This window comes from Hyalella azteca, unplaced genomic scaffold (assembly GCF_000764305.2).
Source record: "Hyalella azteca isolate HAZT.00-mixed unplaced genomic scaffold, Hazt_2.0.2 contig4402, whole genome shotgun sequence".
Classification (NCBI taxonomy): Eukaryota; Metazoa; Arthropoda; class Malacostraca; order Amphipoda; family Hyalellidae; genus Hyalella; species Hyalella azteca.
In genome coordinates, this window is record NW_025934619.1 from 1 (window position 1) to 111174 (window position 111174).

The following is a 111174-nucleotide window of genomic DNA, read 5'->3' on the forward strand; positions in this document are numbered from 1 at the left end:
ATCATTACAAACAAAGGGGCATGGAAAATTTTCAAAAATTCCATTAAATAAAATAAAAATATCTATCAAACTTGAGACATCCAAATAATTCTATAACAAACCTAATGTACTATACAATTGAAACAGTTTGTCCACTTTTGATCCACCTTTTCATTTATAGTCAGTCACCTGGCACAGCACTGTATCAAAGGAAAGCTTTTCACCTTGGGTGGAAAGCTTTTTTATAAGTGAACTTCCATTCTTACAATTCCAGCCTGCTGTTCTAAAACTATTGTATAATGGTACTTGACTTGACTCGTCTCAAGTCACTTCACTCACTTGAGACATCAGAAACACTCAATGCATCAATTGATCTAACATTAATGATCGTGAAAACGTCAAGAGTGAATGACGCATGAAGCCATCATGCCATGAACAGTCACTTGAGAGTCAAGACTGTCAGTCTGTCACTGCGACTGCAGACTTGTTCATTCGTGGTTTTTTAAACTTACCCTGAGCCTGAAGTTTATTTTTGAGTCCTATATCTAAAAAGAAGACCAGTCAAGCTATTATGGATAGTTGGACAACAGCCTTATCAATATAATAGCTTATCATAGCTACATAAGAAATTGGTGATTTATTGGAGTAGATATGAGGAAATAAAAATGAACTGATTCTGAAAAATCTCGGCAGGTACTCAACCGAGACCCAAGTTAACTGAAGTAATCAACATAGTGGAATTCTATGAGGAGAGGTACTTATGGTGGTCCACCGCCATGAGGCGGTCTTAACCCTCTTGCAAGTTGCAATGGTCTAAACTCAACAGTTCATCACAACTTCCTTTAAAAATATGTGGAGTTTCAAAATTGATATAAATAAATCAATAAATATTTGAACTGGGAAATTCCTTAGTTACTTACGTTGGTTCCAGAATGATATCAATGATGTAAAAAATGACAATGACAGTGGTTTAAGCCTCAGCCATGATTCTAGCTCTGCTCAGTCCTTACACTTTTACCTCATAATTCATGATGTTAGAACTTTGATGTTCAAATGTTGACACTACTGTCAAGTGTCAATATCACAATTGAAAATATTATTCACAAATAACCATAGATTCCAATGCAAAACTGTTCCCATCTTCACTGCAGTGTCGTGCTGTGGCTTTGTTTACATATGGCTAGCGGGGCGGGCTCGCCAGGCCTGCGATGACGTCAGTCACGTCACACACAAGGACACATGGTACCTCGACTGTGACATAAAAAAAATGCAATATTTTGCTGCACCACAAACAAATAAATGTAAATAATTAGTAATGGAAAATGTGTTGCTGCAACATTTTAAGAGACTGTGCCTAAGCAGAATAATATATTGTTATTATAGTAAATATACTAAAGAATAAAATAGTTCCTTTGATTGCCACTGCTGGCGCTAGCATCTGTATGTGAACCTTCTATGGGTAATTTTAATTCAACATGGAATTATGGAGACACAACTTCTATAATTAATTTGAATCTACCTAATGCAAGAAATTAACAATCAATAATTCAACGTTATTTTGTAAATTTTGTACCAACAGAACTACGGAAGACAACATTAAATACGTATTGGCAACTTAAGGGGAGCGTCTACCCTAAAATTGAAAATTTTCACTTTTTTGGTTTTCATACTAATTTTAAAGCTGACATTCTGCCCTATCCAACGGTACCACTGCCATCTCTCTATGTTGATTTATGATTTCACGACATTTCATGAAAGGGGGGCGGGTGGGGGAGTTCTTTAAGTAATTAGATAGGAACTAATTAGCTGCTGAGCTCTTTAAATATAGTGTCTACTTGAGTTGTGCTGCAGTTACGTGTTTAGTCTCATCTTAAAGCTGACATTCTGGCCTATGCCTGTCTCTTATACACATCTAGATGTGTATAAGAGACAGCTCGTATACTATGCGTATAGGATTTCAAATCGATGCATGCGTTCAAATTCAAATAAGGCCCGCCCACGGCCAGTGTAGCTGTCAGTTCACCTTTCTTCAGAAGTATCAGACTATCAGCTATCAGAAGTATGAAAGCTTTTGCCGGTGAAGGTGTGTTACCGCGGTGCGGTAATCAGTCTGTAAAGAAGCGTTTGGTTCAAAATGACATAAGACCAGGTTCTTTTGAATAACCTATAGAATTGCACCATGGCCACTAACCAAACTCCTTAAAATAGGATTCTCAATTCTGTAGAATTAGGTGGCTGAGGCTCCCAAACCCAAAGTCAAAGGTGCTACAGTGCTACAAGTTTGCTCACTTTGCTGTTGGCAACATGAAATCATGAATACATGATAAGTTGAACTTTGAAATGTGCCTACCACTTGAACTTTGGAAAATTGAAGTGTACCACTTGAAGTTGAACCAAAGTCTGACTGTCTGAGTCTGAGCAATGATGGCTTAAACTTTAAATTAACATTCTTCTTATTCTCGAAGTCAGAGACTCTGCAGACGTGAGTCGGTTTAGTCGGAGTCTGACTACAGAATTCTGTCTTCTGTTCTGTGTAAGGCAGGCAGTAACTGAGAGTCTGACCTCTGAGTAAGAGTTCCATTCCTCCCAAAGATCACTAATTTAATTAGATCACGAATGAGATGCTTGCGTACCAAGTTATTAACAAGCTATTCTTATGTGAGCTGTAGTAACTAGTAAGAAACATTAGCCTTACGCAGACCCATTTAAGGAAACGAAATTGTACCTAAACTTAATTGCACTGAAGACACCAGTAACTGCACGGCACGACGAACACGGATCCCGACACTGAATGCCAGATTTTCAGAAATTCAGATTCAGTATAAATGCCGCACAGTAAACGTGGCCAGGACAGTGGTTTCTAAGAGGGGTACGTAGCCAGTATTAACAGGTGTTGTAAAAGAATGGGTGTGATGATGAATTATCGTACATTAAATTCCGAACTGCCCCATCATTCACTTGTAACAAAATTTATACTGCAGAGATGAATGAAATTCGATCAACCCAACACCGCTCTGTCCAGACATGATAATGAACAATTTGGGTTCTGGTGGTTTATGGTTATACAATTACATATGCAATTACGTGATTTTTTATGGATAATAATTTTAGTCTATATATTGCGTAGGCCAACAACAACAACATCATAGGCTAAGGCGCTAGGCTTCAATAAGCACGGTTACTTTGTGCTACCAGTAACCCCAAGTTTGGAAGCGTTGCAATTTAGTATTAATTTTTTAATACTATTAAGTAAAATCTAAGGCTTTATCTATAAATGTAGCGGTAGCGCTGTAGCTGCAAAACCTCATATCGCTACTTAAATATTTAGCGGGCGCTACCGCTACCGCTACAATTGCGTAGCGCCGCTACCGCTACTGAAAATGTGGCGGCCGCTACATGTAGCGCGCTACTGCCCACCTCTGGGTACACGGTTGTTCCTTGAGCAGCCGTTCATGTTGACCGAACATGCGCTCAGAAAATAGATGTGTCAATATATTGTCCAAATAGGGACACATTTTCCGCCAGCATCAGTGAAACTCCTTTTTGCTGAGCCGACCATAGTCTGGGTGGCACATACAAGGAAGGTAAGTTCATCGCTAATTGGATAAGTTATTCACGAGTAAAAATTACTCGGAGACCTTATTTCTGACGCTAATTGTGTTTGATGAGTAAAACATCATCCGTCATTAAAACGCTTTTACGTGAACATTTTACGAACGGTACATCGAATGCTGCGCGAAATTCAGAGTATAATTGAAACTTTTCCGAATGTCTACAATAAACATGAAACTATATTACATATTCTAAATCTATGCAGCGCAATTTTGAGCTCTTTGACAAACATTGGCATGAGTTATCCAATTTGAAATTAAAGTCAGACGGGGGACGCATGCCGAAGGCAAGCTTCGCCCAACTTCACACTTCAATCATATTCCTTTCGTGGATGAGAACGCTATAGGAAATAGTAGCCTATGAAGTCTAGTTTTAAAGCCATAACGTCGTGTGCTCATTGCCACAGCGTAAGCATGCCCAAGTTAAGCGTGGTCATGCTGCATCTGGCCAAGCCTATTGCCGCCCAACCTCTTCTGGCCTAAAATAAACACGTTGCAACATTTCTCCACGCAAAACCAATCTGAGCTGACCTAACCTAACCTCATTGGCTACTGGACGTTGAGAGTAAAGATGTTAGGCCACAGTAGGTGAGGCCGGATGCAGAACTGCCTGCCTATGAGCGAACATGCTGAAGTTTTGGCTGAAGACCTACGGCACTATTATCTTCAAGCAGTGTCTCACTGGTGCGGGTACGGTGTTCCAGCGTAGACTGCATGCGGCTTTTATCTCTGAGGCTGAATAAAGTTATTGCATGCTGAGGCTGACTGTTGGCTCCGTGGCTTATTTAGGAGTAAAATTTGTGGATCACGGCTGCGGCAATATTACAAATCTACCTTTAAATATTGAAGCTGGGTTTGACCTTTTGGCTTGTGGATTTAACTGTTTTCTCTTTTCAACAAATGGCAAGCCTCATTATCAGAGTCTGAACACATCAAGCATTGATCAAACAGTAAATATTCATCAAAATATCAAACGTCTCTCTCCCACCATGGAAGATTACTATTCAATCAATAAGCGAAGCAAAAGTTTTTAACGTATTTTTATGTCCCTACTGTATGTGCAACTAAGCTGTACATGATACGTTATAAGTGAATACAAATTTAGTCCTGAAGTTTACAAAATAATTATTATTTGCACAAAGTGATCAGAAATGGAGAGTCTCCTTCAATTATGTTATTTCAAAAATAAACTCGAACTCATTGTTGAAACAAACACAATTATGCCCATTCATGAGTTTGGCAAGAAAAATAAATTATTTGATATTCTATTATTGATTTATAAAGCACTATAGGGAGTGAATCTATTAGCGACTGCTACTATATTCTAAATATAAAAGTTATAAGATATTCTCCATGTTTGGAAAGGTATAAAAATGAACTCATATATAGCATATGAATTTGTGCCAATTGACGGCGAATCTTTCACATCGTTAACAATGCGTTTACATCCTACGTACCTATCGTGCTGTGGAAATACGTTTTTCAATGGATCGTATATTGATGGCCGGTAAAACCTAGAAATTGCAGATATTCTCAACTCTACACCTAGCAAAGGTTGTAATGAATACAGATTTTTTATATGCAACTATAGTTGAAAAAAATTAAGACGCAGCATAGAACTATATTATGCAAAATATGTATAGTCATACTGTCATACAAGTATTACCTCCGTTTTTTTTGTGGTTGCACCATGCAAAACGTGTGAAGAAATTCATGACCCAACAAAGGATAGGTAAGGAATGGCAAATGACCTTATGCAGTCGTGTTTATTCCTGTCGTATCCCCAAGTACCGTAAATATTTCCAGAAAAATCCGATTGGGTGGATTACAACCTGCACGACACACTATAGCATAAACGGGTCGATCGGTTGACTCGGCATGGCGGGAGTGTGGTGTGATAGTCTGATACTCGACGCCGACGGTAAGTCGGTAACTGTCAGTCTGTCAGTCAGTGCAGCGTGAGCCGTGTTGTTGGTCGGTAGTCGAATCACGACCTCCCTTGTGCCGGGCACAGGAAGTTACTTAATTGCACAAAGCTGGTGGTCACCTCACGCCTTGTGCACACGTTGATTTCTGGACATCCAGTCTATTATTGCGAGGCTCAGAACGGAAGCTCATCTACATTACATGTCTAAAGATTGTTCTGCGACAGAATTACCACTAAGTCATGTTGCAGGTGCATGTATCCATTTGAATTAGCCTATGAGAACTGTGATTGTCTTACATGTGATGGATGCTGATCAATCAGGAGCGCTAGTGAGTGAAGATATATGGGATTTGTAACAAATGACAGAATCAGTGTGCAAAAAGTGTCTATTTAAAAATTGTGATAGTTATTATATTTTTCTTGTGCAGAATGATCACTTTCAGATCGGTTTGTGAAGAGACATTTACCAAAATAGAAAAAAAAACATCTATTTATGATGAACTGTTCCCGCAAAGAATGAAATGCACATCACCTCTTAAACTGCTATTCGAATTGAACATAAAATGAAATTTAATTGACAAGCATTGTTCCCCTTTACTAGTAAGGATTTTTGTAATTGCATCTTTAGTAATTTTCACGCAAGCGTAAGGTCATAAGATGTGGCTCATTAGTTTTCTTCAAGATGTGAACTCTTCATCCTGCGATTCGTTGAATCGAGGGCCTCCACCTGAAATTACTGCTAACAAATGTCAATCGATAGCAAATCCATGACTTAAACAACATGGTCCACGGAAACAAGTCTCGATAATGGTCTAACTTGCTTCGCTGTCAATATTATTCGGTTACACTGTCCGTGAATTATGTAGACTTAGCAGAACGGTGATTTTAGGAGAACATGGACTCTAGCAGTTCAATTTCGAGATCATTAAAACGATGAAGCTCATGCATAAGAAAGGCCCTACACAAGGGGCAAGAAATTTGTTTTCGTCAGCTCGATGGATTCTTGTTGTCTTGTTCCTGTCAACCTCGCAGCTGGTGAGAGGAGCTTCAGAAAATTCACATCCAATACGTAAGTTTGATTCTAAGTTTCCATAATAACCTTATCTCTCACATTGCTCTGTAATTTCAGCAAACAAACCGTGGCAACTTATTAAACGCAGGCCTAGAAATACGAAATTTATGTACCTTATTTAATAACATAGTTTCTTTTACAACAATTTTACGATTCCTGAATAGGCCTAATACTAATAAATATTAAAAAATTCTCTCATCTACAGTGGGGGGAAATAAATATTCGTACACTTGAAAAATCGTATTTTAATGTATGTAAGTACACAAACTTAACAGGAAAAGTGATTTAAATTATGTATAGAGACGCATAGTATTCAAAAATACTATCAAAAGAAATTAAATCTCAATGCAACAAAAAACATCTTTAATTACTGACTTGCAGCTGTCTATTTTATTCACCAAGGATCGATGGTAGATTTGAAATTAGAGACATTAACAGTTTTTTTCACACAAATTTATTAGTTATTGTCGACTCATGATTGATTGAATTAAAAAAAATGATCGGTTTTTAAATTCGCGCTCTGAATCTCTTTATTCCACTTTGATTTAATGATTAATAGCCTTAATTGTATTGATATGAAGGAGATTCAGTTCGAGGAAGAATGAATGAATATTTCGAATTCGCCATCAATAATTAGACACTGAATATTTTACATTTCTTCGACACTTGACGTCAACTTTATTAAATATTCTTTCACGGTATCGCTAACAGCACATCATAATCATATAATTGGATCAGCGCTAGCGCTGTTTGAATGCGAGCAAGAACCGTCCTGTGATAGTCACCAACCGCCGCAGCACATCTGCTGGCCCACGCCCCTAACACAAGGCCGCTCGCCGCCCTCTCTGCTCCACTGACCGTGTCACGCAAATTTTCGATGTTTGAATTCGCAAAAACCGTCCCATTTTCGCTGGGGCACCTTCAGAAACTTGTTCTCAACCAATATCTATGGATACATTAGCCCCTTTGCACTGTAATTATAATATAAATGCCTTGCAACTACAATAATTAACGTCAGTGGGGGAAAGGTGATGTTAATCACAACTTTCGCATTCTCATTTTTGGGTAAAGAAAGAACATTAAATACCCATAAATGAATTGTTTTCTCTACCGAACTTGTATACTATATTACTCGAGGCTTCGATTGAGGTTTAAGTTTTAGAACGAAAAAGAGTGATTAATCGGTGATGGTTTGCATTTCATTATTGAAAGTAAGTAAAAGCGAAAAGCTATGTAACCAACAAATAACCATCTGTAAGCAACTGGGTGTTTGCATGTCCACGTTGCTGTACTTTTTTAAGTAATTTAGTACTTCAGTTTGCTTTAACATTTTGACTTCAATGGATAATTAATTTGGACATTCAGATAATACCTTCAACTAAGACAATGGGAAGTGAAGAACATGAATCCGCCGTGCGCTCATGGCATGCTCATGCAAAACGGAACCGGATGTGATGCGCCGCTACGGATTCTGCTTCCGGGATCTTATAACGCTGACTCACTGGAACTATTTCCTGATTTTTTTAATTCCGTTATTATGACAAGTATTATCAGAATTAAGCATGCCCAACCCTCAACGATATCACAAGTAGATGCACTTTAGTTAGACAGTATAGTTTAAATCATTATAGACTAAGCCTTCCTCCTTTAACCAAAATTATCCGAAATTATCCGTTGTCAGATGCGCGAGGGGATGACAATAACATTATAATATTTTTATTTAGTTCCGAGTATTCTCAGCTATAGCTGAACGAATGCCTTTAAAAGCGAAATTGGGAATGATGAAAATGATTTATGCCTGGGTTCATATTAGGTCGAATTAAAGATGTGTTAACAGCCTTTTCGGTCGATGGTTAAAGTGGCAGATAAAAATTAGGAAGGTCCAGGTTCGTGCATACCATAAAATAAATGTTTACATCTATTCTTAAACTATAAAAAAATCGGACCATCTCTGGCTATGTGGCAAATTCGACACACCTGCAACAAACCGTCCGAGACGTCAAATGAAATGGCTACGCAGCGCAGTTTCTTCAGATCGATGCCCGCACTAACTGCCCTGAGTATCCAGTGGTAACGGCCTGACAAGAGCCCTCGTCAGCTTTGCACCACCAGCAGGTCGCACGTCATTATGACGTCTGACAACGACACCTGCTTCAGTGTAACGGCCTGACAAGAGCCCTCATTCACTGTAACGGCCTGACAAGAGCCCTCGTCAGCTCTGCACCACCAGCAGGTCGCACGTCATTATGACGTCTGATAGCGACACCTGCTTCACTGGGCGATCGTCATCAAAACACATTAACTGCTATTTAGTTGTAGCTGCGTGTAATCCTGAAATCAAAGTTAGTCAGGAAATAAAAGAGTATTCTTTTAAGAGTCTTAATTCATGTTTATCCTTATCCGTTGAACACGGGATATTTTTCTTCATACTGATTGCATCGCACAATCAATTTGCGGGACGGCCCGGATAAATTTCTTTGCGTTCGTTTGTGTTATGCGAACAAAGTTGAATGTAACTCTAATCTTGTCGAATAAATGCATTTGCATGAGGGGCTAACTGAACAATGATTCCTCGAGGCTTCATATCATGGAAAACACTATTATTGAGCCAATTGCTATTGACTTTGATAGAAAAGCATGGCTTGTACGGTTGATAACACAATGTAATTTCATGGCTAGTACGAAAGTTTCGGTAGTAACATCAGAGAAAAAGACTACCGTTATTTTGTACAGGATCAATGACGATTGTTTGCATGTTATGTGAAGTTTTCGCGTTTTAATTGTCGTCTAGCATGCAAGGTTGACGTTATCGTGGCTTTGTATTCATACAGCGGCTGCACTTGAACATGATCGATTGTAATCGATGGTGAGCGTTCAAAATACATAGCGAGGTTTGAACTTTTTCCGAATCAACGCATTGTTTCAGACTTCGACCTCGATGTTTAATGATGGGCATTCTCAATCAGCTTACAGTTGAAGCAACCAATTCATGTTAGATTTGTATAATTAAATAGTTAGCGTGCTATGAATGTTTGTAAATTGTCAGGCTGAGGTTCACTATCTGCTATATTATCGGCGATCAACGTACTCACCGATATGTTTGATATTTATGGATTTCAAATGTTTACATGAATTTTTATATAAATTTCATATGCATCATTAAAATTTAATTTGAAATATTCTATAATAAGATTAGAATTGAGAACACAAAGATAGATATGCTGCATCTAGTCCAGCTTAATTTCATCGACCGCTGCAGAAAGCATACGGAACAACTTTAGATGCGCCGTTAAAAACCCCAACAATATGGAGCGTGAGAGTTCACAAGGAATGTGTACAAAAATGCTGGATTCGGATGCGATTCAAGTTTTGACACTAGCCAACTTACACACGCACAAACGCCATTTATTTTGAAATGAAACGATTTTTCGTTCATCTTACGCTTTCAGACGGTTTTAAAATGTTTGATTTTATTGTTTAATTATATTCACACTAGGAATTGAATTTATTCACGACACAATATCTTTTAACGTGTAATAATGATGCTACATGGGTCAGTTTTACATAATCGTCATTTATGTTGGTATCTGGAAGAGGTTTCGAACTGTAGGACATGAAAGCACACTTTATAAGAGATTTTTTTTTCAAAAAGAACATCTAACCAGAGGCAAAAGAAAGCGCTTCACAAACAATTGTTTTATAGAGAAGGCTATTGAGTAAAGTACAAAAACTCACAAAGGAAAATTTTAGAAAATGTTGCTATACCGATTAAACGCAAACAATTCTCAGAAGGATTGTTTTCGCAGGTGCTCTTCTAATCAAAGTACATGAAACAAATTTTCTAAGAATATGTTCTTGGCAGCAGGTTCATACCAGAAGATATGAAAACAACCGGTGCAAGTGACTGTATGTGGCAGCCGTGCTAGACTAGTCTTGCACTACCACGTAACCTAGCATTCCTGCTGATCAATACAGAGACTTAGGTCGTCTAGCTCTCGTGTGAGCTGCTCATCTCTAGGGGATGCTTCTCAGTGACACAACAGACGTCTAAACTATTATCATTGAGACTGTCGTTAACTCATGAACATAAATGTCCAGTGGAAAATAATTAGAATTTTAAACTAAACAAACCAAAAGGATCTACCTATATCTCTCTTCGAGTGAAATTTTTGACATGGATTGTTAGTTCGTCACTCACTAAATTATAGTGATAGTAATTATTTGTTTGATAAGAACTAATCAGTTCTCATGCGGGATTTTAAATCTTAAAATTATTAAGATGGTATTTATTATGATTATTTTTTGCCGATTTTCCCGATGAAGCATAACGCTGAGCATGAATGCACCTGGTGCATAAACGAAAGCAGAAAAAATGGCAACCGACAGGGAGAAGAAACCGAATAACGCATACACGTAAAGCAGCGTATAGTCGAGCTGTGGTCGGTCGTCATGGCGACGCGCGAGGCAGCGCCCAATGTTGATACGGGCTACCACTGGAGACGACCTCTGAAATTACGTCTGCCGGCTTGAAATTACGTCTATGAATAGGCTTGAGCTTCACAACCTTTTGCTGATGCTTAAATAATGAAACAAATTTCAGTAAAAAATGTTGCGTTAAACGTGTTCTTTCTTGTAAAATACCGTACGCAATGATACTTCTAATTTTCTTCTTGATTTACAATAACATATTATTTTCTAGAGGTAAATGTAGAAGACGCATGAAAATTATTGAAAATGATGGAACCTACACATCAATACGAAGGTAATACACCGACGCGCGTGCAGCTATAACCTACACATCAATGCGAAGGTAATACGCAGGTCTTGTAGCGCAGGCTACAGGGCATGCTTGCACTGAGGCCATAAGCCAACTTTACGCCCATATTTCGGCTGCTAAGCAACGATAGCAGCGCGCTATGCAGCACCCGCGGTGCCACTGGATACCACAACATCGTGATATAAAAATAAATAGCTGGAAATCATATTAAAAAAGTTAAACTCCTATCTTATTTAAAAGTGAAGGTAGGGCTAGAAAACTTACGGCTAGAGTGAAAAAAAAATACATCGGATGTACGCTATTTAAGGAGACTTCAAATAATCAGTATTGAGGTCATTGCTCTTATGAAGTCTTACGGCTGGGTCTATTCTCTACTAAACGGCTATACTTTTTGAACCACTATATATCACTTTTTTGCATAGCTACTTACTAATAAGAGTAGCGACTTGAAAAAAATTATTATTGTATATATATATATATATATAGGTGCATGTCAGTTCATTGCTTCAGGATATACTTAATCCTTTCAGTGATTTTTTTTGAGACAGCCCAGTTTCGACCTAACTTAGTTTCTGCACTTATTTTACATTGTATTTCAATAGAACGCTTGTTGCATCAAAGATGGCTTCCACAACGAATAATTTCACAAAGAATCGACTGAATAATCCACAAAACACCAACTCAACTGCATATAAAATTTGAATAAGTAAACTAATAACGCATGATGAATCCTGCTCTGAGTGACAGATTGGTCATGAGCCTAATCTTCTGTTGATTTGTAGCATATTTTTATCGTACGCTAAGAAAGAAGACAAGGCAATTCACCATTTAAGTTTCTCTATTTCTATGTATAATGTTTCACACCGCATGAAGTTTGACGAAACATTGACAATAATTTATGAAAGAATTTCCGAGATCGATATTTTCGACAGCTTTTGTGAAAATGTGAGGGCCTTCTTTCTTTATTCATTAAATCGTTTTCAGCTCCGTTTTCTGGGATTTTGAAGCTCATTTATCAATCAATGGGAATAAGGATTCGTTACGTTGCCACAATAGTAACTATTCAGTACCCACTGCAATCTGCCATGGAAGAATTTCCCCAATTTTTTGTATAGAGCTGACGTATCAAGTCGTCGCAGGCTCACTTCCAATTTTAATACAGTTTTTCAGTAACTCTAGTCAGCATCTTAATAAATTTTTATTTAATCTTTTGCTTGTCTTTATTTTTACAACAATTTTTTGCGCTGCTAAATTATTTTGTCATCTCAATTTTGTTTTTAAGATGCATCGCAATTCTCTGCCTAAATTAAGTAATGTTTACCAACTACATTTCTGAACTTAGTCTTTTTATAACATCAAAATTTCGTTTTAAAGTTACATGAAACTGTTCCACAACTGAATTGAAGGTGTTCTTTGCTGGCGCGAAATATTATATCAAATCCTCTTTTTTTCATTCGATGAAATAGTCGAAATTTTTGTTCTTTCAAGACGTTGGAAGGCTAGAAACCTTCCTTGCACGTTCGCAGTTATTTAGTTAATCATAGATATTCATGTAATAACTGTCCTTGCGGCCATAAACCTTGCAGAATTTTTTATACACAGATTACGATCTACAGTCAGTCTACGTCATTGTTGGTAAATGACAATTAACAATTTTGATGACGAAATTTCGGAAAAAATACTCTTAATTAAGCAAATTTGATACACAGTTATTAGCAAGTTGATATATGTTTGATCATAAATGGGTCAACTTCATAAAATGCAATGATCCAATGATCTTGAATTAACCGCAATCTCTAATGAACTTCAACCTTTAACGAACTACAAGCTCCTATGAAATAAATTATATAATTAAATGAAATCTCTTGTGAACAACAATCTCTCATGAAATACCATTCTAATGAACTGAAATATATGAAAAACTAAAATCAGTAATGAAATACAATTTTTAATAAAATATTATCTGCAATGAACTGTGATCTCAAAAACTTAATCTCTCATGAACTACAATCTCCCACTAGAACAATAATCTTTCACAAAATACCACTAAAATCCTTTGTGAACAATAATTTTATGAATAATAAACATTAACTAACTATAATCATTAATTAACTGTAATAATTAACTAACTATAATATTTAATTAACTGTAATATCTAATTAACTATAATAATTAACGAACTACTGTATAACCAATAATTAACTCTAATCATAATTTAACTATAACTTCTCATAAATTACAATCTTTCATGAACAATAATCTCTAATCGACTTCAGTCTCTAATGAAAAAATCTCCGATGAACTACTTCCGTGATACGATGTCCAGATATAATGGAATGATTCGTAGGTTTTTCGGGAGAACTATTTTCTATTTCCTCAAGGTTTTGATGATTAAAGAATTATCTTGATTGAACTATTTGAACATTCCCTATTGATGTATAAAAGTACTAGTAATCTATTCAGTTTTCGCTATTATTGTATTGCTATAAATTCTCCAGCCAGAATTAGCAAAAATTGGAATCATTCACTGTGTAGTTTCCACCAAGCTTTTTAATTGCTTCTTCATATTCCTTACTGCATGTAAGTGGAAATGTTCGTGAATTTAGAGTACGTACGGTCTACATAAACTATTCAGTAACGTGTAAGAGGTTGTAGCAACTGAGTGCTGCTAATTCTTGTGCTTAGAACCTCTAAGTAGCAGCGCAATCATGAGCTCCATTACTGAATAATACATGTAGCGTCGAAGGCATATGGTTCAGATCGATGTTAATTCGATACAACGATGAATCGCTTCCACATGAATCTGGAACGCTTGTAAACATGCTTTGTAATTTTATTTGAGCAAAACCATGTTTTTTATGTTTTTTATTGGAATCTATGCTTTTTATTGAACATCACAATTGTCATTGTATATGTCTAGAAATAAAACGTTACGATCAATTTATGACGGGATTAATTATTAATGTACGAGATTGAGGTATATCAGCATGTGCTGGCCAGAATTTCAGAAGCCATAGCTTAATCGTAGCCACAGGCAGGAATATTGGGAAAATTAATAGCTTCGGATCATTTTTCCTTTCTTCTTTGTTAACTGCGGGATCAGAAATACCGTACCTAAATACAAATAAACGGGAAAATCATGTGCGAATAATTAGCAGAAATATTGGGTTTTGATTAACATAAATATTCAAAATGTAGCTACCAATTTCAAGGTACAAATTTATTCAAAGCATTACTGAGACACTTCAACTTACGCGAATCGGGGAGGGAGTATCCTAGTCTTCATAGTGGTAATAGCGGTTCCAGCGTTTAGTAGGCCGTAGGCCTGTCGCCGATTATTAACAGTGCAGAACATTCACAGCATTTTGCGGTCTCGAACTCGCAACTCACTGCTTGTGCGCAATTCGCAGCAAAGCTGAGTTATCAATGATAGAGCTGTCATCGCTACTCCTAAATACGGTACCGGCCAAAATTAAATGGATCGTACGAAAACTTCGTCGTTTTCTCACTTAATGTGACACAGCATTATTCCAAAACTATGTTTATTTTTCTCAAGATTGATCAATATTAATAAAGATATCTTGTGTTACTGAACAAATTTTTTGACCTTCTGACTATGGCCTTTGACTATCTTGGTACTCTGAACTGTAACCACTGGGCCACCCTGCCCATGAACTTATCAGTTGTGAATATAGCACTGATCGACTTTACTCTAAGGAAAGGTAATGGAAATTTATTAGTACCTACGGTGAAACTGTAAGCAACTACGACAATAACTACAAACGTAAACGAATACAAATCACTATTGGCCACGAACTAAGTAGGTTTTAAGAGTAGAGCAGTTGGTGTGCAATACGCAGCAAAGCTGAGTTATCAATGGTAGAGCTGACATCGCTACTCCTAAATACGGTACCGGCCAAAACTAAAGGGATCGTACGAAAACTTTGTCGTTTTCTCACTAAATGTGACACAGCATTATTCCAGAACTATGTTTATTTTTCTCAAGATTGTTCAATATTAATAGAGATATCTTGTGTTACTGAACAAATTTTTTGACCTTCTGACTATGGCCTTTGACTAACTCTTGACTATGAACTTCTAAATCAGAGTTAGTTCCTCAAAAAGCTTTACTCAGAGTTAGTTACTTACGGCACATTTTCATGCGTATTACCAATTACAGGAGACTCGATGCTCTCACTGCAGTCCAGTCAGACGGACTCCGGGTCCTCGGTCCGCCTAGTCTCACCAACCCCCGTCTCCCCAGCAGCGCTGCGCAGTCATGTCGTCACCGCCCCCCGAACACCACGACCAAGTTCATCACCAACATCCCCCTCTACCAGTCCGCATTCATTCCATCGATATAATTCATCCTACAGCTCATCTATGAGATCACTTTATAAAGCAAATAATGGCTCAATAAATGTTAACCAATCGGTATCTTTTAATAATTTCAGCAATTATGCATTGACACATAATGCACCATCAAGTAATTCTTCGTCATCCCCCGTCCCGAGATACCGACGACACACATCAGAGCCTAACAGAGCGATGAGAAATTACGTTCTGGAGGACTTCTTGCAGTACATTGGTTCAGGTAATGAAAGTAATTAAGCTCCTCTTGCACATGGATNCTGGAGGACTTCTTGCAGTACATTGGTTCTGGTAATGAAAGTAATTAAGCTCCTCATGGTCATGGATATAATTTTTATCATTGTTTAATGCAGGTTTCATTGAAGACCAGTGAGTATTTCTTATTGAAAATTTTCTTATTGTTTTTCTCTATTCGACGAATTAGTCTTGATAGATCTTATAAATTCAAATATAAGGTTTCTACGGACATTTCATTATAATTTACGACGTTTTGCGTGCAACTATATTCATTATCAAGCAGGGGAAGAGTTTTGCAACACTTGAATTTGAAATTTTAAAATGACGTTAATAATAATGACGTAAAACATAGGGTATTATGATACAGATTGAAAATCAAAGCTTGAATTACAAGAACAGTTTCAACGTACTTACAAATCCGGCAGTTTGAAAATTAATCGCTGGAGACTCCTGCTTAATTGGTGATGAGAGCCTCAGCTATCGCCAGTCTTGTGGCTTCTGGGCATCTCATGACGATTCTGGTGTGGGTCTCCAACGTCGCGCGAGTGAGTGTCTCATTATGAGCCTCTCTCATGTGGTTCTTCGGTCCTCCGGTCTGAAGGTGGCATGTTAGGCTGCGACTCAAAGTCGTGCTGGTCAATCCAATGAAATTTACATTGAGGAGAAGTCTAAAACCTTCTTTGTGGCATGAATATTTGTATACGAGTATAACATTGGTATATAACATTCTTGTATTGGTCCTGACTTTTTGCATGGATTGTTTTTCATTATTAAATTCTTGAGTTCACGTTTTTATAGTAAATCAGGAGTTTGATTCAGTTGGCTGCGGTTGTGCTTCTGATGTTAATCAGCGCAATTGATTTGAAGACTATATCGTTTGTCTTATAGCCCCCAGTCATTTGGTTTTGATAAAAAATTGTCGTAATATATCCTTTGAATGTTGGTTCATTGTCCGTTTGTTTTTGACGTACACGATTGTTTGAAATTTCAGTGCCGATAGTTTTATTCACATAACCGTTGTTTTAGGGAATTTGTTTGCAGATCTGGAATTCAGTTCTTAAGTCAATAGCGGATGTACTTTTAAATGCTCTGTGTATTAGGGCGCGTAAAGTGCTGGTTTTGTATCGCTGTGGACATTCGCTTACTTCGTTCAGTACAATAAACTCCTGATTTACAGTACTATATGTAAATCAAACTCCTGATTTACTATAAAAAAAGAAACTCAGGAATTTATTAATGAAAAATAATCCAAGCAAAAAGTCGGGATCATTACAAGAAACTAATGTTATTTACAAATATTCCTGCCACAAAGAAGGTGGTAGACTTCTCCAGAACGTAAATTACATTGGTTTGACCAGCACGACCTAACATGCCACCTCCAGACCGGAGAACCGAAGAACCACATGAGAGAGGCTCATAATGAGACACTCACTCGCGCGATGTTGGAGACCCACACCAGAATCATCATGAGATGCCCAGAAGCCACAAGACTGGCGATAGCTGAGGCTCTCATCATCAAGCATGAGTCTCCAGCTATTAATTTTCAAACTACTGGATTTGTATGGACGTTGAAACTGTTCTAGTAACTTAAGTTTTGATTTTAAATCTGTAGCCATGATACTCTATGTCTGTACTAACGTTTCAAAAATTTCAAATTCAAGTGCTGCAAAATTGTTGCCCCTTCTTGATAATGAATGTAGTTGCATTCAAAACGTCTTAAATTATAATAAAATATCACTTAGAAACCTTGGATTTGAATTTTAAAGTCCGATCAAAAGCCCAAATTTGTCGAAAAGAGGAAACAAATAAGAAAATTGTTTGTAAGAAAAACTCGCTGGTCTTCAATGAAACCTGCATTATAGAATAACTTCTGCCGAACTACACCAATGTTTTAATAATGTATAGATTTTTTATAAGACATGCAAATAACTTTTTGTAATATAAATAGCCTACTGAATCGGATGCATAGACACACTCAAACAATAAAAATATAACTCAGTACTCACTGCAGTGAGTGACAGAGAGCGCATTTTCTCGTCGATGAAAACTTGGTCACGGAAGGACGGACAAACAGACGGACCGACGGACGGACATGACGAGCATAATAGCGCATTTTCTCCATAAATGAGAAAATGCGCTAAAAATCTGCTCATTATTCATTTTTATAAAAAAATCTGGCATAATTCAGTTTCAATGACCAGCTTCATACTCATTTTCTTCACAGGAGACGGATCAAAAGAAGAATGGCAGCACCATAGCCGAGACACAGCTTGGTTGGAACTGCAATCAGCTTCCAACAACGTTTTTTCCTCACCAACGTATGCGTATCTTCAATCCCCATACGTAACTTTTCCGAGTGCAACATATGTGCGCACCACAATTGTTTCTACAGTGTATAAAACATCAACAGTTTACGCTACAACGATGTACGCTGAGAAGACGCCACTCACAATTTCAACTACTGCTATTGAAAGCGCGCCAACAAATACTTGGCAAGAATTGTATAGAAATTGCACTGAACAAGTGGCTGCTCTGGAGTCAGGCAATAAAAAACACTCGAATATTCTGAGTTCAATAATGCATACAGCATCATTTCTTCAACAAACAACTGTCACATCAGCGATTGGAGAGAGTACGGTTGCTTTTTCGATGGATTCATCCTCATCCATATCAGATATCAATGTTGAACCGACCGCACCAATTTTTATAGCACCATCTCCTACGATGACTATCAGACAACCAGGATCTACAAGTGTGGTGTCCCTGGACGGTTCAACTGAAGATACTCAAGTGACTCAGTCGCTGCCACCTCTACAGTCCTCAACGTTTGGGGTTCACCTTACTGAGTCTCCAGAACTCACTCATACGCCAAGCCTTCCTCCTATTCAAACCATCACTTCCTTGATATTTACCACACCATCCTCAAATTCGGTGACTATTGATGGGCTGAACAATGAAAGCACACCTCAACTATCTTCGTCCTTTATGCCAGAAAATGTTTCCTTTGATGTTGACTTATCTACGGAAGAGAACTTATTCACATCTGGAAGAACTCAAAGCGATAGATTTTCTATGGGTAATGAACTACCAACAACGGCAACAGTGTTCAATTTCACTGAAGTCGAAAACTCAGTATGGCTCATAGATAATAGTAACAATACTAACAAAGAACTAAATGCAACAAGCTTCTTTCCAAATGCTTCTTCTGTAACTCCTTACGTTCAAAATGCTTCTGTCCTCACTGAGTACACTACGCCAGACGATGCAATATTTTATACGGAGAATGTCTCAGAATCGTTCAACTTTTCCGAATTTGCTACCGAATATTTATATGATCGAACAGAGGTTCCACACAGCACTGCCAGTTATATTATGCCTTCCTCCACATTTTCGTCTCCATCAACTGAGATAGTTTCGAACACTGAAATGAATGCATCATTTGCTACTGATATGACAGTTGGGGATTTCATCAACAAAACATCTTTATTTGGGCCTACTGAAACTAGTACACCGCACCTATTTCCAACTTTGATGACAAATGATCATAATCTCACTAGTTTGCACTCGGTTGACAACGTGTTCCAAGGTTCAGGTTATGGAGAGTATGCAACCACATCTCCCTACAGCGTTTCACCCACCATATATTCAACTATTCCATCTCAAATAAATCAATCATATTCTAATTCAAGTCATTCTGCTGAAACATTTCTCAATACAACTCCTCTGTTCACTACAGCAAATGCCACTACGTCGACGAGCACCGAATCTTTCCCTTCCGAAATAACATCGATAAATACATCATTATCTGATCACATTAAAACAATTACGCCGTTGATTTCTTCGTCTGAAGAAACTTCAGTAACTCCGACACCCAAGATTAATATATCCGAAGGAACTACGACAATTCATGAACAATCGACCAAATTATCAACTGCGGAAATATCAGATGAAACGTCCACGACAGAATCCATACACTCAGACTCTACGAGGCCTTCAACTACTCCACCAACCACGGAGTACTCGTCCACCTATTCGACTAAAACCGGGATGACCACTATTCAAGAAGTGACTGAACAAACGAATGCAATACAAACTAATCCAATGACTGCCACCTCTTCGATTACAACTGCAACGACTATTACTCATGAAGAGACTGAGCAAACGGACCCAATAACTACTATATCTTCGACTTCAATTGCAACGACTACTTCTAATAAACTGACTGAGAGAACGGATCCAATAACTATCACATCGGTCATAAGTACTGAAACAATGCTATCACCAACGTCTGCAGGAATCACCACAGAAACCTCAGATCACACTACAACTGGTGACTTCTCTGAGCAATATTACAATACTCAGCTGTCAGAAACGACTTCTGCACAAACCGAGCAGGTAAAGACAACTGCATCGTCAGTCGTAGGCATTAAATCAACACCATCGATGGTCGATGAAAATTTAACTCCAGATCCTGAATATTGGGTTCGGACTGTGATAGAAGGGAAGTTAGATGATTTTGATTTGAACAAAAATACGATCGAAACTGGTCTATCCGAAGTATTTCGCTCTGCATTTGGGGACGGAAAGAATGAGGATTCTGAATTGTTGAAAACTCTTGGTGAACCAGTTACGTTTAACATTCCCAGAAGTGACGATAAGATATTGACAAACAACGTCGACAATGATGCCGAGTCACTTGACAAGTTGACACATTCGTCTGACAGTATTTCAGTGCGGCAAAGAAAGAGGCGAAGTTATTCAAATAAAATGCTGCTTGCAAGCTCAAAGTGGAAGAATTCTATCTTTATGTGGGCTCACCAACCTAAGGATACGCATATTTTGTCGAGGCCCAAACGACAGTCGAGGATGAGCCCCCTTGAGCCTGACGAACTGTCTCCAGTTCCATCTGAAGATTATGACAAAAATATCATTAAGCAGACCGGCCCAATGTATGCCACTGCGTCCCTCGCACGTAATCTAAAAGAGATAAATGCAAAGATTCACAACACCAGCTATGATGAGCGAGCAAATGCTACCGAGATTCTGTACGTGGTTTATGATGGATCAACTCCAATCCCAGCAGCAGAGGCTGTGGGCACGCTCAAGAATATAATCAATGCGAAAATATCTAATGCCATTGGATACAAAGTTCAGCTTACAGAAGGTATGATTAGATTCTGATTACAAAACATGAATTAATTGAATTGAATATACTGCACGATTATTGTTTACCGAATCGCTTTATAATAATATTGCTAATTTAAGCATCGCATATCTAAATATATTTGAAAAATCGTTTCAAGAAAACCGATTATTATAAATGAATTGCTTACAGTTTATTTTTATTGATGTTAACATCTTATTCCAGAGTATTTACGGCACAAGAATGGGGCAAGTCGCCTAACGTGGTTCGAATCGAATATTTGGTTCTGGTACGTAATCAGCATCGCGATTTGTCTGCTTCTGATCATCATTATTCTTATCGGCTTGTACTGTCTCTACTGGAAAAAAACTTCTGGCAAATCGGTGAGTTTTTTTTATAATCACATTTTTTTCTATGAAAATAAATTGAGTAGAATGCTTCATGAGCCACAAATGGGTGCATTTCCACTAGTTTTTTTATATTTGTGATATGATGAGTAATTTTTTTTGTAGTTTTTTGTGGTTTACGTAAAAATGAGTGGCTATTGTTTTTGACCGGTGCTGAATTTTTCAAAAACTGAAAAGTGGACAAGTAACTGCCCACAAAATCCGTCTTCTTGACTTTGATTATTGGTATGACATTTGTTGATCTTGGTTGGTTGTTTTAAAATAACAGATTTTTTGCCCATGTGTACAACATGAAAATAATGGAAAATGCACTGAAATTGATACTTGCATTATTACATGATTGCGTAAAATTCTGAGTAAATAAGAACGTGATCATAAGATTTCTCACAAAAACTTTGTTGGGAAATATTTCTAGCGTTTTTCCAGACCATTAACTTAATCTTAGTCCAGACCCCGTAGTAGAAAAATCGAAATCCTTCTTTCAATACAAACGAATCAAAGAAGTATTTAAATTTTTTCATCGCAGGGTGATTCGCCGGAAGCAGTAACTCGGCGCACTGCAAGAATTTTCGGAGTGTCGGACCCAAAATCTGACGTTGAGGAAGGAACGCTGTCCCGGCCTGGCCTTCAATCAATGGAAGCAGGGGTGAATAAAGATTAGATCGAGCTCAGTAATTTTAATGGGCTTCTTGTCAATGCTGAAAATTACTTGGTATATTACGAATAGAATAAATATAAATAGTGTGAGTTTTACTTCTGATATTTTCTGTTATTATTTCCATGCAAAGAGATTATTGTGGCTTCTGGTTCAACCAAAGAGTATATTATCTTCAATACTGTATGGTTTAGCATTGAATATAAACAAGAACACGGTTTTTGAATGGAGCAATGACATCAACCACTAGAGCTAATTATTAATTACTAATTAGTAATTACTAATTTAATTATGACTTGTATACACAGGAAGTAAGTAGCAGCAGCAGTAGTGAAGGAATAGCAAACCAAGACACCGACGACAGTGCCTTGAGGCCTCAGACAAGAGGATCTCGGCGACGGAGGGACCAGAGTGAGGTGTCCCAGTGGCAACAAGCTGCTAATCCACAGTATGGGGATCCGCCTCACCGCCACCTGCCTCCACCCCGACTGCCACGACTGGCAGCGCCCCTACACACGCTGCCATACGCAGACCTGCCCCCCAGCATATTGAGCCAGACACGTTCTCGGAACAAGAGGGATACTTCTAGCGAGGAGCATACCTCGGTCAGCATGCTGGTCTCTATGAGTTGAATATAATGCCTTATGACTATAATGGGAGAGTGGGTACCATCGCAGTAAGAAGTTTTTGTGATTAGATTGAGACCACCAAGTTCCACTACGATACAAGTAGTAGAACTTGGTGGTAAAAGTTACTCGTTTTTTTTATACTCGTAGAATACTTGGAGTGCACTGAAGACATTTGAAACAACGATAAATAATGTGTATCCTACATAGGATAACTTTTTTGAGATGGGTGTTTACCTAGCGATAAATAATATCCAGAAGTTAATGCTCTACTAGAATTAAATTCACGTTAATTACACTTTAAGCGTTAGTGACGCCTTACTACCATCTGGATTTCTTCAGAGCAGTGAGGTGGTGTGACACTAAAAATAATGTTACAAACGTTTCTCAGGTACCCGAAACAGACACCGACGAGAGCTCGTTCATCGGTCGTCCCGGAAGTTACAGGAGGATCCGCAAGCGTTTCCACGACCTCCTTGCGGATGCCTTCAACATCTTAGACGGCGGGCACCGGGCAGACCGCGTCAACACTCTGGCGGGGTACGACAACACCGCCGCTGCCGATGATGACCTCGCGCGTCCAGTGCCTTCTACGTCTGGCAGGTGAGCACTTCTGCATCTTTTTTATCAAGAAAGTGTCTGGTATTCTAGCCGAACGTTTATGATGATTCAAACAGGGAAAATATCAACAGGAAGAAGAGCAAATGTAATTTCATTTTTAATTTTTCAGCTCTGAAGTCATGAATTTTAAGTAATTGTATTATAGTAGGCAATGGTAAGAATATTTAATATACATAACTTTATTTCATTTTCTTATGCATGAGAACATGTTTCCTTATGTCGACCAATTTCGTGAATTAATTAATGGTAATGATTGATTTTCATGTTTTCACGTAGTGTTGAAAGTTTGGAATGCATTGCGGATGACACTCTTCTTGGATGCAGTGAATCATTTTGTTAATGAAAATTCAATTTTCCGGATATGCTTTCATGTTCTATGAATATTTTTTCTGGATATATCGAAAAAAATAAACGAAGCAAAAGTGAACGATTAGAAACTTGTAAATCAGACGCCATAAATTTTTAGAATGGACTTGACAGTTGATTTTTCGGTCTTAAAAGCAATGACGGGTGATCAAAAACGGTTTTAGGATCTTTGTAAAGACAATGGAGATTTTGCGAGTACGATTTACCGTGCATGGAAAAATGAATGATAATGAATATAAGTTCAAATTGCGTTATTACTGATCTGGGGCCGATTGCTTTGTTATTTTTGTAATAATGTCACAGTTTGGTTTTGCAATTTCGCACCGTATGCAAGACAGATAATGACAGTTTGCAATCAAGCAACATATTTTAGGGTTTATATAGATACATCGGCTAGTAAATCAGATGATTTTTTCGTGAATAAATCATCCCATTTCAACATTTCACTCATTATTAACATTTAATCTGAGAAAAATTTCTAAGCATCCCACACGTCTTCGAAACGATCATCGAAAACTCATTTTTCAGTTCACCCAATTCAGCGCTCGATTTATGTTCCCTGCTCGCAGGTCGCTATTCTCTGCAAAACTCGCCAAAATGCGCAACTTTAACCTTAACAACAACAACAACAACGAAGACAAAGCCGGAAAAAACTTCGTCGGTCCCACTGGCCTTGCCCTGCCTAGTATGTGCAGTTTATTTGCCGTGTGAACACTAATCATTTTCAATTAATTACACTTGCTTATATCATCGAAGCCTTAGGCGCCTCAATTTTCGGTCATTTGAAGAAAGCGACTAAATTTATGTTTGTTTTCGTGCATGTGAAGCTGAAATCAATTCACAATTTAATTTATACGTGCGCGATGAGTTCATATTTTTTGTTAGTAAGAGTAAAAAGTGGCGCAAAATTTCATATCCTCTGCGGTAATGGGATAAGTCAGAAACATCAAATTAAACTGAATTTAATATAATGTTCTAAAACGATGCACGAACCTTAAACTCCTATATGCCCTAAAGGGACAATATAGGAATTTGAAGTTAATCTCAACTCAATTCAAGTCACGAAGGATGCGCGAAAAATGATGTAAACTAAAATTTTATTTTCTTCGCACTTGAGATAACGTCCTGAGATAACGTGAGCGTTCCTCATCTAATGAAAGAGGCGGCAATATCGTATTTAAAAAATGTCAGCAGGCATACTTACTCCCATAATTATTGTTATTACATTATTATTTAATACTATAAACTTTTCATAAACACGTAAAATAATGTTTTTTTCTTGGAACTGGAACGTTTTTATGCTGATGTAACTATTGATTGTATTTTTAAAGTCATTTACCGTCGAATGTACTCAGCTGATGCTTTAATTTTTTGGCTTCAAATAAAGATTCGAATAACGGACTAGAATTTTTACGCGTGCAACGTTAGCACTGCATGGTTTTTTTGTGTCAACACACCTGGAGCAAAAGCGGCATGTGTTTGCTGGAATTTTGATCCCAATTTTTTTTCAGTTGGTGTATTGGATGAAAAAGTTTTCCTACATTTTCATTTCATATTTTAGATTTACAACTTCGCACCGCGAATTTACAAAAAATTCGTAAGTACTTTCTTATAGATCGGTATTTTTTCCGGAAAGCGAATATTGTTGAGTAATGAGAATGGGACTCTGGCTGCGAGGTCAGTTTTTTATATTCCAGACGGTGAATTTCTGCGGAATGAAACATATCCATCATTTACATCACATAGACACATACCTATACATACCACATACATTTTTCCACTTTTCCCACGAATTCTTTAATAAATATCAAATACGGTTCAACGCAAATCATTTCAACGAAAAATTCCAACTAGTAACTTGTAATTTGCTCCTCGCAACCAACAACGGAACCAACGACAAGGATTACAAGGATACTTCATGTTGATCAGAATTAATAAGAAGTAATAATGAAGTATTGGTTCTAACGTGTCTCACCGATATTTTGCTGGTATCTTAAAAGATTTACGAAGCAGCGAAAGATCGAGACGACACTTTCGTGTCCACGTGGGATTAGTAAGGAAGAGTCTAACTGGTAAATTTTGAATCTTTACGGAGGTATGAAAACAACATGCGAAATTATTTCATCACTTCTGCAATTTCAGATGTGATCTCTTGCACGGTGTGATGCACGGGCGTGTTTTATGACTACGAAAATTATGCTTTGTCGGGCAATGTAGTTTTTTTGTTATTTATTAAATGTGAGTTCTGCTGTAAATAAGATAATTTAGTAAAGTTGTATGATATTCATGACTATTCATATGATCTATGATACTAGAGATTTATCGAATGCATCTGTTAGCTTAGTCCTAAACGCCGAATTTTCAAGATTTTGCTGGAATTGTTTGGAATCATTAGTTTTCTGAATTAACATATATACTGCTGGTTTCTAATATATACCGCGGGGCGGCATTTCTAATTCTGAATAAATTTTAATGGATCTCATATCGAACTGGTCCTGTATTCTCCCAGTTGCGCTTTGCGCAATTCTTAAAAATTTGGTTCGAAGTAGTTTGATTTGGGTCCAAAAAATTAGGTTCGAAGACGTTGATGAGGAACTTTGCAGTGGCAGTCGCTGAACTCAACTCAAGTCAAAGTCTTATCCCTCGAACTGGAAATTATAATCAATTAATCTTCTTGTGATGTGCCAAATAATCCTGCAATTATACTTGATCTCGGGAGGTTTCACTTTGGGTTCGATTTTGCAGGAGATTTATGTTGTCGGAAAGGCTCACTCGGCATTCGATTTTGCTGGAGATTTGTGATCCGGGAGATTTGACTTGGCTTTTGATTTTACAGGAGCTCAGCGCCCCCTTCTGCGCCGCCAGAGTTGGGTCGCCCCCCAGCGGACGTTGCCGGTTGGGCGGGTGGAGACCCACAGCATGTCGTCAGACCCCGGTCCGCAGCAGACTTCCTTCAACAGACCCGTGTACAGCCCATAGACGAGTCCTCATACTGCACCACCTCGGGTGGGTCCAAATTTTGGAGTGATTAAATGCAATATTTTAGGATTCATTTTCAGGACAGCCTGTTTTGTGGCCCTAGTATGTATGATTTGAGAAACACGTATTAATAAAAAATATTTGAAGTGCCCGCGGGTTGAAATTTCTTAAAAATGAAAATGTGCAAGTTCAAATTTTATTAAAGTCTCGCATATCTCGATATATTGTCCGCTACATTTATTTAATTTGTTCTTTTAAAAAATCTTTCTGAAAACTTTTGTTATGTTCATGGTAGCAGTAAATATTTTTTTCAATGTTAACTGCTTAGCCAAAGAAATAACAGTGATACCAGGTTCATTGAAAAGCAAGTAAACAGCTTAGGTGGAAGNAATAAACAGCTTACGATGAAGCAGTGCAGAAGACCATCTTTACTGCCTACAGGTAGTGCGGAATTTACTTCATAGCAATAATATAAAATGCTGGACATATTCTCTCACCGAGTTCTCGGCTAGAGCATGAAGACGAAATTGTATTCAGCGCCTCGAACATTTTTATTTCGAACAATCGGTTTGGATACTAAATATGTACTCAGTAAAAGTGGAGGTTTCCGTTACGAATTGAAATCTTTGTCTCTTTAATGTTTCTTACGGAAACCATTAAACTATTTGAATGGAATAGACTGGAGGAAGGATTGAAAGAAGAATTATTGGAATTCAATAAATTGATGGAAGCCAAGCACGGTTTTCTAAAGACTAAATGTGGGTTCCCACGTTAGTTAGACATGGTTAAATGTTTTGTAGTTAGGTTTTGTTTTGTAGTTATGTTTTGTTTTGTAGTTAAATTTTGTTTTGTAGTTATGTTTTGTTTTGTAGTTAGATTTTGTTTTGTAGTTATGTTTTGTTTTGTAGTTAAATTTTGTTTTGTAGTTATGTTTTGTTTTGTAGTTATGATTTGTTCTGTAGTTATGTTTTGTTTTGTAGTTATGTTTTGTTATGTACTTATGTTTTGTTTTGTAGTTATGGGTTGCTGATTTAGGATATGCCCCCTTTAGGAAGTCATTGATTAGTAAATTTCTTGATTAATGATGTATTATTGATAAATTAATTATTTACCACATTAGCCGTGGAAAAATTTTAATTATGAATTAGCTACAGAATTTTGTTGTGTTATTAGTAAATGATGTTTATCACTCATAGATTTTTCATTAATGGTTAGATCGAGTCTTCCCTTCAAACCCATCGCAAGATAACAAATTCGACGTTAAGTTGCCTTGGTGTTTCAGGCGAACCTTTTCCCTGCCCACGAAACTTCGTATGGCATTGCAAAATATTCATACATTCCTCCCCTCCCAGGGGCGCCGCTCCCTGCGTGGGGGGAGGCCGGGGTGACCAGCAGCCGCCCCTCCAGCGCCCGCTGCATCACCCCCGTCGGCGTCCCCGCCCGCAGCTCCCCGCCCTCCCGTGGTCCCGCATCTCCTCCCCACATCACCTCCCGTAATTTACAATTTATTTATAATCTATAGATAATTTATTTGTAATTTATAAGTATTTATAATTTATTCGTATTAATAATTTATTCGTATTTATAATTCATTCGTATTTATAATGTATTCTTATTTATAATGTATATGTATTTATAATTCAACGATTGTAATAAGTCAACTCCGTGTAGATTTTGTAGTTTAAATTATTTTGATCTGAATCTATTATTTAGTTCTTAAAGCAGATTAATATTGATATTCATTATGTACCTTGACGGAAATAATTCTAATAAAAATGGTTTTCGATTATTCATTTGATGTTCGTTTTAGTTTCGAGTTTAGATATTCATGTTATATAAGGAAGACAATCAATTACTGTACTATAATATTTGCAGCAGATATTAGAGTAATGAATGATTTATATAAAATGATACTCCTAATGATTCATATACGAAAGTCCCCCAGTGTTTTTTTTATATACGTTTTTGTACACCAGTATCTTCATTTAATCATTTCCAGCTGCAGAAGCTGCGCTTGCAGAGTCCCTGGGTCTGAGGGTCGGGGACCCCGCCGTCCCCCTCATCCGGGACATCAAGGAGACCCTGAACACCTTCCGAGCCCGCGGTCTCCCCGGGCCCAGACATCAGCGCTACCACGAAGCGTTGGCCCACGAACCTCAAAATTAATGGAGATTTGCAAAATTTTTATTAAAAATATATATTACGAGTGTGTAGACCGCTATAATTTAAGGCTTAGTTAAAAAGATACTAATTAAAATATTAAAGAATTACCTGAAAAATATCTGGATGTCGGACTATATAAATCCATGGTATAAAAAATGCTCAAAAAAGAGCGACGATCAAAATTATTTCAATTCTTTTACTATTGTCTTAGTACAAAGAATATTTTCGTAATCATTTTTTTAAATTAACTAAAAATTCTAAATCTAATCATTAATGTAGACAACATTTTTCGATTTGGGAACATTTTCGAAAAAATGCGAAATAATCCGGAGTCTTTAGCAACACTCAGTGAAAACAACAGCTATCGTGTTGGGAACTTCACATAACCCAAAGTTTGTCCAAATGCCGATCATGAATAGAAGCATTCATACAGCGACCCCGGTAGTAATATTTATTGGATCAAAATGGGTAAAATTGGAGACTCAACTCCGGGTGTGAAAATTTTTTGTTTGCATTTTTACCGGAAATTTTTTTTTTTCATTTTTACCAATGTGAATATTTGTCGACGTGCATACTTGTCGTTTGTTGTGTATATGTATATATTGTAAATACGAACTGCTATAAATTAAAATGTTTTTCTAACCTAGAATTTTATGATGACAAAAGAGTGGTTTAAAAAAGAAAATGGGATGAACTGTGTATGTAATAAGTTTGAAATCTACTTTGAAAAATATGTATATACTTTGACTGCTTTGTTATACACCTATAAATTAAACTATTTCAACGTTTGTAATAAAATCTGATCTTGGCTTGTAAATTTGAAAATATTGCAACATTGTTGTTTCAAGATTTACGCTTATTGTCTTTTAAGGTTTACTGATTTAATTTGACGTTTATGAAAAAAATAATACGTAATTGCCGGATTTTTTTAAAGAATTTTGTTATAGCTAATCGCGACTGCAGATCCTTGTAATATTTCAGACCAATTTATTATAGTAATTGTTTGTACGCCGTTGTGATGAAGATGGTCCGCATAACTTTAAACCGCTTACAGACATTTCATATTTTCGTATTGATTCAATGTTATTGGCTCTTTTGTTTATGCATGACAATTTCTGTGATGCATAACGTATAATATAACATTTTATTCGTATGTTGAAATTTCAAATCCAATGTTTCCAAGTATGACAAACGAAGCCTGATAGAAAACGTAATTGACGACAATTTAAATACACATGAATATTCGTACCCTACACTTTTTGTTGCTCTGTGAGGGATTAGCAATAAGAGTTCCATCTGTGTGCAAAATTTCAGTGTAAAAAGTAAAAATTAATGACTTCCTGTGTGTTGTGGAGGAAACCAAACATCAAAACGTGAGTACAAATCCGTTTCAAACCCGCAATTTTGTACCTATACCCTCGAGTGTTAAACATCAAAACGAGTCGGAAAGATTTTTTTATCCTCACTTGTCTTTAGTGAAATCAAATTAATACCCAACGTGTGCCTGAATCCCGAGATTAAAATAGGATTAATAGCAAGGTGAGATAAGAAATGAAATTTGATTAATTTCTTTTATAAATTGAAAACTTATTCTGCAATTCAATTACAATTTATTCTCAATAACGTCCATTTTCCTACGCAGTTGAATGAATTTGAGGATCGCTCGAAGTTCAAACTCCTGTACATTTGAGTATCACTCGTCTTGTACAAAGATTTCTTTCATGAAAATGATCCCTGACGAAATTCTTCCTAATTGAACATATTTCAATCCGGATGTTGTAATAAATCAATTTTGTACATAGTCAATCTTTAATCTGTGTTATGACCTTTTTCTGAATTACCTCTATGTTTGAGTGCTCCCACAAACGACTATAATGATTTAGTTCACAAATTATTGTACAGGATAATAAAACTAACTTATAACTGAGGTTGTTGAAGTAAAATGTATTTATTTGTTGTTAGTTTCACGGCGGGGCCGCTAAAAATTTTGTCGCAAACTGAGTCTGGAAACGAAATCAAGTTTAACATGCATAATGTTGCTTCCACTCATATCGCATGATTGGTTAAAACATTACAAATGGTACATTGTGAGGAAGAGTTGAAGTACTGAAAATTTGCGATTTCATATCATGAAATAAAATTACCTCATATATGTAACATCGACAAGTAACGTTGAGGAAAATGAAATGGTTGTGAAGGAATGGGCTAGGTCGAGCTTGTATATGTCAGGCGTGTTAAAGTACAATCAAGATTCACGGAACCTTAGCCTAAATCGCTTCATATCAATGCATATGAGATGACAGAAACAAACTACTTTGTTTTCATGACAATAACTTCATCAAGTGGACTCCTGAGCTTGTCATTTCGTTGGGTAATATAGACTTTCACTTCTTATTTTTCATCATATTTCACTTCAAAGACTTTCACTTCTTAGTTTTCCTAATATTTTAGCTCATTAATTAGCCTGAACTGTTGTTATAAATAAACCGAACGCAATATTTTATCCATGGTTAAACTACAACAATTTCCTTATCAACAAATGTTCAATTATGTAAGACAGCTCCCGAGTGAACTTGGCGATGTTAATGTCTTGAAAATTCTACAGATGAGACGTGACGTCTGAGACCCTGAAGAAAGTTACTGGATGACTCGCCTCAGCTGCTTCGGGTCCACGTAAGGCTCGGGAATGACTACGTCGATTCCTGAAGGCTCTTTTGAGACCGTGGCCTGTAGGGTACATACGAAATTAAGGTGGATCCTATCAATACTGAAATATTTATTACTCAAAACTTTTAGGTTATCAAGTTTCGAACTCTAATTTTTTTGTAAAAAATAAAATCATAGTGTGTGATTGTGATGCCGGGTCGCCAGAGCTGATAAATTATTTTGAACTCTAATTTTTGTAAAAAAAATAAAAATCATATTGTGTGATTGTGGTGTCGTGCAGCAGGAGCTGATACTACATTTGTAAATCATTTCTTGGCCGAGGTTTGAGCTTCAAGAATGGGCAAAAAGTTGGAGTATTTACTGCATACGCGTTAATAATCTGATTACTCGACGCAGTGCAGTAGGATTCCTTACGTAGATGGACATAGAAATTTACTCGAACTTTCTTCTATGAGTTCTATCTGATGCAATTTATAATTGACAGATTTTTAAATTCATTACTGCATCAGGGAAAGTAGATACAAAAGTCTTGAATGCACTAAATCATGGCTTTATTCTAATATAATTTCTTGCTTTTCGTTGCTTTTCGAAAAGAAATCTTCCGTTTCCCATTCCGAAATCTTCTGTTTTCAGAACGGTACCTAATAAATTACCCTAGTCCTGTGTGAACAAATGTCATGATTAAACTAATTCTTCCTAAAAACAAATGCGATGATTAAACTAATTCTTCCTAAAAACAAATGCGATGATTAAACTAATTCTTCCTGAATACAAATGCGATNTGAGTTTGAGGCATGCATTAACGTGAGTTTGAGGCATGCATTAACGTGAGTTTGAGGCATGCATTAACGTGAGTTTGAGGCATGCATTAACGTGAGTTTGAGGCATGCATTAATGTGAGTTTGAAGCATGCAGTGACGTGAATTTGAGGCATGCATTAACGTGAGTTTGAGCCATGCATTAAAGTTTGAGACATGCAGTAACGTGATTTTGAGGCATATATTAACGTGAGTGTAAGGCATTCATCAATCAGTGACACAGAAGCCACTTACCTCAGTTATTTCTTCTTCTTCGAGCGGTGGCAGCTTGGCAGCTACGGCGACACCGACCAGCACGGCAAGGAACACGGTCACCTGATGATAGCATATCATTGCGTTAATGGCGAAGCAGTGATATAAAGACTTAGAAAAACGCTCATCAAATTGAGGAATAATTATACCTTTGGTCATTGAGTCGATGCTATGAAAATAAAGACGTACAATAATATGGATAAGTTTAGTTAAACGCGGCTGGTAATGAGGAGAGCGGACTTATAAAAAGTCACTTATTAATTTGTGCAGTTGAGTAATTTTACCTTTCTGCAGGTCCAGGCTAAATGGCCAGACAAAGTGATACATATTCCGCACAGTAAGGCATATCATTATAGGAAGATTGTTTGTCACAATTTAACTGTAATTTTTGCACGGTTTTTTTAAATGTGATGTCTTCAGCGATGTACATGAACAAACGACGCTCGAACAAACGTCAGTAAACGTGATATTAGCGGTTTGTTTTTTCCAAATATTGCCATAACTGCAATTAATTTAATTGCAACACTAAACTGTCGCGTGCGCTCTAAGCGTAACACTTTACTGTCAGCGTCATAAAATGAGCATTTTTCATTTAGATGCGTGTTAAGCCCAATATTTGTCAATTGGGTGCGTATTAACTCCCACTAATAGATTGTGTGATTTATAAATTCCGTATTTGTTAGTTGGGTGTGCCTGAAAGGGGGTCACCAAAATAGCGTATCGAGATCAGCCCAAGGGCCTAGTAGTCCTCCTAGACCGCAATAAACAAAGTTCGGCATTACATCATGCGCGGCAGCCGTACTTAGGCAGGCATCGTGCTCACTCAAACGTGCTGTGCCAACCGCCCGCCAGTGAAAGTGAAGTGAAGTGAAGTCCTCGGTCGTTGGGCGGCGCTGCGGCGGCATGGAGGTTGACCCTCAAAACTGCATGGTGCAACATTCCCTTCAGTATACTATAGGCAAATATTGAGCCCTGCGTCGACGCTACGTTGGTAGGAATTTCAAAGAAAAAATTTTAATGTGATCAACTCCGCTGTGCTGTCAAATGTTCACGATTCTGGTCTGGATAGCAAAACTGGGGCGAATTCATTGGTGGTTCCACCATTTAATTGATATCATCGGAGTTTCCGTCGATATCAGTTAAATTGATTGTAATACAAATAGTTTCTATAAATGGATGGCGCAGTGTATGGTGAGGCCATAATGCAAACGCAGCTATTTTCTCCCGTATGGACTTGAGGACTCACGAATAAATATTTGTTGATAAGGTTTTAATTTGGTCGTGTTTTGTGAGCTATACATAAACGGGAAATTGCAATTGCATTCGTGATCAGTTTAAGGAAAAAGAATGTATGCTGCCAATAGTCACGATATTTGAATCGTGTTAAGCATGCGAGAATGAATAAATGCGAGTTATTTCGATTAATAGCTTTAAGTTAGCTAGTTTGATATTTGTTTCTGACTTGGTTCATTCGTTCGTCTTCGGATAACACCTTCAGAACAATCCAAGCCTTCAAAAAATTAACGAATACGATAAAAACAAGCTCGTCGAAACGCTTTTTGAACATTCATAATTAGTTAGTTTTGGGCCCTCATTTTTCAAACAAAAAAGTTTGCGCCAATTTGAATGATAGATTACGACATTTATGCTAACCTCTTAGCGATGCAATCAACTCGTTACGCTAAATTATGCAGAAATTGTTCTTCAATAAATATTATATCGACAAAATTTCAAGGCTACAAGGGGTTTAGTGGCCGATGAATTATGTCTAAGAGCAATGAAGAACAAAGAAAAATAAACAATAAATTTAAAAATGAATAAAAAATCTCAGTTCGACGCGTACCCCCGGACAAAATCTTGAGACGAGCCTCGCTTTATGCACGAGTTTCCGCAGAAGTGGCCAGACTTTCACAGCAGGGATTCGTCGATAGTAGCGACACAGACGAGATAAATGAGCAAATTTGCCTTAAAGAACTTTTTAAAGAAAGTTGCGATGCATATGTGAAAGTTATGTTGGAGAATTGCGTGATATGTTCAAAGAATTTTGAAGCTTTCAATCGGATTTCCACCATCTATTTTTTCATGCTCCTTTTAGTAATTTATTATAAACATTATATTATTATTATAAATGTGCGTTGCGTTTTAACGGTTGGACCGAGGTAGAAATTTGAACTAAAAAAACAATGGTACACTGACCACCTCAGCTGGCATGTAATAATTCTTACAAGTTTCAAATAGAAGCTGCATTGATGTTATAAAGGGCGTCCTACAACAATGTCTTTTTTACGGAGAAATATACTGTTCAATTTCCTCTTGACGGCAACTTCAGTTATAAGCATGAAGCTATGAATATCATTGACGACGGTTAATGCATCCGAAATTTGCGTGCCAATCAAGTTTATTTATGCATAGACAAATAACGGTTACGTTCAGTTGATTTTGCATGACACTATATTTCTTTTATGATCTTTTATAAAGGTGGACACTAAAGGAGGAGTGACGTTCGAAGCAAATACATTTCTGTAAGAAAATTTTCAGATTCGCATTCCATGACAATTGGTAAATTATCTTTGATAAATTTCCAGGCCTCGTTAGTTGAACAGAATAGACTAAATTATCTAACATATCTCTTCAGTAAGCAAAATATCGCTGCGAGTTACACTATTGATACTAATGCAAAATTGCACACACTTGGAGCCGCAATATCTTACATTGATACATTCTCCCGAAGCTTCAGTCTCTCTTGAGGTCATCTCTTTTAAGCGCCTGGGAACTACGCAATCTTTTCCTTGCATGGCTCTAGTGGTGGAAATGCTGCACGGTTGGCTGCCCCATTTAAGGAAGAGATATCAGCTTTGCTGAGTATTTAGACTCGTAATTCATTTCTAGTTCTTCACGTGAGCGAAGTTTATGTGAATATGAGAGTGTTCGAATGAGAAATACATTCAAAATACGCATCTTTCATCAATTCAAACATTTTACACCTTTCAATTCGTAGAATAATTGAACAAAATGTCGTTTATCTCCAGCATGTATCATTAATGATATAAATGAAGCAACATCAGGTATAATAATTTTGATATTTTTTAAAGGGCAGTACATTCATTTAGTTCTATACGAGAATATTTTCCGCCTATTCCTATCGTATATTATTGAATTTTGCTTAAATGATTTGTGCCTTATTTCCTAGACCGCATGAGCATGAACTGCTGCATTCGTTGCGCTGAGTCGTGCATCGCTCGATGAAAGTTAGCATTGTTTAACCAAACCTAACTAATCAAGGCAACCTAATCTGCATAAAAAGGCCACACAAAAACCTCCTTGAAGCCTTCTGATATCAATGGTGAGCGTTCACAATTGAGGCGCTGACATTTAACACTCAGGATAAAATCAAATGCCAAAGGCCCCGATCGTCAAGTGTGTCAATTGATTGGGAAGTTCAAAGGTGGTGAGGCAGAGCAGTAATTTCGTCATCGTAAATCAACAGGTCAATAGCTATTAATAGAAAAAATCGATTACATGCGACGAAATTTAAGACATTTAGAGCTTCTTAGAAATTAAACGCGGCTCAAATTCGTAATAGAAAAATCAATTTCGTGAACATGTTGATGGATATGAGATAATGGCTATCTTGATCGTAAACCCTATTATGATCTTTAGTTCGGAGTTTTTTATTGACCAAATTTTTAAGACAGAAACAAAAGATTGAAGGCGGTGGCCGATCATTTGGCGTTATCGCAATTATTTTGGATGAATCTTGCTGAGGTAAGCTCCTAACCTTCATATTTAATTCAGGTGATTATAATCGATGATTGGAAAGTGGTGACAGCTGAACACAGCTCGTGCCCTTTGCCTTGCAGGACCTTTTAGTACGATTTAATGAAGCTTAGCTCTTCTTCGGTCGACAATGCCAGTTTTTTTCTTCTAATAATCTATGGTGAAAGAAGTTGAGATGTTGGTGAAATGGTGACATGAGCGCTAGGCTTGGGCAATTTTTTTCAAGTAACAAGCTTTTCATTGTAATTTTTCCTCAGATAATATTGTCTAAAATTATTCCAAATAATACAGTGGACATATCACTTCCCATAGTAATGTTTGAGGAGAACGGGAATCTTCTCATAAATAAATGAAAAAAAAAACAGAAGTAGTAAACTAAAGCTTGCAGTTGTTCAGGAATGAACTATCGGGTTCACCGATACCGAAATTCGGGTTTCGCACTCACCCTATGGCACTAACTAACTAGACCGTAGCTCGACCTTCACTTGTTCGCGCGTCAACCCGCATGAAAGTGAACGTAGTCTCCAGGCAACCACAAACGGCACAATTGCTCTCTTGTCATGAAGACCAACGTAATCGCAGTCGTCATGCCTTCGCAGCCCACTTTCATAACCCAGTTCACAATTGTAGGCTTTTCGTGGCCAATAAATTGTGTCATTCTCAGCGTTATATAGGCGTGCGTCTGTGAAATGTGAAGATGGCGTCGACTTTCAGCACACATCGACGCATAATACTATATAAATTGCAGAAGCCCTGTGGATGAAGCTAATGTAAACAGGCAATTCAAAATTAATCTAGAAAACGCAACTTATTTCGTATTGGACATTCATTTATTTAATGGTTCATTCTCAAAATCGCAATTTTCTTGCCTGTTTCTATTTGAAGGGTCATTATTTTTAACGTCGACGATCAACTAGTTATCACCTGAGTCAGTAGATAACTAGTTTAATCAGAGATAGTTTAATACTCATTTGATGATAAATAATAATGATGGCTCGTTAAAAAGTGGAATTTTTATGTTGAGTTATTTACTAACAACAAATTTACAAAATAATCATTAATAATAAGTTAGACATAAGTTGTAAGAAATAATAAGCATTGTTAGTAAAACAATTCTATTTTAAGAATGAATTGGGATGTCAGGAGTTGAAACAGACCAACCTCGAACCTTGTAACAAACGCGTTTCTTTCCTTCCTAAACTTTAGACTTCCCACGAATGAAGCAGCAAGATTACTTATCGCTAATATAAAACGTATTTCTCTGGGTAGTGGGTAAGCTTTAGTTACATCATTTTACATGCATATCTCATCATCAAAACAGGACAACAGATTATTCAGTTCACAGAAGGCTCAAGATAGCCGGGAAATAACAGGTGTTGCAATAAGTAACATGACGAACATCGCGTTACATATATTCGTCTGAGACAATTACCATAACGAAATACATCGATGATCAAAGGGAGCCGTAGCGCTGCTGGGCCATGGTTCACGTGTTTTTCACTTCCCGTGTTACCATTCTATTATCTTGTCCTTCAAGTGGCCTTATAAAACCAATATTTGGTTGCTATTGTTCTTAACATTAATATTTCTAAATTTTCCCACGGATTCATTTACTGTACTCTGCATTCCGGGGTCCACATTACAATATAATAAGATGGCCTGTGTTACGAGGAAGTAGATTATATTACATTTATTTAAGATTGAGGATTGTTTGAGTTATGTTAACTAAACCACTCATACTCGTAATTTGATTACGGTTTTTTATTTGATTAAATAAGCGATGCATAAGAGATATGTCATACCTTAAAAAATCTAACGGACATGTTATCAAAATGCTACAGGATTTCTAAGAACAAATCATCAAAATTGACAGAGAGCTATATTGCCTGGTTGTTATGAACTCCTGCTCTTCTTCACAAAGCGCACGCTCATCTATCTCAACATCAGAAATAGAAACATACGTGACGTCACGCTCGGAAAATGAACTCACCTTCATGTTAGCAAATTAGGACGTCAAGAGATCGCTTCACAAGAAAATATATCGTATCGTATGCACTAGCGTAGCGGAAGTTCGACAGAGAATGACGCAAGAGAGAGCGGAACATTCTTCTTATACCCCGAGCTAGCAGGCCCGACCGAGCCTACCTTACTACGGGTTGGCGGTCTTCGCTCTTTGCACCGTCTGGTTGTAGCTGGCAGGTTTCAAAACGATGCTTACTTTTCGGTATCCATGATACATTTTCACGATTTGCGTTCAGTCCAACCATGGATTAGTTGTCTCAGTATTCCAAGTACAGTATACGTTTTTTGATAATTATAAAAATTTATTAAGAGGATTTGAGTTTTGGCATCTGAGTGCTAGTTATACGAATAAGTTTCCTTACCAGTCACGCGAATGCTCCCAATTAGCAGGATTAAAACTAAGTTCATGTTATATACGAGTTTTGATGAAATACCGGTTGTTATCCAATGTCTCGAGGACGTAATGACCAATCGAGCGAGAATTATTATAATTAATTTGAACGAATATCTCCGGCGGGAAAATGAATTTAAAAATTTCATAGAGCAAGAAGTTCAAGGGGGAAAATCAGATCCTAGTCTATGGTGCCAGCGGGAGTGATGGCCAACTCGTAACTTGGGTTCCATGGCTGAACGGATTGACCTTTTCCCTTAGATTTAACCTCGCACGCGGCTAAAGTATAGGTCAATGTGCGGTATTTATATCTCATTTGATTAGAACACGCCATATATTAGAGTTGTGTCGAGCCTTGAGCTGATGACCTTATGGTTCCACAACCATCATTAACGTGTAACCTGGTAGCAGGCAGAGACAAAAACGTCAAAGCTAGTAGAAAAAGGCAATAAACAAATAAAATTGTTTTCTTAGCTGTGTCAATTCTTACTATAAGGCCTCAATCAATCACGTTTTTATGTGATGTGGTGGTGATTGGCGACACGAATTGGTAGGATTCTTCGAAAGAAAGCCTTATCCGTGTCACACGAATGTCTGATGAGTGCAATTTAGACAAGGATTAAACGCTAGATTGTGTTCGCTGTCGACGATAATAGAAGTTAGTAGTAACTGTCCTTTATGGAATAGAATAGAAATGTCGGCACTGAAGAAATAGGCCCATTGCCTGTTATGTATTTGTCAAAGTTGGTTTGGACAATTTTTAGTATGTTTGAAGCCTGTTGTCGTAAATATCTAGGGGATAATCACGATACTTAGCTTTAAGGATAATACCTAGGCCAGAAAATTTATAATTAATGGGAAAATAGTGAGGCATTGCGAAACTGGGGGGAAGGTACTGGCACAAAAATTAAAATTTGATTAATTATTAATAAATGGAGGGATTATCAATCAGCAAGCATTTCATTTGATAAATTCGTACAAGGATTTTTCAATAGAGAATGTATTTTTAGCGCATTTTCTCATTTATGGAAAAAATGCACTATTGTGCTCGCCATGTCCGTCCGTCCGTCTGTCTGTCTGTCTGTCTGTCCGTCTGTCCGTGACCTCAAGTTTTCGTCGACGAAAAAATGCGCTCTCTGTCACTCACTGCAGTGAGTACTGAGTTATATTTTTTAGCTTTGTGGGGAGTGCATGATATGACCAGCTCTTTGTGCAGAGTTGGACTAATTAATTTGCTCCGCTCTATGTGTAGAGTTGGACTGATTCACATGCCAATTTTCTTAGCGGTGCCAATTAGGCCAACTCTTTGTGCAAAGTTGGCCTAATTCATCTGCTCCGCTCTTTACGTGGAGTCAGACTAATTCGCCTGGTCAGCGTTTGTGCAGAATTGGACCAATTTACCTTCTCAGTGTTTGTGCAGAGTTGGCCTAATTCGCCTGCTCAGCACTTTGTGCAGAGTTGGACTATTTCATCTGCTCAGCTTTTTGTGCAGAGTTGGACTAATTCATCTGCTCAGCTTTTCGTATTAAGAAGAACTAATTCATAACCTATAGGTTGAAATCACGTTGCAAAGGTTAAGGAAAACTTCAGTTCAAATGATAATGTGTTTTTCAGTTATTCGCGCTGTGCATTGCACAGATGGTACGGTGGGCAGTCTGCGTACATTTCTGGCTTTAGATCAACGAAAAGCGTGACGCCGTCCAAACAGGTCGTCGTGGGCGCTAGTTTAGCGACATATTCTGCATCTCTGACAATCCAGGCTACTTCGCAGCCACACAGCAGCGGGTTATCTGGCACAAAATAATGGTTTCAAAGAATTATTTATTAAAATTTGAAATATGCAATATGTTCATTTTGAGATCTTTTTATTTTCCCGGTATTCGTTCAATCTGCATGTTAATGGGATATTTCACTAATTAGTGTAGGTGAAGAGTGATTAATGATTGAGCTGAACTATTCAATTCGTAAAAACTTAATTTAAATTACAAGTCAGGTCGATGGATCCGTCTCCAAGTGCCGAGAAAGTGGGCTTCCAGACGTCTTCTTCAAGACAGTCGAGTAGATTGTGTCGCAGATCCAGTTTACCATTCGCAACAACCTCTGCGGTATAGAAACATTATGAATATAATCATGCAGTTCATTTCTCAAGGTTGGTGTTGCTAATTTATAATTCCAAAAATTTGCCGCTATTTTAATTGCAAATGATGAGTTAGACAAAAATGTTTTAAATGAACTCTGTTTTCATTTTTCCCTCAAGTAACTTTGATGGAAATTTAACAGCCACTGAAGAAATTCAGTAGGCTAGCGATTTCTTTGAGCACCAATAAGACAAGCACCAATATAAGCAATGCGCGTTGCGGTTTGAACGAAAGATTAAACTTGGTTGCATTTTAAATAAACGTCGGCTTGGCGACTTTCATAATCTCTGCAACACAAATTCTATATCCGTAACACAAATTCCATATCAATCGAAAAAGAATGTTAGCTACAATAAGAGAAGGTCCGTATGTTATTTGACCAAAAATATTTCAAGTTTTCATTATGTGCCATTTTTCCGCAATCGTGGGGATGTTGAATATAAATACTTACGGTTGATGAAGAGCCTATGTACTGTAGTTATTTGGTTGTTTGAAAAATCCACAGTTTCCAAAACTGACATAGTGCCGGTGTCGATCACTTCACTTTGTAGTTCCGTTAAACTATTAGAAGAAAAGTCCAAAGATTTCAATTGCGAGAGACCGTCGAACATGCTGACGCTATCTTCGGTGATCAGAGGGATATCGATGAGACTTACGTTGCTCATATGCAGGGAAACTAGAGTAGGAATTTGGCTAACCATTAGTTTGTCGAAAAGAATCTTGGGATTGTTGGACAAATAGAAGTGCTTCAAAGATGCCGAGGTGAGCTGTGGAATCTCTGTTGATTCGTCAAGATCAAGTGCATTAGATTGCAAATTCAGTGTTTCAAGAACCTTGAAAGAAGCAAGCACTTCAAATCCAAATGAATTGATTTTGTTTGAACTTAGATCCAAACTTATCAAGGTTTCTTCGGACTTAGTGAATGCATCGTCTTCGACAGTAGTTATTTTAGTGCCATGTATCTCCACGTCCACAAAACTGATTGGACTGAAAATTTCTGGGGTTAAAGTTTGTAAGGAGCAACTAGAGCATCCACTGTGATCAATAGTTAGTTTGTTGAATTTATAAAAGGGAAATTGAGCCCTCTTAAAAGCCAGTGCCAGTTCATCATGGTTTTTGACAGCGGAACAGTCAGCATTGAGAAGCATATCAGTGGTTTCTGTGCACACGCATGGCAAGAATTCTGTATCTAGCGGGCAAGGATAATTCTTGGTCTCTGTGTTGCCATTAGCGTTTCTGAAGACTGAGACACAGTGAAGAAAAAGCAACAAAAATTTCCATTTACTGCTATCCATCTTGACGATGCTGAGTTGTTCCCACAGCGACGATGGGTGCAATGAAGCGCTCTCTCCCTGATTGTTTGTTTAACCTCTTTGCTTGGAGCACAAGGTGGTTTCTCACGAGCTCTCATGCTGGCCGATAGTAACGGGGCTGTTCACCAGCCACGCGATCTCACAGCCACACAGGATTGGATTAACTGTAATGGAGTTGGTTATAACTCCAGTAAATATATTGAAACTAATGCACTTTATATAAAGAAGACATGGGTATGAATCCTGCTCTCTTCAGGTTCAAGTGGCGCACTCAACTTGGTTACTTTATTTTCGGAATTTTTTGGACTGTGACCGCCGTGAGGCGGGGCTGTTGACCAGCCACGCAATCTCACAGCCACACAGGATTGGATTAACTGTAATGAGGTTGGTTATAACGCCGGTAAATATCTTGAAACTAATGCACTTTATATAAAGAAGAAATAGATAACTTTAACTGAATAGATGGGGCTAAATGGTGGGGCATAGAACAAACCTTTCAGCTTAATAGCGATCGGGGGTTATGATTAATCGAATAAGGTTACCATAACAATATGCAGTGAACGGCGCCAGACAGTCAATAAAAATGTCGCCATTACTCATCTATTTAATGAAAATGATGTTGTAATGTAATGTATTACATCATTATATAATACAAATGCGAGAAATACAAGAAAATACAGAGGAATGCGCTTACGTGATCTACATTCTAGAGGTAAAATTTTTTATCTCTCGATCGTACGTGTTGTGATTTTAAAATAATGTAATCTTAACTAAATCAATCTGTTCACAATAAAATTAAATTACATCACTACAGAGCAGAAATTTTTATAAACGGAATATTGTAAAATTACGTGAAATTTATTATCATTCATTGTTTCATACGTGCACTTCTTTCTTACCTATATGTATGCGATGGTAGTAATTGTGTGTTAAACTTACCGGATAAATCGATGGAGTTCTCTTGAGGAAGTTCAGCGAAAACGTTCTCCCAGATTTCTTGATCCATGCGAGCAATTGAGTTGTGTGACATGTTCAAGGTTGAGGTGACATCACTAGAGAAGCCTGTTAGGGTAAATTGTTCATAAGTAAATTTTCTCTAGAAATAGGCCCAGAAAACGTTCTAGCTTGCAAGTTTCTCTTGAAAAAACACAGCTGAACAGAATCAATTTTAAGCGCATAATGGCTATTTTTCTCAAACTTTTAATTTAAGAACATCCAGTATATATCCGCCCATTATAGCCTTAATTCAATTGGTAGATTTGAGTCGAGTCGGCATTGTGAGATTAAAAGTAAATGCAAAATAAGAAACTATCGTACCTCTGAAGACTTTTTTAATTCTAATACGAACCTGTAATGAAGTAAGGGTGCAGAATACTGATGTCGTTGTGAGATAAATCTACATTGATGAAAGTCTTCGCGTCAGACACGATGGAAAAAGACTCAATCTCGGTAATGGCGTTGACTCCGAAGTCCAAGACTGCAATGTCTTGCAGTCCTGAAAACATGCTTATGGGAAACAAATCAAAAAGAGGAACTTCAGGGATCTTGCTATTCCTCAAGTACAATTTTTGAATAAGAGGGCAGTTTGTGACAAGTCCAGGAGAAATATCAAGCTTGTCCTGAGATGACAATCGTAAGGTACTCAACGTCGGAGAGATGATTTCAGGAATTGGATGGTCTGCATTGAAGTGATTGTTCGCGAGATTGAGAGATGTAAGGGCTGTAAAATCTCCCAAAGACTCAAATGGGAAGGAGTAAATTTGGTTGGCATGAAAGTCCAAAACTCTCAACAAGTCATGTGAAGCACTTAATGCATTTTCTTCAACAACCTCTATTTTAGTTCCTGTAATTGTTACATGTTCAAAGCTCACACTCCCGAATGTATCGGCAAGCAAGGTTGTCAGGGAACAAGATTCACATGAAGTATGATCGATCGTCAACGATTTAAATTCGAGGAAAGGAAAATCTGCCGTGAAAGCTTTATTCAACTCCTGAATATTCGTGGCATCAGAACAGTCCATGAAGAGGTTGAAATCTTGATCGAAGGTGCAGACGCAAGGCATGATGTCTGCATCAACGGGGCACGGCCATTCTTTAGTTTGAGCTCCATCGCTTGTAACCAATAATTGTCGACCAAACACAAAGTGAATTGAGATGCAAACAACACTCAGGCGCCACACCACTGATGCCCTCATCATGGCAAATGCTCCACACAAGAAAGAGGCTTTTATAAAAATGTTTCCTTACTTTGAGAACATTATTGCCGGTTCTTAGTTGGCCTTGGAGGGCAGCAGATGCTGGTTTCCCTGGGCAACGCATCAAACAAGTCAGCGACGATTGTTGTAGATAATGTTTTACAGAAACAACCTCACATGGTTCTTGAGAGATAACACTTGTTCTGTCTGAATGCGTCTACTTGAACAAGATGGAAGGGAATAATTTTTTCTGATGGTTAATTTCTCTGTGATATTTTATTGTTGCCACTCTGATTTTTCAACGTAGAAGCTGTGTTGAACTGAGCTTGCTCAAATAAATTAATTTTCTATCACAATTGGGAAATTGGACACTGAATAACAACTTTGATCTTCCTTATTGAATTCGTCATAGGCGTGAAGGCCGTCTAGCTAAATAGCTTACTCATAGTCATTAAATATTTTATGATTGCTTGACTCATTTATCTTGTTTCAACTGCCATTGTTGCAATAAAACACAATTTTTTTTTCTCCTCATATAAAGCGCGAATGATGAATGCATCGAAAGAACGAATTTATATTTTTTACTACCGTAATCAAAAGTAAAATATCCTTAGCATGAGCACTTCAAACGGTATCAACTTTTACGTTTTCAAGTATTCTATTGCGGTAGTCGTTTCGTCTAAAAAATATGAAATGAACGAAATAAAATATGAGAAGCAGAAGAAAGTCAATAAAAACAAAAACGATTTATTCATGCATTTATTTATTTTGCGACATTTCAATAGTAGGTATCGTAAAATTTTTTTCACGAGTATAACGGTTCTATGACCGACGCATCTTAATAGCTCTCATTTCGTAGTCATTCGACAGTAAACACTGTGTGTGTGATGTGTACGTATATTAATGACACTATTGAACCTTTGATAAATACTACTCTAGAGTATTGATTACTCACTTCTCGGTTATTGCGTAAGTTGGAAATCCATTCAAATTTTATACAAACATTCAATTCCATATTTGGTATATTTTTCCATATTTAAACCGTGGGGAACAATAAAACAAAATTTCAATCCTGCTTTGAAGCAAGGTATGTATTGAAAGACAACCTCATTTCTTACAAAGCTATTGAGTTGGACCGATATAAAATTTCGCATGTAATTAACAATGAATATTATTCCAGCAATACATCAAAACATTGTGAATTCATTAGCAGTCGACAAAAGCGGCCGGTGGAAGGTTTTTGACGACCTGGACGCCGTCTTCACACAGCGTCGTTTCCGTGAGGGACTTTTTCGAGGAGCTGTTCACCAGCCACGCGATCTCACAGCCACACAGGATTGGGTTCTCTGGAAATGTGCATTCATTTTAATGTATTAGGTAAGTAGGAAGAAACTTCTATTTTGGATTTGTTTTAACGTGCGTAATTGTTTTGAGATACATATATCCGCACATGTAAAGGAACTTGCGCTACGAGTCTTTTAATGTTCTTGAAATGACCAAGTTTGATTTGAAAACCCATTGAAAGATTAAAACATTATTGGCGCGAAATTCATAAATTCTGGTAGAAGCTCAAGTTCTGATTAGAAGAAAGTTACTTACGCGAAAGGTCAACGGAATTTTCTACTGGAAGTTCTTCAAAAATCGCAGCCCAGACTTTCTCGTCCAGGAAACTGATTTTGTTGTCTGCCATGAGGAGCGTGTTGCCGGTAGCAGACGAGAACCCTGAGAGTTAAGAACTTCATATTAATTTTGAGCCTGAATGTATAATTAATTATTAATTGCATTACACAGGGCATAAGACAACAAAATGAAGTGGCACTTGGTGACGTTCACACCATATGATTCAGTGATTATAAGTTAGATATAATCTAATAATTTAAATTCTCCAAAGATTCAAGTTTTGTGAAACTATATGGAGAACAATGAGGAATAGGAGCATTGCCATTAATGAAGAGACTTAATCCATGTAAACTACGTTAAGATACGAGTATATTCATGAAATTTTACTATTTTGACTCAGAATAACTTTAAACCTTGAAGTTGATGAAACGAACCTGTAACAAAAGTCGGATGCACAATGCTGATGTCATTGTGGGAGAAGTCCACTTTGGTGAGCGTATCAGTTTCAGAAACAATGGAGTTTGTCTGTATTTCCGTGATGGCGTTGCCAGCGAAGTCGATGGTATGGACGTTGGTTAGTCCGTTGAACATGCTTATGGGACTTGTATCGAAGAGGGGCACGCTTGGAATCTTTCCGTTTCTGAGAGACACTATGCGAATCTCTGGACAGTTTGTGACGAGGTCGGGAGTAATGACGAGTTCGTCATTGGTAGACAGATTCAGCTCCGTAAGTGTAGCAGAGACGATGCCAGGGATTGGGGTGTCGGCGTTGAATTTATTACCGTTAAGGCGAAGTTGCGTGAGAACTTTGAAGTCTCCCAATGATTCAAAAGGGAAGGCACTTATTTTATTTGAACTTAGCCTCAGATTCTTTAATGTTTCGTGGGAGGCGCTGAACGCTTGTTCTTCGACGGTCTGAAGATTTGTTCCAGTGATTGTGATGGTTTGGAAGCCAACACCTCCAAAGACATCAGCTGGAAGGGTGTTGAGGTTGCAGTCAGTGCATCCTGCGTGGTCAATCGTCAATGAAACAAAATTAACGAAGGGAAAGTCAGCCGTAAAAATTGTGGTCAATTCACCTGACGTCTTGACCAGAGAACATTCCATGAAAAGATTGAAATCATCATCGGTAGTACAAACGCAAGGGGCAATATCCGCGTCCACTGGGCATGGCCACTCTCTCGTCTGTATGCCATCTCGGAGCGCCGTATTCCGACCGGCAACAAGCGCGGCCAAAATGAAAGAAATACTCAATTTTAGAATTCCTGACGCCCCAATCATCTTGCCTGGTTTATTGCTGCCAAAGTGGAAGGACTCGTCTGGTTTTCTCATTTATAGTCGGAAAGTGCGTGGGAAATTTGCAGCAGATGTTGAAAATTCAGGTGGAAAATTTCCCATAGAGAACCAGTTTGTCAAGGTCTAGGCTTGTGTCCGCGCAAAACGCAGTGCACATTTTTATTGATTCGCTTTGTGCATTCAAAAAAACTTATTCACGAGTATCTTTTTAGTTATAAGACATAGGCTTATGTAATTTCGTCAATAGGAAGATAATGAACGACAAGAAAATTATTTTCAAATTATTGATGCGGTTATAATTACGTCAATCTCCTATGTCGCTTATGATCGGAGGAAAAAGAAAAAAATACGTAGTTTAATGTTTTCAACATTAGTCTTCAATTTTTACTGTGATCCCCCGATCATAGTAGTTATATTTAGTTATTATCATCTCCGTTCTATTTGTGGATACAAGGTCAGTGAGTTGAACTCTGCTCTGTAACCATGGGGTCTTGTCTCGCGCAATCTGCTCACTCTGATAAGGAAGCATGGCGATTTATTTGATGGCTAAGACATGGAAAATTTATATATTTGCATCAGTATTTCTCAATTCCTTATCATTATATTGATATCGGTAGATAATGATTATCTACCGATATCAATATATTGATATCGGTAGTATTGATATCGGTAGAGGAATCCGTTATCTGTAAAATTATTCCAATATCAATCAAAAGAATTACAAATAAACCAAAGTTCTTTGACGGATTTTGCATTGGTACATTCGTTATGTATGAAGTATTTCTGAATGTGTGCTTATTTGAATTTTTAGTTTTAAAGCGCAATGTATCTAGAGAAAGTATGAATCAACAGATGCTATTGTGTGTGCATAATATCAAAACAAATTAACGAAGTAGTCCACTAACGCGCCATCAACAGAATAGAGTTGCTTTAAATTATTTTCTTTCCTAATTTATTATTGTTAGCCATCGAAATTTTCTATACGTTTAAAAAACGGTGATATTCCATGATAAACTTAAAAATGAGCACATTGCCCTCCCTTCCTGGTATAGAATTGATATCTTGATTTGACTTTTTGCAGTATTTCTTATGATGAGAAAAAGAGTAAATAATCCAGCATCTTACTTAATAATTGATAAGAAACCGGCTGACAGAACGACCATGGGCCTATGGGCCTATTTCTTCAACGCCGACACTTCTATTCTATACCTAAACCTTTTAAACTTAACGGTTTCTGGTGTCTTTACTCCTCTCATTCCTCTCTAACACTCAAAATGTTTCTATAACAGACAACTTAAAACAGACACAATTCGTAGGCAAATTCTCACATATACAATTGGTAGTCAACTAGATACAGACGCCAATGGTAGAAAACTTGCCACAAGACAAAAGTTGACGTTTCTTACATCCAATTGGCTTCACATGTTCACGCAAAATACCAAAAAAGTATGGCTAAAAATTTTTGTTTAATTTATTTAATTTTTTTTGAAGATTCACGTATCATCGATACATTTCCACTTATAATCGTCTATCCTAACATAACATAACATAACATAACATAACATAACATAACATAACATAACATAACATAACATAACATAACATAACATAACATAACATAACATAACATGGCCTGATGTGGCCTGTCGCCGATTCTTGAACTTTTCGTGACTTGTTCACAGAAGATCTAAAATAGTGTCATTTGACCGGATCTTTTCAAGACTGACGATAGTTTGAAATAGCTACTAGACTTCCAGTACCGGGTTCGATATGGTGCTAGGCATTTCAAGTCTGAACATATATTTTTCCATAGCTTTATCTAGTCTGTTCTTGAAAGCATTTGTTCAATCCATACCACATAATCGTAGTATTAAGTCATTCATCGTTTATTGCGGAATACGTAGAACTTCTCACTCTTGACATCATTACTGCCCGAAGGCTGGCTCGGCGGGAACGCGTAAGACTGACAGCTCTAGGTAATTTGTACCCCATTTGATAATTTACATTACATTGTTAGTATAATATAATAATAATATTATTTATTTATTAATAATTATGTTAGTTTGGCGAACAAAATTGAAGAAACAACTGATGGTTTAACTAATTTCTTGTCGCGTATACGTGTTCTCTTTATTTTAATTCATCAAATGGACGCATCAGAGCAGGTTTAGTTTAGCTTTTAAAATCGACATTCGCTGTCACTCGCCCCTCTCACCGAATAAGCTGTGAGTGAAAAAACTTCTTCAAAGCCTGATTCGAATGAATTTAATTTATTTTTAGGCCTCAAACGAGACAAGTCGAGCGATTGATCAGCTAAAAAAAAAAAAGAAGATCGCTACTTCCATTTTTTCCGTTATCGGACCAGACCTGTGATAAACAGCGAGGTTTCGTCACGTCTTGTATACATCATGATAACTTCTTGTGGTCAGGCACCGCCATTGAAGAGCTCAGGCCTATGTAGGCCTATAGACCATGAGACTTTTCTAATCCACTTGTTACCTGAAGCGGGCTAAAGATTTTCTGTTTTAGTTTTTGAACAGGCATTTCTCAAGGATTATATGGAATAATTATCGTTGACTTCACAATAATTTCCTAATTGAAAATCACTCATCCAACCTAAACCGAAACGGAGCTTTGTATATCCATCTATTTACATGTTATATAAAAAAAATATATTTTGAACGATAGTGCGGCCTCGTAACGTATTTTTGAAGGAATATAGCGTAACGTTGTATCTTGTGACGTTATTGTGCTGGAATATAACGTAACGTTGCATCTTGTGACGTTTTTATGAGGGAATATAACGTAACGTTGCATCTTGTGACGTTTTTTGTAAGGAAATATAACGTAAAGTTGTATCTTGAGACGTTTTTGTGAGGGAATATAACGTAACGTTGTATATTGAGACGTTTTTGTGTGCGAATATAACGTAACGTTGTATCAGTCTCTTATACACATCTAGATGTGTATAAGAGACAGAAAAGAATGNTTAAAATCATCTCATCTTATTTAAAATCATCTCATCTTATTTAAAATCCTCTCATCTTATTTAAAATCATCTCATCTTATTTAAAATCATCTCATCTTATTTAAAATCCTCTCATCTTATTTAAAATCATCTCATTTTATTTAAAATCATCTCATTTTAATTAAAATCCTCTCATCTTATTCAAAATCATCTCATTTTAATTAAAATCATCTCATCTTATTCAAAATCATCTCATTTTAATTAAAATCATCTCATCTTATTCAAAGTCATCTCATTTTAATTATAATCATCTCATCTTATTTAAAATCCTCTCATCTTATTTAAAATCATCTCATTTTAATTAAAATCCTCTCATCTTATTTAAAATCAATATTGTGCGCGGGATCATTCAGGCGATTGATTGACAAAGCGATCACAACTCAATGCTAAACACGACTGGAAAATTTCACAAAAAAATTTTAATCGTGATTCGCCCAAAATCCTAAGAGTTTACTTAACGAATTGACCATCACATTGTAGGAGCTGGTAACACCTGCATGTACTTATTTTCTTCTTTTTTCCAACAAAATTAATGAACATAAATTTTCTACAATTCGAAAATGTAATAATTTGTACTTGTTACATACGGTACTAACAAAATTGACTATGATAGTGAGTTTATTTATATGTTGACTGTGATTTACTTGTCATGCAAACTATATGGTGAAAAGACATGGATTTAAAACGAAAAATTAAAAGTAGATCTTTTATTTTGAAAGCTTACATTATATACATAAATATTGTACGAAATTTGTCTGTCATTTGAATACAATATTACTGACGTCACATCATATTATACGGATATTATTCTTGATTTTCGATACCCATTGATTCAGCGCAGGTAGCTGATGCTGCACCATCTTCCCCGGCTGCGGGGGCTTGCAACGCGCGCTGGTCATCAAGTTTTATCACAGGTAGCTGGTACTCGCACCATCTCCCTCTTGCAGCGCGTGCTGGTCATCAAGTTTTACTGACGTCACATCATATTATACGGATATTATTCTTGATTTTCGATACCCATTGATTNGGGCAAGACGAACTGCACGTAAAAAAGAACGCAATATTTTAGCTTCGTTGTGTCAATGTTTTGAAACCGTAGGGAAATTAACCCTGGAAAATAGTTCTTCTTAACCTAAGGCTAGATTTATGATGTTCCTAGTGTGATAACCATGTAGTACGTTTCAAATAATGACTGATTTAAAAAAAAGGACTTCAAAGTATTGATTAAATTACCAAAGATTTTTGAAATATATTTTCAAATAATATCATCAAAAGTACATACGAGTAGAACAAAATCATTCTCCGTAGAATAGGCTTCCAGGATATGACTGACAAACACTAATAATATTTATAACAAAAACCTGTAAAGCATATCGAATTATACGAGAGCGTGCGTATACTCACTTGTTTTCCATCCACCGCACTATGCATGAGTGGCAGAAGAGATGCTTGCAGCTGGAAAACATGACGAAATTCTCTTCTTCTGTAATGTTGATATCCAAACACACGGGACAAGCTTTGTCTTCTTCAGATTGTGGGAGTATATCCTGCAGGGAGCGTTTGTCCAGAAGCGGGGACCACAGTTCGTGGTGAGTGTTGCCGAGGATGACTCCAGCCTTGACGACGTTATCGTACATCGAGAAAAGACTCCGGATAATTTCACTGAGTCTAGATTCACGATTTAGGCCTGTTCGCTTCAGGGATATGGAGTCTTCAATTTCACAGACCATCCCTCGAACGGAGGCCTCCATCCTGTTGAAGTAGTCGACAAAGTCGACGTTGTTGTGTTGTCCGTATTTGGTAGGAGAAATACAGTCGATGATGCTTATAATTTCAGAGAATAGAATGTCTACAGTTGTAGGTGTCATATCTTCTTTAACATTAAGATCTGCCCAGACTGCAGAGTCAAGAAAAATAGGAGTTAGAACAAGCACGAGTTCTTCAAAAAGTAAATGCGATGGCTGCTGCAGCGCTCTCAAGTGGAGGGAACAAATGTCGTTCAGTATTTCCATTTCCCAATCAGAAAAATTATGCTCCAAGTTGTCTGAGTTCCAAACCAGAGTTTGTTCACCTTCAGTGGATGAAATTAGGGAGTGAACATCATGTCTGTTTGCCATGTCGGTAACGGTAAAAGGTAGCAGCCAAAGGAACACTAGGAGGAAGAGCTTCTTCTATGTTGAAGAAATATTTAGTAATCGAATTATTGCAGCGATTATTTTGACTTGCTTTAAATTTCAGCTTTAAACTAACGAAACTGATGCGTGTTCTAAACTAACACACCGGGCAAGCGTTAACGATGAAAGAGCAGCATTTACTATGAGCACGTTGTCGTTGTGCAGCACTGGAACAAACTGACTGCCTTCTCGCCGCGGGTGCCCATTTTATACCCCACCAGGTACGTGCTTAACAAAGAGATCGTCACAAAAGATAAAGGTCACCTAATGATCCGGCTTCTCGTGTTACACTCAGGGATCCTTCTGACCGGCGCAGATGATCTCATTATTTACTGATAGAAATTCCGAGCCTTGTTTGCGGCCGACATCTGAAAGAATGCGTAAACCGAGGAAAAGAAAGTATGAAGATAAGGCGTTGATTGCGTTCTTGTTTATAAAGGCAAATAACGAGATAATTCGTAAATTGCGTTCTCATATATTAACAACTGACGAGATAACTCGGAGATTGCTTTCCTACTTGTTATCAATACTCAGTACTTGCTAAACTCGTAAAATCCACTCCAACGGTCTGGAAAATAAAAACGAATTGCTATATTTGTTAATGAGGAAGTTCAGTTATCTTTGGCTATTCAAATGGAACGATAGTAATTCTCCTTAAAGTGACTCATGTTTTCAAGATTTCTCATATGTTTCTCTATGGTGGAAAATTCATGGAACCCCAGTTCTGATTTCTTTGAATTCTCAGGAGAATGGTATCAATTAATAAAAGTCAAGTACTTCTTTTTTTTATTTGCAGTTGGCCATTTATTATATCAACATATATGTATATTTTTTAAATTAGACTTTAGCACAATTAAAAATTCCCGTGCAATTATGTATGTATAATTAAGTAGGGCACAATCATAACGCAAATTAATCGTGGGATTATATATTTCGCGCATCATCAATTGAAATGCTGCTGGGTAATATCTTTGAATGTTTCCTGTAAATTAAATGTTTTATAATAATGCGATAGATGTTGCCTCGTGTTCTAGAACCCCATAAAATGCCATGAACATTTTGTTTGTTTATTTTTGGTGTTCTAGTTTGATTGGAGCAAAATGTTTGCCTCTCATAAATTGAGAATTAAGGAATGTAAGGCAAAGAAGTTGTGATAGATGACGTGGCAGATGCATAAAGTTCTCAGTTTTCCCGAAAATTTTCTCGTAAAATTTGTCACAAACTCATAAACATGAAATTGTGGATCCCGGTTGTAGTCATTGGGGCTTATCAGCACATTTCTGTGCCGTTTTAAAAGAACTTTCCTTGAAAAACTGTTCTACTTTGTGACGGTTCAACAAAATGATCATGGGGATATCGAAGGGATGCTCAGCCACGAAAGTAACCTTCGATATCCCCATGAGGAAGGGATGCTCAGCCACGAAGGGATGCTCAGCCAATGCATTTTGAAACTCTTGCCATGAATTGTGGGGACTTCCTTAGCATATGCATCACGAATCGATCATAAAGGAAATATTTAGTTCTCGGACAAAAGTCCTGCATTCCTTAGGAGGGTGAAAAAATTATTGATGTGTAGAAAAGTGACCTGAGGCTGATGTATAATGAGGTCTGGGGCTTGAAACCTTTCTTCACATTTGCTCCAGCTTATATGCCCTGCCAGATCAACTTAATATGTACTGCTCACACTCTGGCTTCATAGTTAAGCTAGTGGACGCCACGCTGATCCTCCATATGAAAGGCAACTAATTCATGGCTTTAAATAGTAAATTATATTATAATAATTCAACAGAGATAAAGAAGCACAAATGATCCTTCTGTCCATAATTGTGTATATCACCGTCTTAACAGTTTTGACCGCGGTCCATCGGCCATGTCAGGGCAGAAAACTTGAACTTTCAACGGTTTCGACTACGATTGATATATTTAGTGTGATGTAGACGTTGTGTCCTGATAGATGTGATGAATGTGCTGGAATGAATTGGATTGAAGTTATGTTGCGGTAGATGTGATGAATGTGTTGGGATGTATGGATTGATGTTATGTTGCGATGGATGCTGTAATTTATAGGCTGGATTTGTTGTGGTGCACAGTATGGATGTGTTTGGTCAGGATATATTGTTTGTTACGATGTATGCAATGTATGTAGCCTCCACCTGGTACGTGCTTAACAAAAGACTCGTCACAAAAGACAAAGAATGACGCCCAATGTACCCCTGCATTGGGCGACCTTTGCGGTTTCCTTCTGACCGGAGCAGATGATTTCGTTCTTCCCAAAGGGAAATAACAAAATCCAATTATTTGGTGGCATAATATCCGAGAAAGAGAAGAATAATGGAAGTATAGAATTGAGCGGTCAAGGTTGGATTTGACACGGGATTTTTAATGAAAAAATTTGTCACTTTCGCGGATTAGAAATAATTGAAAAGCCGGATTGATGCAAGGAAGATAGATCATAGGGAAGTGTAGTTGTAGTTTCCTTAAAAACAATATTCACAACTATATACTAACTCACATTCAATAATTCGAATTGAAACATCAATCGGTATTATATCGATGTTAGATTCACTATATTTGAAATAAATGAAATACATTAATCGTTCTATAGACACAATAAATCATGGTTAGGTAAAAGGCACCTAGCATGATAAGCTCGTAGTACGATTCATTCTAAGTAAATTTTAAATTCAAATTTTTCGTTTTTCGATTTTTCCGGCCATGTTAAGAATTATTTTTAGTTCAAAATAACTGACGCTGGCAGTAGCGTCTTGTAGATGACGCACAGACTGAAATGCTGATCACACGAGCCAAGATGGCGTCATCGAAATAAAAAGTGGAATGTGATGAAGTGTCGAATCTGAGCGATCGCCGGATAATTCAGCAATTGAGCGGAAACGTCTTCCGTAAAACTCGAGGCGATAAGTGTTATAGGAACGCGACGGTTTCCCTTGCCGCAGCAACGGATAGGAATTTTACGTGCGATATGAAAATAAAATTGCGGAAACATCGATGGATTCCGCGGGCTTTGAGATATTGAGTGTGTGCCTCAGGTCTAATAAAGTCATAAAATTTGAGCACAGTTGAGAATTCAGAAATGAACGTATCACATAGAAGTGGTCATGAAAAATAAATTCAGAAATGAATGTATCATACAGAAGTGGTCATGAAAAGTAAATAGAACAGCTTTACAAATGTTTGAAAAAAGTTCTAAAACGTTGTTTCTTTGGTTTGATCCCATTTCGATTTTACACTGTGCATCGAAACTCTTGACAGCATTTGTAAATCGTATTGACAACACATATTTAATATTTATTTTCTATTAATTAAGTCATAGTACACACCCTTGTTGATCGTCTATTGTTAGGAAGCGACATCGTTGATCATAAGGTTAATCTGAAATTATTATTACCTTAACTCTTCTTCAGTGAATACTTCCTGCGTAAGCCGTATTTCTACTCGTGATAAATTTGCTTTTCTTTAACTTAATTTGAGTTTGTGCGCGTGTGTTTTCATTATGACTTGTAACATTTAAATGCATGTTAGAACTTCTGCGTTCCCTTGTTAAACATCTTACTATACTGGCGTCACGCCAGTGGTTGAAACTCGTGTGGTTTTGGGCTTAAGATATTTTAGCCACTCGCCTTACAGTTGTGAATTAAGTTGCATACTTGCATCCGCTCAACTCATTTTATGTGCAAACAAACACTCCTTGAACTATATTCAATTCTTTCCTATCGTTCTGCAAAAGGTTCCGCAAAAGTAACAAATAGGCTGGGTATTTTAATTATTGTTCGGATTATATATTTTTTATTATCATGCTGGAATAACCTGAGTTATAACTTGAATTGATTACAAGATAGGCTCTATATTCTTATCTGCTTTTACCATATAATAAATCACCCAACTTCCGTAACGTAAAACTTGACCTACACACCTATCAGCTTGTTTCTCTATTGTAACCGGCTACAACATTATTTTGTTCTATTACCCGGGATCGAGAAAGAGAAACATATACAAGTTTGCAACAGTGACTCATTCCTTTACGATTCAACGAACAGCCAAAGCAATGCCATATCAATATTGTACGAAATCATACCATTCGTAACGATTTTTGCACAGTGTATACAGTGGGTCACCAACTGTACATCATTTCTATATTTCTGTATCACGCTTCTTTCTAAAGTTAGATTAGTTTCAATGCACGAACTCAGACTTTGTTGGCGATTCCGCTTCATCGGATTGACTTTGGTTCAAAAGTTTACTGAAAGTAAGTTTTGGGCCCCAATTTTCATCGCTCCACAAACTTCAAATGGACTTAACAGGTTCGGGAGCTGTTGCTCGATGCGGTCTTTCAAGACATTTAAATATTATTCCGAATTTTTCTTCTGCTGCCGTTAGATGAATGCTCTGCAGTAGACAGCATCGAGCTGCTAATAGCTTAGTATTATAGTGAGAACCACGCAAGCATCAAGACATTGCCAAATAATTATGAAAAAAATGCCAGCACGAAGTCGTCGGGAAAGGAGCCGAGGCACGGATGGAACACCCTGTATACAATAAGAATTGCATGCAGGGCAATAATAATATTGAATTAATTGCCTTTTCTTGCATACGTTATCCAGATTTTATTTTTCACAGAAGTTGGATAAATTTTGTGACTCTTATATGAAGTGTAGTGTCGCTCGCCAGCTGGTATTGTTTTTATTTATTTTAATTCGTAAAAAAATCCGATACTGGACATAACTCGGCATTTTGTGCGACTATTCACTACATAGAACCGTGAGAAATATTGAAGAATTTCACGAAATAAATATTGGGTCATGTTTAAGTGGATAATACGATCATTTTCTGATCCAATTCAATTATTGAAACTCGCATTATAGCAAATTAAGTTTAATGGCTGTCAATACCTCCCATTATGATGGTAACCCATTCAAATCCTGCCGATCCCGCTACGTAAGTAGTGATTGTCTGAGCTAACGTGTCTCCAGCTTTGTCACTACAGCGAAATGAACACCTGGGTCGGGTTCATACGTTTAGCTGAATTGTAATTGGTCTTAAGACTTCATCTGACTCACAAGGTTTAATTTAGCGAATAGTGGCACGAACAAATAGATATAATTCAATCTAAGCGTTTATAAATCATGCTTGACCACTATTCAGAAGAATCAACTTCGGCGAAGTGATCTATGCTTCGTCAATTATTCCGACTGATGTTATGAATCTGTGATTACATTTCATAATTTTAAATTTCGAGGTCAAGAATTAACATGCGACGTTGTAACGTCACCATCAATGTTTTTCGCTGCCGCTGCTCTCATTTCAATTCTCTTTATTTTAATTTTAAAGCATTCGTCACGAAATAACAAGTGAAGATTCTATCCACGTCTGTTTGAATTTACGGTATTCTGAACTCGTCGCTGTGGCTTCGTAATATCCAGCCGCTGCCCACGCTCGTTTCCGGTGAGCAGTTCAGGGGCCATACTTTCAAAACTCGCTAAGTGAACGTAAGTACTTACGCTCTATTTTCTTGTCTATGATTAGTGGGTTTAGCTTGAGAGGCCGTCGATGATTGGCTGATGAACTTACGATCTCTTAACTTTTTTGAAAGTATAGGCCCTGAATACAGGCCTATATAGTCACTCTAAGAAACGAAATGGATCATATTGTCCAAATAGTGACCTACCTTCTGATCATTGAACGGATAAGCCCATTTGTAGGGCCAAACTGGATTAGGATGGCCAACACGTGGTCGAAAAGTGAATCGTTATTTAGACAAAGCCTCAACTATTTCTCTGAGCGCACCCTTGAAGCAAGACCAGCGATGGAGGGTTTACGATCACCAACTTTTGGCGGCCATACACGCTTGAGAGAATTCCAGAAATTTCATGTTGATGTATTCAGTAGAGAAATCGTAAAATTCTAAGTTGAGTATTTGGAGGAATTTTAGTTTGATGTTTACTGCGTAGAAACGGCAGTGAGCGAACAGTGTGAAAATCTGAACAGCCAGCAAAGTCTGAACGAAAATTATCTGTAGTCCAGACGCTTCATCCTAAAGAAGAATATGAGCGGTTTTATTTTACTAAAATGTTCAAGTTTATCTATATATTAATTTAATTTAATATTTTTGATGGAAATGAGAGTTATATTGAAACAAACCATAGTTCTACAAGACCTATCATTACATGTATGATCAGAATTAAAAAATCAAGTTCGTAATATATAGCCAAAGCCTAATTGGAAGCTCAAAACTCAGTCGACGTTTACATCTCGTTTGCGACGTTTTCTCAGGCTCTTGCTTGAGTTGGCCAAGTATGGCGAATCTGCTCCTCATTAACTGTATCTTTGTTCAGCTTTGAAGTCTGGAAGCTGAGCTTCCACTTCCGTTGTGTTGAACCAAAGTTGATGTTATAGAGCCCAGGAGGTTATAAAAGGTGAGAGCTCCAGTCATCAAATTTGAATAAATTAAATCAGTACTGTAGTTTGAGCCTAAATTATTTTTATTCATGACTTATCGTCATAGAGATGTATGTTAACGGATCTTATTTTACTAAAAATGTATGAAGGTAATTCTAATTTAGTTTTCTTGGAATTAAGTCGTATTATAGAAGCCTTATAAACTGAAAATTCAAATGCGGTATTTTCAATTGTTCGTTGCTCTTCGCGAAGAAAGCATTTCTGGCAAGAATTCATGTGGTATCATAAAGTGAAGGCGGAATAAAATTTTGAGTCTTCCTAGAAGTGGAGCCATTATGCAAGAAAGAGGAACGAAATTCGTCTCCGTCCCAAGTCAAGATATTGCGTAGCTTGTTACGAATTCTACGAACACAGAGGCCGACAATTCTTCTCGGATTCGCGCACTTTGGCAAGCAGTAGGCAGGCTCTTGGACCTCAGTAGCCCGTGAACTCTCTACTCGAAAGACAGCAATAAACTGTAAAGATCTTGGAAAAGCTCAGCCTCGAGGACAATGAAATCCAACCCAGCTTTCAAAATCCTGAAATGCTCGTTACTGACATCGCGTTCGCGCGGCCCTGAGATCGGCACGAGACCCAGAATAGGACTCCGTACAAAGACATCCTTGCGATCGAGGAGAGCTCGGTAAACCATGTCAGGAAAACTATGAGTTTTGTTTCGTATTTGGCAGGCAAGATGGAGCCCTGAAGTGCATCGTTAAGCTGCATCGCTTTTAAAATTGACTCTTTTTGAATAATGGCTGCCTGATTGGAACAAAGCCCTAGAACAAAATTACGGGCAAATCAAGTACGGCCGATGGTCGGACACCGAAAATGTGTCCGAGATTTTCAACAAAGGAGAATTTGAATTTGAGGCGCCTTTATGCAAAGAGGAAGCCGCACATTATGAAGGCATCGTTAGGAGTCAAAGGAAGAGCTCTTATTTTATTAACTGAAATTTAACGTCGCGTCACAACAGAGAATGCATGATAATGTAATGGTGAACGAGGCGGGAATATTGAAGATTTGTTCAATATTCAGTCTTTATAGTACGAATTTTAGTTTCACTCTGACTATTTGTCTGCATTGTGAATAGTTCACACAAAAAAAACAAATTTCATCATGTCTAGCATTGATTAGCCACATTCATGAAAGTTTTTTGATCACAAAAATATTTGAAAAAATGAGAAATAAGAGTCTAACCATATGCAGAGTTTAGCCATCAACAGAGTCTAGCCATCAGCCGAGTCTAGCCATCAGCTGAGTCTAGCCAGCAGCAGAGTCTAGCCATCAGCCGAGTCTAGCCATCAGCACAGTCTAGCCATCAGCCGAGTCTAGCCATCAGCCGAGTTTAGCCATCAGCAGTCTAGCCATTAGCCTATCAGCCGAGTCTAGCCATCAGCCGAGTCTAGCCATAAGCAGAGTCTAGCCATCAACCGAGTTTAGCCATCAGCTGAGTCTAGCCATCAACAGAGTCTAGCCATCAGCCGAGTCTAGCCATCAGCAGAGTCTAGCCATCAGCCGAGTCTAGCCATCAGCCGAGTCTAGCCATCAGCCGAGTCTAGTCATCAGGAGAGTCTAGCCATCAGCCGAGTCTAGCCATCAGCAGAGTCTAGCCATCAGCCGAGTTTACCTATTGCACAAAGATCCTATGAGTCGTGATAGCAAATAACTCCAGTCGACTTTCTAGGAACCTTCTCAAATGCATCTGATGCGAGCTCACAGCAATTTTACAGAAAGGAATTATATATGCACTGAGAAGAGAAATATGAATTACTCAATATCTGTCTATCTCAGTGTCCAATGACCATGCCTAAAGCCTGAGAGCTTATGAACAACTGTAAACTGAAATATTTTGAGGAAAATTCCAGAAAAGGTTCGATATGAGTTCGTATTTAATAATACGAAGCTCTTGTTTGATTCAGAATTAATGATCGGTAGCTCTGCCGTTTATTTGGGTGTGCTACGTGATTTTCAAACACTGTGTCTTCCTATTTTTTCGTGTCGAGCGAATATGCCGATGCCAACATTCCGCAACAGCGGAATGCATATCCCTGAATTTCGCCTGGATAAATCGAACCGGCGCTTATTTTTGCGTACCTCACCAAGCACTCACTAACCCATTGCTCGCAGCCGGAAATTCATCAAAATAAAATAAAATAGAAATGGTATGAAAAGACCACAATTAAAATTCACCTTCAAACAAATCCTGCCAGTGGCTGACTTTGTTTGTTTCAGTCTTTGATGGAGTTTTGAGAATAATAAAATGTTGTGAAAACCTAGCAGCTCAAGCGAAATGCTCAAAAATTTAATATTTAGTTCTGATCGTTTTTAGCGCATTTTCTCATTTATGGAAAAAATGCACTATTGTGCTCGCCATGTCCGTCCATCCGTCTGTCTGTCCGTCCGTCTGTCCGTCCGTCTGTCCGTCCGTCTGCCCGTGACCTCAAGTTTTCGTCGACGAGAAAATGCGCTCTCTGTCACTCACTGGAGTGAGTACTGAGTTATATTTTTTATTATTTCGGTTTGAAATGAGACCATCAGGAAAAAATGCTACTCATGAAAGGGATTCTCGAAAATCAGAAAATCAGTAATGTTGTAATTCATGCGTGTAGCAGTAATTTTATGCAAAATCAGTGAGTGGCTGTGTCATACTCTCACACTAGTCATTCAAAACAAATTCTAACATTGTTTATCTTGAATTATACTCTTCCTTATCTCTGCGGCCTATAGAATAGCCCATTTAGCCATTGGCGCATTGAAACCACTCCCTCAGTCAGCCCTTTGATCATTTTCATATCCGTCAGGCAGCGCTAGGAAATTGATCGGTCGATGATAAATCTGGCGTGTGCTGGTCATTAATCAGAGCTGATCACTCAAGATGATCAATGATTACAGATGGACTGAAGCAATCGCTCGCTTCGAAAGCCTCAACTGAAAAGAAACATGTTCGAGACGCAGCAGCGTGGAGACGGTCACTCAACCCTATATTAATGGCATACATCAATCAACAGCTCGAGCTTCATGAGTGACTGAAGTAATTCTCGGTGTATCATTGACACCGAAAGAATCTGTGGCATATTTGGGGGTTTGCGCCTTGCTGCATTTAACTACAGACGAGATATTCTATCAATATATGAAATTTCAGATTTATGTTTCTCGGCATGCATCTGAGACCAATTATTTAAAGGAAATAAATCGTTAATGAATGTTTATAAATTTTTTTTTCTAAAATTCATTCAAGATTCTTTAGCTCAGATCAGAGGCTAAACGAAAAGCAAAAGGTCGAACTCTTCAGTTCCAACTTTCCAAGTTCATCACATTTTCATCTTCAGCGTCGACGAGGTATGAAGAATATAAGTGGCCCCGACAAGGTGCTTTCATAACCTAATTTGTTTGATTTACCGCTCATTCTATCTCGAGGCGATTTAATAAGCACGTCGATGGCATTCTTTCTGTGGAAGGGCGGGAAAAAAAGCAAGAAAATTTGATATCATGCGGAGAAAAATTGGATCTCTCAGATTCTTGATCGAATTGTTCATTTTTTCGCTTTTCTAGCAAATAATTTTAGTTCATTATTTTACAGCGCCTTTTGACTATTCGTCTCCAACCTTTGAATAATGTTAATTAGTCATAAAAATAAAAATTCATGTATTTATTACTAACAATTTTTTTGTATATATATAAGAAGTATTTCTAAGAAAAGTATATTAGCTACTCGTGAATACTACATTGCTCAGTTATAAAAGGTTTTTCTTTACAAAATGGCTGCGCGCAATAATAAAGATTTTATTGTCACGGAATTTTGAGGCGAGAAACTCCACGTTCTGATGGTCAGCCAAATCAAGCCACGTTTGCTAGCCGCTGCTTGTTAGCGCTGCCACCAAACAAAACGAGCAAACATAAACAAAATTATAACGCAAGCTTTATTCGATGTAGGTAATTAAAATTAACAAGTCTTGCCGACTGCCAAATAGACGGACTCAAATCTGCGAAGCTCCAATATCAAAAACGTCAAACGCTTATAAAATATATTCACTCTGCATTATATATATATGTTGTGATGATGCACTTCTCTTAGAGTGTGTGTGGAAAATAATGAGGCAAGCTTTCGATAGTGACTAAATGGTGGATTTTTGGCAAGCTTTTATTTACATAAACCTTATAGTTAATCTTGGCAGGCAAAATGCGATGATGCGATAAAATACTGATTAATCCTGAGCAAAAACTTTGATCTTACTTCACAAATGTCATTTTCAATTTGAGCTTTTCTCAATTCACACAATATTGATTTAATAATAAGAAAACTAGAAATTTGTATTAAAACCAAAACAAATTAAGTCAGGGAAAGCGAACACAACTCATGTTCGTTTTGGAACTGACAATTTCGACCAGCGTGCGCTGCCAAGCGCGCTCGAGCATTGCAATGCAGACGACAGCCGCAGGGGCTATGAAGCTCTCAGTAGTTGAGCTAAATTTGGCCAATGTTCGTCAGTGACCAAAAGCTGCAAAGCGAAGCCCAGCTTCATCGGCATGTCAGTCACGAGCGTCGTCGGTGGGTGCTTCGCGTCGGGCTATTGTGAGACCCAACTGCGTGTGATCGAGAAGTGTGATCTGGAACCGTGATCTGGGCTGTGTGTGGTAGAGAAGTGTGATCTGGGCTGTGTGTGATGTAGAGAAGTGTGATCTGGGCTGTGTGTTATGTAGAAGTGTGATCTGGGCTGTGTGTGGTAGAGAAGTGTGATCTAGGCTGTGTGTGGTAGAGAAGTGTGATCTGGGCTGTGTGTTATGTAGAAGTGTGATCTGGGCTGTGTGTGGTGTAGAAGTGTGATCTGGGCTGTGTGTGATGTAGAAGTGTGATCTGGGCTGTGTGTGATGCAGAAGTTTGATCTGGAACCATGATCCGGACTGAGTGTGATGTAGAAGTGTGATCTGTAGCTGTGATGTGGACTGAGCCGGTGTGGAATACCATCTCGACTCTCGATAAAAATCGGTTGTGACCCAAGATCGATTGATGCAGTTAACGGAGCCTGTATTATTGCATGTGCATAAAACGTAAGTCTTTTTCTACTTCAAATGCACAGTAATTTCCATTTTTGTATTGCAAGATTTTTTACTCGAATGCAAGTAAAAATACAAAAATTCCCCTAATTTTCACAAAAAACTGCTCATTGAGTTACAAAGAACATCTATGTGTGTGGTAGAGTAGTGTGATCTGGGCAGTGTGTGTTGTAGAAGTGTGATCTGGGCTGTGTGTGGTAGAGAAGTGTGATCTGGGCTGCGTGTGATGCAGAAGTGTGATCTGGGCTGTGTGTGGTAGAGAAGTGTGATCCGGACTGAGTGTGATGTAGAAGCATGATCTGTAGCCGTGATGTGGCCTGCGCCGGTGTGAAATACCATATTTCTCGACTCCGGTTGTGATCCAAGATCGGTTGATGCAGTTAACGGAGCCTGTACTATTGTGTATGCATAAAACGTAGGTCTTTTACTACATCAAATGCACAGTAATTTCCATTCTTGTATTGCAAGATTTTTTACTCGAATGCAAGTAAAAATAAAAAAAATTACCCTAATTTTCACAAAAAAACGGCTCATTGAGTTACAAAGAACATCTGAACATTTTTTTTGTTGAGTTTCAGAGTACTTTCGAGATGAATTTAAAAAGTTATGAATACTAATTATATTTTAGAAATGGCTGAACTTACACTCGTGAAATTATAACAGACTTTAATTTTTCAAGCAATTATCTTCAACGGCATCATCATGTTCTCTACACATTTATCCAGTCACGGCGATTTTAAATTGCTCCTGCATTTAACGTAAAAAGCGTATTCCGTAGAAACATCGGCATGTCTATTGCTTTAAAAATGATTAGGTGCTATTCTTCAAATCGCCAAGTCGGCAATGCCTCAACTCATAGACGAAACGGCACAAACCACAGCCAACGAAATCATGAAGCAGTTTTAGGTTGCCGTTTGCACACCTGTTTCAACCTCAAAAGAATAATAAACAATGAGACGAATCTAGCTTCGTAGACACGGAAAGAATGCGAATACAATCTTTATTGTAATCGTTGCAAAATTATAGAGCTTTCCTTGATTTTGAAATCAGTTTTGACTGCATTCATGCATCAGCAATATTAATAGTTATATTCGCAGGTGGTAATATTTTTAGCATTTAGAGACATTTCATCAGAGTGCAAATGAAATTATAAAAAACACTTTTAATAATTTCACTTGCATTTCACTTCACTTGCAAAATCATGTATGGACAGTGATTTTTAACTTGTCGAAAACACACAAATTTTTAACGAACTATAAATTTTCAACTAACACCAGGAGACGGAGTTACATCAATAGCAAAGCTATCTAAAACTCATCTTGTAATGGAGTCCGAAATTCTTCAGCGTTGCGTTCGCTTCTTTAATTACTTGTGGCCTAACGCTCCGAAGGAACTGCGTTCATCGATCGGTGACTTGAATTCTGCAAAGAGACCTAATTTTTCCCGACAAGATTCCTGCGACTTCGTAAGTCAATCAAGCCACATAACAGAACCAATTGAAAATAGAAAACTTTGACGAGTTGGCGTCGGGATTGCGTTCAGGAAATTGGCCGCGATAACGTTTTGCAATCTTGCGAACGGTAGTTTAATTGTTTTTCGGTCTCGCCATGCACCCTTTAAACTCAAATACAATACAGTTTCTGTAGAGATCACACAATTACATGACCAAAAGTCATTACTTTGAACTTTCGAGAGAAAAACTGGATTTTCTAACCTCGGCAAACCTTTATGAGGTTGATGAAGGCTTCATTAGGCCATCAAATACCGGAAGTATCCCCATAAATGGCGAAGGAGCTTCAAGCAGGCGTCGCTGACGGTCATTTCTGCAAAGTTAGCACCGTAATGGCGACTTATAAGCGTACAGAATAACTTATGGCAATATTTACGACGCACAAAATTTCCAAGTATTGTCACTGGCTTGAGAAGCAAGAAATGCCAAATTTAACTTGAGATATTCAGATTCATTCATAAAGTATCAATTTTGAAGCTGTAAGCTAGATAGAGGAAGGAAAAAGGAGTTACCGTAAGCAAAGTCTTCAGCAGGGACCAAGGTCTTTCCTAAATAATTCAGCTTGGAACAAGGACTTTAATTTAAATTCTGCAGTATTCATGTACCAATAAACTTTAAAACCGATGAGTATAGTGTTTACATGATACGATATAACATTATTTCATCAAATACAATCAAATTGTTGAGGTAGGTTATTCCAGGTACCTATAGGTCGATACGATATGTACGCGAGCTTTGCCAAATTCTTCCACAAATTAAGCGTCGCACTCTTCGCTACTGAACAAAAGCTCTTCGGCGCCATGACGAAGAGCTGTTTTCAGAATCTCGATGTCAGTTTCATTAATGAAGTCATTTTAACTTTTGATTGCCGGAAATTACAGTGGATATTAAGTCGCTTACAGCCCGTATGTCGTGCGTCAAATGCAGTGACTGAGCCTGGTATTCACTTGTTCCTACACTCATAGAAATAAGAGATGTCCTTTCCAAAATAAAGACGCTCTTTGATCCCTTGTGTGGGTCATCGCGACCCAGTTTGGACCGCATAAGTGGACGTCCGCTCGTTACTTGTGCTGTGCGCAAGATAGTGGGTCAAAATTTGAACAATACAACCCTGTAATTTTTTGAGTGTACTGTTAGCTGAGGTGAGCACTGAGACCGATGGAACTGTAAGAAGGTGACTGAATAATTAAAAAGTATAACTCAGTATAGAGAGCGCATTTTCTCGACGACGAAAACGTGAAGTCATGGACGGACAGACGGGCTGACATGACGAGCCCAATAGCACTTTTTTTCCATAAACGAGAAAATGCGCTAAAAAGGATAATTCAACAAAGATCTCTTATGATTTTTAGTTTGAATGTGATTATGCAAACGATCACAACAATCCAGAATTTTTCAACAAAGTAACATCAAAGACGTATCATAACCTCGTCGATAAATAATGATAGGAATTTCTAACACACAGTATATTATTACAATTAAAGCAACACCATGAAGCGTTTCCACACTATGATGAACACTATGAAGTCCATTGCATGCCACAGTAAGACTCATAATGATCGATGGTTTAGCATCGTACCGTGAAAGAAAGCAGAAGCAGGCTCGTAATGACCGATGGTTTAGCAAAGTACCTTGAGTTTAAGTTGAAGGAGACTTATAAGGATTGATTATTTACCATCGTATTGTGAGTGTTAAGGGAATTAGACTCCAAATGATAATTGGTTTATTATCATAGGGTGAGTTATATTAAGCATGGTTCGGAAAATTAGGTTTGCTTTGGTCAAGGATACAGTCGCAATTTTTCGGGCGAAGGACTGGGGCATTTGCTAAAGCGTGATAATTTCGAGAACTGGTAGCCTTCCTCAGTTATCAACTTGATTATTATTTCTGAATTATCAGTGGCCATTCGCTAATTGATGACTGGTAATCCTTCATTACTCACGAATTAATCAGGAGAAAGCGTCGCTCTTAACTAAAGAGGAAGGAACGTTATGCTAAGCGAGTAGAGGATAGCTGCTTCAAGATTTCCAGGAAACATGGAGCTTGTATAAATTCTAGATTTATAAGCATTGCAGGCATTCGATTTTACTTATTGGATTTTGTTGAGCAGGAGTAAGATGCTTGTGAGCTTGATCAACACTTCTTAAAAATAAACTTACGACTCTTTTCGTCTGAAGAACTGCTCAAGACACGTATGAATAAACACGTTAAACGGTACAAAAAATGCAGTATATCATTTACTATGAGTTGTGAATTGAAATATGAAGTCAATGAATATAAAAAATAATAATTTAAAATTTGTCCTCATAATCAAAAACAAATCATCATAAGCGACTGATTTTCATCATTCATATCATCTTTATGCCATAAGTATTATGTCTGGTATATTAGCGATTCAACAACCTTGATACAAAACCAAATAAACCTCAAGAACAACACTGCTGAATGAAATAAAAATGGTAGCACTACCGATTGGAAAATAAACCTCAAGAACAACAGTGCTGAATGAAATAAAAATGGTAGCACTACCGATTGGAATTACCACTATGAGGTAAATTGTTGTTATATGAATTCGGACTAGAATAATCGAGCCTTTGTGTAAGTAATACAGCCCTTCTTTGCTGGAAGGAAGGTCCAGAGGCTGTTTGATAGTTCTTTTTGCAGTCCAAAAAATTAGCCCTTTGGTGGTGCTTTCTTTTTTATTGAAGGATAGTGCTTAATGTGTATTAATTAATTTATGTAGTGATTGTTTGTAGGTCTTTAGTAGGAAGGATCAGGGTCCTTAAAAAAAAAAAAAAACTCCCTGATTTCAATAAGCTTTTGCAAAAATCATACGACACATACAGAAAAATTATTTTTATTTGTGAATAGGTTATTTAATGCCATTTTATATCATTTAGTACATTTCACTTGGTTTTGAAAATTATGTTCGATAAATGATGTCCCCCATTGTTAAGACATTCACGAAGTCTTTCCCTGAAGTTGCCCATAGTGGCCGACATGAGAGTGTTCCTGATGCGAAAACGATTAGACTGTGGGTGTCCAACTTTAGACAAACAGGGTCAGCACTAAAAGGTAGGAAGTGGCAGCCACGTCAAGCCATTCCAAGGGAAGTTACACGAAGAACTATGGGCAACTTCAGGGAAAAACTACGTGAATGTCTTAACAATGGGGGACATCATTTATCGAACATAATTTTCAAAACCAAGTAATGTGTACTAAATGATGTAAAATGGCATCAAATAAGCTATTCACAAATAAAAATAATTTTTCTGTATGTGTCGTATGATTTTCGCAAAAGCTTATTGAAATCGGGGAATTTTTTTTGAAGGACCCTGTATTAACATGGTACATATTCCGTATTGATGGAAAATACTGCTAACTGATACTGATAAACTGTTTACTCAAAATACTGAAAATACCAATCAATGTTTTCTCATTCATGGAAATTTTAGGATTACCGATGTAAGTTTTTCATTGAGAAGTGGTACGGCCATAAGTTATAGCATTAAAAGTCATATCTATTAATGATCGGAAACACCTGTCTCTTATACACATCTAGATGTGTATAAGAGACAGCTATGGCATCTGTCGCTTATAGGATCTGTCACTATAGGTCACTATGGGATCTGTCGCCTATAGGATCTGTCACAATAGGTCACTATAGGATCTGTCGCCTATAGGATCTGTCACTATAGGTCGCTATGGGAACTGTCGCCTATAGGATCTGTCAATATAGGTCACTATGGGATCTGTCGCCTTGAGGTGCAGCAACGAACGTCGTTTGGAAGAGCAGCCGTAGACGTCTGAGAAATGGAAGAACATTTCCGGCCGATGAAGTCTGTGACGTCAGAGTCGTGTGGCATGAATGGTAACATGCATGAATCTTTCCTTGAATTCTTGCCTCAATGATTTTGTTTTTGTTCAGAAGAGAGGAGCGACTTAGTAGCACCATAATAGATTTATTGAAGAAGGCTTCGAAAGCATAGTACAACTTGTGTCATATGAATTATTAGCTATCATTATCGCCATGAAATTGAAAAGTACGTTATCTAGCTTATTTTAGACCAAGATTTGGGCTGGTAGAATACATTCGACCGAGATTTGGGCTGGTTAGTTATTTTCTTGTAGTGAAGAATGAAACAAACAAAATATTTACGAGGCATGAGGAATGCGTCGCACTGCGCTTGGTGCTGTCATAAATTATCAAAAATGGGAAAACGGAGATAATGAGTAGAGTTGCTTATTCTGTTTAAAAGTGAATGGAAATTGCGATAAATTCAGCCGTAGAAACAATTTAAAGATCATAATGATATATTCGTCTGGTTTATTATATATCAGCTGAATCCGGCTTCCTCGGCATGGATAATATAATGGNCCACTTAGCGCACGTCACACGCACCACTTAGCGCACGTCACACGCACTACTTAGCGCACGTCACACGCACCACTTAGCGCACGTAGCACGAAAGTTTGCGTAATTTACATAAAATAAAATGGGGGTAGTTTTCGTATCCCTGCCTCTAAAACGTTGATGTTTAACTGAACATGTTGTTGTTTTACCGTGCACGTGCAATGCATGTTCATGTGTACATATCGCAAGCAGGCTTACACTAGCGAAGAGCAAGCGTGACGAATATAATTCAATTGCACGCGTGTTAATGGAAACATATCGCAGATGTCCTGATCGTATCACTCGCAATGAATGGACTGAATTAAAGCAGGATTTTGGACAAACAAATCCTGATGATTTCATTTTGGTTTGAATAGTTCAGTCCCCGTGCTACCCACGTACTCCTATGAACACGAAAACAATTGCTCAGTGCATTTGATTTGCGTATTATTATTTTGATTTGCGTATATTCGTAAGCACAAAAATTTACGACTGAAATGTCTATAGGTCAAATGCGAAATTCTTAAGGAGGTGCTAACGTTCATAGATAATCTAGATAATAGATAATCATAGTTCATAGATATCATATCATATCATACCTGTTGACAGAACTAGACGTTTCTTATTGCTTAGCACAATTTGGTGTGAAGTCCGTTGTGTCTCCTTTTGTCCATTTTCCGAGGACTTGGTTGTTCACCACTCGCCTCACGTCCGGACGGGCAGCAGATGTTGGGCAGGACAAAAGTGCGTTGTGTTCACGTCCTAACTGAAAGTGCTGTCAGAACGCCATCAAAAATTTACAAGAAATGCGTCAGCGAAGTCATACGTAAGAAAAGCTTGCAATATCCTCCTGAAAAAGACTAAACTTTACCTGCAAGTTTCCGCCTTTTTACCGCATTTTCTCATTTATGGAAAAAATGCACTATTGTGCTCGCCATGTCCGTCCGTCTGTCCGTCCGTCCGTCTGTCCGTCCGTGACTTCGCTTTTTCGTCGACGAGAAAATGCGCTCTCTGTCACTCACTGCAGTGAGTACTGAGTTATATTTTTTTGTCGTCGGTTGCGTTCTGTTCGGGAAATCGAAATCCCCGATAAAATCTATCTATAAAATTGAGGAGGCATTTATTTTATTACCTTGACGATATTTATAGATTTGAAATAAAATATGCATAGTAGCATATGATGACGCGACGCTCTGATTGATGCTATTGCGATGCAGGAGTTTCATTAATTAGTTCAAGTACTCATAATCATCTTTCCTACCGTTCTTTTGTTTTTGTTGATGATTTACAGGTAATGACAGTTTCTAAATACTTGAAACACTTATGCCCTCGGATTGCTTATACATCATCAATTGAAAATTAATATTTACTCGTGCATCTGTTAATGGGGAAAGGAACTAATTAGTTCATCAAGCGTTGATCCAACTTTTAATTCGCGCTAATTAGTTGGCGCTTCAGGATAGTTATTTTGCACAGCAGGAGTCCTTGTTAGGTTTGAAAATTCTGAGCAATTAATACAAATTTTCTTTAATGGATCAACTTCTACTATTTTTGATTATGAAGGAATTCATTCGATTGAATTATTTTTTAGACTCTAGAGTCTAGCTCATCCACAGCTAGAACATTCATCACTCGTTTGACCTGACAGAGAAAAATTGATATTGGATAGTAATTGAATGAAACCTGGGCGATATATGGCTGGCAGATTGTCAATCACTTCTTTCGAATGAAACAAGAATCGCATTATTGGAATCTGTTCGTCATTTTCAGACTTGGAGTCCATGATCAATGTGACTGAAAATACATGATGATGTAAATAAAATTGTATCGTATTATTCTAATCAGTATGTATCTCAGTTGTTATGCAATCTAAAATATACATATGCATTGAATTTTAACAATCATTTATTTGTATTTACTTTTAACTTGAATGCACGCAAAAATAAACGACAGAAAGAATTTTTAAACTGATTTACATCAATTTGGCTCAAAATTTATATAGCTCAGCTGAACATCAGGAATGATGAGTTTGTTTCTCATCGTAAATTAATATATTACTAATTCGACAACTCCGGTTACTTTAACGAAATTTGAAACATTGTTCATCAATTGTTTTTTATTCTTGGTTTTTATTTAAATTTGTGGTTCATATATAGTTTGATTAAAATTCAACATTTAATTTTAATAATCAATGCCTAATCATTCCGCTTAACTTTGGTAGGACAAGAGCATTGTTAGGGTTTTGAATTAAATATATTTTAATTCTCAGATTTTTAACTTAGACAAGAGATCATAGCGATGCTTGGGCCTAATTTGCTCTTGTGTGAGCCCAATGGAGTATAAATTGAATGCGATTGCCAGTATAATTATGATGGGTCGTACTATACGTATATACATGTATAGGCATTAGAGTCCCGTCAACAATTGCCTAAAAAGTAAAACTATTAACATTTCGTTAGTATATTGTAATTTCCTCTTGATCGCAATTGAAATTAATTTGACATAAATTAATAAATCTTGTGAGACAAATTTTTTGCGTCGTGATAATTTTGTGTGATGTTATATCTGTTAATTTTGTTTATAAGCGTAATAATATTTCATACCCAATCTATGATCACGCGGCCATCTTGTAACATTTCATATTTTCAGCCGCTGAAACTATCGCTTCGGAAACTTCCTCAAAACTCGGGCGTGAACTAGTCGCTCAGGAGCTAATTAGCACAAATTTGATCCTACTAATTAGCATTACACGATATTTTGAAACCACAAAGAATCTATTTGAAGACGCATTCGCAATTAGTTTCGGAGTTTTCTCCCATAGTTTATTATTATTTTCTTCATTTGAGTGCCATGAGCTCTTAAACGAGCCTCAACTGAGAATATTTTTTGAACTTTTTCCGATATTTGAATGAAGCAGGCTTTTCCTCAGAAAATAAAAAAAATAAAAAAAATAAAATATATTCCTAATTTCTCCTGAATGAAATTTCAATGAATATACTATATTTTATGTATATTACCTATATTATTTAATATATATGTTAACTATATATAGTAAATGAACTATAGTAAACAATGATCAAGAAATCTGCAAAAAATCATTGAAGTCGCCTAAGAAAAATTTTTGCGCGCTCATTTTTCGTGATACAGAACCACCCACAACTATTGAAATAAAAACGAAGTGTCTGCTCCTTCTTTTCGTCTCGATTAATAATTTTTCATTACATCCAGAACTAATTGAAACTGTGAAAATATCACTTTAAATTACATCCTAGAATTAAAAATTTCTTCTGTATTTTAAAACAGAACTTTAGACTTACGTTCCAGAGGATAACATATCGGGTATCATTAGCTCGGAACGGCAGGATGTTCGGAATTTCTTAAAGGCAGTCGAGCTTCAATTCAGTCTAGACTTTTGAAGGCCAAAACAGATCAGTCAAATTCAGTACATTAATATTCATCGCTATCATCTATCGCATGCCTGACCCGCGAGTGATGCTAGGAATCTGGAATATTTCATCACTTGTTCGTTCCGAGCATTTGAGACGATCCATGTTTTAGCGACCAGCTGGACACAAGATCATTCCAAAATGGATTTACAGAATGAAGATGAATAATGATGATTTTTAGATCATATTCATATTATTATTTTTCTTTCATTAAAAGAATTAAGAGGAAATAAAGCATGGAATCTTTTCGCTAAATCAGATTGGAATATTAAAAAAAAATACCAGAGAAGTCAGAATAAATTATCGTATAAGCTAATCAGGGTCTTTTCCTAAAAATACGAAATTGAAACAACAGATAATTCTAAGACTTTCCGATTATTTTTGAGCGTTTCTTGTTCTCAAGCTCGAAAGCCATAAATTAAAGAAAGTTCAAATTGAAAATTGAATCAGTAATAAACGTAGAATCAAACTGCAGAATCTTGAAATGTTTGATCCTCTCAAAAATGCTAAAAATACGAAGTAATAATGAGGAATTTCGGTAAAGCTACCAAAAAATGTTGAAAATTGTTAACACACTGAAAAAAATGAACAATTTCCCCAGCTAGCGCCTGAACAATACAAAGATAAGCCTTAAATAGGCCTTAAGCAATAAACAATATTATCCAGCTAATTAACGAGGTGGTCGAACAGCAACCATGATTCTGTTCATGCTCACCTGTAAGATCACCAGCACTATCACTAGCCTGCAGATCACTAGCCTGCAGATCACTAGAGCCTGCAGATCACGCGGAGTTGTCCTCAAGTTTCTGGAGTTTGGTTGACTGTTTAGGAGAAAGTTTGCAAGTTTTTGACATAACCAAGAACTTGGAGTCAAGTTTGAGCATCAGACAAGAATGCGATTGCTTGTGGTAACCTGACCTCGCCATGAACTGCAGATATCGTTACAATGGCCGATTATTGTAGGTTATTGGAAAATATTCTGTTATGACGTTCAAAATGAGAGCACGCATAATTAAAAAATAATTTAAAGCGTGTTGAAATGTCATCTATCTGTGTTTAAGTAATTGGTATTCTGAAATAAAAAATTCTAGTAATGTCATTTTCATGAAATTCAAATTATTATTTTTTCAATGGGGATTTTTTATATATTTCATCTTCAACACACACAGTGATGTTATTTTTAAATACCAACAATTTGAGTAGCTTGGTTAACACAGCATTGATATAAAATACATTTCAGCGGTGTTGGTATTTTTTTATTGAAAATAGGAAAACATTTAACTCAGTACTGCAGTGAGTGACAGAGAGCGCATTTTCTCGTCGACGAAAACGTGAAGTCACGGACGGACAGACAGACAGACGGACAGACAGACGGATGGGCGGATATGACGAGCACAATAGCGCCTTTTTTTCCATAAACGATAAAATGCGCTAAAAATAGTTCCCTTCTTATATACTCGCCAACCAAGCGCAATTTTATGAATTTTAATGGCAAGTTTTCCGAATAAAATCTTTTAAATAGATTTTTTCATCATAACGCAGACATATGATTGATTCAAACTTTATTTTCAAATAGAGCTAAATTCTTCAAATTGAAGAATTACACAAAACGTAACAAATGAAGAAAAATATCAAAGAAATGACAGAAAAAATTTCCTAGTGAATGCCAACACAAGCTAAAAAGCTTCGTGGGCGACAATTTGACAGGCGAGAAAGACTGTACATGATTCTATTAAATGATAATGGGATAGTGATTGGAAAACGTAATGTTACCAAATACATACTATTGTGCTAGCTACCCATATAAATTCATTTACTAGGTCATTAAAAAATAAACTTATGAAAGGAAAAACAATATTACCCTGATTAAAACACAATACCACTAAAATACATGTCACAGCAATAAAACCAAGATAAAAACCAACATAAAATATTTGCTGCGTATGTATAAAACACAGGAATTTTGTTAAAAAAGAATTTGGAACAATCTTTTTTAAAGTCGTTCTGCAACTCGTTAAATTATTTTACACAATTGAAAACTGTAGCGCGTTCTTTTATTTCCAAGCGAACAGCAGGTAAATTAAAGAGTACTCCTCTGGCATTAAAGGAATGGCGAGGAACAAGAGGGACGAAGAGAGACTTAAAAAGACGTTTGTCATGAAAAAGTTCCCTATTCATGAATTTTAAAAGTTAAAATTTGTACATATCATCCAGTTTTAAGATTTTCGACTGCCTATATAATTCGTCGGTAGAGCAACCGGGATATTGTTAATATATCTAGCAAACCCTTATATATCAGTTACATAATATATAAGGATTGATCGCAGCGACTTATTAATTAACGTGGCAACTTTTTTGCAATGAGAGATATACTGTAGCGGGCCAGCCTTGGCCGCGCATAAAACGCTGTTGGTTTTCTTCAGTCGCCGCACCTCTTTGACAAAGACTGAGGAGAAAAAGTAGGAGTAGATAGTTTTCTCACGAAGCAGCTGATTAAGAGTAGGCAGCCGACTTTTGCCTGATCTACTTCACTTTATAATGTCTGTAAATATCTGTTTCTAAATGTCTGTTTAATGTTTGTACTTCTAAACCTAAATGAATTAAGTTTATAGTCCTATGTCGTGGCTGCGGATTACCATGTAACTTGGCAAAATAAATATATCTTTCGTCTTTGAAAATTCGCTGAAACACTTAGATAACACTCGTACATTAGTGCCCGCTGGCAGAGACCCAGTAACGTCGTTGTATGGAGCGTAGTTCTCCCGCAATAATGCTACCCCATATTGCTAATGAGTTTCAAAGATTAGATAAAAACACTGAAAAAAGCGTTTTCAATGAGGAGAAAGGTGAGACACGGGATAGAGCATATATGTAGCAAGCACCCCCTGGGCCTTACTGACTCCCTGACAAACGTAGGTAATGAGTTTTCAAATAAATATTCTTTTCGATTATTCAACCCAGGCATCGAAAATCGTCGCTCCAATCTGAAATTTTTCCATTGAAGGCGATGTTCCGAAAACTGAAACTGGTTTCGGAGTATAAAGCATCAGTTTAGTTTCACCAGCGTGCGCCACTAACTTGTTGTCTAATAGCCACCTTGACAACTTTAATGACAGCTCCGATATACCATCACGCGCGTCATGGTAGGTACTGCTCGAATTATAAAATACAGCGTCATCAGCAACGAGCTTTCAGTTCACATTAAAAGTAGAGGCGATATCATTTATAAAAATATTACAGAAAGAGGCCCGATAAGAGAGCCCTGTGGCACTGCAATCGCAATAATTGATCTAATGGGTGATTTGAACTAATTCAATGAATAGAAGGTTATTGTTCTCTATTGGTTAGATATGCTTGAATCAATTAATGAAAAGTCCCCCTGATGTCATAAAGGTAGACTTTAATTAGGAGAATTTGATGATTTACGCAATCGATGGATTTTTGCAAATCGAGGAAAAGAGCAAAACAGCAGTTTTTAGCGTGCAATGTCATAAGTAGTTCTTGGACCAGATAGAATATTGCCACGGACATGTTAGTATCCTTTCGGAAACTAAATTGATTGTCAGATATTAAAAATTTGTCAAGAAAACTCGTAAATTTGCAGTTTAGAATTTTTTCAAATACATTATAAAGAAAAGGTAAAGTAGATATGGGGCTATAGTTGCACACATTGTTCGAACGGCCGGATTTAAAACTAGTATGAAACGAGCACGTTTCAGAACATCAGGGTAGACTCGAGTAGAAGTACTCAAATTAAAAATATGGGCTAAAACTGGCGCTACGATGTCTGCAACTTTACGTAAATAATATTCTTAGCTGAAATTTCGCAATATGAAGACTCTTGTCTCTTCATATTCGTATCAAACTTCTTGTTTCCGATGCTGAAGTAGGAGATAGGAAGCAGGAGGCCTCACAAAAAGGGATACCAAAAGTCGTACCATCTATCACAGGACCTAAACCTTTCGTTATGTCATTGGCAACAAAGATAAAATAATCGTTGAATTCAGTAGCCGTATCAGTACCAGATAAAGACTTGTTATTTTTGTCCAATTCAACCCTTTTGAGTGCAATATTCTTCGCAAGTAAGTAGTTAACAATATTCCGTAAAACCCAAGGGTCGTTAGACTCCTGCTTAATTTTAGTCGAGTAGTACCGCTTCTTAACTGTTTTAAATAGCGCCTTCGATACATTTCGATAAGTAAATAAGTTAAGTAAGGTCTATAATGAAATGCAACTTCTTGGCAGACTTTACTTCGTTGGTCACCCAAAGAGCGATGCTTCATATCTATTATGAGCGATGGAGAAAACTTTAAGCGTCTCTTAATGTTGTAATTTTATTTTGAACTTGAAATAATTCAAATTCAATTGTTTCATGAATTTTATGATATAATAAAATCTAAAAAATTTTATGAATTCACCATGGAAGTTAGTAAATTAAATGTACATAAAAAGCACCAGAGAGTTAAGGAATTTACTAGTCGTACCATTTTTTAAACGTTAAAGTCGTTCAAATTTCCTGTTTTGTTGTTCGCTTCCCCGACAGCCTTATAATCCCTCCGGATACTCTGGCCCATTCGATATTAGCTTCAAAGCTCACATTTTCTGGGAGTCGATAATTCTACACATTCGATATTAGCTTTCCTTTTAAGCTCACATTTTCTAATGACTGAACTCAACTCGGCTGTATAAAAAAAAAAAAAATACAAAAGAAAGCCATGGCCTTGAATTTAAAATATACCCATGAATAATTATTTACGGCCTGTAATCTTGAGTAATATATAACATATAGAATTTTGAATACAACTAAACGCTATACTGCAAATCAACTGAAGCAAGGTGATACGCATGAAAAATACCAACTGCTCGCAAATCGGTTGAGTAAATACCAAAAATAGGGTAATTCATAATTTGTAACGTGCAAATTCAGGGCTGACTTCGTTTTTCTTCTTTTTTTTTAACACATTCAATTCAGGCGAGTATAAAGTTATTAGTTATGACGCTATAACTCCTGAAGAATTGCAGAAACGAGTTAGGACTACAGCGTCTGATACGAATAACATAAAGAACGCAAAAAATTCAGATTATTATGGTAAGGAAACAATTAGTGAACAAGATGTGTGAGCACAAGGAGGCAACCTCTTCACCAGCAGCCATTTTCCTTCGGAATAATTTATGTCAATATATCAGAATTACTTACAATTACTTACAAGTTTCGTTTCAAGAATGTGATTAAAAACCGAGCATTAGTAACTTCCATGTCATCACACATTAATGAAAAAAAATATTATTTTTATTTTTAAAATTATTTATTTTATCATTTTATTCATGCATTAATATCACAACCTGCGCTTCGGACTCCAGGAGCTGCTGCCAATCGCACTTGCTTCAAGGCTTCAGCCTAAGATTGATTGATGGCAATGCAAGTTATTATGTGCGCGGTATTGCACATAACAACGCCGATATTTTGCAGATATTTTTGTTGCATTTATATTCCTACCAGTAATGTAAGTGTACCGCCTTCTTCCTCCGTAGACCAATTTGTAATCGTAATTTTGTGCTAATCGTAATCATGTAATAGTAATCTTGTGCTATTGACTTCCTCAAAATTTTCATCAATTCAGCCACGTACCCTCGTGAAAGAGAAAAAAATCTTCAAACTCTTCTAAAATTGCTGTGACTAAAATTACAGTAATAACTGTGAATTACTGTTTTCTAAAATTACTGTGAAATTACTGTAAGACACCTGTAAGACACCAACTATCATATAGATTCTGATTATAGAACATGACTTCAGTACTCATCAACACTCCGAGATCTCGAATAAATGGCTTCTCCTCAATTTCTGTGCCATCTGATGCTAAGTAGCAATGCAGCATCCCGACCTCTGTGCCAACTCTGTATCTCATTACTTAGAACTTAGTGCCGTTGAATTGAATATCATTCACTAGGGCCTAATGCATATTATTCACTAGGGCTCACAAGTCATCTTGTAGCCTCTCGCAGTCTAGGTCGTCTGTGATCTTCATCAGCACTCTTGTATCGTCCGGAAATGACGATATAGCTGAGTGGTATGTTCTTAGTCGCTGTCGGCGATGTGGATGGAAGAGGATCGGTCCAAGCACCGTATAAACCGATCACACAGTTCATAACAAAAATGTATAAAGTAAGTTTCATTTTTATGACTATACAGAATTATATGGAATCTGAAAAAAGATAAAATATTTATTGTAATATATTGACTCGTTTCTGCTATCAAGATGAAGTGCAACGGATCAGACCAGTCACCTAAACGAATTTTGAGCACCGACATTAGTCAACCATTTACCATTTCCACGTTTTGCTTTCACTTCAAGTTTGATCTGGTTTGTACAACATTTCTGGCATTTTTTTAATTGCTTAGTAAATTATACAAGTAATTATAAAATCCAATCTATGAATTAAGACTTAAAATGTTCCACTCTGAGTTTTACATGAAGATGGAAGTGATCGAATAGATCGATCACTGTTACTTGACAATCGCGAGTTAAGACTTGAGGAATCCTGACTGGCCGAGCGGTAACTCATCTAGAATGCATCAGCCAGTGCATTTATCAAAGCTCTAATTGCCTGCACACAAGCGTGACAAGCTGCACCAACTTGTGCAGTCAATATTCAATACGAAGAGCTTATCACATCACAATGCCTTGGATGCTCCCAATTACAGCAAAGCTCTCAGAAAAACACTTCGCGATGATGCCACTTGGCGAGATATCCAGTCCACCACACCTTTTAAAAATATTGGGTCTTCACTTTCTTTACTGTAATTTTCACTACCCGAGTAAATCAATGTAGTAAGAGTTTCCGTAGTCGATTTTCGGCGCAGTGCCACTTTTTAACTCACATATTTTATGTTACAAGGTGGCGGGACAAAAACTCACTAGTATTTTCACTAAAAAAATTATATACTACGACTGTTAGGCGTCTCTGACCCTACAGTCGACCTCAGTTGCGGACAAATGTCGCTCCTCAGAGAGCTTACCGAGCAACACTCACAAGGGAGAGGCTGGAGTGTGGTGGAGGGATCAAGGCTGCTATGAAGGAGAACAATAAAGCTTGAAATTTGAACGACTTTTACCATACATTCTTGAAGGGTCTGCCTGCACAAGAGTCGCTTATGTTAAATCGGCCATTGTTAAGTCTCCTTCAGAATGGCTTTATTCATATATTGAACTAAGAAATAATTGAATATCCGTGGAATACAGAATGCATTAAACAATAAATAATTGTCGTTTTTAGACCATTGACTCTAATTGCACTCAATATGTTCAACGTTAATTTATTTCATTGAAGCATGCAGGTTTAATATAATATCTACAGATGTTTGTTTTCATAATTTATACCTAAATTATGAAAACAGCGCCATAAAAAATTATTACATTTTTCATCCAATAAACAAAGTAATGGAATTCGGAGTAATAATCAGACGGAGTGCATCACCCTTAATAAACTTTTTTTGGAAATGAATGTGTTAAAGTCTACGGAAAGGAATCTGGAATATTTCATCACTTGTTCGTTCCGAGCATTTGAGACGATCCATGTTTTAGCGACCAGCTGGACACAAGCTCATTCTGAAATGGATTTACGGAATGAAGATGAATAATGATGAATTTTTGAACTTATTCAAGTTACTATTAATGCTTTTATTAAAAGAATTGAGAGGAATTAAAGTATGGATTACTTTCACTAAATTAGATTTGAATATTTGAAAAAATAATTCTAGAGAAATTCAAACAAAAATTTTATCTAAGCTAATCATGAGATTTTCTGGAAAAATAGAAATTGAAATAATAGGTACAGTACATCTAAGAATTTACGCATTATTTTTGATCGCTTTTTGTTATTAAACACGGAAGCCATAATGTAAAGAAAATTCAAAGTAAATATTGAATCATCAATAAACGATTTTACAATAAAACGTTTAAAAAAAATTAAAACAATTTTTGATATTAAATTAAAAAAAGAATCATCAATAAACGTAGGAACAAACTTCAGAAATTTGAAACGTGGGATCCTCTCAAAATTGTCAAAATACGAAAGAATCTTGGGAAATTTCGGCAAGGTTACTAAAAAATGTTGAAAATTGTTAACACCCCGAAAAAATATTAACAATTTCAAAAGCTAGCGCCTAATCATTAAAAAAAGCATTACCTTAAATAATAAGTAATAATATTTAGCAAACGAGGTGGTCAAATAACGCCCATGAATCGTTTCATGCTCCTCAGCAAGAAAACCAGCACTATGAAGTCCGGAGATCACTAGCCTGCAGATCACTAGCCTGCAGATCACTAGCCTGCAGATCACTAGCAAAGTTTCTGGAGTTTGGTTGACTGTTTAGGAGAAAGTTTGCAAGTTTTTGACATAACCAAGAACTTGGAGTCAAGTTTGAGCATCAGACAAGAATTCGATTGCTTGTGGTAACCTGGCCTCTCCATCAACTGCAGATATCGTTAGAATGACAAAGTTTTGCAAGTTATTGAAAAATTTTTGTTATGACGTTCAAAATGCGTGAACGCATGCTTCTAAAATAATTTAAAGCGAGTAGAAATTTCATCCATTTGTGTTTAAATAATTGGCATTCCGAAGCAGAAAAATTCCTTGTCAGGTCAATTTCATAAAATTTAAATTGTTATTTTTTCAGTGCGGATTTTTATATATTTCATCTTCAAAACACACAGTGATGTGATTTTTTGATAAAAATTTTAGTAGCTTAGTAAACCATCATTGATATAAAATACATTCCAACGGTGCTGGAATTTCTTTATTGAAAATAGAGAAAAATTGTTTCCTTCTTATATGCTCGGTAATCAAGCGCAATTTTGCTAATGGTAACGTAAAAGTTTTCGGTATAAAATCTTCTAAATAAAAATTTTTATCGTATCGCAGAAACATGATATGAATTTAAGCTTTCCATTTTTAAAATAGCGACGAATTCTTTATTATTTCTTCGCATAGGAGTACACAACACGTAACAAATGAATAAAAATATCAAAGAAATGACAGAAAAAATGTCCTATTGAATGCCCATTCAAGCAAAACAGCTTCGCTGGCAGACGAGAAAGGCGGTTGAAGACTTTATTAAATGATAAGTTGATAATGACAATAAAAACGCAATGTTAACAAATTCATACTATTATACTAGCTATCCATATATGACTTGTGACAGTAGGGCACTACAAAATAAACTCAACAATGACAAAATCAAGATTACAATGATTAAAACAAGATACCTACCAAAAACATGTCACAGCAATGAAACTCATATAATAACCAACATTAAATAAATACTGCGTAAGTATTAAAATCATGGAATTGGGTTTTGGAAAAGAATTTGGAACCATTTTTAGCGCATTTTCTCATTTATGGAAAAAATGCACTATTGTGCAATGCACTATTGTACGCCATGTCCGTCTGTCTGTCCGTCCGTCCGTCCGTGATCTCAAGTTTTCGTCGACTAGAAAATGCGCTCTCTGTTACTCACTGCAGTGAGTACTGAGTTATATTTTTTTAAATCGTCCGGCAACTCGTTAAATTATTTTACATAATTGAAACCTGTTACGTGTTTTTCTATTTCCAAGAGAACAGGCGGTAAATTAAAGCGTACGCCTCCGGTATTATGAGAATGGCAATGAACAATAGGGACGAACACAGATTCAAAAAGATGTGTCATGAAAAGTGTCATGCAACGTGTACTTATCATCCAGTTTTACGATTTTCGACTGCTTATTTAATTCGTTGGTACGAGTAATTGGGTAATTATTAATATATCTAACCCTAAGGATGGATTTACATTAGTGCCTTATAAATTAACGTAACAACTGTTTTTTTAGAGATACATCGCCATATTATAAAAGTGTTTGAAAATTTAAATAAAAACAACGAACAAAAAATCGTTTCCAAAGAAGAAAGGTAAGGCTTTGGATAGATCATAAAGCTTCTCGTTGACTTTACTGAGTTCCCTGACAAACGTCGGTAATGTGTTTCTTTTAGAAAAATATTGTTGTCGAGGATTAAACCCAGATACCGAAAATCGTTGACCCAATTTTAAATTGTTCCATTGAAGGTTATGTTCCAAAAAACTGAAACTGGTTTCAGAGTAAAAAGCATCAGTTTAGTTTTATCAGTGTGCGCCACTAACTTGTTGTCTACTAGCCACCTTGACAAATTCACTGACAGCTCTGATATACCAACACACGCGTCATGCTAGGTGCTTCTCGAGATATAAAATACAGAGCTGCAACCAGCAGTTTCCGTACACCCCCTACATTTTAATATCAATACCAATAGTATAATTCTATCGTCGCACATCCCACGATGTCTACAATAATGAGATAATTCTTGGTTATAATGCTGATTCTTGGGTGTGGAGGAGGCATGGTAGGGTAAAGATTCTTGTTTATAATGCTGATTCTTGGGTGTGGAGGAGGCATGGTGAGGTGAAGATTCTTGGTTATAATGCTGATTCTTGGGTGTGGAGGAGGCCTGGTAGGGTAAAGATTCTTGGTTATAATGCTTATTCTAGAGGAGGCTTGGTGAGATAAAGATTCTTGGTTATAATGTTTATATTATTGGGTGTGGAGGTCGCTTAATTGGTGGGGTAAAGATTCTGGGTTACATGCTGATTCTTGGGTGTTGAGGTAGCTTGGTGAGGTGAAGATTCTTGGTTATAATGCTGATTCTTGAGTCTGAAGTAGGTTTGGATTGGAAAATATTTTTGATGATAAAGTTAATCCTTTGATTACATACGTTGATAGGCGAATTTTTTGTTTACCAATGCCCTCGGTCTGTCTCTTATACACATCTAGATGTGTATAAGAGACAGGCTTAATAGTATTAAATATTATTTAAAAACCAGCATGATACATACATAATATAAATTACAGAATAAAACTGTACGAAAGATTTCGGTGTAATGTTGTCAACCTCAGCCTGTTACTAGTGTCAACATGTTAGTTGTTACTTGTTAAGTTGTTACCAGTTACCACTTACAGGTTTTTTTCATCTTTCAGTTTGCTTACAGTTATTTTTACACAGTTATTTTTATGTTTCACCTTCCCTACATGGATGTCTACTTTAATCTACCAATCTCAAAAATAATCCACATATATATACAAAAAAAGACTGATTTTTATATGTATATGTGGATAATTTCTTAGATTGGTAGATTAAAGTTCACATCCATGTAGGGAAGGTAAAACATAAAAATAACTGTAACTTCTATTTACCGTATCTAACCCTGGGGTAACCCATACTAGTTCGGTTAGGTTAATTGCAATAAAGTTGCATTGATATGTTTTAAAAATGTTTTATTATCATTAAATGTTAATGAGTAAATCCCAATAGCAGAACAATAAGTATTTAGAGATTTCCAATAATTTTGGTCATTGTAGCGGCTAATGTAGCGCGCTACATTTTACTGTAGCGGTAGCGGATTATTATTGTGAGTCGTATGTAATCTTTACTTCCTATTGCATTTCTGCCGTCAGAAATTGCAGTACAATAAAAGTACCGAACTCAGCAACCAAATATAGATTGTTTCAAGTCAAATAATTCTTTATCCATTGGCATTACACGCAGATTATTTGAATCCCGCTGTGAGCAGCAAATCGCGTAATACTCTGATGATTAATAAAAAGTGCTGGGACATGTTGACTGAATCAATGAATAGTTTCGTCTCTATTTTGGCTTCAGAATACTAAAGCCAAATAACTTGATATGATTCATTTAGTTTAATCCAAAGGTTCTGACTCTTTCAGCGGGAAAAATTTTAAGGGATCAATATGAGTAATTTAGCGGACGGACAAGTTACTGCCGCTTAAACGAGCTTATGTCAGCAATCATGCCGACATGTTGCAATCTTCATGCCATATTTACCGTGAGTTCTACGAGCACGCAGTCGGCCAATCCGCGAGCTCGGGACTTGGATATCAAATATTGTTTTTTCTGCCCGATTGTGTGCTTCGATGAAGAACTCTACGGTTCTGATAATTCAGTGAATTTTGTAAAGTTTCAATGGTAACAAATACGTTGTTTATTGTTTGTGGTCGACGGGCGTTTTCCTCAACTTATTATGTATTTTATGGTGCAGCCATTCTAAAATACATCATTTGAAACGATTTTTAGAAATCATAATCAGTTTATTTTCTGACATCAATCCATTAGAATGAGTGATTACGATAAACAAAGTATTTTTAACAATTCATCCTCACGGCAGGAAACACGTATTTGTATTACAACCGCTAATTTTTTAATCATATCCATAGAGAAAAGGATTATTATATAGAAAGTTAAAAGACAGCTTATGCATATGCGTAAAAAATACGTACTGCGTTTTAAGTGTGTAGAATTTTTCAAAATACTTTATACATACCTAGTTTTCACCATTCCAAACATTGAAAATTTCAAAAGAACCTTCATTTTTCATCTTATTAACATGTGGAAAATTTTTCACATAATTCTTAATCAATGATACATTCATATTTTCTCACCGTAAGCATGCAGAAGTAATTGTTATTGTGTAATGTCTTACTTACGATAAATTATAAATTAATGAAATAAATATAAATATAAGTTATTGGAGGATGAAGATAGTTCCTGTTTTTGCCAATTGAACGAAGATATTGATTGAAGTCTTTGAATCAGGTTGTCTTATTGAATCAAATTATGAAATGGTAGAATCATCTAAAAGAATCATTTACGTATACAAACATATCTCATTTCTTTATTGCTAAAACTAAATGAAAGGTTAGCCACTAGTTCCGTAGACTTTTAAACATGGTTTACTTATTTTGTCAATTTTATCCGATAATCATTGCTTTGAGTTGGGCCAATCTATTTGATCGATATGAAGAAATGATTTGATGGCATCATTTATTTATTTAGTATTTTGAAATTTCCAAATATTGATTGATTTAACTAGCAAGTAGCATCACTAACTAGCATGAATAAATGAAATATATATATATATATATATATATATATTTTTATATATAACTAAAAATAATAATGTAAATTTACTGAAAATAATAATATATATTAAAATATATTGAATTCATACCTACCTTTGGTTTAAGAAAAGGTAAGATACTGATGATATACATGAACAATCTGTAGTTATTCAGTACTTTAGATATAGACACTGCTATCTTGAACGCAAAATTTTGGGCCATTGGTCGATTTAACAGCAACACCTCTCGATATCATTCAAAATGTATATATCGTAAAAGTCGTTCAAATTTATTCTTTTCTGTTTCAAATTTCCTTCTTTATTGTTAATATTGAAGGCATTGATACCTCCGGCACACCGTGGCCTCCACCTTCCGAGGGCAGCTCTGCAAGCTCATGACCGACAATTGTCCGCGCCTGAGGACCGCTGGAGGGTAAGGGACGCCTAACAGACCGTAGGAAAATATTTTCTATGGAAATTTGTCAAAGTTTTTTTTCAGAATTAAGGAATATAAATAATAATTGTCATAGAAATCACTTGACATGAAAACTAATTTTACCGTAATGAATGTCAAGTCCCAATATTTTAAATAGCTCAGGTGGAAAGTATTCATGTTTTAGGGACAAAAACTTGAGAAATCTCCAGCATAACAATATTCATTCAATGCGAACACTGGCCAAATTTTAGACACTTTTTGAACACTAATTCTAATCACAGTATGAATAAATTCAGATGAATTCTAACCACAGTAAGAATTCAGAGTATGAAGAGAGTTCCTCCAATAATTCACTACTGAGCATTGCGCTAATTGCCGGATGAAGAGGCACCGGTCGCAGGAAGCGCAGAGTGAAGCATGGCTTGGCAATCAGATGCATCTATCGCCTTAATGGAAATAGAGCAGCAGCAGCAGCTGCGTCAGTGATATGCCAATGCAAACATCATCGCGCCAAGTGGCATCATCGCGAAGTGTCTTTCTGAGAGCTTTGCTGTAATTGGGAGCATCCAAGGCAGTGTGATGTGATAAGCTCTTCGTATTGAATATTGACTGCACAAGTTGGTGCAGCTTGTCACGCTTGTGTGCAGGCAATTAGAGCTTTGATAAATGCACTGGCTGATGCATTCTAGATGAGTTACCGCTCGGCCAGTCAGGATTCCTCAAGTCTTAATCGAGATTGTCAATTAACAGTGATCGATGTATTCGATCACTTCCATCTTCATGTAAGATGTAGACGGTAACATTTCACGTTTCAATTCATATATCGGATTTTATAAATGCACTGGCTGATGCATTCTAGATGAGTTACCGCTCGGCCAGTCAGGATTCCTCAAGTCTTACTAGCGATTGTCAATTAACAGTGATCGATGTATTCGATCACTTCCATCTTCAAGTAAGACTTAGAGTGGAACATTTTAAGTTTTAATTCATATATCGGATTTTACTCAGCATGTTTTTACTAAGCATTTTACTTTGCATGTATAATTTACTAAGCAATCATAAAATCCCAGAAATTTTGTACAAACCAGAACAAACATGAAGTAACGCAAAACGTGGAAATGGTATATAGTTGACTAATTTCAAGGCTTCAAATTCGTTAAGGAGACAGCGTTAATGTACATATATCCGTCTTTTGAAGATAATTTAGTGAATCTGGGACACCTGCAATGCGCTTCAGAGGCAAACTTCAGTCAAGTGTTCGTCAATGCTTTTGATTTGCTTAAAAATTCCAATACCACGCGATTGATGAACCTGAAATGTTGTAGAGAGATTTCTATTAAGCGTAGTTTATGAACTAGAGTTAGGAAACCAATATTTTCGTCTGTCCCGTTCTAATCACGCGCCAAATTATCGACAGGAGCGCTAAGCCGCTAATTTCAGAGGCGCCACTGATAAATTTGGCGCCGCTGAAGCCCTCAATCTGATTAATGAGGTCGATAATGAGTGAGCAAAACTGGAAGGCTTCGAGGTCGGAAAAATTTCCAAATTTAGAAGGGATTTTCGAGAAATGTTACAGTTCGAAATATTACCTGCTATCAGGAAATAATCGAAGACTTATGGGCGGCATTTTACTAGTAAATCAATCTACTTGATATTGTCGGATATTCAGAAATGAATATTCATAGCATCTGAATTATTGTCTTGCTACAAATGTACTGTTAAAGGCAATTTGAGAGAGGGGGTTTAAAGCCTTATGGTGGACAAAAAGTATTTTTAATAATAATAATAATTCATTATGATAATGTTTCTGTGCGCTAAAAATTATTTAGTTTTGTTCAACTACAAAGAAAGTCTGTGAGAAATTTTTCATGATATATTTCATTGAATAGCGGTTAATTAATCGTGACCAACATGAGATTAAATTTTGATTTTTGTTTATTTTATCTTCGCTGCAAAGCTTACAAAATCAAGTCTTCAACGGGGCTTTTGATTTGATTCACAGTCCACATGCAAAAAGTTTTAGTGTTCAACGATGGGTCATAGTTCAGTATAATTGTCATAATTTCGTGATTCTGAATTTGGTTGCTCTGGGGACTTGCAATTTTGTTTGCGTGAACTGACAGAGTTTTATATTGGCAGAAATGTGACGGAAAATAGAAACGCTCGTATTTTACATGGAATTTTAATAGTGCCTAAACAAGGCGGAACCAAAGTCTAAAAGCTTTCTGGAAAAGTTCGGCTCTCATGGGAGCTTAGAACGTGGGGAAAATAAAAGGAAAAGCGGTTTGAAAGAACTTGGGGTTGCGTAATTCTTAACCAGCAAAAAGCTATAAAGTGTGTTAAAAAATGGATATAGAATTCAAAAATGTTGTGTGGAATCCGTATGTTTTCGGTTAGCATTCCAGGCATGTAGATTTGCTTTAAGACAACGGAAAGATGTGTACTTGCCGAAATGAAAAAATTTCCCACGACTTCTGAGAATATTTTAGTCCCTAAGAAACCGAAAAAAATTAGACGTATATAAATGAAAACTTTAGAAATTAGTAAATTAGATAAATTTTCACTCTAAATTAACTTTTTTTATTAGAATTTTGAGCACTAATGTCTTACTTTATACTTTATACGGGTTCTTTTCAAGGTGAGTTACGAACAAGATCCATTCTACTCGTATATACAAATATGTGTCAATGCTACAAACTTAATTTTTTTCGAACTACTCGGAATTTTGTTGAAAAATGGAAACTTCCAAAATTTACAATATTATAAAAAATTTAATGGAAATAGATTAGGGTGAACGACAGTAAACTCGTCATCAATATAGTCGTTAAGCGAGGGATTTTCGCCCCAATATTCGTCATAAGTCAAAAAGTTCAGCGTAGATCTCGGTGGGTGTTAGCCAATAGGCGCGAGTGCTCGGCGCCAGAAAGTAGCCTGAAATTCCCCATTCAAATGCACCCTAATCAAATTGGCGAGAATCCCGAAGGATTTTCGCGAATGTCTCACCCGAAACGATAATAATTTGAAAAGCTCCGCGTGGATAGTAAATCTGGTAAATCGTACCTCTACTAGCATAATTTTTAGAGGGATTTAAAAAACAACAAAGTTTGTGATATTGTATTATTGCCTTTTATGATGATGCTAATTTTAAGAAAGTGCTAGTCCGAAGCTTGCATTGAAATTTATATAATATATATGCCTGTTTGACAGAAGGCTAGACAGGCATCCTACGAACCGACGGGAGAATAATAGCATAGTTGCAACTAAATCTTCGGTGTTTTATCAATGTAGAAATACTTATTACTTGTTACCAAATACTAGCTGAAGCGATTATTACATAGTTTGTTTTGGGAAATGCGAGTTCAAGATAATTGAAAAAGTGACAGCGTCGACGACAGGCGAAAACGCAGACGATTGACAGGCGGGACACGATGATTGACGCAGTCACAGACGAATGAAGAAGATAGATTGTCAAAAATTTTCCGAATAAGTAAGTTTGTGATTTAAGCAGTGAAATATACAGTTAAATATTTGAAAATTTTGTTTGTTTTAAGTATAAAATTAACGTTGTGCCTTAGGTACTTATTTTTTCCTATAGATTTAAAGAAAATAAGATGAAACAAAAATTTATAGAGCTGCCAAATAATCTACTTTCATTTGTTAGGTTGTTTTAGTTCATTTGCTCCTCGATATATCATAACAAATTCGACGTCTTTTCTGTCGGATTTTCCTGAAAAATCGCGAGTGATCGTAATGTACGGCTGATGAAAAACATGGCCGCAGTCCGCTGCTTTTGAACCTGGATTTATCAAATGCATTCCTTGCTTCCAAATTACTAAGAGATATTAAAAAAAATCCTGCAATTGCTAACGCTGAAAGTGTATCATTTTAGTCATTTTTTAGTATCATTTACATATATTTTATAGATAAACATATAACAACAGCCGAATCTGGCTTCGCTCTGTATATAGAATCGTAATCCCTGATATACGAGAATACCGTTATGAAATCGTTATTTCTGCACTCATTAGGATTTTCAAACTGAATAAATTTTGAACAAGGTTAAATATTTTAAATCAATATTCAGCAGGTAAAAGATCTCCCATTCAACTCATTTTTTGAAATTTGGAAATTATATTTTGCACATATTTGAATGAAATATATATTCGCTGAACCAAAGAAATTCTTCGATTATCTAATCCTCTTTGGCGACGCGTACGAATTCCACGACTGAAAATTTTCAGATTTAACCAAATCTCGATACGGTAGAAGTCATCGATATTCGCTCGAATACATGTTCCCAACGCGAGGCTACTGATTTTTTCACAAATTTTCAACTGTATTGAACTGTTTTTCACACAAACTTTGAACTATTTTGTAGGTTATGTTTTATTATAACTTTATAGTGTACGTTCATATTAACAGTAATGGCGAAGGGAAAAAGAATTTTATATTTGTTTTATTATAACTGTATAGTGTACGTTCATATTAACAGTAATAGTGAAGGGAAAAGAAAAAAAAGGGAAAAGAAGCAGTATGTTCACGAGAAATTAAATAGACTATACCTATTCGTAATTTTATCACTGCAATTTTAACAAGTATTTTCGTACAAAATTTGAAGAAATTAAAATGTATATACATTTTGATAATATAAATTCATAATGAAATAAATTGCTGGACCATTTTGAAAATTATATTGCGCTTTTGCTGAACAAATAAAACATGTTCAAGCTCGTAGTATTATACAAGATGCGAATAAATTGTTACATCAAATTCAAAGGAATTTTTTCATCAATAATAATAAATTTTTAATCGAAATTTCATAATTACCCGTTCAATACGAATAAAAAACTCTTATGTGCACAAACAGATAAATGCAACACCACATCAATATTTTTTAGCGGGAAAAAATATTTCTCATTTAGTTCTTCCCCCAGAAAAATTGCATGAGGGCACAATTTTTAATTCATCCTATAAAATTATGGCCATGATTAGGACGGCGGCTAGTGAGGATTTTTGCATAAAATTTGAATCTATTTTATTTCACTGTGTTTACTCAAACTTTGGTCAATCTTTCATTTGGAGCAACATTAGTCTAATGAGAGGAGTGATATTTTTTACCTAAAAACTGAGGGTGAAATTTCTACTGAAATTAACGAGATTCAATTGTTACGTGACCTAACTGGCCGCTGTGGCCTAATGAGATTCGACCGCAACAAGACTGCAAGTATATGCAAATTTCAAGTCTAGAATAAGCTTTATTTTTTTCCGAGAAGCATATTGTTGTGAAATAGCACATGCAATTAGACATTGCAGAATATTATTTCACACAGATCAACATTGCAGTCCGTTATTTTACACAATTATATATTGCTTCCCATTATTCCAAGAGATTCAACATGGCTGTGTATTATTTTACTCAGTTCAACGTTAAAATCAATTATTCATCAAGTTTGTTTGTTCAGCACTTAGTGAGTGATAAAACTTGAGTTGTTTGAGTCGTTATTGGTAACTATAACGCAGATCCTGCATACTTTGTAAATGTTTGATCCAGTGATTAATCAAAAACTGTAAGAGTTGGTTTCCTTTTTCTCAAAGTGGTTATACTGTAAATTTATTATTCATCATCATTGCACAACTTGTTGTTGATGGAATATACATGAATTAAGTAAACAGTTTCCATTGAGATATTAAACATTTATTAGTTTGAATTTTATTATTGCTTTATTATACATTTATTATTTTGAACTTTATTAAATTCAAAATTCCAACAACTTGCTTAATAATTCTTGAGACTGAAATTACTATTTCTGTGCTAGTGTAAGATTTACAAGCCGAAAAACACTCGTTGAAGGCCTTCAGTTTACATTGAAGATTTGCTTCACAAAATAAAATCAGACATTTTTATTAAAAAATTCTTCGCACGTTAACTGAAGTTTTTTAATGACATTCGTTGTAAAACGAAACTATATCTTTTCCCCGATTTTCCATAACGGCATCTGATGATGCATAGAGAACTTTCGTAAACTTGTTATGGGAAAATCCAATGAAAATGTTGAATAATACTATTATGTCAAAAATCGACTTCGAGACATTTCCTGGAATTTATCGACGCACAAGAATTTATTTCTAGAAATTAACCAACGAAATTTGAACAAACGACAAGCAGTAAAAAATAAACTTGCTGTAAAGAAACGTCGTGCAGAATAGAGAGAGGCGGCCTATGAGAGACCAATGCTCACTCGCCGATAGCGCGGCTGTGATTCCCACACGTGATCTGATGAACGCACTGTAATGCTTCTATTGCGACGGGATTCGAGGGTCTCGGATGAGCTGTAAAGGCGCTCTGCAGATTGATTCTCGCTTGGATAGATAATTCTTGGTTATAATGCTGATTCTTGGGTGTGGAGGAGGCATGGTAGGGCAAAGATTCTTGGTTATAATGCTGATTCTTGGATGTGGAGGTAGCGTGGTGAGGTGAAGATTCTTGGTTATAATGCTGATTCTTGGATGTGGAGGTAGCGTGGTGAGGTGAAGATTCTGGGTTATAATACTGATTCTTGAGTCTGAAGTAGGTTTGGATTGGAAAATATTTTTGATGATAAAGTTAATCCTTTGATTACATACGTTGATAGGCGAATTTTTTGTTTACCAATGCCCTCGGTTATGAAAATTTTTTTTTTGTGTTGTTGGTTTTTTCTATATATAATTGTCAAAGGTATTCTTCCACATCGGGAAGGTTCCTGCGAGTTGAACAGAATTATGTTTGAAATTGGGGGAAAATATACTGCTTTTCCATTCGCGTGTCCCGCCGAACGGGCTAGCAATTTTTTTTTATTCGGGAGCTGAATTATTAATTTAATCCCTCTGCGTCACAAAAAAGCCAATTTTTTATGTCTTTGATGAATCTCTGAAGTTTTCGAGCAAATTGCGAAAGTTTCACGGAGATGAGCGAGTGTTTAGACGATATTATTGACAGATGAGTGTTCGATGGTCGGAGTTTTTCGAAGATGAGATCATTTTCTTGCGTTATGATGTTCTGATGGTGTTAGATCCAGGCTACATCGTATCAGTCCTGATTCAAATTTTTTGTGATCAAAGCGATTCTTTTGATCCAGTTTATCTGGAAAATATGAAATTATTTATCACGGAACTATGAAATTAACACGATTTAAGAAGAATATTTAAAACTAATTAATTTATTCAATAATCAGAACTATTGGCAAAGCCCATACCAAATATTTAGCCACGATATTGAACATAATAAATGGTACAGTCATGGATGCTGTTCTCTCTAATCCTCATCGTCTGAAGTTGAAGCATAAAATCTTCCTTAGCTAAGAGTATTTCAGATAAGATACCGCAACTTAGGCACTTAATGCACAAAACCCTGTAATATATGGTGCTGTTCTTAACGCTCAAATTAGGCGGTTTGGCTTTGCTACTAAGGCTCATTATCGCAGGATTGTGAGCGTGCAAACTTCCGACTACAATATCATGAATTTCCTTTATTCACTTAGAGCCTCAGAAACGAAAAGGGGGTTTCTGTTTTTTTCCAAAAAAATTGAAAGGCGTCGTAAAGTTTCAATCATTGCTTAACCATTGATGTTAAGTGCTTAATCTACGTATAAATATCCGTTAATCGAAACTGATTGATTGTATTATACATTGATTAACATTCAGTATTGATAGCGTGATATTCAATGATAATTTTAACCAGTCTCTAACTTCATTCGATTAGTTTATATTTATATATATTATATCCACAATTTTTTATGCAGAATACGTCACTGAAAAAAATTATTGGGTTATATAGTCCAAAAAGTGACACACTTAGAATAAGTAGGACTGACGACCCCTTTTCCCAGCTTAGACTGGGTTAAGTTGCCCAAAGAAGGCGAAAAAGTGTATTACTATTTGAACAAATGCTTACATCTCTGAGAGTTTGTTCAATCAATTACAGATGTAATGGTCTCATACATAAATATACTATTCTCAACTCGAGAGAAAAAATGTTTTATTCTTCTTATGATACAGGAAAATACATAAAGCTATTCGCCGATTATTGCACAATGAGGCCTTAATTGAACGACATCAACAGCGCAGTATTTTTTTTAATCAAAGAAGAATTGTTCTTTCAGAGAAAATCTTTCCCGCGACCAAAACCTGTAAGCATCTGCTGATGTATAAGATTTGTTACGAGGAAACGTACACTTTACACATTATTGCAATCCGTTTAAAGTATTTATCATTTAAGTATCCTTCAACTATAAAGTTTCAAAATAATTGGCAGTATTTGAAATTACCATCTTTTTCTAATTTTATTATTTACAGTTTTTTAGCGAAAGGAATAAATTATGCCAATGGAAAAAAAATGCATGTTGATATTATCCATGCTCGTGTCCTCGAAAAATATAGCTTTGAGACCTTCTTGAAGTCTTCAAATAGAAATAAATATCGTAGTAGTACATATTCCAAATACATTTCAAACATTATCATTAAAAGTCTAATGACATACAATTAATAAAAACACATGTTCTAAACATCTGCCGTACACTATTAAAGTGAACTAAATAAATAAATATATTTCTTAGAAATATATTTTCTTTTTTCTGTCTCTCTTTATTTCAGGCGACCTCCCCGACAGAGAACCTGCTTCCTGCAGTTCAATGATTGGCGGAACCAATCGTGCGCTCCTTCTCAAGCTCTTGATGACCTTGTTGATGTACAGAAACTGCTGAAAAATAGCGCTGTATAATTTTTTTACATTTCCGCTGCTTCAGATCAAAAAACAAACGCTGAAAAAGGTCCAAAGCAGTAAAGTTCCCATCTAACCGTGAAAATATAAAATAAACTAACGCGAAAACCAAAAAATGTCAACAAATTGAAATGCAAATGACATCCATAGCATTAATTTAAGGGATGTTTACGACTAAATCTTTCATCAGGCTTCATTGGCTCGTAACTTTATGAGTGTGTTTTTGTTCTTACTCACAAACAAGCTAGCACTAGTTAGACTCAATATCTTAAAATTATTATATAAGGCTTAATATCTTTCCCTTTCAGAAATGATCTGAAAGTTGTTCTATGATCAATAGCCATAATTTTTGTACACTCTGAAAAATGCATGGATCACATTGTCCAAATAGTATTACTCTCTGCACGTAGCACAGTTACACCTTTTTGACAAGCCAGCCAAACTGTGTAAGGTTGACTCACTTCATGGCAAAAAGTGACCTGCTTTATGGACTAAGTTACATTCATTTCTGCGAGTGTATAAAGCTTGTTTTCTGGCGTGTAAAAGAACGGGAGGACAGAGCTACGCGACAGCAACAAATAATGCAGAAAAAATCTATGTTTCGAAGCCACGGAAGCCTGTGACGTTCGGTCATCAATCGAGTCAGTGTATAGAAGGGAAAAAGTTGCTAATGGCTGTCAGTAATTTTTCAGACTACGGGGAGTATAAACTCAGTCTTGAAGACAGGTTTCTATAAAAAAGATTCTAAATTTCTTTGAAGCTGATTTCGTCTGAAAAAATTACGATTAAATTTAGTATAGAATATTCAAATGAAATTAGTTCATCGTTTAAAATTTGTTGATGACATTCGTGAATTTTCTATAAACAAATGCTAACAATGTCATTATTTGCAAATAATCAAGGTCCATATACAAGCTACCAGACTTTTAAATTTTCACGCAAAACAAGGCATGCCAAGAAGAATTGCGAGCTCGATAAGCGATCTCAGTTCATTGATTCTCATCAACTCCTTCAGAAACGTAAAAGCTTTTGACGCCTCATTAATTCATTATCATTTTCATCGTGTTTTGAGTTTCAGTATTTTCCGCACATAAAATTTTTTAATCGAATATGATTATTTTTTCAAGTTATATTTTTCAGTGGGAGTCGTGAAATTTTTCAATCTTGCCTAATATTTAACCAGGCATCAACATATTTTTCATCAGTGTCTTTTAGTAACACCAGATGTTTTTGGCTTTCAATTTCATGCCTGTCATCAAGAAGGTGCTGACGAAGTTGATCGATGAAGCTCGTATCGCGAGCTCTTATTTGCAGTGAGATGTCCTGGAAATTGGACGTGTTATTTGGTATTTTATATTATCGATAGCCATTGGATATATTGCCTTTGATATGAGTTCTCTTTGAGAGCGGCAATTTGATCGCCGTTAGAGCCTTGGTAGCTCATGCTATCTTGATGACATTGCATTCATATCGGCAATACTGTTGATATTGGTTGCTTTTATTTACTTTTTATTCTTAGACTCACAATACAAAACTGATGAAATGCATATCTTGTTTCATTTGTACATTTGATGGCATATATAGATCAAAGTCGTAGGAATTTTTTGAGAGGGATGCTTAATCGATAAAATCTATTGACTATATATTGATATTTTTCCAAAGAACCTAATTTCGTATTCCTTATCAGTTGTTTAAAAAACAAAATAATTGTAGATATTTATGGTTAGGCATTCTTAAATGGATGAATTTTAACCTTAAAGACAACCTGCTGTTTTGACCTGAAGAATGTAGAAAGCTTGTTTTAAAATATTTTGTTCGGTCGGAATTCATTTATTTCTAAATTACTACTTGTGCGTTTTGGCATCTATTTATAATATTTTGAAAATTTTTCAGTTTTTTTATATTTTCATCACTTTTTTATCAAAAACATTTTATAAATTTCTCGCAATTTTTTTCAACGAAGCAATTTCAATCACATATCTTAACCCTGCTAAATAAGGTTCCCAAATGGAAATTGCATGCATGAAATAAATTTCAAAACATGATTGCTTGACAAACAACACATTTTAACTGTAGCAAGTTTACATCGGGAAATTTTATCTTTTAATGGATTTTTGTAGCAAGAAGGTAATTCCACGCACATAATTGCTGTTATCTTTCCTCTTGATAGATGCCGGAGTGAACATGCCGTCCTTCGCTCATAAGCTGGCCGAGGGATGTTTTTCCTAAGCCCCGCGCCCAACTTTATTGCGAATTAAATCATGTCTGGTCCCTGAGGTCACAGCGCTATGATGTAATTTCTAACTGTCATATTAAATTAAGGCCTCGCCTTTTTTAACCACTGAAAATTGATCGAAGTAATTTATAACAATTGGTGCAACATTGTGCACTGTGGAATTACAGAAGCCGGTGTTAAATTCCCTTCAGATTAATATATCTGGCATAGGATCCTGCAAATCTCATTTATTTTCGCAATTTTTGAGCTCAGTTCTAAAAAAGAGTCTTTGAAATGAAGGAAATTTCTGCACAAATTACAGTAACGAGTCGACAATAGAACCTGCAATAACCTAACTGTTGAAAGGGCAATGACCAATGAGATATAATTTCAGGTATTTCAAAATTTGTTGCTACGTTTATTTTTTATTTTTTCCCTCGGAATTTAGAGGGTTTATTTATCATGCCATATAACTGACTTGATTGTTGACAATATCGCATAAAAAATACCACATAAGATCTCAGGTTTTGTCGCAATTGACCTAAACAATATTAAGACCAGCAAAAGTAGCACAAGTCAAGTGCTCTACTTAATGTGAAAAAGCTAGAATAATGTTGTCAATTTTTATTTCACCGCAGAGACGTATGTAATATATTCAGTGTTTTTTCGAAAATTGAATTTATCACGGTTTATTCAGAAGTTGGCGCACATTTGCTCGGTAGTTTTGGAATTTTACGAGCTAAAGGAAACGTTTGAAATGCAAATGCATTAAAAAATAGTCTTTCTTCCGCGCTCGGAGCTTCGCCGCCAGCTGCCTCCAGCAACTTTCTCGTGTGTTGCCTCGCTTGTTAGCGCATTTTCTCATTTATGGAATAAATGCGCTATTGTGCTCGCCATGTCCGTCTATCCGTCTGTCTGTCTGTCTGTCCGTCCGTCTGTCCGTGACCTCAAGTTTTCGTCGACGAGAAAATGCGCTCTCTGTCACTCACTGCAGTGAGTACTGAGTTATATTTTTTCTGTTAATTTTGTGAGAAGTTTGTACGTACGACTGCCGAAATACCGCGGAAACAGATAAAATCTAAACGTATTCCATTTCATTTAAAATGATTTTAATACAATGTTTTATATTTATTCATACGTTACATCTCATGGTTAACGGAAAGGTTGATTTTAAAGTTTTATTTTGTAGATTTGGGAGAGAAAGACATTTTTCATACTCGGATAATAGTAAACATAAATTAGGCAATTATTATTTTTCGAAGAGTGCGAATAATACTATAAAACTTAGTACGTAATCTTTATTTATTCAGTTTGATCTTTAACTAACCGCAGACCGGAATCACAGAGAAAAGTGCGTGAGTTCCTGGGACGCCTATTGAATTTTCGATAATTTTTTCGATTTCATAAAAAACAATACGTTCTCATCGGCGGGTATCCATTAGCCGAGTTTGTGTTAGGTACGAAAAAGAAGTTGCTTTTATCAGACATTAACTGACGTAGCTTTTAGCGACTTGACTAGGCGGTTTAGTCCACTAAAACTGGAAAAACAGCAGCCCGATTACAATCCCTGATTTACAGACTATCAGCTGAACGACTAGATCGAGTAATCAGTCTTGCTCGGACGAAGGACGGGCAAAAACGCTCGAGCAGTTTTTAGTTTTCTAACAAACCTGCGAACTTTATTAAGTTGGCTTCAATACGGAGCTATTTCTCGTGAACTGAGTTATAGCCGCCCATTAGGAGCTGTGGTGAGGGAACAAAGTTGGGATCATTGGCGTTGCTGCAACGTTAGGCGTCATGTAATCGTTCTTAATGATAAACTGACTGTCGAAATTATTTAAGAAAATGAGTTCATTTTTACAGTTAACTATTTGCCGATAAATTTTAGAAGTACACAAATGGGGAAAATAATATGTATATTTTATTTTGTTTGTTCTAAGTTATTTTTAGTTATTTTGTTATTCAAAGTTCGTCAGTACGGACAGTGTTTCATTGCAATCCTCTCTGTACTATTTCTGCCGTAACCTATTTCATTCGAAGACTTACAACGTGCCGCTAATGACTACTGCGGACCCAACCTAACCGAAATTAAAGAGATTGCCGATAAAATAGAAGTGTAATAATCGTAAAATCTCAAATCTACTTAACTTAAAAACCCCTATTTAATCAGATACAACAAATACTCGGTCGCTGATATTATTGAATGAACATAATGGTGTTTTGAAACACATAATTCTTAGTTCAATAATAAGAGTTTTAACAACATTTGTTATCAGAGTTTGCCATTTATTTCAGAAATGTTTGTCTAACCGGTTGTTCCACGTAATTTCCAAACGATATCGAAAAGAGCAAAGTTCTTAAAATCTTCAACAAATCGCAATATATAAAATATATTCATTCCCCTACCGAGCAATCAGTGGCTTCGCTTTTATTTGGAAATCCTGACAATTTATTTTAGTGTTGGAGAAGCTCGCAAAGATTGGTTGTCACTTCTAGTGACGTGCCTTGACAGCGACATCAGTTATACGCGGCCAGTGACAGCCTCAGTCACGATCGACGCAAAAATAAATATTTTTACATATTTTTGAAGTCCGAAGGGCGGTTCTGAAGTGAGCAGTGACAGAAGACATATTATTTTCGTTCAGGGACTGAGTGATACTGTATAGGGCGAACGGAAAATTGTGAAGAGGTTTTGAAATTGGTAAAGGATATTCGTGGGTTGCTTTAACTTTTTATCTCATTCAGTCAATAAAATAGATAATAGTATAAAAATATATTAAGAGAAATGTATATAATTGAAATATGAATGTTAAATTCATCATTTTATTAATAATTGTCTCGAAACTTTTTAGGCAAATACTGACTAATAATAAATATTAGCAATAATAATAAGTATAAAAAGAAAAAAAAAATACTAATTATAAAAATAATAATACCAAAATTAATTATATAATAATTGTAATTATAATAATAGAAAAACGTACGTTTTGTGTGCAGGTAAACCTGAAATGGAAAAGCCTGATAAAATTTTTATTAAACTAACAAATCTTAGATGGCCATTTCCTCGAATCACTTCAAGCAACCCCGTAATAATAAGTGTCAGTATCCCAGTAAAAAACTTAAAAACAAGGAAAGACTGATCATTTTAAAAATATTGGTCGGACATAGACATGTCTCAGACACGTCTTTGGTCATGACAGTTCGCAGGCTCTCGCGCTCATCGCTTGCGATATATCGACCAGTCCAGGCGCCTCTGGACTTTTATCGTCGAGGCATAAAGTCTTTTATAGGCTTTTTATTACCACCGCATCAGCATGATAATCGATCTCTTCTCGCCTGTAAAATCCTCTTATTGACTTCTAAGCCCGATAGATTCCCAGAAATCTAAAGTTTTCCTTCAAAGTTTTCCAGAGCAAAATTTCGTTTAAAATGGAGATCAGTCGTTCAAAATTGCCCTGAAGTATTCAAATTCAAGGCTAACACGCAACTAATTAAATGGTTTTCAATTTATGTTGAATTTTTTAAATTCAATTATAATAATGACAGGTGAAAGGAAATTAGTTTGTCAAATAAAAATGAAACCAGCGTAGTTTTTTAATAAATGAAAGTGATTTTCGTTCGGAATTTGTGCAAATATTTGATTAAAAGCAGAATAATTTTACTTTGCCAAGTTCTCCTTTAAACTTGAGCAACTAGTAACATAAACTATCGGTGTAGCAAAGGTAATATTATGCGTATTCGTCACCTCAATGTTAAAGATTTTCTCTAAGAAACCTGGGCTTTGATTTGCCGACTGCGGTGATCTCTCGAGTCCGATAATCGGCGACTCTCAACACAGACCATATCACCTCACAGATGTGATTCCAATGTCACCGTCAGCGAATTTCTCAGGCATCGAATTCAAGTCAACTCTTGGATCAGCCTTTCGACCATCTCTTCTTGCCGAGCCTTCCTGACGTTCAGATTTTGGTGGAAACTCCTCTCCCTCCTTCCATGACTGGGCGCTTGCAATGTCAATGACCTGAAAGAATGGGATTGGTTCTCCTAGAGAGGCACTTAGCTAAGTCGCTCTTGAGAGATGCTTCTTATTCGTGCGCTTGGAATGGGAGTGGAATGTTTTCGTACCGTCGAAATAGATTCGTGATGGAAACCAGCAGCTAAAATTACAAATTTGTCAAGTTTAAATTCCATACACAAACTTTCAACGTTGATTGAGTAGGCAGTTTTTTGACGAGAGTGGAGATGATTGAGCTGTTTTAGATGGCAAAATTAAATTTTTTTTATTCAGCCAATACAATTTTTGGTATGAATTTTCTATTCGGATAATTTACTTCTATTGATTATTCCAATTTTTCCGAATTCAAACTTTTGTTCAACACCGAATGACTATGCGAATGATGACTAAATGGCAAGCATGTGATGACAAGCATGTGATGGCAAGCAAGTGATGGCAAGCATGTGATGGCAAGCATGTGATGGCAAGCATGTGATGGCAAGCATGTGATGGAAAGCATGTGATGCTAAGCATGTGATGGCAAGCATGCGATGGCAAGCATGTGATGGCAAGCATGTGATGGCAAGTATGTGATGGCAAGCATGTGATGGCAAGCATGTGATGGCAAGCATGTGATAGCAAGCATGTGATGACAAGCATGTGATGGCAAGCATGTGATGGCAAGCATGTGATGGCAAGCATGTGATGGCAAGCATGTGAGGGCAAGCATGTGATGGCAAGCATGTGAGGGCAAGCATGTTTTTTTCTCAGCTCTTGCCTGCCGGGAACTCATTTGCGGACGACAGCTCCGGACTCTAGGGTCACGTCAAAACAGCGATCCCTGCAAATGCTGGAGCTTGTTTTTGGTCCGCTTGCTGTCGTATTTTTGCTAAGCATTGTGCTGCAGGGTCCAGGCCAGAAATCTTGCTAACATATCCAGGAGGAAGTAGTTTCAGAATTTATTTTAAATCAAATGAAGAAAATTATTTGACAATTTTTTGTTCATTACTTTACTCGAACAGTGGTGTTTTTCAGGGAGAGTGAGCTGTCGCAGTCCTCTTCAGTAGCAGAAACATAAATTTTTCTCTGCTACTGAAGAGAAGCAAGAAACTTTACTCTAGAGAACTTGAATGAAATTGCTGAATCGCACTTTTGAATAAATACATATGTTATTATATTTAAAACGATGAATAATTCATTTGTGTCTTTAATTGTAATTTTAGGCTCAGCGCAGCCGAGATAAGACTGAACTTTGAGACTCCCACGTTTCGTCTCCTCTTTAGAGTTAGGCGTCGCCCAAGATCGAATAATCGCTGAACTTTTCGTCTCCTAACTTACTTTTAAAGAAGTTGGAAAGGATGATTTATTATTGTCTTATATTATCTGTTAAACCCATTATGTCGGAAACCTTATATATTGTAAGAATTTTCGAATAAGATATTTTTGTCCTGCTATGGCAAGAATGAACGATACATAATTTATTGTGGCATTCTTAAAGAAATTTATCGACTCATGAATGTGTCTAAGATCGCCATAAATATTGACGGTAAGCAACGACATGCCCTACTCTTGAGAGTCTCGCAGGCGTCTTCAATTCACGACGGAAAAAAATCGGAAAAATTCAAGCGGTCGCAATATTTTGGGGCCTCCAGCTCCAGATTTATGTGCAGCGCACCTCTAAAGATCATTGATTTTTACCAAGGTTCACAAAGGCAACGAGGGTCGGAGAGGCACCCCGAAGACTGCGTACAGCCTCTTCTATTGGCATCAAAGTTTGTTAACGTCGAGTGACGCTAAATTAATTGCCAACAGATTCAAAGTATCGTCAACAGATAACGAATGAATAGATGAAGTGGTCATTAAATTTAGTACAATTGATTATTTTCTCTTAAGTGCGAGAAATGTATATTCTCGTGTGATGGTGAGTCTCAAATAATGACTGGAGGATTTTAAAAAAATGTGGAGGCTAGAATGCATACATATATTAAATGCAACGGAGAAGTGGTTGAATAAAAATTAAAAAAGTTCTTGAGATGTAATTGAAAAGTAATTGAGATGGCAATGTTTTACTTATTTGCTCACAGCACGTGTCGAAAAAATCTCAAGACGGAAAATATTTGGGCACCACTACTCGCCTACAAGAAAGAGGCCGGACGAGGCGACCGATTTCCTGCTCGGTTCATTTCCTGTTCCGCGGCCCGGGCCGAGCAAGACTGGAAATGAAACTAGCTACAAATTCGGTCCACTCTAATTTTCTTGTTACACAAGATGTTAAGTTACAAATTACCAAGTTTGTTCAAACAAGCTGTAGAATTAATATAATAATAGTCATAAATAATCTACGAATAACACGGAAATAAATCTAATTTTCTTACTACACAAAATGTTTCAGTACAAATTACCCAACATTGTTCAAACAAGCTGGACAAACATTAGCCGAAAATAACCTGCGAATAACACAAAAATATTGGCATAAGGTTACCATGAGCAATATTTGTGCCAGCACAATTTACTCTCGTCCATTCACAGCATGCAAGTCAGTGGGCGTTGAATGACCTCATCGCCGTAACAATCAGCGATGTCATCAGTGCTCATCAAAGAGGCTGAGTTGAAGATCAACAGAAGATTTAGGGCCACATTGCCACGAGCAAACCAACATTTGTGGGGGTTTTTGGTGTTCTAGGAAACGGGCGCCTACAAACCATTGTCATGACAGAAAGTCTCATCTTTGGGCAAATGGAAACATAAATACGTTGTTTGATCTCTGCCGTCATTAACTAATGATTAAGTATGTGCTAAAATATTGGTTGTTTTATTAAAATTTTAGCACAATCTGCAATGAATGAGTTCCTTTAATTGGTAGATTTTACCCATGCAAAGTGTCTTGATAATTTCGTAATTACAAGACTTTTTACTTGAATCTGGAAACAAAACACCCCGAATATATTTAACTCGCAATCATCAGGTGACGTTTTGAATAAAAATGCAAATCTCCTTGTATTTCACGAGTAAAAATTAATATTAAACGGAAAAATTATATCCTTATGGCTAATGAGTGGTCATCTTTTGATCTCTTATGATTTCTATTATATTTTCGCAGCAATAGTTCTAGGTGTAGCTTTGTGTGAGGACTCCTATTGAACTCATATGATAGTAAGCAACGGATATGAAGCTAAATTGATTCAATAAAGTTGCTAATGCATGGCAAATGAGAAGCTTGATGAGAACTGCATGCTTCACCTGCGTCTGAATTACCGCTGGCCTTCGACGGGGCTTTGTGTGCCAGATTTGAAGCACAACCTTAAGCACTGGCATCCATATGCTTCTGGTGAAATTGAAATTAGATTTGAAATTATCTATTAATGTACACATACTAATTCCTAACATACATTAATTTATATATACTAATGTATACTAATATCGAAATGAATGGAATTGAACCAGTGAAGAAAAACCATGCAAGCTGGAATTACTGTTGCTTTCATACATTATCGTATCATTATACCGGTATTAATTTAACGATGTAACTTTTGCAAAACAGAGTTTATAATAATGAACTTTGGTGGAATCATCGTCATAAGTATAAAATATTTTATTTTTAATATAACATAAATGAAACATAAAACGACGCTCTGAGTCCAATTTAGTTTACACTGAGACATCTCCGCTCTACCAACAAAGGGGAATTGGGAGCCATGTTTCTTCATTGGCCAGCAGCGTGGTGAGGGCAGTGAGGGTTTCAGAAGAACCATTTTTGGTTCACAAGTTTTGTTTTATGTGAGCAAAATTCTCAAACCTGTCAAGAGAAGACGTTCGCTAAAAGGTCTTTAGGACGATCAAATTTCTCCGTACACGGCGCCTGAGGAGGTTTCGCTGGTCGAGTTTCCTCCGGCTATTGTAGACTCTGTTATTTCAAGAAATTTGTAAGGTATTTTGATGGAGTTTGGACGAGAGAGGCACCATCAGAAGGGATTTGAAGAGTAACTTTCATATAACTGGCTGACCGAAATATATAATCAGCTATGATCATACAACTCATAAATGTAACTTGCTGTACGTTAAACGATGTGATCATCATTATCAAACTCAGCATTGCCAGGGGACTGACTCTCAAACTACTATTTATTTTATATATTCGTGTTTACGACTATCAGATTTTTAGAAGACATTAGCTAGAAGAGTCTAGTAATATTAATAATTTTAAAATACTCAGTAATAGAACATTGGAATTAATAGATCTTATTACCAAGGGGAAAGTAACTTTCAAACAACGCTGCCTGTTTTAGGGTCCTTCGACTTTTTCTCCGTCGAAAAGCTAATAGATATGAGTGCATCGAAGAAAATGTCAAGAAGTCCGCCCGAAATGTAGTGATGGTGTAAGTAGGATGAAAAACAATACGCTCATGCTTCAATAGGAGGGAAAAAGTCGCGTTTCTTGCCAAATTTCCTGATCCGGATTATTGAAATCCCTAAAGGTTCGACTCGTCCATGTCCTCAAGTTAACCACTCGTGGCGCTGGCCTGAGTGTCAAAAGGGGCTTCTTGCTACCACTCTATAGAATTTATAATTAACATTTGTCTGCTTACATTGCACATAAACAAGAAATTTGAAGGTAAGAAAACACAGAGAAAATTTATAATACGACCAGGATGAAGATATGGAGGGTTTCCTTTACGTTTTCTTTATTTTTAGCGCATTTTCTCATTTATAGAAAAAATGCACCATTGTGCTCGCCATGTCCGTCCGTCCGTCTGTCCGTCTGTCTGTCCGTCAGTCTGTCCGTGACTTCAAGTTTTCGTCGCCGAAAAAATGCGCTCTCTGCCACTCACTGCTGTGATCGAGTACTGAGTTATATTTTTATATTTATTGTTCCTCTGTCAAGTGAGTGCAATAACGTAAAGACTGGATTCATCTGGGACTATGGAAAACTAAATTTTTACTTAGTGCTAAAAATTGTATATCACCGTTTTCGCAGAACCCTATAATGAGTGAATTTGGAATTTTAAACTTCAATATGTAGTGCGTTGCTGCAACATCTGTAAAAACGATTTGCAATTATTCACATTTAAATGCACAAAAACGTAATTTTAAGAAAGCTACCGCAACACTTCGGTAGGCATGATAATACAGATATAATCAACACATAACGAATAAAAATGGAAAAACGGTGGAAAAAATTTTCTTTGATATCTTTTAAGGAAAGACTTTGGAGGATTTTTTGCATTTCTGGAGGCATCTCTTTGGGGTGGAGGGCATTGATAGGTCCCCAAATGTTTCGTTAGATTTAACTTATCCTGGAAAGACGATAACTTTTTGTGACACGACTCGTGATTGGCCAAGGATCGGCGACACGCCAATCACGAAGCCCAAAAAAGCTTGTCGTCGCCGCCGCATTTATCTTTTTTTTTAACTTTAAGCAGGCCAAATTCAACTCGAACAAAGAACTTGCGCGAGTTCAAGATTTAATTATATTCGCGGCAGTTTCAGGAAATTTCGGTTAAAACTGTATCAGAGAAAAATTAGTAATTAAAGCGTCTTATTTATTAACAGCAATCTATGCCGAATCACTTTAATTACATTAAGTCTTAAAACAATGGATGTCTAACGAACATGCGTGGCTCGTGTCGCCGCTGCGGTCGATGCAGTTTAACAAACTCGCCTCAGAGATTCATCGGACTGATATTATTTTCCTAACTATCCATGGAATTTGAAATTATTCCGGCAGTAAATGAAGATCTATAATAAATTTTGAAATAAAATTATTTTATGTTTTATGTAGCATATAAATTAGTGCGAAATTTACGCCTGTCACAAAGAAAAATTATGCAGTTTACAACCAGTCTATACTAATATAAATATCCACTTAGATCGCAAAGTATAAACCATAAAAATCATCACAACTGCTAAAACACCGACTGTAATTCCGCAGACAAACATCGTTGGCAGTTCTCGCTGAATAATTTGGATCTTATGCACGAGGGGAAAAGTTTCAACGAGGCTTTAAACCGTCACACGACTGCGTTGGCGTTCTGAACCTAAGCTTCTAAATATCATGAGGATTGGAAGTAATGCGGTAAATCATAAAGGATAACTAAAGAGGAATTATATTCGAGGAATGACTTAAGTTCGACTGGCCTGAATAAAAACTATTAATCTGGGTGCTTAATTGAAGTTGGAAATGGATGCACGAAGCACTGCATTAATAGTGTTTTTGCTTTTATATATTAGGTGTTTATTGATGTCGCTCATGCTTTAATTCTACCACTCTATCTAGGATCTTTAAACAACATGCAGATTATTAGCAGTGCTCTGAAGTTTCAGAAGTTCATGCCTCGTGTTCGTACAGAACTGTTCTCATGTACATTCGAAGCAAAACAAGACATCATACAAAAAATTAAGGTTGCAATTCTCTATCCATTTTATGGAATTGCAGTTAACAAGGGAACGGTCAGTCAGCTTGTTGCGTTTGTCGATCTTTCACTGACGTCTTTGCTCATTAGAGAGACGCTCGCCCCGACAAGTACAAAGAAGCACCAGCGGCGCAACTGTACAAAGATCGCCTTTCACAAGACACAATCTGTAGCAGCGGGGCTCCATGAAGCTTTTCTTTGGCCGCTGATGCAGTGATTGCTTGACTCGACCTTTCCTGGAGTCACAAGTTAATGAGCAATGACAACAACAGACAATTATCTGATAGCAGTGACGTAAGGGTAATGAGGGTGAGGAAGAGAAATGAAAAGCGAGGAATTGAAGTGATATGAATGAATTTGAAACTTAATACTTGCCTAGAAACTTGAGAACTTGTATCAAGTGAGCAGTGGAAGTGTTTGATAAAAGGCAGTAAAGGATGCAGCTATAAGTTCGCTATATATTTGAGGATCGATATTCCCTTAGCAAGGGAGCATGTAAAAAGGTAAATGGAATGATAATATGCCATTGAATAATCAGCTATTATGTACTTAACAGTCTAACTGCCGTAATTGAATGAACTTATCGAGAATGTATTTGATTGATGTACCTTATTAGAGAAATATAATTCTATATCTCCTCATCAGATACTCCCCTTGCTTCATCCTGCCTCAGCTGAAGGCTGAATTATGTCCCGAGCTCCAAGGCTCAATATGTATTCCGAGTTTCCAAGCCTAAACAGCTATAATAACACGGCTGTAATTACATTTGCGTAAATGCACTAGTAAATGGATACCACTGAAATTACATTAATATAATCATGCGACTATCATTACAAAACCATTATTTTACTACTGTATTAACATGGCTATAATTACATTACTATGATAAAAGTACCATATTAACGTGGCCATAATTACATTATTATGATAAAACTACCATATTAACGTGGCTATAATTACATTCCTATGATAAACTACCATATTAACGTGGCTATAATTACATTCCAATGATAAACCACTATATTAAAGTGGCTATAATTACATTCCTATGAAAAAAATTTTATATTAACGTTCCTTTAATTACATTCACTAAAATATAGTAGTAGAATTCCTTTAATTACATTTTAATACTACTATATTTTAACGACGATGATTATGTGTTGCAAACATTGCTTTCATTATCACGTCGTTCCCAGTCGTCTCAGCTAACTGGTTGTGCTTGTACACGCGGCCAATAGTGGCGACCACTACAGTCACTCCTCTACTCGAAGACATCAGCTCTATAATTGATCGCAATTATTATTTGAAAGTTTTGTTGGCCTCCACCATAGCGGACTAGCACCATAATGAATATTCGCAAGTGGAATTGCTGGAAAAAACAAAGCAATATCGAGTTTCGATGAGCAGAAGTTACGTAGACATTGTAAAATGTTGTCTCAGGCTCCTTTTCAAATTTTAGCATTTTATTCATGAATCATTTTATGTTCTATTAGGAAGAATATGCTGGCTTATGACTTCATTTTAGTTAATAATGAAATAATTAAAATTAAAAGCACATAATTTTATCCACCGTAGTTTCCTGATTGTCTCTGTATGCAACAAGTGATGATGGCTTGAATATTGTATTTTTAACATTTAATGATAAATGAAAATACCAATTTGAGAATTTCCTCTATATATGCTCAACCGATAATATAATAACGAGATTAATGAGTTGAGACGAACATTTTGAAATGCGTACATTTACTCACAACTAAGTGAGATTGACGTTCAAAATCACTTCGTCAACTTTACTCTCAGCATAGGAAATTGATTCGCCGAATTCAAGATTATTAAGAAAACGGATTCATTACATTGAGATAGCAACCCCAGAAGCTTTCCATCTCCGAATCCAGGGTTACCATTTGAGATTTTTCTAAACATTTCATCACTTAAATTAAGATTTATTATTTAAACTCGAGCAATTAGGTGCCTGCAGCAGGACCCGTTTCAGAGAATTGACAACTTTTACGATTACGCATAAGTTCTTAGCAATTTTCCTTCCTTACGAGAAGCAGCGGCAAGCTTTTCTTGACGTTCACCACAAAAATCTGTCATCATATTCGGAAGTATTCGAGCTAGAAGTCAAAAAACTTAGCGCAGTTTGAAGTTTTTATCCGTAAGGAAAGTTTTTTTTCGTCGAGACAACATTTGTATGCAAAATTTGCGAGCTGCTGAAGCTGGTAATTACCAAGTTTTGAGGGAATATTTCGGACATGTCGTATTCTTCTTCTAGCTGCATGCCTTGACTCATTATCTACGTCTACTTCGGGGTATACTTGGGATCTTTTTCGTCTTTTTAATTTATTAAGCAACGGGATATGCATTTTCTTTTCATTTTACTTCAAAATATAAATATCATTCAGATAGTTTTCTCATTATAAAAATATTGATTTTGTACGCATGCTAAAACATCGGAGAAAAATTACATAAAATAATCAAAAAGCTTTTAATTCGCTCGTACTCACTGATTAAGTTTCTTAATTTCGTGTGTCTTATTACTCATTGTAAAACCTGCTGCATATATTTTGTCCCACATTCTGGGAAATGGTCTTGATTATTGCTAAATAAAAATCATCACAACGAAAAAATAAAAGTTCTTGTTTATTTCAAATTTATTTCAAGTAAAATTGCCTCTGAGACCAAAAAACAAATTTATTTTCGGTGCTTTCCGATGATAGATTTCTAGCACCTATATATAGTTGTAGATAGCATCTACATACAGTATATGTAGATAATAGCATCTATATTCTGGCTGCAAACCTATAGATGCCATTACATATTTACAGTGTGACGGTAAGTTTTGAATATTGAATAGTTTTTGAATTACTTCAACCATCAACGCCTACATCAAGTTA

General features: G+C 36.6%; 4 protein-coding genes across 4 annotated transcripts; 1 reads left to right on the forward strand and 3 right to left on the reverse strand.

The window, feature by feature from the left end:
• The first annotated feature begins 5960 nt into the window (after positions 1-5960).
• LOC108664833 (mucin-3A) lies at positions 5961-30383 on the forward strand. The gene is made up of 10 exons (XM_047880000.1): positions 5961-6586; positions 15547-15960; positions 18199-21138; positions 21343-21500; positions 22051-22170; positions 22488-22784; positions 23197-23408; positions 26629-26798; positions 28124-28264; positions 28771-30383. Exons 1-10 carry the CDS (start codon positions 6451-6453, stop codon positions 28935-28937), a joined length of 4755 nt encoding a protein of 1584 aa, XP_047735956.1. The 5' UTR covers positions 5961-6450; the 3' UTR covers positions 28938-30383.
• Positions 30384-40451: 10068 nt separating this feature from the next.
• LOC108664835 lies at positions 40452-44536 on the reverse strand. The gene is made up of 6 exons (XM_018151528.2): positions 43661-44536; positions 43252-43374; positions 42401-42476; positions 41451-42355; positions 40851-40961; positions 40452-40654 (listed from the first exon to the last, which is right to left on the reverse strand). Exons 1-6 carry the CDS (start codon positions 44508-44510, stop codon positions 40476-40478), a joined length of 2244 nt encoding a protein of 747 aa, XP_018007017.2. The 5' UTR covers positions 44511-44536; the 3' UTR covers positions 40452-40475.
• Positions 44537-45577: 1041 nt separating this feature from the next.
• On the reverse strand, positions 45578-47471 carry LOC108664836 (oplophorus-luciferin 2-monooxygenase non-catalytic subunit). The gene is made up of 3 exons (XM_018151530.2): positions 46562-47471; positions 46107-46229; positions 45578-45853 (listed from the first exon to the last, which is right to left on the reverse strand). Exons 1-3 carry the CDS (start codon positions 47457-47459, stop codon positions 45714-45716), a joined length of 1161 nt encoding a protein of 386 aa, XP_018007019.2. The 5' UTR covers positions 47460-47471; the 3' UTR covers positions 45578-45713.
• Positions 47472-51432: 3961 nt separating this feature from the next.
• LOC125177719 lies at positions 51433-52689 on the reverse strand. Its single transcript, XM_047880001.1, has 2 exons — positions 51856-52689; positions 51433-51490 (listed from the first exon to the last, which is right to left on the reverse strand). The coding sequence occupies exons 1-2, from the start codon at positions 52566-52568 to the stop codon at positions 51433-51435; spliced, it is 771 nt and encodes a 256-aa protein (XP_047735957.1). The 5' UTR covers positions 52569-52689.
• Positions 52690-111174: the final 58485 nt, after the last annotated feature.

Coding starts and splice junctions, on each gene's coding strand:
- LOC108664833 (XM_047880000.1), top strand. CDS start 6,451: ATGAAGCTCATGCATAAGAAAGGCCCTACACAAGGGGCAAGAAATTTG. Junction 15,961..18,198: donor CTTGCAGTACATTGGTTCAG/GTAATGAAAGTA, acceptor TTTTCTTCACAG/GAGACGGATCAAAAGAAGAA. Junction 22,785..23,196: donor CTAGCGAGGAGCATACCTCG/GTCAGCATGCTG, acceptor AACGTTTCTCAG/GTACCCGAAACAGACACCGA.
- LOC108664835 (XM_018151528.2), bottom strand. CDS start 44,510: ATGATGAGGGCATCAGTGGTGTGGCGCCTGAGTGTTGTTTGCATCTCA. Junction 43,375..43,660: donor GCACCCTTACTTCATTACAG/GTTCGTATTAGA, acceptor TTACCCTAACAG/GCTTCTCTAGTGATGTCACC. Junction 42,477..43,251: donor GAACTCCATCGATTTATCCG/GTAAGTTTAACA, acceptor ACTCCATTACAG/TTAATCCAATCCTGTGTGGC.
- LOC108664836 (XM_018151530.2), bottom strand. CDS start 47,459: ATGAGAAAACCAGACGAGTCCTTCCACTTTGGCAGCAATAAACCAGGC. Junction 46,230..46,561: donor GCATCCGACTTTTGTTACAG/GTTCGTTTCATC, acceptor CTTAACTCTCAG/GGTTCTCGTCTGCTACCGGC. Junction 45,854..46,106: donor AAATTCCGTTGACCTTTCGC/GTAAGTAACTTT, acceptor GCACATTTCCAG/AGAACCCAATCCTGTGTGGC.